Source organism: Manis javanica, chromosome 11 (genome assembly GCF_040802235.1).
Source record: "Manis javanica isolate MJ-LG chromosome 11, MJ_LKY, whole genome shotgun sequence".
Taxonomy (NCBI): Eukaryota; Metazoa; Chordata; class Mammalia; order Pholidota; family Manidae; genus Manis; species Manis javanica.
Genome location: NC_133166.1, coordinates 18861904 through 18964646, shown reverse-complemented (window position 1 = coordinate 18964646; position 102743 = coordinate 18861904). Strand labels below are relative to the sequence as shown.

At 36.9% G+C, this 102743-nt stretch overlaps 1 protein-coding gene and 1 long non-coding RNA gene across 11 annotated transcripts; one reads left to right on the top strand and one right to left on the bottom strand.

Annotated features, from left to right (window-relative positions):
* Nucleotides 1-2945: 2945 nt before the first annotated feature.
* Nucleotides 2946-7076, bottom strand: LOC108405777 (uncharacterized). Its single transcript, XR_012122549.1, has 2 exons — nt 6620-7076; nt 2946-3289 (listed from the first exon to the last, which is right to left on the bottom strand). It is a non-coding gene; the product is annotated as an uncharacterized lncRNA (long non-coding RNA).
* Nucleotides 7077-7298: 222 nt separating this feature from the next.
* Nucleotides 7299-99009, top strand: EMSY (EMSY transcriptional repressor, BRCA2 interacting). 10 transcript variants are annotated; one of them, XM_037010626.2, is made up of 22 exons: nt 7299-7434; nt 9098-9206; nt 19353-19452; nt 20912-20986; nt 22282-22323; nt 25743-25918; nt 27538-27687; nt 29615-29874; nt 37928-38198; nt 55533-55787; nt 61993-62142; nt 65092-65262; nt 69168-69304; nt 71812-71985; nt 73550-73748; nt 83799-83963; nt 85663-85818; nt 86842-86883; nt 89180-89331; nt 91235-91798; nt 92775-93275; nt 96993-99009. In XM_037010626.2, the coding sequence occupies exons 2-22, from the start codon at nt 9137-9139 to the stop codon at nt 97185-97187; spliced, it is 4005 nt and encodes a 1334-aa protein (XP_036866521.1). In that variant the 5' UTR covers nt 7299-7434; nt 9098-9136; the 3' UTR covers nt 97188-99009. The 10 variants fall into 10 exon arrangements, with proteins under 10 accessions (XP_036866521.1, XP_036866520.1, XP_036866524.1 ...); XM_037010625.2 differs by having other exon boundaries at nt 27535-27687; XM_037010629.2 differs by lacking the exon at nt 22282-22323.
* Nucleotides 99010-102743: the final 3734 nt, after the last annotated feature.

Genomic DNA, 102743 nt, shown 5'->3' with positions numbered 1-102743 from the left:
ACATCTGGAATTGGAGGCTCTGCTCACTTGGGCTGGATGGACAGCAATCAACTCTGAACCACTTAATGGCAGGGGAATTTCCTCCTTGCTACTTAGACCATTCAGCAGTTGTTGGGAGAAGACATGTTACATGCTCACTTTGCCTCCTGGAAAGTTGGGCTAAATCTTGTTTCAATTAGACAGTCATTTATGGAATGTCCTAAGCCAGTCCCTATGCTAGGTGCTGGAGATACGGCTCTTGAGGCATTTGCCACCAAAGAGGGAGGGAAGCACAATGAGTTATAGCACAGTCGGACTATAGGAAGTACCAGAAGAGAGGTGTAAACAAAGCACTATGGAACAGAGTGGGAGCAATTATTCCTGATAAGGGAGTAGTGGGGTGGGAGAAGTGTTAAGGAATGTCTAGGTAGAGGGAGCTGATGGTTTTAAGCCCTAGCTAGGTTTCATGGAGGAAGGTGACCCAGAGGAGAGAGCTAACAGTTACTCATTGGTCACTGAGCTAGGTGCTGTGCATTCATTATCACATTAAATCTCCCTCAAAACTCATTTTGAGGAAACTGAGGTACAAAGAAGTGACGTACTTGTTCAAGAACTTGAAAGAGGTAGAACTGGAATTCAAACCCACATCTGTTTGACTTTCAAGGACATGCCCTCCTTGCTTCCATCTGTGCTTGGAGAATTACTTTCAAAAGACATTTGAGATGGATTATAAACAATGAGGATTTTGACAGGCTTCAAAAGGCAAGGGGTGGAAGAAGGAATGGGGTTAAAGCATTCCAGACAGAAGAATGGCAGAATGCTAGGGCAGGATGTAAAGGTGCAAGGCCTGTCTAGGGAACCTTAGGCAGTCTGGGGTGACCCTAGGAAAACAAGGCCACATGCCCACACCACTGTCTTCTCGGGTTCAACAACATACCATTCAGTAACTCTCAACAGTGCTGGGGATTAAGAACTCAAAAACCTCACTCCTTGCTGTCCAGGAGTCTCCAATCTAATTAAGAGTCTGGTGAGATAACTGCCATCACCACTGATTGCCTTATACACTTCAGCTCAGGATGTCTGTGCACATGTGCAGGTGCACATGTGCATACTCACAGGCATTACTTGGACCATTTCCTTCCCACAGCCATTTCGCAACACACATATTCCCCAGACCCTCCATAAGCGTATATTCCTTTATTACCTCTGCCTTTAGCAAGGCTTGGATTTGAACTGCTAGCCTTGACATGGTTAAGTTTATACCGCATAGCATCTCAACAATTGCCCTTTCAACCCAAGAAAGAACTGGCCTGGTCTCCTACTAGCATACTTAGAAAATAATCCTAGGGTTGCAACAAAAAGATCTTCATTAGAACTGACAAGAAAGCAAACAGCTTTTACCATTTCTCTGCAGACTTCACAAGTGCTCAACACTTCTTGAAAGAGAATATGGTTCCAAGTCTTTCATTCAGCTGGTTGGAACAGTTTTAAAAAAATGCATTTCATCTCTGGCAAGTCACAGCAGAACGTCATAAACAGCTGGAAACTCTCTGAGGTGAAGACAAGTTGGATATTATGTTTGGATTTATAGTCCCCTCCTCCATGATAGCTGATTTCCATTTCCAACAGGATTATTATTTCCATCTTATGAAATATCTTGGATCTCACCTTGGATAATTACTGATTATCATCAGTCCCTCACCTGGGGCACCTGAGCACTTGGGTGAACCTAAGAAAATTTTTTCTCCTAAAAATGAATTAGGGGAAATTCAGTGTGTGAGATTATGTGTTTATTTCTATTTTGATTTTCAATTCTCTTTAGCTTTTTAATGATCAAGTCATTAATCAGTGTCAAATCATTGTCCAGAGAACGGATAGTATTTTTGCCACTTGAGTTCCCATGTGGATTAAATAGCAATAACTTGTGTCGTTAGATTTGGTGCTCTCTTGTGAGGTATTGTGGTAATTACAGATCTCAAAACTTTCAGGCTATAGACAAAATCTGAGTGAGTTTCTTTTTGTCTTTCCAGTCACTTGCCCTCAGAATCTTGCCACATTAGGAGAAAGCCAAGGCCACATGGGGTGCCACATACAGATGTTTCTGCTGATAATCCCACTCAAGATTCCAGGCAATAGCTAACATAGCTCGTCATATGAATACGTAAGCCCTCACATGTTTCCAGATCTTAGCCTTCAAGCTGCTTCAGCTGATACCCAAAGGAGTAGACATGAGCTGTCCCCACTAAGCCCTACCCAAATTGGAGATTCACGAGCAAAATAAATTGTTTAAAATGGTTTGTTATTCACCTATGTTAACCAGAACTTGGTAATATCTGTGTTCTTGAGTTTTCTAGTGATATTTGACTTTGGATTTTTTTTTTTTGATAATTATTTTTCTCCCCAGGCCTTGGTTTCCTCAGTTGTAAAATGGACAATGACTATGTCATAGGAATGTTGTGAAATTTAAATGATAATGCATATGAAGTATTCTTTTTATAATGGGACTTCCTTAAATGCTACCTAATATTATTTCAATGTACTTTCATCCAGTTGTCTGGATTTACTGCTATGCACAAACTCCCTTTCAGGGTTTTATATGTGTGTCATATACACTGACATATACAATCTGAATTTGTATATACACAGGCAGGTACACTGCAACATTTTAGCTTCCACATTGCTCTCTTGGACCACCTGCTCTGTGAGAAGCCAGCCACCATGCTGTGAGGATGGTCAAGCAGCCTTATAGGGAGTCCACATAGTGAGAAACAGACCGCTTGCCTCACTAACTTGCCAACCATGTGAATGAGCTACCTGGAGGATCAGCCCCAGGCAGCCTTGATCATTCAACTGTTGGGATGACTGCAGCCCCAGCTGATATTCATGACTGCAACTTCTTAGTGATCCCAAGCCAGAAGCACCCAGCTAAGCCACTCATGATTCCCACAGACACTGCGAAAACCATATGAAATGAAAAAAATATATATTATTTTAAGGAACTGAGGTTTGGGATAATTTATTATGCACTAATAGTTGACTAATAGGAATATCAACAGGGAAGGTGTGTAGGGGAGAAGCTGATCCGAGGTTGAGGGCTGTTTTAGAATCTACGTGGAAGGGCACCGGTGGCTGAATGGACTTGAAAGTGCTGGTAAGACCTGTGCCTGAAATAAATGATCACGGTTTCCAGGGTGGAAAGGGAAGAACGCCAAAGGAGGGAAGAAGTACTTGGAACTGGGACACTGTGAACTGCAGTTCACCGAAGCTGAAGTTGAAGAGCAGGTTTGGTGAAGGTAGAGGAGTAAGATATCTGTAATAAAAGAAAGTTTTGTTTAGAACGTGGAACACCTTGGTTACTGAGTCTAGAGGTGGAACAGTTCTGGGGAACAAAGTGCAGGACAGTCACAAAAGTGGGTGGTCAAATGGCAGTGCTTGGGAAAGGTTTTTATACCTTTCTGGTGAGTATAAGGGCAGAGTAGACAACAGAGCAATCTAAGCTGATGACAGCAGACCGCTGAACATCTGCAGAAGATCCCTTCATCTCTAGAAGGATGGCAGGAAGGTGGAATGGAGTTTGTATGGCTTGGTAAAAGCCTCAGTGCAGGGGTAGTTGGTCTGGAAGTTGCAGTGACAAGTTAGAATGCCAGTCTTACTTCTGGTTCAAGATATTGAAGATGGGGGTAAAAAGAAGAACTCTACTTGAAAGGGAAGCAGTAAACTTAAGCAAAACATCAGATTTCAGACAAGATAAAGTGACAGCAGTGCTCTAGAAAAAATTAGATGTGTAAGGGTTTCTTTGCATTTAGCATGGGTTTGCTTGGGAAAAAAAAAAAGCTGAACTTTATTCTGTTGGCAACCGGGAGCCACTGGAAAATGTTATGCAGGTAACTGACATGAGCTTTGAATTTTAGAAAGCTCACCCTGACAGCAGTGGCGACATGTGGATGTACTGGCAATGAATGCAGACAGGTTCCTTTGGAGCAAGAGGGTAGGTAAAAAGGTCCATTCCCCACAAGTGACAGGCCTTACCATCAGCCCACCAAAACAATGGGGTCAGCTATTTAGGAAGTAGACTACAGAATACAATAGACGGTGAGGGAGAAGAGTACAGGCCTCGGTCAGACCTTTCACCTTTTGGAGGCTGTTCTAGATTGTTCAAAGCATTCCTGAATCTCCAATGAGCCTGGATATGTAACTGCTAGCTATCCTGAGTTTACTTTCTTACTTTTCCCCGCAAACCCACTTATTTTCATCTACTATTTGATATTCTACTTATATTATTTTGGTCTTGCTATTTCCACTTTTACTGCTCACCTTGGCTATAACAGTGGTTATTAAAATTTTCCAGAAGTAAGAATCCAAGGGCAGTGTTGTACAGTGGAAAAAGCAGCAGCCTTTAAGTTAAAAGGGCTGTTTTCCAGTCCCAGTCCTGCCATGAAATTCCTATGACTTTGATTAACTCATTTGACTTCTTTGGATCTCAGTTTTTTTCATTTAGAAAATCAATCTCTTAAGGTCTTAATTAATTTCAATCTACCTACCTGTATAATACTACCAGGAGCTTAGCAGTTGGTTTCATGATAATGGTAAAATCCACCTTCTCCAATGTAACACCACAAAATTAGAATGAGGAATGGCAGGCATCCTGAAGAATTTTGTTTTTAGAAACTTGCTTACCATGCTTAATCAACAGAAGAATACTGTTTGGGACAGGTATTGTACTCCAATACATTTTCCCAGACTACAGGTAGTTATATCTGGTGGCATATTAAGTCTTAGTTTTTCTTCTTTGGAAGTTAAGAGGAGGGTGACTCTCACGTTATTTACCACACATTTCCTGGAGTTAAATTTCCTTCACTTGAAAATCGTGGCTCTACTACTTAGTAGCTTGCTTCTTTGGAAAAACTATTTAACCTCTCGGTGCCATACTTTCTTCATCCATAAAATGGGGAGAATAGTGTATCTCATAAGGCTCCTGTGGAGAGCAAACAAGTTAATGTATGTAACATCATCTGGAACAGAAAGCCTTGGGTAACTATGAGCTATTATTCTTATGTGTTAGGCACTAGAGTGCACATCCCTCTCCTTAGAAAGCTCATTGTCTGGTTGTGAAGATTTTCAAACAAATTATTGTAACTCGATGTTCTGAGTTATGTAACAAGATGTGTAGTAAGTGGTGTAGGAGCAGAGTCAGGAATGCCTGTCTCATCCTAGAGGGAGAAATAGTGGGCGAATTCTTGAGGGTGAAGTTTAAGTCTGACCTTAAGGAAGAGAATTTAACATAGGGGAACATTTGGGGATATGGAGCGGTTGGAGGAAGCATGGGGAAGGCAGTTGCTGGCTGCAGAAGACAAACATGGCTAGGAGGAGAGGGAGGATGTGTGGTAGATGACAGGTAGTTGATGCCAGAGCAACATCACTTAAGAGTTTGTTAGAAATTTAGATCTTAGGCTGTACCCAGAACTACTCAATCAGAATTTGCATTTTAACAAGACCTCAGGCAGTTCCTACTGAACATGGTTTGAGCAGACTCTGGAGCCAAGCTGCTCAGTTCTAAATCCTGGCTTTACCATTTACTTACAATGTGTTGACTTCAAGCAAGCTATTTAACCTCCAATGTCTCAGCTTCATTTGTAATTAGAGATAATAGTTTCTACCTCATAAAACTGTTAAAAGGACTAAATGAATTACTATACGACATGCTTAGAACAGTACTTGACACTTAGTGAGCATACAGATAAGCTATAATAATTGACTCATATATATTTATTAGGGTCAGGGTCAGTTTTCTACTCCAATACCTGTCACCTAAACATTTGTTGTGGAGAAAGACACTTGGAAATCAGAAGAACTGGGGTTATAAAGCCCAGCTTTCTTCAATTCTTAGTTTTGTGAAAGTAGGTGAGTTCTTGAATACCTGTGTTTTTCTTATTCGCAGTGTGTGTGTTCTTAATTAACCTGCTTCACTGAGACGCTGTGAGGCTCAAATCAAAGAATATATGTTGAAGCACAAAATCTTCCATCAAGGTTTCATTTACCATCATTCCAAAAGTTCTTACGTAATTAGCCTGAAAACAGGTGGTGCTGCAATTTACAGGAAACAGAAAAGAAAGCATTGGAAAGGAGAGCCTGGAGATTTGTCCCACTTCACGACTTTCTGAAGGAGCAGGCTTGGATTTCAACAATAGCAATTTCCCTGGACTTCAGAGAGTATTTTTAGCTAATGGGCAAGTAGTAGTAGGAAACTTAAATGCTGTTAATATTGTCTCTCAACCTACAACTTCATTCAATGACATGGCAGTCTCACTCTCATGTTTGTATAGTGGTCCACAATTTAGAGATTAACTTTCTTCCTACGCTGTGTATCACAACGACCCCATAGGGTAGTATTAACACCATTTTTGCAAGAAAACTTTAATATCAGAGAGCATATTAAACACTCCTCTTGATGTGAGCACTTTTACCAGATCCAAAGTTTCCGAAAGAACAAAATTTGATCTGAACCTTCAACAATATCAGGCACTAGTTTTGATTTAATGGCTGCGAGTAACTATATACCCTTTTTCTCAACCGTAAAAGAGGCAACAATACCTTTCATACAATTGTGTGATTAAGAACAAAGGTTCAAGGGTGAACCTACCACGTCCCTTTTCCTTCTTGCCTTTGACAGATAGAGCAGGAAAAATGACTATCCTTCCCACTTCACCGTGGAGAAACCCGAAGTCGAGAACGCTTGGGCTCGCGTCCTTGACATGCCACTCCGCAACCCCCAGATCGGGTACAGCTACTGCGACGTCCACTATGTCCGTTCTCGCAGCGTGGGTTATGAGTTCTCGAGTAGCGTCTGGAGAGACTGGAGCCGCTGATAATTGCTCCCATGAATCTGAGGAATCATCCTAATTCTCAACAGCACTCTCGGGAACGAAGCAGCTTTCCTACCGTCTCTAACCTCGCCTAGAGTAAAGGTCGCAGCAAATCCTCGGCTCCAGTTTACGACGACATTTTGACCGCTACGTGCATCACACGTAGCAGAACGCGCAGTCTTTTGGCTGGGAGACTGCACGGGAGAGGCGCACGAAGCCAGGAGGGTACGCGAGAGAAGCCAAGAAAACCACAATCCCAGCCTTCCTTGCGCGTACGACAGCATACGGAGAGTGAAAGAGGAGGGAGTGTGGGTTCGGACCACAGCTCCCAGCAACCCTCGCGGCGCGTCTCCTTTACTTTCAAAATGCGTTGGAAAAGAGGGACAGGGAGGATGAAGGACCTTCTGGCTTCTGTTCTCGGAAAGGCGGGAAAGGCGGACTACACCTCCCGACGGGCGGCGCGCGGCTGCGCCTGCGCCCTGATACCTGTCGCCATCTTGCCCCTTCTGAGGCACCGCAAACAAACCCAATTCCTGGTGTCCCCTAGTCTTGGCGGAGGAGCCTTTTAGATGAGCCCCGAAAGGCCGGGCAGGTGGGTGACTCGCAGACAGGGTGCTGGGAAAGGCTGGCAGGTTAGCCAGGCCGGAGAAGCGCGGGGCCAAGCATTCGGAGGCCAGCTTGGGGAGCCCAGCCCCATCCTCCGTTGTCTCCTAACGGGACCGTGGGGCTCCCTGAGGTGGGCTGGTGGAAGGCCTAGTCCTAGGATCCCGGGGGGTCCAGCTCTGGGAGCTTCCGGGTGAGTCTCGGTCGTCTGCCTGGCTGTCCGCACCCCTACCCTTTCTCCGTTGGCCCCTCTGCTGAGGAAGAGCGAGGCTTTGATGCCGCCGGAGCCCGTGACACCGGCTACTGGTTCCAAAGGGCTTGGGTCGTGGGCTTGACATTGGGGTCGGCGCTTAGCTGTACGCGTGAGGAGGGTGAGCGGGCAGCTCTTGTTATGGTGCTGCGAGGGAGTGCGTGTTTGAGGAGGGGGCGGGGCGGGCTTGCCTCGTTGACACTTGAGTAGGGGAAGGAGTATACGAGATCCCGGTTTCTGGACCTAGTTCCGGCAACTGTTGCCCAGGTTCCCAGTGCGTTGTAGCCCCACGGTGGGGTCCGCTGGTGGGGACGCGTCGGGATGCAGTGACGTGGTGCTTGATTCGGGCGGTCGCCGGCCGCCTCCGAGATCCTGTTGGAAGGCGGGGTCTGGCTTGCGGAGCGAGCGGATTCCTTTGGCTCGTCCCCTTCTTCCAACTCCCCACCCCTTTCTTTATGTCATCCTGCTGGCAGGGGCGCGCTGTCCAGTTTTTCTTGCTCTGGGTTGGTTCTTAGCTGAGAGGACTATGGGAAGTAGGGGGAGGGGGCTCACCTCCGGGCGTTGAGTTGTAGTTAGCAGCCCCAGAGCCTGGAACGGGATATAGCAACCACGTTTGGGTCCCAGACTCCTAGACTAGACAGTGAGTTCGCTCATTCATTCGTTCATTTGACTCACTCGTCTCAATCATTCATTATATAATTAACAAATATTTACAGCGGATCTACTGTGTCCTAAGCAGGTATTATCGAAGCGCCCAGCGCTGTTGCCTTTTTATCTTCTAGGCCAAGGAATAAATCCCAATACGAAATTAGTTCTTGACATCTTAACTTTTGGTAAATAGTTGTTTAAAGACTACAAGGTGTAAATTCATTGTGCATTGTTAAGCTTTGAGGAGAAAGCTCTTTATATGGTGCTACGAGCTTTACAAATTTTATCTAATGTAACTCATAAGTGATAAAGCCGACAGAAGTCAAGTAATTTGCCCAAGGTTACACAGGTAGTAGCGCCTACTTATTAAACAGAGTACCAGCTACTATGATAAGAATTTCACATGTACTGTTTTTTAACCCACGTAACAAACTGGTAATAATAACTCTTTTTCGGATGTGTAAAGCTTTTGCTCAGGCCAATTTACTCAGGATCATACAGCCAATAAGTTGAAGGTTGGAACTAGAACCTAGAGGTTTCTGACTCTAAAGCCTGTGCTTTTCTGCTGTCACAGGCTGGAACAGTAAGTGCCCAAATGGTGGTTTAGTTCTTCATATGCCAGAAGTTGGAAAGCATGTGGTGAAATAGGATTGTGAGATAAACTCTTACTGGTTTTACTTCTTAGCATGTGGGTCTCCCGTGGGCCTTTTGAATGTATTTTGGTAATTTGATTTTTTGTTTTTTGTTTTGTTAGGGAAGACAAGCTCTTTGGGGCTACCAGAAAGAAGCAGCAATGCCTGTTGTGTGGCCAACCCTTTTGGATCTCAGCAGGGATGAATGCAAAAGGATTCTTCGAAAATTGGGTATGATACTCATTTTTGATGTTTATGCCTTTTTAGACAATGTTTCCCTTTCTGTTTGGGTCATGGCTGTTTGCATAATATCATATTTCATGCTGCATTAGAAATTCTTTAGAGGTATAGTTCCCATCTTATTTATTGTTGTTTCCCCAGTGCCTAGCACAGTAGTTTGTACATAGTAGGTGCATGAATCATAATAATGATAGTAGTAGCCAAGAGTTCTTGAGGGGTACTGGGCTATTCTGAATCCTTTACATTCAACATCTCATTTAATTCTCACTCAAAATAAAAAGGTAAGTATTTCCCCCTTTTTGTCCCATTTTGCAGATGACAAAACTGAAGCTTAAAACCCAAGGTAATGCCTTGTAGTAAGAGAGTCAGTATTTCAACCCAGGGAATATGATTCCAGTCTCATTTTAGCACACTTTTAACCTTCATGAATGTATGTGTGATTTAAATGCTGTTTCTGAATTCTAAATTGATGTAAGCTGGCTGACTTTCCCAAATTGTGTTATCAGTAATAAAAAACCCTTTATGCTTGTGATGAATTGTTTAGTGTTACTTTTCCTTTAGAGAAGCCTTTTTCAACTAGCATTTAAGGAGAGAATTAAATCCTACTGCTAAGGCATCCCTTGCATGTAATGAACTAACTTCTCCTTGTGCATTTAGAATGGTATTAGTTATGTACTATCCTTGGGAAAATTGAGAAAAAGAATTGTTCAAATCATTTTCTGTATTCTCTAGTACAAATGAGGCTCCTTGGTTGAGAAATGCTACCTTAAACTGTAAGGTAGCATTTACCAGTTGTCTCATTTACCAGTCATAGTCTCAGGCTATCACATAGTAGGTGCTCAGTAACTGAAAAAATAATTTGAAAAAGAACATTAAATGTTTTGGCAATGGATATAAATTATTAAGTTGTCTATGATTTTGAAGGGGAAAGTGTGGGCCTTGAATTCAGACATACCTGGGATCTTGGTCCTGTTACTAGTGACCTGTGTGATTAAGGACAAAGTTATTAACTTAATGAGGATTAATAATGTCTGCCTCACAAGTTTGTTATGTGACTTAACTGTAAATAAAAAGGGTCTGTCACAGTGCCTGACAATCTGAGTGTATAGTGTTTTAAAGCAATTGCTTTCAGATATTTATTTGCATAAATTTGTGGGAAATTTCTGTATGTAAAATTGAATCATAGCTGCTCTTTGCCGTTTTTATTTCCCCTCAGGCCGTTATGAGAATATCTCTATTTTAAACTACTTAGCATTATATTTTAGCCTCTGGAGAGCTTTTTTTGGTCAATCATTTCTTTGCCTGCCCTTTTTTTTTTTTTTTTTACTTACACCAGCACTTTTAGTACTGATGTGAGGATGGTTTTCTGCACACGTGCATACAATTGGTATAACTTGGTAGTTACCATTTATAAAGTTAGATTTGTATTTATTTTATAGCTGAAATAATTGGAGGGGAACAGATCACAACTACAGTACCTTGGATTAGAGTTTCTGGGCTTTGGGGTCTTGAATCAAGAGATTATGTTAAATCTAAAATCATAACCTTTAAGTCTAAATTTATCCTTAATTTTAACCAGAGTTGTATGAGTATTGCTGCTGGAGAGCTGCTTCTATACAAAAGAAAACAGCCTTCCTACAGGGTAAGGTCATCTTCAGTGACCCTTCACTTTGGGAGGTGAGCCTTCATAGTGATTTGCAGGACGACTTCCTCCCCACCCATTGGCTCATTATCATAACAATGAAACCTTTGAATTGCCTTCAAACTCTTAGCTCAAGGTCCAAAGTTTAGAGAAAGCACTGTATTTAAGAATTAGCTGTGTTGTTTTAAAAATAGTTATGGATCACTTTAATGTAAGATGCTAAGATTTTACTTAAATATGAAAACAGGGGGATAGAGAATTTTGATATACTGAACATACCAGTAATAGATAAACACTTACTTTTTTTCCTGCCTCTCCCTGCCCCACCCCCCCTTTCTGATGACCATTCCTGAGCTGTAACTCTATAACACTGGGCTTTGTGGGCTACAGTATAATTGAATGGCTTATTTATTTAAATGGCATGGGTTGAGGGCTTTATAAAAATGGTTTAGCAGATCTTTTGTTTTCTGTGGTGTTTGCAATATGTTTATTATACCTATGTGTCACTACAGTTAACACTGTAGTAGAATGGCACCAAAAATAATACCAGAAATTCAATGAAGTTTGATATTTGTCAGGATCTGAGAATACACATCAAAATGGAAATAACAAATGTGAAGGAGGTTGGGAAGCTAAAGGTTCTTTACCGAGAGTGAATTTCTGGAGGAGAGGAAGTGCCTTGGACTGTATAGCTATGCTAACTGAGTCCCAGTTTGGTGTGACTGTTGCTACCCCTTACTTATGTGAATGACTTTTTAGTTAGACTTGGTGAAAGGGTATCTCGCCGCGATCCTCCTTACCCAGAATGACTCAGGAGACACGGGCCCACGCAAGAGATTTTATTATCTGAAGGAGAGTGGCTGCCCCAGAGGGGGTGGGGGGAGAGAGAGAGAGAGAGAGAGAGAGCGAGGGAGCAGCAGAGAGAGCAGCGGGACAGAGACAGAGACAAAGAGAGGGCAGCGAGAGAAAGAGCAGTGAGTGAGAGAGACAGAGAGAGAGAGAATAGCAAGTGAGAGAGGCAAAGAGACAGACTGAGAGAGAGGGCAGCAGCGTGGTGCCATTTATTGTGGCGGATCCGCTCGGCCTGTTGCTTTGGGGGAGGGTCAGGATGTTTGGAGATAAGGCGGGGTAAACCCAGTCAAGCCCCATGCATAATTCTCATCGGTTTATGTACTTGGGACCATGGGGCAAATGGAGGATAAATTACTATATTCTTACATTCCTCCCTTTTCTGTTTTATAAGTGGTAGAGGATTTGAGAAGGGGTGAAGGTTAGTCTTCAGTAACTGCTTCCTGCTGATTAGGGGCGATGAAGTTCATTTTTGTACTGATGGGGGGGGTGGTCCTCAGATGAGCCCTTGGTCTGCAGTGACGATGGCATTTTCCAGGTTCAATAAGGATCATCATCTTTGGAGATGGGTTGGCAATCCTGTAATATAAGCTGGTTAAAGGTTTGGTTAGAAATTTTTTGCATTTGGCCTGATTGCTGTTTACATAGGGTGGCTGAATTAATAGCATTTTTTGGGACATATGTGTAGGCAGCAAAGCGACCTGTAGGGGAAAGGGAGTCCTTGATGGTGCAATCTTTTGAACAGTCTGAAAGAGAAGAAAGGGCTGACATTGGGAAGATAGGTCTGGTGAGAGAGTAAGTGTTGAGACCAGGGTTAATAATCTTCAAGCATGACGCCTGGCGGTTGTAAGGGAAGTCTTAGGACTCTGTGCTGGCAGAAACTTCAGTGATGAGTGGAAGTGGAGATGAGCAGCGCGAAATGCGGAGAGTAAGAGGTCCCGTCAGGGTGGAGGAGTGGGAACCTGTGGGAGATATGGTGGGAGGGGAATAAGCTGAGACAAACAGCTTAAGGTGGGAGTTGTGTATCTAATGGGGAAGACCCTGGAGTTTAACTGCAGTTGGCTTTGAAAGGATTACTCTGTATGGTCTTTGCCATTTGGGAGCTAGGGATGGTGTGGCTTGTTTGGAATGGGCATGGTTTGGAGAAGTTTTTTCCTGTCTATGGTAATCGCCTTGTAGCGCGGGGAGAGCTGAACTCCCAGGTATGTGACCCAAGCGGCAGACAGCTGAACTTTGGAGGGTGAGACCCGATAGCTGTGTTCTGAGAGAAAGTTTAAAAGGAGAATAATATCCTGTTGAGAGATTTGTAGGGAGGGACTGCACGGGAGGAGATCATCTACATATTGCAGGAGGGTGGAGCTCGAGAGAGTAGGGGATTTGAGGTCTAGTGTTAGAGCCTGTCCAAAAAGGTGGGGACTATCTCTAAAGCCTTGGGGAAGGACTTGTTAAGTGTTCTCTGAATATTAAAAATTAACTTAAGGAATTTCCTGCCTTGGCTTTTCTCTGGGATACCGGTGTCTTGGTCTGGGAGCATATCAAAAGGCTGCCTGCTCAGCCCCCTAGGTGGGCTGAGGCATTGTCTATTTGCTAAGGAATCCTGCCTTTTACTAAGCCGTCTACAGCTGGGTTGGCATGCTAGGTTAGTTGCTCAGTTTGCAAAATTACCTCTTCAGATCTGAAGGAGAAAAGACAGCACATAGGCCTGGGCCTTTTAGTATGCTAAAGTTAATCTTATACACGATTACAAATGATTAGCATAATAAAACATGTGCTACTCTTCTTTATCTGGGGAACATTAACTGATCTCACTGAAAAATGATTCTAGAGCTTAATGTTCAACATAGTTTTAGTAGGTGGTGGTGGGGGTTTCCTAGCATGTAGTTTTACATTGCTCTGACTGCAAATATCCTGCCTTGCTTTCTCCAGAGGCTCTCACCTTATTCTAAGCCTATGGTCCCTGTCTCATTCTCCCCTCTACATAGAGACTATAGCTGCTGTTAGGGAAGGGGGGTGACGACCGCTCTGGCTGCTTCATGCTGAGAGGGGGCGCAGTAAAGGGTGCAGCTAGGTTTCCATTACTGGTCAGTTGAGAGGGCCTCGGAAGGTTGGCGCTTCTATTCTGGGTTTCATTTCTATTACTATTTGCAGTTTTGTGGCTTCTAGGCAAGATAGAACAAATTGTTATTAGGTTAAGTAGCAACATCTGGAGTTGGATTTTCCATTCTGGAAGGACAAACTTGATGAGATTCAGAATGCATGGCTGAATATGAGAACTAGAAATATTAAGTCTAATTGAGAATCATAGCCAGGTAACATGGGGAAACTAGAATTCTGGATCGAGTTTACATCTCAATGACTAGTATTAGGATTTGGTATAGGATAAGACAGCATTATCGAAACAATACTTTTCTCTAAAATCACCCTGATTTTTATTAGAAGTAGCCAGATTAATAAAATAATTAACAGTTGACTTGATTATTTGCCTAAGTGCGGCAAGAAGAGCAATTGATTACATAGACTCTTTTAAATATGCTTTGCTGGAACTTTTTGTAAGGAATTTCATACTGAACTTTTAAGGGCTTCTTGAGGCCAGAAAGCCAAGCCAGTCTTGCCATCAGCTTGTGCCTGCAGTACCTGTAGATTTGGGTGAATTCCTCTCTTCTTGAGGTTCCTGCACCTGCCAGGAAGTGACCTTCCTTACTCACCTGGTAAGGCTGCTGGAACTCTGTAAGCAAGGTACCAGGCCAGTTCTTCTAATGGGCTTTGTTGGCTTTATAAAGTCAATCTTAGTTCCTTAAAGGTGTCGGTTCATATCTGAGTTTACACACATGTCTCTCAGGTATGACGTTCCAGTCAAAGCCTTGGTAATAAAACCAGTGTTTATAATTGGTCCTCTTACAAGGAAAGCAGATTCTTATTGAATTTATGCAAATAAACATACTGCTATGAAATATAAAAATAGTCACTGAGAGTTTTTAAATTCTGGAGGGATCAGGTAGAGAGAAAGATAAAAGTTTCAATTCTGCTTATAAAGACAGTCATTTACTAAACTGTTGTCAGTTTAAGAGAAAAAGCTTAAAACACTTTATCAACATTTGAAACAAAAAGCCACAAAATCATCTTCCTTAGTTTACTTAATCCTATGTAACTAATACCTGTTTTGCTGAAATCTAGTTTTTTACTAGTTTAGGAGTAATAAAACAGTGACTATAGATGACAAAAGACTTACAAATGACTGGTTAAAGATATGATGAGAGCTTACTGTAAGACAGTTGTCATAGGGAAATTTGGATATTTTTGTAACACAAAACATTCAGTAACAAAGTTTAGCATCATTCTCTGTGATAGTGCTTTCCAGGTAATTAAGCAGGTAAATAAGTCAAATTAGGCAAATATTTTCTCTAATGAGAAAAAATTCCTCTGACATGTTCCAGGTCCCTCTGGAAAATATCAGGCACTTGCTTAAATAGTTCCTCGCATTAGACAAAGCTACACTTCACTTTAAGCATTTTTCTTTGAAAGATTTAACACATACCATCAACTTAAATGACTTTAGGTAAACTTAGGCAGCTGATAACCATAAGGACATGTCTATTCAGTTCAACTTATATTAGCATTAATGCTTAATATCTTCTATTAGAATTTTCTGGAAGTTTCAGAATGCCCAATTTTTACAAGCGCTTGTCTTTAAATCCATTTTTATTAATACCATCTGGAGGTAGAAAAATATTTTTCATTTACACACTTAGACACAAACATACAGATTGAGACGTAGATACAGTGAGAGGACAGACAGAGCTCCTGGCATGAGCCAGGAGGGGATGAGAGCCCATGGTGGTGCATTGTCTAGGAGTTTTATAGGCAGTTGAGGATATTTGGGAACGTGAAAAAAGCTTAGGGCTGTGGACTTTAAGGCAAGTAGTAGGTGTTTAGGATTGCAGGGGAGACAGAGAGCTTGGTTCAGAGGTAGGAGAAAGCCTGGATATATGGGATCTCTTTCCATTTGCCCGTACGCTCACAGAAGTTGTATAAGTCGCAGAGAATTTTAGGATCTAAAGAGCCATTTGGGGCCATTTAGACTGATTGTCCAAGGGATATTGTGGCCAGATCTCATTACAGTAGCGAACAAGCAGAAAAGGTTTGAGGTCTGGAGTGAGATGGAGGGGCTTTTAGATTATTGAGTAAGCACCCTAGCGGTGAATCTATGGGAACGGAGGGGCCAGATCCCATGGTGAGAATGAGACCGTTCAGAAGTCACTGAGGCATCCCTGAGCGATTGAGAAGGTCACGGAGAAGACCAGGCACAGTTAGGGGGTCGTCACCACCTCTAACTGTGGGGTCAAGGCAAAAACGCCGGGGAGGCTCGGTACCTGGTACCAGGAGTTTTTGAGTCGAGTAGAAACGTAGATAAAGGGAAACCGGGCCTCAGTGGATGAGGATTCTCACCATGGGGAGGCAGAGAAGGGTCGGCTATGGGGATCAACTGTGACTATGAAAGTCGTGGTTGGGGGTGCCCCTGTCCCAGAGGAGCCCTTGGGGGTGCCGGACACTCAACGGTCACTTCCCAGGCTCCAAAGGGACATTTAAGTCGACCATGAAGGGGAGACTCACCAAATCGAAGGCCGGTGTTGGGCGAGAAGACAAGTGACCAGGGAAGTGGACGGTGAGCCCGTGAAGGAGGATCGGGCAGTGAGGGTTCCCAAAGCAGCTCAGGTTCCCGGAGGAAGAGCAAAGTCAATGGGAGAACCGAAGTCACGGCACCAATGAAAGGGTATCTCGCTGCGACCCTCCTTACCCAGAATGACTCAGGAGACACGGGCCCACGCAAGAGATTTTATTATCTGAAGGAGAGAGTGGCTGCCCCAGAGAGGGGGTGCGGAGAGAGAGGGAGCAGCAGAGAGAGAGCGGGACAGAGAGACAGAGACAAAGAGAGGGCAGCGAGTGAGAGACAGAGAGAGCGAGCAGCAAGTGAAAGAGACAGAGAGAGGCAGCAGCGTGGTGCCTTTTATTGTGGCGGATCCGCTCGGCCTGCTGCTTTGGGGGAGGGTCGGGATGTTTAGAGATAAGGCGGGGTAAGCCCAGTCAAGCCCCAGGCAAGCCCAGGCATAATTCTCACCGGTTTATGTGCTTGAGACCATGGGGCAAATGGAGGATAAATTACTATATTCTTACACTTGGAATGTCAAAAATCTGTGTCATGTTTCGTTATTTAATTCGCTTTTTTGAAATAGCGTCTTGATCACCATAAAATTCTACAGGCCCAAAGTGGCATTTTCTCAAACCACTTCCTCTCTCTGTCCTTTCTATTTCTTTTCATGTAGTGCCATTCTAAGTATCTTGCAAACTGCAAAACCTTATTCCTTTCCTGCCGTTCCTTCCACATTCAATCAGTAACCGAGTTTTGTCAAATACAAACTTTTTAGACTGGAATTAGAGACTTTTCTTAGTCTGGCTCCAAACTGCTTTTCCATTTTTATCTTTCTCTGTTTTCTTACATGTGTTCCTTGTTGAATTTTAATCACCTTGACAGTAGGAATTTTGTTTTGTTCATATAAATATTCTTCATGGTACCTTGTAGTAGAAATGTTCAATAGTTCAGTTTGAATTAGTGACCAAATACAGACATATTTTTACTTCTCCTAGTGTAAAACTCAAAATGGTCACTGATTCTTCTAGAAGTTTGATGTCCTTATGAAGCATTATCTGCTCTTTTACACTGTCTATTTTGCATATTTGCATTCCACCCCCACCCCCCCACCCCGCCTGCCTGGAGTGCAGTTCTCTTTCTGATTATAAAGCTTATGCTTCTAAACTAGATGATGTGTTTTTCCACTGTACCTTTACTACTGTATTGTATCATAATTGATGGCATGTTTCACTATAGCTTTATTCTAGAGTTAAGTTCTTGAGGGTAGGATTTAGCACACTGTCTGGTATATATAATAGGACTCAATACTGATTTTTTGAATAAAATATTTCATAAATAGCACATAAACATTTAAAATACAGTATTTCTTAGTTGATTATTCCCAGTGCATTTTTGGACTCTATTTTGGGTCCTGATAAAACTGAAATACATGTTTCCTGGTACTAAGTATTTCCTTCACTATTTCAGACCAGCAGAGCTTAGTCCTTCCAGAGAGACCCCCATGAAATATCTACATATAGTATACAGCACAGATTGAACATATAGGAAGTTTACACAAGGGATTATTCAGTGGGATCAGACATTTCTACTTAATATGTTCAGCTTACTCTTCTACATAAAGCTTGTTTTGGATAGTCAGAACTGAATAATATGAACTGAGTGAGGCTAGTAGTTTATTATTGGTACAGTACCTGGGTTGCAGGTATTTATGCCTTCATTATTTGCTAAGAGTGCCTGTTGTGTGTCAGGCATTGGCAAATAAATACTAGCAGCAACTTAAATTGAGTGAGAAGATAGTTATTTCCCACCATTTTGTTTTGCCCAGATATGCCCCTCTCATAGTGTTACTGGTTTAAAACAACAACTGTTATATTCCTCATGATTCTGTGGGTTGCTTGACCTGCCTGAGCTCACTCACGTGGCTGTATTCAGCTTACTGGGCTTGGCTGAGATGGCTGGGTCCCTCTCTCCATGTAGCCTTTTATCCTGGGCTTCTTCACAGCTTGGTGACCTCAAGGTTCTAAGGAAGCAAGGCCCTATGTGTAGGTGCTTAGGGAGCTTCTGTTTGTTCAGGTATCTGATATTCCATTGGCCAAAGCAAGTCACATGCTTTGTCATTAGCCCAGAGGCAGTGTGGGAGTGGACTGTACAAAAGTGGTACACAAGGAGTACAGTAGTGGCCGTGGCTCATTGGAAGCTGAGGACATTTTCATTCGTATTTTAGCTAGTATGAGGGATTGACAATTTCATTTCATTATGGCCACTGCAGTGGATAGTAAAATGAAACTGTATGGCGTTAGGGTTAAGTTTGTTGTATCCTAGTTGCTGTAAGATCAATGCATGTTACCATTTTGGTGGTGGTTTTATAGATGCGGAGGATCTTAGATCTGGAAGGAACCTTTCAAGTCTCTTCCAAATAAACTGAGGCTCAGAGATGAGAAGGCACTTGCTTAAGGTCACACAACTAGTAAGTGGTAGTGGTAGAGTCAGAATCTGGTTCTTGACCCTTGTTTTAATAGTTTCTCAGTGCTCTCAACTATGCAGGAGGGAGGTGGAATATAGTTTGAGTTCTCAGGCAAGCCTAAGGAATTATTTCAAGGATTAGCCCATGATGATACTTATTAATAATACTGAAAACTTCTCTTATTGCCTTATTATATCACTTGGAGCCTGTTCCTAGTTGTTGGTAGCATCTGATTTAAATGTTCTTCAATGATAATATATGAGACAAAATATTTATAGTCAAATTTTTTACTACCTAAACGTGTTATATACATGACTTCTGTGAGACAATAAAAATGGAAATGGTATAAAATTATAAAAGCCTCATTTTAATCTATGTTATTAGATAAAATTTTGGGAGAGAATTTTTTAAAATTTGCATATTGATTTTTTTTTTTAGGTTTCTTGCCCTGAAGTTTCTCTATATGTAGCCATATCTTAAAATATTGAAGTGTTATAAAAAATTTTTCTTGATAAAATGATTTTCTTCTTCTAGAATTGGAGGCATATGCTGGAGTTATCAGTGCACTTCGGGCACAAGGGGATCTCACCAAGGAAAAGAAAGATCTTCTTGGAGAACTCTCAAAAGTTCTTAGGTAAATTATCATAAAGTTTGTGAGACGTCACTCTAGAAATTTCATTTTGAGGGGTTCCAATACTTTCCACTCTCAAATTGAGACAGAGGTGTTCAAGTTAGTGGTGCTTAGAGATCCCACCCCAGTTTTGTGCTTTGTTATAGAAAGTTAGTAATTTACCATTTATTCTGTAATCAGAAAGGGTGTAAATCAGGTTGTTTTAGGTTTGGGCCTGGGAAAGGGAGGTATTTTTGTCATGGGTAAAACAAAGATAAAGATGACAGCAACTAGGTATTATCTAGAGTGGCCCATTGGTGTGTTGGATGTAAGAAAGAGATACTGGGAAGTTGTCTTAATTTGTTGAAATGGGTGGTGATGTATATAGTTATAGCCTTAAGAATAATAGTTTATCCCTTTAGCTTCCCACTAGAGTGGCACCTGAATCTATTAAAAAATTCCAGTGAAAGGGCTTCTTTGATACTTTGCTTTGATACATTCTAACATCTTGAGCTTTTTCAGAAAATGTTGTTTTAACTGAAGTTTCCTTTCTGCACTTAAAACCATTTTGTCCTATTCTTCTTTAAGTGGAGATAGGGAACAGGCTTTTCCTATAGTTAACATTAATCTAGGGATGTTACTAAGCCAGATCCTTTAGTCTTACTGTCTTATATTTAACAATTTATATTTTTTGTTTGTTTGTTATTTATATTTCTGGCCCCATAAGTAAGTCCATGGTGTAGATTTACCTTACACAGTAAAGATTACAATTTTAAGAATGGTATTCATTTTGAGTATTTATGAATCGAAAGGGTGTGGCCTTTTTCAGTTATTTAGTATTGACTTTACACATATTTAATCAGGACCAATATAAGCACATTTTTGCTGTAGTGGTAATATGATATAACGTAAAAGACACAGCTGAAGAGTACTATCCTTGTGTTAAGTTTCATAGCATATAGCCACAGGAAACATTATTTTGCCACTTTTCATTTTTTTATTCACTGAATGTAAAAATGTAGACTCTTAAGCTTTAGAAAAGACTTAGAAGACTTTCTTCTAAGTGCCAAAATCATCATGTCAGTAACCATCATTAGGGGGTCATTCAGTGGCTGTTTGTATATTTAGGTAACAGAAATTTCTACTAATCTTGAACATGGTCTGTACCTCTGCTAATCCTGAACATGGTTTATCATTTCTGAGTTTTGGAAGTAATGACTTGATATCAAGCTGAATTTGTCTTTCTGCAATTTCTGATTTGCAGTGAATTCTCTGCAGTTACATAGAATCAGTATGAACCCTTTTCTATGACTTTAATGAAATCATTTGAAGATATGTTTATTAGGTACTTGTCTATAAATCCTTTTATAAATCAATCTTGCCCTCCCCTCCCCCAAGCAAAATGTTGACTTAAACATTAATGAAAGTATAGAAAAGAGCTGCCTGCTTGTCAGAGTTCTATAACGGCTATTTTTTTTCATAGCATCTCAACAGAACGCCACCGTGCTGAAGTTCGGAGAGCAGTAAACGATGAACGGTTAACAACAATTGCACATAAGTAAGCCATTAGTCATCCACCCCTGATTTTTTCATAACGTAGTTTTGAAATAGTCTTCCTATTGTATAGCAGATTCCTGAGTCTTTTATCTTAATAGTAGTATCTCTGTACTCAGGGGTCCTGACCGTAGTGTTACTGTTTATTGGATTGGTTATACTTTTGCATTTGGTTAGGCAGGCTTTTAAGTACTCAGGTCAAATCTCGTTACAGTGTATGTAATCTTGATATAACTAAAGGCCCCCACAGTTTAGCAGATGATTGGCTTACTTGAAGGAAAGTTCAGTAACAAGTTAGTGTGTGTCCCAAATTTGACATTCCCTAAGAGATTCTTTGTAATGGTATTTGCTATGTGGATTGCTTTATAAATAGGCATTATATGTATTTTGATAACTCATGTATTTTGAAACTCAGAAAAAAGATTCTAAAATATATGTCATGCTTTTAAAAAATATGATTATATCTTAATTTACTTTAAAGAGCCAACAAAATAAAATTACGAAGAATTCTTAACAAATTATTTTCAGATCATAATTATTTGACAGATTTGGTGGAGGACTGAGGGCAGGGATCGAGCATTATAGAGTATGTGTGAAGCCAGTGCCTAAGAAATAGAAAGGAACAGAAATCATCCTTTAAATGTTAATGCAAGATGATAGGAACATCTCTTAAAATATGTTATAATATAATTCATTTTAAAAAATGTTTTAATGTGAAATAAAACTAAAGGACAAAATTAAGTGTATTTCCATAATGTGATAAATAGTGCTTTTAAACCAATTGGCAGTGTTTGAATTGACCCTGAAGATCCATTAGCTTCATGTTGTACTTCACTGGTCCTCATTTTACTTTTACTTCATTCATAAAATATGGTGGTACCTTTTTAACTGCATAGTTTGAAAGTTTAGCTATCTGATTTTTGAGATTTTTCAGTGGTAGGTAGGTATGCACTATAGAAATTTGGAAATTTTCCATTAGAGACATTAAGTATTCAATTGTCAGGCCAACATTGTTGAAATATTCAAATATTAATATGTTCCTTCTTTAATTTACTTTAAGCTTTTGAATTGGGATGCTCTCAAAATAACTGTGTCTAGATTCTAATTTGAGAACTGGAAATATGCTAGAAAATAAGGTAGTAAACAATAGCTTGCATTCAGACACACTGAGAGACAAAATTAGTACCTTAAAAACATTGGAACAATATTGTGGGACATTTAATTGTAAGTTGATGCATCAGTTTCATACTTAAAGGATAACATTTATTTAGTTTCCTTTTCCTTTTTTCCCCTTTAAAGAATGAATTTATCCTTATATTTGGGTGAAAGACCAAGTTACAGGTATGAAAATAGGTTATTATTATTTTAGGCTTTTTCTTGTTTTATTTCAAAATTGAAGCTCTCAATTATTCAGGGGCACATACTCCATTTATGAATTAACCCTGCCCCTTGCTTTTCCTTCTCTTCCCCTCCTACCCCCTCTAATACTGCCCACCTTTTAGCCGTTTTGCTGCTTGGGAATACCTCTAGTCAGAGGGTGGGAAGGGAGAGGAGGTGAAAATTTTAATTAGTTGTTTTATTACTTGTTAGTTCTGGAAAAGGTTTGGTGGAAGAATTTAAAAGCATTTACCAAAGTATTTTTGGATAATGTATGAGTTTCTTTATCTGTTTGACCTCTCCCTTTCCCTCCTCTCCGTGTTAGCATGGATAATTGAGAGTTGGCTTTTATCTGCCTGTGTTTCCTCTTTTTTTTCCTCCTTTCTGATTTCTTTAATACATGAATTTAATTTTTGAAAAGAGTTTACTTCAGTATAATTTTAAGCTTCGTAGGCCTCTCCATACTCCTGTTTTAATATTTTATATTGTGATAATTTAGTTTGACCAGATGTCATATTTACTTGTTGAGCCTAAGGGTAAGAGTGGGGAATGTTGAGAAAGGCATAGATCCTTCATTCTCTCCACCTCCTTTGTCTTCATTCCCTCAGAAGTAGAAACAGAACCTAGTTCTAAAGATTATATATAGGAGGCCTTCATACTTGAGCCTGAACAAAGCAACTCAAACCAAGGAGGAATGCATTGGAACTGACTGGATTTCCTTTCTCCTCTCCCTTCCCTCCCCCACTCAAAACAGCAGCTTAAGCCAGAAGGAATGTGGTTGAAAGGTGAAGAGAAAGTCGAGAAGATTGAGTACAAAGGAAGTGGAAACAAAAGGAGTGGGGTGTCTGGGATAAAAAAAAGCCTTGCTTGTGGCTTGAAGCACAACACCTGTTTATTATTTGGCACTAGGTCATTTATTAAGTTTGATACTCTCAGTTTTGAAACATGTCAGAATATTACAGTATTAAAACCTGGAGTGGTAATGGGCTTCAGACTTTTTAAAATTTGGACACTTGCCAGCATTGTCTCTAGAGTTAGAAGAAAGTGGCTATCTGGAATTATTTTTCTCTTAACCCTTTCTACATCAGCCAAACATTAGTAGGGTACTGTGTGAGTTTCTGTGTGAGAATGAGGATTTCTTTGTGGTGCCCTGCACACCAAAGGATATGAGGACCAATGTAGTTTCATTAGTATGTTAGATGTCTCAGGAAAGGGGCTGGAGCAATGTTTCCACCCTCCCTTGCAGTAAGAGAGGTGTTCTTTCATTGAAACTTAAGATATCCCAGCAAAGCCCTGGAGTAAGATGCTTATAAAAATCTGTAAAATTCGATTTAGATGATTTGTTCAACTAATGCATATTTACGCCTTCATTACTAAGCAGATAGGAATTTTTGTTCTAATTCTAACATGATATCTAATTATTCACTCACTTAAAATGTTTGAGCATGTTTGCATGAGTAGAAATTTGGAAGATTTATAGATCTTTCTAAAAGCTGCAGTTGTGTCCTTACGCTGCAAATTCTGTCTTTTCGATAGCAAAAATTCATGTGTTTCAAACTGTTAATCTTCCATAATTTCTGCCACCACTTAAACAATGCATCAGGTAAGTATAGACACACTTTGTGTGGTACACTCTCACCAAGCAGATTTGTCAGTGATATTCTAATAAAATGGATAGCAAATAGGAGTAAGAGAAGAAAATGCTGAATAACTTTTAGAATTTTTTCCTTTGCAGTTAGCTACAGCCTTTTCCTGTCTTTCATGTTTGTGTCATTCTTTGAGAACTAGCATCAGTGTTTATGTAATAACACATTTGTAAGGATTACTGGGGTCTTAGGAATGCGTCTTTCCCTACTTATATGTAGCACTGTTAAAACCATGAGAGAATTTACAGGTTTAACACAGTAACCCAGTTGGATTCGTCAGCTCCTGGAACACTTTCTTTCAGAAATTCGTAGAAATTCCTTTCTAAACTGAATGTAGATCCCCAAATTGTAATTTTTTGTTCCATTCAAATTGTAATTTTTTGTTCCATTCAGTGCAAGTTAATAGTAATTAGACAGCACTGCTCAATTAATATAAATCAAAGGCAAAAGTTAGACGTAAAACACATGTAAAAAATTTTATACTTTCTACGTATGATGTGGCAAATAATTTCAATAGCATGATGTATGCCTGTTGCAGAAGACATTTAGTAGTTGTATGACCTCAGGCAAGTTTTTTAACCTCTCAATGACTCAGTTTCCCAATCTATAAAATGGAGATATAATATTAACAATTTCATAGGATTATTGAGAGAATTATATGCATTAATATACATAATAACAATGCCTGGCATATAGTAACTGCTTAATTGATGTTAACTACCATCATTACCATCATCATCATCATCATCATTATCATTATTTTGCTATTCACTAATGGCTTTTGTGTACTCTGTCTAAATCTGAAGAAATCAATGGACATTAAAATTTTAGGTTGATTTGTACAATCTTTGGTTTTGTAAAAGGTGCAGAATATTTCTGATTTACTGCAGAGATTGATTCTGGGTAAACTTTAAAAATTGGCACTAATCATTAGTCTGGAGGAATGACACGGCTGCCTTTTGTGGAGCCAAGTCAAGAGAAGTGACAAAAATGTCTTTTCATATTTAAACCCCTGATTCCTGGGATAAAATTTGCTTAAGAAGTTGAGTGCAGAGAAATTGAGAATAGTGTCTGCTTAGGGGTAGAGTAGTGGTATAAAGTAGTAGCACATTTCTTTCCATGTCCTCAGGCCTAGTCTTGTTTTTTAACAGGAAGGGTAAAAACTAATTGTCAGTGACACACACAGTGATATATATACAGCCTTCTTTTATCCCTCAGTACTTTGTCTCTCTCGTTTACTGCCTCAGTTTCCCTTGTTTGAAAGCCTTAGAACCTCTGGCCATGCAGACGGTTAGATAATTTTGCAGAAGTACAGTGAATTCCATCCTTAATTGTGAAGGATAATCTTACTTTAAAAATTACGATGACTTTTTACCTTTTTAGCCTAATTACAAAATTAAGTTGTAAAAGAAGAAATACTAGTTTTCATTAGTAAAACTGTATTTAAGCTAATGAAAATAATGTTGATATTTATTTAGAAGGCATAAGAAATTTTTCTTAGTTTCAGTTATGTTCATTATGAGACTCAGATTATAGACTAAGGTGTGTAAGAACTTAAGTGTGTGTGGAATTTCTTGAATTCTGATTATTATTTATAATTTTTATCTTAAAATAAAACCTCTCCTGTTTACTTAAGATAATTTTATAATTTAAAATGGTACATTTGTTTGAGAAAATATAGTTGATTCATTTTTAGTGATTGAGAACCCTTGTAGCAGCGTGTTCTTTTTTGTTTAGTATGTCTGGGCCTAATAGCTCCTCAGAATGGTCCATTGAAGGTCGTCGATTGGTACCACTGATGCCCCGGCTGGTTCCCCAAACTGCCTTCACTGTAACAGCTAATGCTGTTGCCAATGCCGCTATCCAGCACAATGCATCTCTTCCAGTGCCCGCAGAAACAGGAAGCAAGGAAGGTGAGTGGAAAAATATTTCTGTGTGTAGAGGTGACTTTTCTCAGGTTCTTCAAGAAAAGTTGTCTTTTTTTTCATCTGTTTTTATCCTTGTGTATAAAGGCTGCCAAATACAGTGAAGAGCCCTTATTCTGAAACTAGAAACTGCCAAGTTTTTAGTCTCAACCAAAATTATATCTCCCTTTTGTTCAAAGTGTGAATTATAGTAATCACAAAATTGCAAAAAGCCTTCTTGAAATGAATTTTTTATATCATTGTATATTACTAGAAGTGGATAAAAGGCCTTAATGGGTAACATGGAAAATAAGTAAGATGATAGAAGTCATTTAGCTACTGGAGAAAGATGCTGAACTTATAATTATAAAATAAAACTGTTTTGTCTTCTGAAATCAATGGTATATGCTGCCTCTCTGTTCAATGTGCTAAATCCATTAGGGATTACCTGACAGATGGGAGAAGGTTTTCTTAACTGTCATTTAGTCTAGTAATTGACACATGCCTTAAAAATTATTGAATTCTCCTGAGGTCACTGAGAGTAATATTAAATTGGTGAGGGCATATTTAGATTGCCTCTGGTAGCTTAGTTTGATGTTGACCCTGAAATGAAAATGACCCTGAAAATAATGCAGTTGTCAGATTACTTTGGGCAATTGTCTTTTCTTGGGCTTTGGAGCAGGAGACACTGTTTTCATGCATGCCAGGCTCTGTTATAGGCTGAAGGAAGCTGTATTTTAGAGAGAGACTTACCAGTGAGCAAACTTGGTCTCCACTGAGTTCTTGTTTTATTTGTGGTAGAGGAGGTATCTTTCTTCTCTTCCCACTTTTTTGCCTTTTCTATTCGCTGACTTTCTGGTAGAGTAGAAAGAATATAAGATTTCCACTAGTCAAACTTGTTTGAACCCTAATTTGCCATTTCCTGGCTATGTGGCCTCCAGCAAGTCTTTTATCTCCTGTGAGCCTCGGGTTCCTCATCTTTAAAATGAGGGTGTGGTGTTAGGAGAATTAGTGATAGTATGTGGAAAGGATTTATCTTAGTGCATGGTACTCAGTAAATAGTGCCTAGGAGCTATTCTTGCTTCCTCTTATTGTTACTTGAGAAATTGAAATATGTCATCATTAGTTAATTGTTGAACTGCTTGGATAGCAAGTGACTACCAAGTTGATTTTAATAAAGGAACCTTGTTTGGTTCCCCACTGGTACCCAAGGTGGACATTGCTGTGGTTAGGGAAAAATTACCCATTGCTCCATCATTAGTGTTACTATTATTAAAAGGGAATACAAGTACGTGTGTTTTGTCCAATTACTGTGAGTGGAAAATTATTTTCATTGTTCTCGGTATAGTTTTAAACTTGATTTTTCTGTAACTGCACTCTTCTCCATTGGCAGTGTCACCTGTAGGTAGCTGTTAAATACTTGGGAGAAAAACCAGTTAAGCAGTGATTTTTCAGGAAAAGTTATTAATACCTTTTAACCTGTGGACCTAATGCCTAGTACTGGCCTCTGACTTAAACTTCTGATACATGAAAATGTTAAAATTGGCCTGCAGTAAAAAAACTTTTCTGTATGCGTGGACAGTTTTGGTGAAAGTTAACAGCAAACTTTTTTATTGTTCCTTCAGTAGTGGTTTGCTATTCCTACACAAGTACCACGTCAACCCCAACCTCTACCCCTGTTCCAAGTGGCAGCATAGCAACGGTTAAGTCTCCAAGACCTGCCAGTCCTGCCTCCAATGTAGTTGTCTTGCCAAGTGGAAGTACTGTTTATGTCAAAAGTAAGTGATATTCTCAGTGTTTTAGGGCCATCTTGGCTAAATGCTGCAGCATTGGCTCTGATTAGATTTTCCTTCCTGAATTTAACCTTTGGTCCACTGGTTATTAGCAGTGGTTAGTTTTTGAATGTTCTGAAGAATTCCTTTCTTTACATGTGACTAGGTATATATTGCTTTTTAATCATTTTTGAGGACTGAGAGAAGTTACTTCTTTTTTTCTTCCTTGTGGGGAATCTGCCTTGAACAGTGCTCTCCTTTAAATATCTACTTGTTTTGATTGTCATGAAATCAAAATGTGAGGAGAATCTGAAAGAATGTGCTTATATGATTTATTCAGTGTTTACTGCTATAATTGTGATGTTTGTAGTGTTTTAAAAAATTATATAACATATCCAATTGTTAGATTCAGTGAAGCATTTTAGAGTCCATCTTTTACTTTTTTAATTATAGTTCTATAATTTTTTGAGGTTCATTTGCAATTTTTAACCCCTTGATTCTACCCCGTGAAGCAGTTTGATGTCCAGTTTATATTCTTTTTTTAATGTTTGTTAATGTCAGTACTGTTTTTCTTTTGATATCAACTGGAGATCATTAATAATTTTATTTTCATTTTTCTCAGTATAGTTATAAGCTTGATTTCTTTGTAACTTACAAACAGAATTGATTTTAAGTCATTGTCTTCCTTGTTTAAATTAGAATCTAAAAATTGAAGATGTAAGGAGTTATATTCTATTGCAAATTTCATGAATCATTCCATATACTTTTATGTCTGCTTTGTAGAAATGTTCTATGTATGTTGCAAGGTTTTATGTTTCTCCCTTAGCTTTTTAAAAAGTCTACAAAAACACTTAAGGTTTTAATGCATAAGGAAAAAACTAAGAATCTGGGACTTAATAAAGTTTATATCTGATTTTTGTGTATTTAGCCAACCAAGGCAGTCTTTTAAAATAACAGTAGAGTTCTATTTTTTGATCATTTTTTAAAACATTGAAAGTGAATTCCTAATATGAGGAAACCATTTTATCTAATATGTAGTTTGAAGTTACCAAGGAGTTTATTGTTTTATTCTCAGAAGTCACAGAGACAATATTAGTTTGGGATATAATCATTCACCTAGTAGCTCATATGTGCAAGGCACTATACAAGGGAAACAAACCAGTAAGACTTAGTCATTTCCCTTTGGGAGCCCCTTAATAACGGGAGATGTGCAGACTGACAGATACATTGCCATGGGGTAAGTGATAACAAGGAGAATGTACAAAGTGGTTTAGAAGCTTGAAGGAGACATGGATTATTAGCTTTGCTTAGAGGAGGAGTAAGGGAAAGCTTCTCTAAGGAGATGGCTTGCAGGATGATGAATGCAGGGATGATAAAGAGGTAATTGGTGGTAGGTGGTATTCCCTAAAGAACAGTAGCATATAGAGACTCCAGATGGCTAGAATGTGGTAACGTGGCTTTGAGCAGTTCAGTGGGCCAGGATTATAGGGGTGCACAAGGTTGGGTGGAACAGGCTGTTAATATTCTTGAAAATATATGGGATCTTGAATGATATAGTAATGATTTTGTGTCTCATGTTGTAGGAAGATACAACTACTAAATGATTTGAGGCAGGGAATTGGTATGATTATATGTGAGATTTATAACTGGTAGTGGGATGGAGGGTAGAATAGAAGTGGGGTGATTGGAAACATGAACACCTTTTAGGAGTTTATTGCTAAAATGCAGGGAGCAGATAGGTAGGCCTGATGTGACCATAAGGGTTAAAGGAAGGAGAGCATTCAGAGACAGCTTCCCTGAGGGAAGGTTGATGGGACTTACTAACTGACAGGAAATGAGGCAAGGATGACTGATGACACAAAGATCTTAAAATGAAATTTAAAATGCCTGGTTAGATAGTTGTAAATATAGCAGTATTGTCATCGCTTTTCAGGTGTTAGCTGTTCAGACGAAGATGAAAAGCCCCGAAAACGAAGGCGAACAAACTCTTCCAGCTCCTCCCCTGTTGTCCTAAAGGAAGTGCCAAAGGCTGTTGTTCCCGTCTCAAAGACGATCACTGTGCCTGTGAGTGGCAGTCCCAAGATGAGCAACATCATGCAGAGCATCGCCAACTCATTACCACCCCACATGTCTCCTGTGAAAATAACCTTCACCAAACCATCAACACAGACAACAAACACAACAACACAGAAGGTATGTTGTGGAGGGAATCTCTGTCTGCCAAATCACTGTTTCCATCTCTTTTAGTCAGTATAATTCAGATTTAACAAACGTGCACTGAGTGCTTACTATGTGCTTGGCATTATGCTGGGAATGTTCACATCTCTTACTTTGGTCCTGCACATAGAGCTTTGGGATAGGTATTACTATTTCACTTTTTGTAGGCTCAGAGATGCCAAATGACTTGCCTAATATGACACAGCTAGCAGCTCTCCCACTTGTAAGACTTTCATTCTATTTTATTATATGTGATGCCATTCAGAAAAAAATTTAAATATACAGTATTTTTTAAATCTATGCTTGGATAATTTTTTACTTTGCCAGAGTAATAAAGTTGTCAGAGTTAGGTGTTTTCATAGAAGAAAGGAAGGATATGATAGGTGAGTAACTGTTGTCTTTTTTTATTTTTTGTACGCTATCATTATTCATTCCTAACTCTTCTCTCAGTATGTTCAAATCATCAGTGTTCTGTCAATTTTAGTTTATTAGACCCCTCTAACTCCCTCACACTAATCTAAATGTTCATGACTCCCTAGGCTGTTGGACACTTGTGTTTCTGGGACCTCCCTTCACCATCATTCTGATCTTCCTCTTTCTTGGTTTATTCGTTTGCTGGAGCATAGCTTCTTGGAGTATGGGCGAATGGGAGGTACATTTTTTTGAGTCCTTACATGTTGGACTGAAAATTTCTTTATTCTATCCTCCTACTTTCTTAATGATTTAGCTAGGCATAATATTTTAGGTGGGGGTCATTTTCCCTGTGAATTTTGAAGATGTTGCTTCATTGGCTGTTAGCTTCAGTATTGCTTTTGAGAAGCCCAATGCCATTCTAATTTCAGATAATCTTTTTCTCTTTGAAAACTCTTAGAAACTTTCAGAGTTCTGAAATTTCAAGGTAATTTTCTTTGGTGTGGGTCTTTATTTTATCTATTGGGTTGTGAACTCACAACCCCTTTCGTTCTAGATACTTAATGTCCTTTAATTACGGGAAATTTCTTGAATTTTTTTTTGGTTTTTCTCTATGCTTTTTTGGATCACCTCTTTAAAATGTTGAACTTCCTGAATTGATCCCTTAATTGTATCTTTTCTTACTCCCATTTTCCTTTTGTTTGCTTTTTCTTTCTACTGTGGTATAGTGGTTAAAAGCTTGGGTTTTAGAACTAGACTTTCTGAATTTGAATTCCAATTTTTGCCACTTTCTAAGCTATGTGACTGTGAGAAAACTGAATTCTAGACATAAGTTTTCTCATTTGTAAAATAGGGAAAACTATATATAGAATTTTGGGGTTTAAGTAAATGAGGTGATAAATGTAAAACTTAGAATAGAGCCTAGCACATAGTAAATACTCTATAAATATTTTCTTTATCCTTTAACTTCATCTTTCATTACTTCTCTGGAATATTTCATTTTTCCTATCATACTTTAAATATCTAGTGTTTTCGTGTTCCCTAAAAGTTTCCCTTAAAAAAAAATAGAATCCTTTTCTTCCATAAGATCAAATCAAATATTCTCTTACCTGGTGTCATTCATGATAATTTTTTTGTTTTCTTCTTTCATGTTTTCTCGCTTCTTTGTATGTTCCTTTTGTCTGTTTGATTTGATCTCTGTCTCTTATTTCAGAGTTTCCTTAAATGCTGGCTGTTTGCTTATATATGAAAAGCAAAAGGAACTATATGTAGGGTAGAACATGTTGGTTGGTGACTTTTATTGCAGGTAGACTTAATAGGGCTGTTTCATTGAGAAACACCCATTGCTGCTTTACCTGCATGCACTTTTTCCTGCTTTTTCATGGACTGGTCACATTCCTCAGAGAAGGATCTTCCAGTCTTCTGCCTAGAGTAGTAGTAACCTGTCTGCCAGTATCTTGGATGTAAATTAAGGGAGAATGCTAGATAGTCTTAATTATCCCATATGTAGACTATACTTAACCCCTGTTTTCTGCATAGAACCCACATACCTTAGCTTGGTTCATCAGATTCCCTTGGATTCAATTTCACCCACAATAGAATAAATCCCTACTCTTCCTTTGGGATAGGGGAGGATAACTGGGGTTCTGAATGCTGTGTAAATAGATTTTCAACTAATTTTCCTCTCTTTAGTCCCAGTTTAACTAACCCCCAGTTCAGAAGTGTCTACTGCTCTCAATTCCCAAGTCTTTCTGGGGTTCTCTGATGCAAGTGGTCATTTTTTGTTCTTCTGTTTGCTGTCTTAGGTTTCCACTTTTGTGAGTATGCTTGATTGGTTACTTCTTGTCTGATTGTTTTCCCAGTTTCCAAAACTTTACAGCTGTTGTCTCCTTTACATTTAACCTTACAGGTTTATATGTCTCTTCTCCTTTAAAAAAAAGTCCCTTCATACTGTTGTAGAGGGATTTGGGGGAAGGAGTGGAAGTAAATTCTTGTGTCCAGTGTGCGGTCTTTTCCACCTTTGAATTTTCAGATCCATAATAACTTTCATTTAAAGAACCGCCTTGAGTTTCCTGGAAAGAGATCATTACATAATATATAAGAAACCATCATTTTCTCAATAAACTAGATGTGATAACGAGCTGATCTGTGGCATATGATTCTATTTTCAGTCTTAGAATAAGGCATTATGGTGTAGTGTTAAAATTAAGCAAGAATTTTTGTAGTCAAAGAGGCCTGAATTAGAACCCTGGTTTTTCCAGTATGATCTGAAATAAATTAGTCTATCTAAGTCTGTTTACCCAACTATGAGATGAGAGTAGCACCAATCTTCTAAGGTTATTGTGAGGATTAAATGATATTGGGTATTTTAAAATGCAGCTAGGGTATGTACTCAAAAAATGTTAGTTCCCTTCCCTTGCAGGTATTTTATGGAAAACAGTGTCTTATTTATTTGCACTGTTGAGAATGACTTGCTCCGAACAAGTGACTTCATCAGTTAACTGAAGCTTACACCTTAATGTATAGAAATTGAGTATTTTTGATGACCTGTTACATGTTACTCTGAACATAATTTCTGCATTTGTATTTGATGACTCTAAGGCAATCTTTCTGAATACCACTTTTCATTAATATTTAATATAGTTAATTGTTTTCTGAGCTAGCCTATATCAGGTGTCATCAGCCTGTCATACTCTGAGTTTTTAAGTCTACTTAATGTAATTCTTTTATTGTCATCTTTGCTAGATCTTATTTCATCATTAATTCTTATTTCTTCCCCACTTCTCATCTCTTGTTTTAATTTGGTATTTGAGAAATAGTGTAGCAGAGTTACAGGTAAAAGAGCAACTGCTTCCCATCCATGTCCCTTACTGTTTTGTTTTTATTCATTATATTTAAAACCAGTTTGACACTATATTGCATACTGTTTATTCCCTATTTCTCCCATAGAGCATAGTTACTGAGTGTGGAGACTTTGTCTTACTAATCACTGTATTTCCTAGTGTTTAGAACAGTGACTGGGATATAGTAGGTGTTAATTAATATTTGTTGAATGAATGAATGAATAAACAATTAATACATCTGTTTCCAATACTGGCTCTCTCACCTCTCTTGAGCCTTAGTTTCCTTATAAAACAGAGATAATTATCAAGATAATTAGGTCATTCATGGAAAGTGCTCAACAGTGCATTTGATGAATGCTCAGTAAATGTCACCTAACATTGTTAACTTTCCATTCTTCTTTGGTACAGCTATATAAAAATACTTATAATGGATGGGGGTTCACCCATAAGTGAAGTTGGTGAATTTGTTTTTTTGTTTCTCTGACTTTACTGTGTCTTTGTATTTGTTTTTTTCTTCTGAATTGTCAATTGAGAATGGATAGTTGAGGTTGTCAGACTTGTGATGCTTATGAGAAGGTATATTTCTCTTCAAAGTCATACATGAGCCATACCATGATATTTTATGTTCAGAACCTTATATATGTTCTATTGTATTTAAAAAACAAACATTTAGAACAAAGTACATTAAAATAAGACTCATTCATTCCACAAATAGGTATAGAGTACTATGTTCTAGATGCAAAACTACTACTTCATGTGTACTCAAAGCCATTAGTTTTGTTATTTCTTGGACAAGCTGTGTGTATGTAGGACTAATAGGTATTCTCTGGGATTTTTGTTGTTATTTTGTTTTCCTTTTGCTGGGTAATTAGATTTTCTGGAACTCTCTGTAGGGCTGTTGCCATTATTGCATTTACCTTGGATTTCTCACAAATCCTACTGTGTAAGTCGACCTAGGAATTATTTTAGGTAAAGTGACTTTTACATTAAGTGTAATTATTTATGAATTTGTGGATTTGATTCAAATTCAAATAGGTTATGTATTTTTCAGGGTAGACAAATTTCCACTTGTGTTAATGTGGTGCCTTCATTTCAAGTATAACATTGGTACAGCACTTAATATAAACAAAGCGACAGAATATAGCATTATGCTTTCATGTGCTTGATTGATATTTTTCATTTTATCCTTAGGGTGCAAGTCCCAGCACTCTTAAGGAGTTTTTGAGTGCTAGAGCTAGAAGGTCAGTAATTTGAATTATGGCCTGAATAAACACTGTTTGGTTCACTTGGTTTCAAAATCCCTTTATTTCCCTTATAATAAGTAACTTTAAAGTGCAAGTAAGTTTTCCTCATGGTGGATCTCTAATTTGGGATAACCCCTTTTTAGATCAGAAATCAACTGGCAGACTGAAATCTTAAAATATGTTTCATCATTTGTGTCTGTAACCTCAAATAATGCTCTTAAAGTCTCTATATTTATTTTGCCAAAATTTTGTTGTCTTAATGTTAGAAACCTACATGCATACTCCAGTTCTAAAGTTGCAAATATTTCACACAGGTGTGAATGCTTCCCCATCCCTTGCCCACCACAGACATTGCTAACTGATTGTGGCACACTCCGTGCCAAGCCTTGGCGAATTCTCATCTGTGCCGCTGAGTCTTCATAAATACTGTACTTCAGGAAGCTACACCTTTAGTTCAGAATTGGCAAATTGAAAACCTAATTGCCATGCTACTCTAATTGGTTTGGCTGTGGTAGTAGCTATGAGCTCTTTGGATTCTCAGGAATATCAGAATTTGGGGAAAATATACATAAAATTTTCTAATGAAATAAAAACAGAGTACATTAAAAATATTTCCAAATTGATTTGATCCATAGTGCCTTTATGGATGTCCTTTTACTATTTATTAAGTATAAATAATAAGCTAGTAATAAGTACCACTTGTTTACTGCCAAATATTGACCACCTGCTATGTGCCTAGCACCATGTTAGATGCTTCACATCATTATCTCATTTAATCCTTATAATGATCTGCAAGACAGGTATTATTATCCCTATTTTATAGATGAAAATTGGAGCCCAGAGATTTGAACATGTCCAGGGGCCTGCTATTTGCTAATGGCAGAGGCAGGTTTAAACTCAGGTTCATTTGACTCTTAAAGTGCTGGTCTTTTTACTGTATTAGTCTGCTTCTTTTCAGTTTATATGATGGCAGATGGTTGTTCTTATAATAATGCTATGTAGGTGTTTGCTGGTAAAGCTCTGTATATCTCTATTGATTCCTAAAATAATTAACTCCTTAAAGTAATGGCCATGTACTTATATTTAATAATTTTCTGTAACACTGAAAATATATAATAATAATGATACAGTCAGAGCTTCTTTGAGATGTAAGTACTAAGTACAGACATACTCAGTATATTTTGACTTAATGTCAAGCCTTCTTTAGGACTGATAGAAAAGATGAAAAAGAATTTCTCCCTAAATTCTTGGGAATTTTCAAAATAATTTTCTGTCCTAGGTAGGTAACAGGTAATTTTGGTCAAAGAAGAAAAAGACACTCTGCTCTGTTTTGTGTGTCACTATACCACTATTATACTCACCCAGAAAAAAACTGACACTATAGATTTGTAAATGATTTTTGTGTTTCAACAGTAAAATGGGGATAATAATAGTATGTGTGTCATAGGAATTGTTGGGATATTTATATTAGCCAATGCATATTAGCTGTAGGAACTAATCTTGATTCTGTTCTTTTCCTTAACCTTGTCATTTCTGTATGTCCTATTGGCTCTGCCTCTTAAAGTAATCTGAATCTAGTCACTTCTCTTCATTTCCATTGCTAACACCCAAGTCCAGCAGCCTCTATCATTTCTTGCCTGTTCTGCTGCAATAGCTGCTTTACTAGTCTTCTGCTTCTACTCTTGCCTCTTACCACATAGTAGTTAGAATGATCTTTTAAATGTAAATTAAATTTTGTTGTTTTCCTACTTAAAATCTTCCCATGGTTTCCCATTAACTTAGTATAAAATTTAAACTCTTATTCTGGTTTTTCAACTTGATCTGGCCTGTGGTTACTTTTCCAACCCTGCTTTGCCCCATATGGTTTTGCCACACTGACTTTTCCTTCTGTCTTTAAATACATCGGGCTAACTTCCACCTTAGGTCCTTTGCTCTATCCTGTTCACTGTCTTAAATGCTTTGTCCCTATATCATCTACAGTTTTGTAGCCATACTGGCTAACCTTGAAGTCTCTTTCCTGCCTCTTTTTTCTCTGCTCTCTGTATGAGGAAATCCTGTTTGTTTTACCTTTAAGTGTATTCAGAATCTGTTCATTTTTCACCACTTATAAACATTTTGGTCAACATCATCTCTGCTTAGTTTGTTGCAGGAGCTTCTTAATTTATCTCTTTGTTTCTGTCTCCCCTACTGTACTTTTTACCTAGCAGAGTAATGATTTTTTTAAAATACTTTATTTTTTAGAGCATTTTTAGATTTACAGAAACTGAGAAGATAGTATAGAAAGGTCTCATATACCCTGCACTCAACTTCCCCATTTGGTGACATTTTATATTAGTATGCTACATTTGTTGTAATTAATAGACCAGTATCGACACATTGATATAAACTCAAGTCCGTGGTTTACTCAGATTTCTTTAGATTTTCTCTGTTGTCTTTTTCTGTTCTAGGCTGTCACACTACATTTACTTGTCATGTCTGTCCCCTTAGGCTCCTCTTGACTATTAAAGTTGCTCAGACTTCCTTTGCATTTGATAACCTTGACAGTGTTGAGGAATACTGGTCAAGTACTTTGTCAAGGATGCCCCATTATTAGAATTTGTTACTTTTCTCATTATTAGAGTAAGGTAAGGGTTTTTGGAAGGAAGACTGAGAGATAAAATGCTATTTTCATCATCTCTGTCGAGAGTATATACTATCAATATGGTCTTATACCACCTAGTCCCTCCATTAACTCTCTCTCCTACTACTGTAGGAGATCTTCCTCCTTCTGCTCTCTGCCATATAAATTCCAATCCTGTTAATTAGGTCCTTGAAGTTTCTTGAACATACCTAGCTTGCTTCTGCCTCAGGGCCTTTGTATTTGCTGTTCCCCATGCCATTGGATGCTCTTCCTCTAGGCAGCAACATGGCTCACACTCCTACTTCTGGTTACTACCCAGTGTCACCCTTCAGAAAGATCTTTATTGAATACTTTTAAACAATAAAATCATATAGCACTTCCATTATCTTATTTCCTACCCTGCTTTATTGTCTTTTTCATATACCTCTACATGACATGTATTTACTTTTTTATTTTATTGTTTCTTTCCCACAACTAGAATGTAGCTTCATGAAAGTATGAACTTTGTTTTGTTCATTCCACTATCCCCAGCATCTAGAACCATGCCTGGCACATAGTAGATGCTCAACAAATATTAATAAATGAATGACTACTCAAATTACTTTCTAGTAAAATTGTGCCAATTTATATTCCCTAATCAGTATCTTGAAATGCTTATTTTGCTCTACCTTGTACAGCATTGAATGCTGTCTTTCAAAATACTTGGTTGGTAAAAATTGTTTCTTTTAAAAATATTTTAATATTAACCAGTAAAGGAAATCCTGCATATATTTTTAATTCTATTTCTCTTTGTTGAATTTTTTCTTCATGTTTCATAAGCTATTTTTGAATTGTATATAACTGACTGTGAGTCTAGATGCATTAGTAGTATATAGTAGGTACATGAGAGTAACTTATTTTTCCTTCCTTAGGTTATTATAGTGACCACATCACCGAGTTCAACCTTCGTGCCCAACATTCTCTCCAAATCCCATAACTATGCAGCAGTCACTAAGCTTGTACCAACATCAGTCATTGCTTCCACAACTCAGAAGCCACCAGTGGTTATAACTGCTTCGCAGTCTTCTCTGGTCAGCAGCAGTGGCAGTGGTTCTGCAGTGTCATCACCTGTTCCCAGTACAGTTGCTGTGACAGCCGTGGTCTCCTCCACACCATCTGTAGTCATGTCAACAGTAGCACAAGGTGAGTGGTGATTCACTGTGTGATTCTGGATTTGTGATGTGGAAATTTTATGAAAATACTGTGGGTGTGGTTTTTTGCTTTGGGTAAGTTATATCAGAGATATTACCACTCTCCTTCCCCTCCCTGTTGAGAATGTCAAGATAGTAAATTACTCAGTTTTCTTACATTAATATGCTTACTCCAAACAAGATTTTTTGTCATATGAATATTACCTACTCACCTAAGCAATTAACATTTGACAGTATGTAGGTTAAATCTGTCAAGAAAGATTTCAAAAGCATATACAAATATCTTTAATAGTATAAAGTATTTTAAAAGCGTATACAAATATCTTTAATAGTATATAGTATTTTTAAATGAGAGACTTGAAATTATACTACAGGTTCTTCAGAAGAAGTGTTAAGTATACAACCTCTTTAAAGTAAGTTACCTAATGATAAGTGGGGGAAGAGGAGAATTTCAAGGACAGGCCATTTGCTTTTTTTCAGTCTCCTAAATTTTTCATTATGGGTGGATGATGGGAAGTATTAAGAGAACTGAGGCTGAACTGATGGACAGTTGCTGCTTAATAGCAGAGGAAAGGAAACTTGGGAACTTCAGTTTCATTTTAGCTTAAGTTGGTTTAACCCTCTTCCATATCTTTGTGTTTCTCCTATATGAAAGGCAAATAGCACACTGTCAGAAATGTTCTTTTTACAGTGTTGGTAAGTTTTAAGGTGGGGATCAGAAGGAAGCATTTATTTTATGAAATTCTTAACATGGTTATAGTCTATCAGAGGGAGCATAGAAGCAGTATAGAACAGTAATTATTATTAGTTTTCATTGAATTTTACTTGAACAGTATATAACTTAAGATAGAACGGGATTTGGAAATACCTCATTTATGAACTAGTAGTGAAATCAAGCCCTCAAATAGGAAAACACAAGTGTTTTTCATAATTGCTTTAGTAATGTTTAGTATGGTCAGTATAACATCGATGCTCATACAGTCAGTATTCCTTTATTCTATAGTCCTAATGGTAGCATGTGAAAGTATCTGCCGTTATTTTCTGGCTCTAATACCCATTTAATGTCTCAGTCAGTGACAGAAAATAACAGGCTTGAAATTTTGTTACCTTAAGTGATTATTAAAAACTATTCCAATCTTTCTACTTGTGTAGCAGTAAGCTATAGTATTATTAAAAATAGAAAGGATTTTTATATATAAAGTTTGTTTAAAATGTTGATTACAAACATGATTCAGATTCACCATTTCAAGATTTGAAGATGAGAGAAGGAAAGGCTACCTGTCTCCTCACCTGACTGACCCTTAGAGCAAAACTATCATCCCCTGATAGTTGTTTTTCCCTTCCAGTACTCATCACACAGTTTGCTAAAGTTACCATATTAGAAAGATTACTGTTCTGCTAAAGAAGATGTAATTATTTGGGATACGAAGGGTATTTCTGTTTCTTTTGGTTACTAATAGTTTTATGAAAAATGAATATTCCATGCTCTTGTTTTTCATTCTTAATTTTCTTTTCTTTTAACTGAGGTATAGTTGACATAACATTGTAATAGTTTCAGGTGCACACCATAGTGATTTAACCCTTACATACATTGCAGAATTCACAACAGTAAGTGCAGTTACCATCTGTCACCATACAAAGTTATTACAGTATTATTGACTAAATTTTTTGTACCATAACATTCATCTCCATGACTTATTTCATAACTGGGAGTTTGTACCTCTTAATCCCATGTACCTATTTCTCCTATTTCCCCACCCTGTCATTCTTAATTATTATTATTATTTTTGGTATCATTATTCTACAATTACATGAAGAACATTATGTTTACTAGGCTCCCCACTTCACCAAGCCCTCCCCAACAAACCCCATTACAGTCACTGTCCATCAGTGTAGTAAGATGCTATAGAATCACTACTTGTCTTTTCTGTGTTGTACAGCCCTCCCCATGCACCCCTGCATATTATACATGCTAATCGTAATGCCCCCTTTCTTTTTCCCTACCCTTATCCCTCCCTTCTCACCCATCCTCCCCAGTTCCTTTCTCTTTGGTAACTGTTAGTCCACACTCTTGGGTTCTGTGATTCTGCTGCTGTTTTGTTCCTTCGGTTTTTCATTGTTCTTATACTCCACATATGAGTGAAATCATTTGGTACTTGTCTTTCTCCGCCTCGCTTATTTCACTGAGCATAATACCCTCTAGCTGCATCCATGTTGTTGCAAATGGTAGATTTGTTTTCTTCTTATGGCTGAATAATATTCCATTGTGTATATGTACCACATCTTCTTTATCCATTCATCTACTGATGGACATTTAGGTTGCTTCCATTTGTTGGCTATTGTAAATAGTGCTGCGATAAACATAGGGGTGCATCTGTCTTTTTCAAACTGGGCTGCTGTATACTTAGAATAAATTCCTAGAAGTGGAATTCCTGGGTCAAATGGTATTTCTATTTTGAGCATTTTGAGGAACCTCCATACTGCTTTCCACAGTGGTTGAACTAATTTACATTCCCACCAGCAGTGTAGGAGGGTTCCCCTTTCTCCACAACCTCGTCAACATTTGTTGTTGTTTGTCTTTTGGATGGCGGCGATCCTTACTGGTGTGAGGTGATATCTCATTGTGGTTTTAATTTGCATTTCTCTGATGACTAGTGATGTGGAGCATCTTTTCATGTGCCTGTTGGCCATCTGGATTTCTTCTTTAGAGAACTGTCTATTCAGCTCCTCTGCCCATTTTTTAATTGGCTTATTTGCTTTTTGTTTGTTGAGGTGCGTGAGCTCTTTATATATTTTGGATGTCAAACTTTCTGTCAGTTATGCATGTATTCTCCCATACTGTAGGATACCTTTTTGTTCTATTGATGGTGTCCTTTGCTGTACAGAAGCTTTTCAGCTTGATATAGGCCCACTTGTTCATTTTTGCTTTTGTTTCCCTTGCCCGGGTAGATGTGTTCATGAAGAAGTCACTCATGTTTATGTCTAAGAGATTTTTGCCTATGTGTTTTACTAAGAGTTTTATGGTTTCATGACTTACATTCAGGTCTTTGATCCATTTTGAATTTACTTTTGTGTATGGGGTTAGACAGTGATCCAGTATCATTCTCTTACATGTAGCTGTCCAGTTTTGCCAACACCAGCTGTTGAAGAGATTGTCATTTCCCCATTGTATGTCCATGGCTCCTTTATCATACATTAATTGACCATATATGTCTGGGTTAATGTCTGGAGTCTCTATTGTGTTTTCACTGGTCTGTAGCTCTGTTCTTGTGCCAGTACCAAATTGTCTTGAGTACTGTGGCTTTGTAGAAGAGCTTGAAGTTGGGGAGCGACTTTATTCTTCCTTTCCCCCACTTTATTCTTCCTTCTTAGGATTGCTTTGGCTATTTGGGGTCTTTGGTGGTTCCATATGAATTTTTGAACTATTAGTTCCAGTTCGTTGAAGAATGTTGTTGGTAATTTGATAGGGATTGCATCGAATCTATATATTGCTTTGGGCAGGATGGCCATTTTGACAATATTAATTCTTCCTAGTCAGGAGCATGGGAAGAGTTTCCATTTGTTAGTGTCCTCTTTAATTTCTCTTAAGAGTGTCTTATAGTTTTCAGGATATAGGTCTTTCACTTCCTTGGTTAGGTTTACTCCTAGGTATTTTATTCTCTTTGATGCTATTGTGAATGGAATTATTTTCCTGATTTCTCTTTCTATTGGTTCATTGTTAGTGTATAGGAAAGCCACAGATTTCTGTGTGTTAATTTTGTATCCTGCAACTTTGCTGTATTCCGATATCAGTTCTAGTAGTTTTGGAGTGGAGTCTTTAGGGTTTTTTATATACAATATCATGTCATCTGCAGATAGTAACAGTTTAACTTCTTCTTTACCAATCTGGATTCCTTGTATTTCTTTGTTTTGTCTAATTGCCATGTGGCTAGGACCTCCAGTACTATGTTGAATAACAGTGGGGAGAGTGGGCATCCCTGTCTTGTTCCTGATCTGAGAGGAAAAGCTTTCAGCTTCTCGCTGTTCAGTATGATGTTGGCTGTGGGTTTATCATATATGGCCTTTATTATGTTGAGGTACTTGCCCTGTATACCCATTTTGTTGAGAGATTTTATCATGAATGGATGTTGAATTTTGTCGAATGCTTTTTCAGCGTCTGTGGAGATGATCATGTGGTTTTTGTCTTTCTTTTTGTTTATGTGGTGGATGATGTTGATGGATTTTCGAATGTTGTACCGTCCTTGCATTCCTGGGATGAATCCCACTTGGTCATGGTGTATGATCCTTTTGATGTATTTTTGAATTTGGTTTCCTAATATTTTGTTGAGTATTTTTGCATCTACGTTCATCAGAGATATTGTTCTGTAGTTTTCTTTTTTGGTGGGGTCTTTGCCTGGTTTTGGTATTAGGGTGATGTTGGCTTCATAGAATGATTTTGGGAGTATTCCCTCCTCTTCTATTTTTTGGAAAACTTTAAGGGGAATGGGTATTATGTCTTCTCTGTATGTCTGATAAAATTCTGAGGTAAATCCATCTGGCCCGGGGCTTTTGTTCTTGGGTAGTTTTTTGATTACCGCTTCAATTTAGTTGCTGGTAATTGGTCTGTTTAGATTTTCTGTTTCTTTCTGGGTCAGTCTTGGAAGGTTGTATTTTTCTAGGAAGTTGTCCATTTCTCCTAGGTTTTCCAGCTTGTTAGCATATAGGTTTTCATTGTATTCTCTAATAATTCTTAGTATTTCTGTGGGGTCCGTCATGACTTTTCCTTTCTCGTTTCTGATTCTGTTGATGTGTGTTGATTCTCTTTTTCTCTTAGTAAGTCTGGCTAGAGGCTTATCTATTTTGTTTATTTTCTCAAAAAACCAGCTCTTGGTTTCATTAATTTTTTGTATTGTTTTATTCTTCTCAATTTTGTTTATTTCTTCTCTAATCTTTATTATGTCCCTCCTTCTGCTGACTTTAGGACTCATTTGTTCTTCTTTTTCCAATTTCGATAATTGTGTCTTTAGACTATTCATTTGGGATTGTTCTTCTTTCTTTAAAATGCCTGGATTGCTATATACTTTCCTCTTAAGACTGCTTTTGCTGTGTCCCACAGAAGTTGGGGCTTTGTGTTCTGGTCATTTGTTTCCATGTATTGCATGATCTCTATTTTAATTTGGTCATTGATCTATTGATTATTTAGGAGCATGTTGTTAAGCCTCCATGTGTTTGTGAGCCTTTTTGCTTTCTTTGTACAATTTATTTCTAGTTTTATAGATTTGTGGTCTGAAAAGTTGGTTGGTAGGATTTCAATCTTTTTGAATTTACTGAGGCTCTTTTTGTGGCCCAGTATGTGGTCTATTCTGGAGACTGTTCCATGTGCACTTGAGAAAAATGTGCATCCTGTTGCTTTTGGATGTAGAGTTCTGTAGATGTCTATTAGGTCCATCTGTTCTAGTGTGTTCTTTAGTGCCTCTGTGTCCTTACTTATTTTCTGTCTGGTGGATCTGTCCTTTGGAGTGAGTGGTGTGTTGAAGTCTCCCAAAATTAATGCATTGCATTGTATTTCCTCCTTTAATTCTGTTAGTATTTGTTTCACATATGTTGGTGCTCCTGTATTGGGTGCATATATGTTTATAATGGTTATATCCTCTTGCTGGACTGAGCCCCTTATCATTATGTAGTGCCCTTCTTTATCTCTTGTTACTTTCTTTGTTTTGAAGTCTATTTTGTCTGATACTAGTACTGATACTATATACATAACATACATGGTTATGACCTTTATTTTGAATTCTTTTTTGGGGAGATTGGTTAGGTCTGTCTGATACTTTTTTCTTCCCGTTGTTTGCATGAAATATCTTTTTCCATCCCTTGACTTTTAGTCTGTGCATGTCTTTGGCTTTGAGATGAGTCTCTTGTAAGCAGCATATAGGTGGGTCTTTGCTTTTTTATCCATTCTGTTGCTCTGTGTCTTTTGATTGGTGCATTCAGTCCATTTACATTTAGGATGATTATTGAAAGATATGTACTTATTGCCATTGCAGGCTTTAGGTTCATGGTTACCAAAGGTTCAAGGTTAGCTTCTTTACTATCTTACTGTCTAACTTAACCCACTTATTGAACTATTATAAATACTGTCTGATGATTCTTTATTTCTGTCCCTTCTTATTCCTCCTCCTCTGTTCTTCATATGTTGGGTGTTTTGTTCTTTGCTCTTTTGTGTTTCCTTTGACTGTTTTTGTAGGTAGTTGATTTTATTTTTTGCCTTTAGTTAGTATTTGGTTGTCTGCTTTCTTTGCTGTGATTTTATTTTCTCTGGTGACATCTATTTAGCCTTAGGAGTGCTCCCATCTAGAGCAGTCCCTCTAAAATACCCTGTAGAGGTGGTTTGTGGGAGGCAAATTCCCTCAACTTTTGCTTGTCTGGATTGTTTAATCTGTCCTTCATATTTAAATGATAATCGTGCTGGGTACAGTATCCTTGGTTCAAGGCCCTTCTCTTTCATTGCATTAAATATATCATGCCATTCTCTTCTGTCCTGTAAGGTTTCTGTTGAGAAGTCTGATGATAGCCTGATGGGTTTTCCTTTGTAGGTGACCTTTTTTCTCTCTCTGGCTGCCTTTAATACTCTGTCTTTGTCCTTGATCTTTGTCATTTTAATTATGTGTCTTGGTGTTGTCCTCTTTGGGTCCCTTCTGTTGGGAGTTCTGTGTGCTTCTGTGGTCTGAGCGACTATTTCCTACCCCAGTTTGGGGGTAGTTTTCAGCATATATCTTCAAAGGCACTTTCTATCCCTTTTTCTCTGTCTTCTTCTTCTGGTACCCCTATAAAGCGAATATTGTTCCATTTTGATTGGTCACACAGTTCTCTTAATATTCTTTCATTCCTGGAGATCCTTTTATCTCTCTCTGTGTCAGCTTCTCTGCATTCCTGTTCTCTGATTTCTGTTCCATTAATGGCTTCTTGCACCTCATCCAGTCTGCTCTTAAATCCTTCCAGAGATTGTTTTATTCATGTATTCTTCCTCTGTACTCGCTCCTTTAGCTCTTAAATATTTCTCTGCAGATCCATCAGCATGGTTATGACCTTTATTTTTAATTCTTTTTCAGGGAGATTGGTTAGGTCTATCTCCCCAGGCCCTCTCTCAGGGGTTGTCTGGACTATTTTGTACTGGACTAAATTCTTCTGCCTTTTCATGGTGATAGAGGTATCTGTAGGCAGGTAGCGCGTGTGTCATCTGGGAGAAGAAAGTCCTTTCCTGCTTGCTGGTCGCCTTGCCCTTCTCCGCTGCCTGTGTCGGTTACCCGCATTCCTGGAGCAGCCTCTGGGTTAATCCCCTTTGCTGCTGTGGGCGGGGTCTACTTCAGAGTAGTGCAGAGCCCTGAGGGTAGTCACAGGTGCACCGGCTGCACTCTCCTGTGAAAGCGGCGCCCCTGCCGGCCAGCTCTGTGCTGTCAGCGGCCTTTGGGTCTGGCCGGGCAGCTGTGCGCTAGGCTGAGATTCTGGGCGGCCGCTGGTGGCACGGCTCCTCCTGGGCTGCTCCTCTGCTGCAGCCGCCAGCTCCCGCATGCCTCCCAGGCCCCTTGGTGCTGCCGCCGCTGGTGTGCACAGGCCACACCCAGGCCCTCTGGCGCCGCCACTGGCGTGCACGGACTGCTTCCAGGCTCCTCGGTTGCCGCGGCTGCGGGTTCACGTGGGCCTCTCCTGGGCCCCTCTGGTGCCATCCCACCCTGTCATTCTTAATTGTCACTAGATATCCTCTGAATCTCTTGGGGACTTATGAATTCCCTATTTTCTTTGCTTTTCATCATCCTTTTGAACCTCAAGTAATTATAGGGGAGTTGGACATTTTAGAGGTTAATCATAAGTTCTCTGAAATTCATTAACACATGAGAGATGTAAAAGTAAACTATCTTAATGTATATACTCAAGGAAACTATGAGTGTTCTGAGGGTTTTCTGAGATAATTTAATTTAGGTATTATTAGTACTAAGAAATTAAGGTACTTTCTTTTCAAAAAGGTAAATGTTAGTGGAAGTAGTAATACGTAGATTGCAGTTGTGATTCTGACTGCAGGGTTTCTGTAGCAGCTCCTGTGTGTCACATGGGGGACAAGGGCATTCAGTGTCTGCTTCTGTTGGGAACTAGAGATAGGCTGTTTTAGAGTTGAACATATCTATCTCTGCTTATTCTTATAGGGGCAAATGGTTGTAGAAGAGGAAGAGTCTTAGTAGTAACTTGGTGGGTAACTCTGTTCATAAGTGTAGAGATGGTTCCAAAGCTAGGGAATAGGGAGTACTGTGTGTGGTTGGTTCATGCTGTGGAAAGGAAAAGGAGCTCCTTAATACTTGGTGTATGGGAATTCTTATATTTCTATCAGTTAGAATGGTTATTCTTTTGGTAGAAAAGAAGAAAAGATAATTACAAAATTTGTTTATTATGGAGATTTTCAAATATACATAAGTAAATAGAATAGTAAAATGAACCTCCATGTGCTCATTACCCAGCTTCTGGGATGGGCAATACATGGTCAGTGTTGTTTCATCTGTACTTGTTGTTACCTTCCACACACTCTTGACCTGGGATATTTTGAAGCAAATTCCAGATACGATAAAATTTCAGCTATAAGTAGTTCAGCAGGTATCCCCCCAAGAGAACCGTAACTCAAAATACCTCTATCACACCTATAATTTTTATTTCTTGATATAATAAAATACCCAGTTAATATCCAAATTTCCTTGATAATATCATACAAACATTTTTAAAAAATTATGATCCAGCCGATGTCCACACATGATTGATATGGGGTTTTGTCTTTTTTAACTTACTGGTTTCCTTTTTTTTCGCTATTTGTTGAAGAAATCAGTCATTTTTCCCAAGCGTCTCCCATATTCTGGATTTTGCTGATTTTTATCCACATGGTGTGGTTAAACAAGTTCTCCTGTTCCATTTATTTCTGTTAAAAATGTAATTAAGTCAAGATGTTTGATCAGATTCAAGTCTGATTGTTTTTGGAGATAGAGGAAATGAACATTTTATAAGGGATACTGTGTACTTCGATTGCATCACTTTAGGAAGCACATATCTAGTCTCTCTTTAATAATATTAACATTGGTCAGTAGATACAGGTATTGCCAAATGTTTTAAAGCTATTGATAGTCTTTGCCTAGATGATTATTTTCTTGGTAGTTACAAAATGAATTTTATTTCTGTTGTCTTTGTCTATTAGCTGCAGTTCTTTTTTTTTTATTAAGGTATCATTGATATGCAATCTTATTCTCAGGTTTCATATGAGCAATATTGTGGTTACTACATTCCCCCTATTATCAAGTCCCCACCACATACCCCATTACAGTCACTGTCCATCAGCATAGTAAGATGCTATAGAGTCACTACTTGTCTTCTCTGTGCTATACTTCCTTCCCTGTGTGCCCCTATATTATGTGTGCTAATTATAATGCCCCTTAATCCTCTTATCCCTGCTTTCCCACCCATCCTCCCCAGTCCCTCTCCCTTTGGTAACTGTTAGTCCATTCGTGGGTTCTGTGAGTCTGCTGTTGTTTTGTTCCTTCAGTTTTTTTCTTTGTTCTTATACTCCACAGATGAGTGAAATCATTTGGTACTTGTCTTTCTCCACTTGGAGAAACATTTATGTTCATAAATGACATATACAATAAGGGGTTTACATCCAAAATACATAAAGATTTTGTATTCTAGTATAATCTAGCTCCATCATGTTGTTGCAAATGGTAGGATTTGTTTTCTTCTTATGGCTGAATAATATTCCACTGTGTATATGTACCACATCTTCTTTATCCATTCATCTACTGATGGACATTTAGGTTGCTTCCATTTCTTGGCTGTTGTAAATAGTGCTGTGATAAACATAGAGGTGCGTATGTCTTTTTGAATCTGTGATCCTGTTTTCTTAGGGTAAATTGCTAGGAGTGGAATTCCCAGGTCAAATGGTATTTCTATTTTGAGGAACCTCCATACTGCTTTCCACAATGGTTGAACTAATTTACATTCCCACCAGCAGTGTAGGAGGGTTCCCCTTTCTCCACATCCTTGCCAGCATTTGTTGTTGTTTGTCTTTTGGATGTTGGCCATCCTAATTGGTGTGAGGTGATATCTCATTGTGGTTTTAATTTGCATTTCTATGATGATTAGTGATGTGGAGCATCTTTTCCTGTGCCTCTTGGCCATCTGAATTTCTTCTTTGGAGAAGTGTCTGTTCAGATTCTCTGTCCATTTTTTAATTGGGTTATTTGTTTTTTTTTTGGTTGTTGATGTGCGTGAGCTCTTTATGTATTTTGGATGTAAACCCCTTATTGGATATGTCATTTATGAATATATTCTCCCATACTGGAGGATGCCTTTTTGTTCTACTGATGGTGTCCTTTGCTGTACAGAAGCTTTTTAGTTTGATATAGTCCCACTTGTTCATTTTTGCTTTTGTTTCCCTTGCCCAAGGAGATATGTTCATGAAAAATTTGCTCATGTTTATATTCAAAAGATTTTTGCCTACATTTTCTTCTCAGAGTTTTATGGTTTCATGACTTAGATTCAGGTCTTTGAATTAGCTGCAATTCTTAAAATAGAACTTTCCCTTGTTACAGTTGGTCACTCTGAGGTACAATTCATAAAGGAAAAGCAAGATAAATTCCTGATGATTTCCCTTTATTTAGATGCTTTCAGATAATGAGTCGGTTTAGTAATGAGGTTTTATTCCCCATATCATTAAGATTTTTGATGTTTTCCAGTCAGTCTGTTGCAGATATTCATTGGTGCTCAGATTTTCCCATCCATTCCACTGGGAGCCTCTTCAAGTTGCCTCCTAAATTCTTTTGATACAACCACATCTTTAATAACTTCCTTGTATTATAGTATGGTGAGATGTTCCAGGTTCATCTTGTATATTTTCTGCCCCAGATTTGGAATAAGACATTGCTTCAAGGAGCCTTGTTTTCTTAGTGAGAAATGGTGTTTCAGTCACTGCAATCTGGGCATGGAAAGCAATTAAAATTTTTTTGACTTAATTTGATTTATAATTATGTAAAATATTTAATAGTTCCAAAGTCAAATCCACAAAACAAGGTGTGTTTGAGAGGTCTTTATTTCTTTTTCTTTTTTGATAGGTTTACCTTTGATCTACAATTCTTACACCCTGTTTTGTCCTCTGATAGGTATCCTTGTTTTTCTTTAATTCATTTTTTATTTATCCTTCCATTTTTTAACATACAGGCAATGTATATATTATATACTCTTCCTTTTTCTTGCATACACACTGTTGTGCACTTTAATGTTTGGAAGGGATAATTTTTAACTATGTGATTATAAATCTGGTGCTGGTAATACAGAAAAAAGTGATAGTTGAAATGTGCTTTGTGTGTATAGAGGAAATAATTTTAGATGACTGCTTCTTCAAATTTGATTCCTCCATTTTTTCCCTCTAGATTGCAGATTTATCAGACTATAAGCTGTGAATAGATTTTTTTATTATCTCTTAAATCCATGTGACTTTATATTTCTCATTAACCAAAGACTGAGCTCTTATTTATTACTTAGGTTGATTACTGTGATCTTCTTTTTATTCTGTTTCTCAGATAAATCCTGTTGCTGTTGTTTTTTTTCTTCCTTTGGTGGGAGAAATTTTCTTTTATATCATTCTTCTCATATTCTTTTATGGACTTCATGAATTATTTACCCAATACTGTGATAGTCTTCTGCTAACCTTTTATTGTCCCAACATGACCCACTTTAATGGAAGTAACATGTTGCTTCCAGTTAATACTCCTGTTTCTTTCACCATATGTGTTTACTTTAGGCTGGCCCTGAATGCAGTTCCTCACTTCCATTTCTGTTTGATCCTGTCCTTATGAATCCCTCAAACCTATCACTTCAAATGTGGTCCTCATTTAGCATCCAAGTTTTAAAAAATTTACAGGTATTAAAAAATAATACATAAATTATAATTATTAAATAGTTATAATATCCTGAAAGGATTAAATAACTTTAGAGAAAAATAGAGAACAAAGCTTATCAGTAATCCCACTTCTCTGTCACAGTAGCACTTTCCATTTTATATATTTTTTATTGCCTTTATAACCATGTAAATACTATTTTTTATTTGGAATAAAAGTCTGTATTCCATTTGGTATCATACTTTCTCATGGAACATTCTTCTATTTTTCTGTAATTATCTTAGCTATTTTCAGTACTATTTTCTATTACTATTGTATAATTTATTAAATTATCCCCTCAGTGTTGGATATTTGAAATATTTCCAGGTTTTGGTATTATAGATTTAACTACAGCAAACATCGTTGTGAATTTGAGCCCTCTCTTTCTCAGAACCAACTCTCAAGACACGGTCACCAAATCAAAAGGTTGGAATTTTTTTGAGAGTTTGTTAAATGCTAGTTTCAGCTCCCTAAACTGTATCATCTTTGAATATTTCACTGGAATGTGTCCACTATTATTTTCCTCCTATTTACAAAAAAAGGAGGGTGGGGACATAATTTCTAGGATTCAAAAATTTTTTGAATGGTGTATTATTTAACTAGTTGTTTAATACATAATTTTTTTCTTTAATCTCTGTGGGTATAAGACAAAATACAGGTAATAATCTTATAGTTATGTGTCTCCTTTCCCCTTCATTTACATGACTTTGCTTTTTGATGTCTTTGGGCTTCATTCTTTGTCTAAGGCTTATGATAAAACTCAAAACTATGTATTTCAGATTTGTTCAAAATTATCATTATATCCTCAACTGTATATAATTCTTCCAAATATGGACTGGTGGATGTGTTTCAGTGGTATTCACAGGGGCCTATATTCTGGGCATTCAAATGTTTAAAAATTTGTTACAGAACCCCTGGATTGTTAATATCTTAATTGAATTGCAAAATGCAATAAAAAGCTGAGTGACTTTACATAAATCTGCATTGACCAAGTGATTAGTTTTGAACAATAAACTTCAGTTATATAGTAGCTCACTGGAGACATCACGGAGTTTCTTTTCATTTTTCTTATGCTTCTCTTGGTTTATCAGTTTTTTTCTCAGGTAACTCCCATCATAGTTGCAAGATGAATGTAGCAGTTTCATGTTAACACATTCAGATATGACAATAGGTATAGGAAGAAGAGACAGTCTCTTTCTCTGGGTCTCTCTTAGAAAAAAGAATGCCTTTCCTAGAAGTCCCCAGGAGAAAATTCCCTTCATGTTTTGTTGGCCAAAACTGTGTCATATACTCTAGCCTAAACTTGTCCCTAGCAAAAGGAATGGGGTGACTATGACTGGCTTGGGTCAATCAGGAATTACCCTCAGGACTGGCTTGGGGACAGCCTCCCCTAAAGTACATGCCAGTGCCCTGGAAGGTAGATCCTTTGTAGGAAAAAATGGTGTTTCCTTAGAAAGAAGAAAGGGCAGAGAAGAAAGAAAATTGGGCAGGCAACCAAGAGTATATGCTGTATTAGATTATCTAATAAGTGGCTGTAGAACAGTTGACTTTTCATTTGGTTTTCTGCGTGTCAGTGAGATTAAATTGGCTCATAAAATTGTTCAAATTAACCTTCTTTTTTATCTTTGTCTTATATCAGTTACTGAGGGAGGAATATAAAGATTTCCATCTCTAATTGTGGCTTTATCCATTTCTCCCTTTAATTGTCAACTTCTGTCTCATGTATTTTGAGCTGTGTTATTAGGTACACACAAATTTAGGATTATTGTATCTTCTTTATGACTTGAGCTGCTTTTCATTATGAAACATTGCTCTTTTTCTCTGGTAATACTCCTTGTTTTGAAGTCTGCCTTTTCTGATATTAATGTAGCCACCCCAGCTTTCTTACAGATAATGTTTACATGCCATATCTTTTTTTATCCTTTTACTTTGAACCCCTTTGTTTTTAAAATGCACCTCTTATGAGCACTGTATAGTTAGGTCTTACTTTTTTATCCAATTTGACCATCTCTGCCTTTTAGTTGAAGTGTTTAGTCCATTTATATTAAACATAATAATCAATATGATTGAATTTAAGTCTGCTATCTTGATAATAGCTTTTTATTTGTTGTCTCTGTTCTTTGTTTCTTTATCCCTCTTTTCCCATCTTTTGGATTTATTGAGTTTCTTCTTTTCTTTAAGGATCCCATTTTATTTCTTCCGCTGGCTTTTATTAGCTTATACTTTTTTTTTTTTTTTTAATAGTTGCTCTAGAGTAGGGTTCTTATTCTCCACTTACAGACATTTTGGACTACATAATTATTTGTTTTGAGGGGCTTTGTGCATTATAGGATGTTCAGCCATTCCTGGCCTCTACTTACTGAATACTAATAGTGTACCCCTCTCATGATAATAAAAAATGTCTTCAGTGATTGCAAGGGCAGGCAAAATTGCCTTTGGTTAAGAACTCAGCTTTGGAGCTTACAGTATGTATTTGTGATTTATAACAGTCTGTCTTCAAGTAATATACCACTTTCCATATCATGTTAGAATCTTATAATAATATACTTTTATTTCTTTTCATCCTTATGTCATAGTTGTCATACATTTTAATTGTGTATATTATAACCCCCACATTACATTTTTATTATTTTTGCTTTAAACAGTCAGTTTTCTTTTAAATTATAAAAGAAGGGGGAAAATTATTTTATATTTACCGAGCTCTTCTTGTACTTTCCCTACTCCATCCCTGAAATCAGCCATTTCTCCAAGAAGCCCTGATTCCTTTTAGTGAGAGGGATAATTTGAAGCCAGAAGCTAGGAGCTAGATATGCTAATGCTAAGGGGTGTGTGTGTGTGTGTGTGTGTACCTGCGTATACCTGCATGTACATTTATACAGACTCTCATATATTTACATTTATATTTATTTCTATATGTTGAAAATTATCTGTTCATACTGATACATCCAATTTCAATCAAGCACTACTGAATTCTAGTTTTTTCCCTTCCCTTCTTTGATACTGAAAACACTAGCTTCTGTTACCTTTATACACATATTTACTTTATTAGTCCCCCAGATGTAGTCAGCCTGTCACTGTTGCTTCCATTGCCCCCACCTCTGTGTACATGCTTTCCTTACGCTACTGAGGCTCTGACATCTTACAGACTCCTACCTGCTGCAGAATTCTACCTGAGTTCTGACACCCTCCCTATGTCACCCTTTTGTGTGGATGCCCTGATGCCTGTGGCAGGCCGCCCTTCTACCCAGAAGTCCTTTTCACCTGGTTTGGACTCTGAGCCACTCTAGCCATCCCTTTCTGTGGCCATCCCTCTCAAGCTTTGAGACCCTGAGATAGATGGTTCACACTCATAGAAACCCTCTTTATCTTAATTGGGCTCTAATTTTACACACATTGCTGTCTCCTGAGCTATCCCAGTGTGGACATCTTCATCCTAGTTGGACTTTGACTCCCATGCGTGGCCACTCTTATGCTTAGCCTCTGGTTGTCCATATTGCTTTATGCTACTGATGGTTTTAGTACTGAATTATTTGGGAAGTGAAGGGCAGAAGGAAGAGGACCTTTTACTTGTGAAAACAAAAAGCAGTTATTACAGTTTAAAATGATAGGTTTGTGTGATCATTTGAATGTCTTCTCCTCTAACCTTTCTGAGGTAGGGACTGTTTCATGGATGCAAAATAGTTTCCCAAGAATCTAGCATGAAGTATGTGTTCAGCAAGTTTTTATTGAATGAACAAATTTTCAGAGAGATTAAGTACTTGAATCAGATCATCTAGCTGTTATGTGTATATGTGTTGAATGCCTGATTGGAATACAGTTCTCTGATTCTGAAGTTAGCCAGAGAGCTTTTATATCAGATACTTTTCCTATATAAAATATATGGAAAAAATAGTTTAATTAGAGAGTTACCCATGTGATAATTTACCTCAATTAATACGAGTTTGTAATGAATGTGATATAGAGCTTAAAGCTTTTAATAGTTTAAAAATAGCATCTTTCTTTTATGTAACACTGTATACTCATTGAATTATAAAATGTTGGTGTTGAAAGGGGCTCCAGAGATAATCTAGGTCAGCACAAATAAGCTAAGCACTATTGCACATACATGTCACCATAGTACTAGTTAGTGTTCAGGGATGGGGGAGGTGGGAGAATGTGTAAGTCATATGTGTAAGCTCTCCAGGTGATTCTGACTACCCCTTTTGTCTCCTCTCAAAGTATTCTTCAATCTGTGCTTTTACTGATTCACCCTTAGAGACTTGTAGGACATGGAAAATTTAACAAATGGGGAAGCAGAGGCCCAGAGAGTCAGAGTGACTTGTTAAGGTTTCTTCTCCATTTTTGTCATCCTCCAGAAACATTTTACATAAGAACATGATATTTAACAATTCTACGTAATGCAGTGTAATTGTCATATGGGAGTGTGGTCAAGAAAGGTATAAATAGTCTAAGAACTTGATAATTAGGCTATTAATTTATCAGTTTGTTTTCATTGTTTTAGCAGTACTCAGAAAGTTGATAATGGTGAGTTATGTTCCATGTTCCTTCTGTTAGGAATATTAATTCATTTACAGGAAATAGTCCTGTTGTGGTGTTGATGAATTAGAAGAAGAGTGCTGATGAAAAATCTGGAAGAGGGAAGAATTTCTCTCAGAGTCATAAATCTTTAGTGGAAGTTATTGTTACTCCTTAGATAAGTATGCTTGCTAATAGTGTTTCACTGAAAAGAAATGTCTTAAAGCCTTATATCATCAGAATTTTTTTGCTGTGGATATATTGAATATACTCACTTGTAACTTTTCACATGATTATTTAATGACCCAGTTAGAGTTCTCAAGGAATGAATTTAATTTATAGATTTTTGGAAATTAGATATAGAAAAGCTACTTTGCCATGCTTAATAGTCCAAAAGATGAATGTTTCAGTATGAATTATTTTATCTAATGGCTGCATTTAAATATGCTCATTAGAATGTGAAAAGTAATATTTGAAAAATTATATTGCAAATAAGATTCAGAACTTAGTTTGCTCTGTTTTTATATTACTCACATTGAGAATGTACATTTTCTAACAGAAAATCTATTGAGAGATGTGTGAAAACATCCTGCCTGGTGCTTTATTTCTTTCATTCTAATGCTTCACTAAGGGAAAATCAATTTTTTTGAGTGTGATAGCAGTGATACCTCCCTTGCAAAGTTTGAGGACTTAGATGATAAATTAAACTTGTAAAATACTACATGTTATATCCGACACTTAGTAGATGTTTAATAAGTCACTGGTTTTATTGACTTACCTAGTCTTTAAATCATCATTGACTACAGTAACTAGAAGTAACTTTTATTATGCTTTACTGTTAACTTCTCTTTTCCCTTACTGTTCTACAGGTGTATCTACTTCAGCAATCAAAGTGGCATCAACCAGACTTCCTTCTCCCAAAAGCTTAGTGGGTGCCCCAACTCAGATTCTCGCACAGTTCCCGAAACAGCATCAGCCATCTCCTAAGCAACAGTTACATCAAGTGCAGCAACAGACGCAGCAACAGGTGGCCCAGCCTTCTCCCATATCTCATCAGCAACAGCCTCAGCAGTCTACTTTGCCACCTGGTATCAAGCCTACCATTCAAATCAAACAGGAATCAGGTAACTGGAAAATGTTTACAAGGTATGGTGATTCTTCCCCCAATCACCAGTTCTCAGAAGATTGCTAATATATATAGATTACGTCCATTATCCTCAAGCACTAGAGTTTTAGTTCTAAAGTATATTTTGAGGCTCTCCTGTTGGAAATGCTTATATAAAGAGAACTGGAGCTTGGGAATAGAAAAGGGACAAAAAGCAGCCTGCACAGCAGGAAGAGTAATTTTCAGTGAACTCTAGGGAGAGGTAAAGGAAGTTGAAGAAGCAAAGCTGAGGAAGATTTTAGAACTATACTCTGGGGCCATCGGGATTGTGGTAAGTGGGCAATGGAAAAAGTAGTCTGGGGAGTCTTGTGTTAGACGGCTATGTAATAAATTTGGTATAAAGTTGTCATGGGCAGCGGTGGTCAGATTATAGGACATTGGGGGTAGTGAAGAAGTTTGTGGTTTGAACAGTTTGTTGAAAATATCTCCAGCACAGTGGGAATTCAGAGGCAGGAATCAGTTACTGTAAGTTATCAAATTATAAAAGTATTGAATTAAAAGGAAATTAAAAAGCATTTTAACATAATATCTTTAAGGAAAGAAAGTGGATTTTTTTTCTTCTAATGAACCTGGACTGTTTTTGGTGGTAGAACAGGAATTTGGGAGATGCTGGCATTTTCAGTTCTGTTTCATTTTTTGATAGGAACATTTTATTATTTTTTGATATAATTGACATACAACATTGTATTAGTTTTATGTGTACAGCATGTTTTGATATATGTATATACTGCAGAATGATTACTGTAATACATTCAGTTAACATCTATCACCACACAGTTACACAAATTGTTTTTTCTTGAGAATTTTTAAGATTCATTTTCAAAGCAACTTACAAATGTACAGTACAGTATTAACTGTAGTTAACAGGGTGTACATTATTTATCTCATTTATCTTATTTATAGCAAGAAAACTTTTGACCACCTTCACACATTTCAGCTAAAGCCTAGCCCCTGCCTCTGGCAACCACCGTTCTGGTCTCTGTATTACGAGTTTTTTTCTTTTTTTTCTTAAGATTCTATGTATGAGTGTTATCATATAGTATTTGTCTTTCTCTGTCTGACTTACTTCATTTAGCATAATGCCCTCAGGGTCTATCCATGTTGCTGCATATGGCAGGATTTCTTACCTTTTTATCCTGAATGACATTCCTGTGTACATGTGTGTGTGTATCACATTTTCTTTATCCATTCAACCATTGATGGATACTTAGGTTCCTTACATGTTTTGGCTGTTGTAAATGATGTTCAGTGAACATGGGGGTGGAAATATCTTTTTGAGATACAGTTTTCATTTCCATCAGATAAATACCCAGAGGTGGAATTGCTGAATCACATGACAGTTTCATTTTTAATTTTTTGAGAAACCTTTATACTTTTTTCCATAGTGGCTGTACCAATTTATATTCCCACTAACAGTGTATGAGGGTTCCCCTTTCTCCATACCCTCACCAACGTTTTTAGTCTTCTTGATATACCCATTCTCACAGGTAGGTGATATTTGATTGTGGTTTTGATTTGCATTTCCCTGATGGTAAGTGATACGGAGCATCTTTTCACATGCCTTTTGGACATTTGTATGTCTTCTTTGGAACATTGTCTATTCAGATCTTCTGCCCAGTTTTTAATCACATTTTTTTACTGTTGAATTGTATGACTTCTTTATGTATTTTGGATATTAACCCCTTATCAGGTTTATGATTTGCAAATATTTTCTCTCATTCCAAAGATTGCCTTTTCATTTTGTTGATGATTTCCTTTGCTGAGTAGAAGCTTTCTAATTTGATGTAGTTTCACTTGTTTATTATTGCTTTTGTTGCTTTTCTTTTGGTGTTAAATACAAAAAAACTGATGTCAAGGAGCTTACCCACAATGTTTTCTTCTAGGAGTTTATGTTTCAGGTTTATGTTTCAGGGTTTATGTTCAAGTCTTTTTCCATTTGAGTTGATTTTTGTGTATGGTGTAAGGTAGTGGTCTAGTTTCAGTCTTTTGCATATAGCTGTCCAGTTTTTCTAGCACCATTTTTTGAAGAGGCTCTCATTTCTCATTTTGCATTCCTGCTCCTTTGTCGTAAATGAGTTGACCATATATGTGGGGGTTTATTTCTGGGGTCTCTGTTCTGTTCCGTTGATCTAAGTATGTGTTTTTATGCCAATACCATACTATTTTGATTACTATAGCTTTGTAACGTAGTTTGAAATCAGGATGTGTGATGCCTCCAGCTTTGTTTTTTCTCAACATCACCTTGGCTGTTTGGGGTCTTTTGTGGTTCCAAGTTGTAGGATTGTTTGTTCTATTTCTGTGAAAAATGCCACTGAAATTTTGAAGGGATTGCATTGGATCTGTAGATTGCTTTGGTTAGTAGTATGGATATTTTAACAGTATTAATTCTTCTAATCCACGACATGTAATGTCTTTCCATTTATTTGTTTCTTTACTTTCTTTCATCAGTGTCATAGTTTTTAGTATACAGGTCTTTCATCTCCTTGGTTAAATTTATTATTATTTTTTTATGTAATTGTAAATGGGACTGTGTTCTTCATTTCTCTTTCTGATAGTTCATTATTAGTATATAGGGACACAACTGATCTTCATATTGATTTTGTATCTACAACTTTACTGAATTTGTTTATTCTGATAGTTTTTTGGTGGAGTCTTGGGGCTTTCTATATATAATATGTCACCTGCAAATAGAGACAGTTTTACTTCTTTTCTGATTTGGACACCTTTTATTTCTTTTTCTTGCATAATTGCTCTTGGCTAAGACGTCTAGTACTGTGTTGAATAAAAGTGGCAGGAGTGGGCATTCTTGTCTTATTCTGAAAATGGATTTTTCATCATCTCTTTGGAACAGCAGGGGTGAAAGATACACTAAAACATTAGTAAGCAGGGTGAGGTTAATTAATACAAAATCTGTTATGGCTAATAAAGGCTGTATGATATTATATACTCTGTTGCTTGGATTCTTTTTTATTTCGTGTAAAAATGCTTATGAAAGCTTTTCACGTTTACTCAAAATCTCAATCCTTTAACCCTGTTTCCCATAAGTCTTAAATTTCTCATTTGTAGTCTTATGCCATGACTGCTTTCAGAAATCTATCATAGTTAGGGGAGGAATATGTTATTAATAAAATCCCAGTAATAGAGCTGGGTTGTTCCCTAATACAGATTTTGATGAAGTTCAGTTTATCAGTTTTTCCTTTTATGGATCATGCTTTTGGTTTCAAGTCAAAGAAACCAGAAACTTGCTTAGCCCTAGGTCCTATAGTTTTTCTCCTTTTTTTCCTGAAAGTTTTATAGTTTTATTTTTTACATTTAAGTCTGTGGTCTATTTTGAGTTAATTTTTGTTTAAGGTTTAGGTTGAGGTTAATTTTTTTGCCTTTAGATATGTTGCTTTAACATCGTTTATGGAAAAGACTATCAAACTCCATTGAATTGCTTTGGTATCTTTGTTAAATTCAGGGTATATTTGTGTGGGTTTTATTTCTAGGTTCCATATATTCCAGTGATCTGTATGTCTCTCTATCAATACCAACTGTTTTGATTACTGTAGGTATGTAGTAAGCTCTAACATCAGATAGAGTGACTTCTTCCACTTTATTATTCTGTTTCATAATTATTTTAGCTATCCTACTTCTGTTGCCTTTCCATATAAACATAATATGAAGCCTGTCTGTGTGTACTAAAGTGTGTGTTGGGATTTTCCTAGGAGTTGCATTAAACCTATAGGATCAGTTAGGGAAGAATTGATGTCTTGTTGAGTCTTGCAGGCCATGAACACAGCATGTATCTGCATTTATTTAGGTCTTGACTTCTTTCATCAGTGTTTTACAGTTTTCAGCATACAAATTCTGTATGTGTTTTGTTAGATTTATTCCTAAGTATTTCACTTTCTTGAGGTGATTGTTAATGGACTTACGATTTTAATTTCAATTTCCACATGTTCATTGTTACATAGAAATGGTGTTGATGTTGTAGTCTCTGACATTAGTAAGATAACTTATCAGATCTGTGAGTATTTTCATGGATTCCTTGGGATTTTTCTATGTAGGCAATTGTGCCATCTGTAAATAAGGATGGTTTTATTTCTTCCTTTCCAATCTGTTACACCTTTTATTTCTTTTTCTTGTCTTTGATATGCTAGAACTTCCAGTGCTGTCTTGAGTAAGAGTAGAGTGAGCTGACATCCTTGTCTTATTCTCACTGTGAAGGAGAAAATATTCATACTTTCACCTTTAAGTTATGTCAGCGGTTGGTTTTTTGTAGATGCCTTCTATGAAGTTGAGGAAGTTTCCCTCCATTCTTAGTTTTCTGGGAGTTTTTTCCCAGAAAAATGAGTGTTAGATTTTGGCAAATTCTTCTTCTTAGTTTATCTGTATGGTTATGTTTTTCTTGTTTAGTCTATTGATATGTGGATTATATTGATTGATTTTCTTTGAGCTACTCTTGTTTATCTGAAATAAATCCACCTTGGACATGGTGGAGAATACTTTGTATACATTATTGGACATTTTGTTGAGAATTCTTGTGTCCTGTTTCTGGCAGATAATGGTCTATAGTGTATTTTTCTGTACTGTGTTTGGTTTTAGTATAAGGGTAATACTGACCTCATAAAATGAGTTTGGAAATACTTCTTCCTTTTCTGTCATTTGGAAGAGGTTGTATAAAATGGATTGGTGTTGATTCTTTAAATGTTTGGTAGAATTCTACAATGAAAACATCTGCACCTAGAGATTTTTTTGGGGGGAGCTTTTAAATTATGAATTTAGTTTCTGTAATGTGTGTAGGACTAGTCAGGTTATCTGTTTCATTTTGGTTGAGTTTTGGTAATTTATGGTTCTCAAGGAATTGAGAACAGTTCTAAATTGTTGAAAATGTATGAAAAGTTGTTAGGTATAATCTCTTATTACCTTTTAATGGCTGTAACATCCTCTGTTTCCTGATACTGGTGGTTTGTATCTTCTCTGTCTTGTGAGAGTAGCTAGAGGTGTATCAGTTTTATTGAATGTTTTTAAAAACTGGGTTTTTGTTTCATTGGTCTTTTTAATCATTATTTTTTTCAATTTCATTATCTTTATTATTTCCTTCCTTCAGTTTGCTTTGGGTTTACTTTGCTTTTCTAGTTTCTTGAGGTAGGAACGTAGATTACTGAGTTAAAGACATTTTCTTTTTTCTAAGCATTTAGCACTTGTATCTACATACACATAAATAAGTTGTTAATTTCTCACAGCACTGTGTTAAGTGCATACCGCTTAATTTGACATGTTATATTTTCATTTTCATTGAGTTTCCTGTGTTTTTAAATTTTGGCATCCAAAAAAGAAATAAAATTTTTAGTTGTTTGGCAATACATTTATCCAGTTAATTGTTTCAGAGAATTAGTGTTGTTAAAGTGTTAGCAGAAATTTCCAGTTAACAATTATTAGTACTTTAATTTCTAGTTAGCATGAGAGATTTCTCTTAAATGGACATTTTACATTCGGAAAGTCAGTGTTACAATTACAACATTTAAGTAAAAATTTTGAAAATGTAAAGAAAGTCACAACATCACATCTCCTAACATTTTTATTTTTGTGTTTACATACTGCCTTCAAATTTTTATCCACATGAATATTTTACATATATCCAATAATAGTGTATCCTTTATTTTGTATTTGACAGTATTAAAAATACTTTTAAAAGAAGTCAATTTAAAAATGAAAGTTAAAAAATAAAATATTCTTGGTCTTCATAGGTTTCAACAGCCTTTATAATTTAAGAGGTTAGGGAAATCATTGGTGTAGTTGGGAATATATTAAAAACTACATTAACATTTTATTTTTTATCCTAATCCTTTCATCCCAAGTATTTGCATGGAACAGGTTATTCGTCTTATAGAAATTCAGGTCAATGGCTAATTTGGTTTGAAATCTCTTACATGACATGATCATTGTTTAAAAAATTTTTCTTTGAGAACTTGTTAATAGCTTCTGTAATGTTTTAATTGTATTCCTGAAAGAGAGAAATTCAGAAAGATATTGAGGAATAGAAGTTTAAGGAGCTTCATCAGTATGAAAAGCTTCTCTAATTTAGGCAAGACTTGAGTACTGCTGCCCTCTTGGGTTGGTATAAGGCACATGTTTTTTAAAGTAATTTGTACTGAGATTTATCTTTTCTTCTTTCACAGGTGTTAAAATCATCACACAACAAGTTCAACCAAGTAAAATCTTACCCAAACCAGTGACAGCAACTCTGCCCACTAGTAGCAATTCCCCTATCATGGTGGTTAGCAGTAATGGTGCAATTATGACAACTAAGCTAGTAACCACTCCTACTGGTAAGTTTTCCTGAGCATCAGTCTGTTCATTCATTATATATTCATTGAGTAATATCTCTGTACCAGCAATGTACTTTACATTGGGGATATAGATTAATGAAACAATTCTTCAAGAGGCCATCTTCCTACCAACTGAAATTAGCTTTCGTTATTGTCAGTCTTCTGTTCTTTTCCTTCATAGCATATACTGCAGTTTCTAAGTACCTAGGAACTTGTTTATTGATTGTTTAATGTTGTTCACCTCTATTAGACCATAAATTCCATGATAAGGGACCATGCCTGTTTCATTCACCATTTGTTCAGTTACATTTGTTGAGTGAATGAAAACACAGTCGTACCAGTAAGGATCTCACTCTGATGAGGTTGAGAGTCTGTGTTACAGTACAGTATAGTAAGCATTATTCAGACAGAGGGAAGCCCAGGATGCCATTTTGCACAGATATGAGAAAACCAGACCATGCCCAAGAAATTGACAGTATAGAGCATTTTAAGTAGTATCACACTTGCAACCTTGAGTAGTTTACGTGTTATATGAAATCAGTATATAAAGTCCCTGGTATGTTCAATAGCTATTTCTATGAACTAATATTAGAAATAGCCATTACTATTACTTTAAATTTATATCTCTTAGCAAACTTTTCGAGGAGGGTCAGTGTTTAGATGATAGAATCTAAATAGTATAAAATGATACCTGTCTCAAGTATATAAGCTTTCATCTATGGGCCAGTATGTAAAAGTCTGTACAAACACTATACTTAATCTTTCTTAGCCTTTAATATATCCATTTTCAGCAACAAAATAGAGACTTATGTTAAGAAACTTCCCAAGGTCACACAGCCAGTAAAAGTCAGAACTGGGATTTGAACCCAAGTCTGTTTGACACAAAACTTGTACTTTTTAAAAAAAATGTTTGTGGTAAAATATAGATAACATGGAATTTACCATTTTTACCATTTTTATGTATACAGTTCATTGGTATTAAGTATATTCACATTATTTTGCAACCATCTCCACCATCCAGCTCTAGAATTTTTTCATTTTCCCACACTGAAACTCTGTACCCATTACACAGTAACTCTCTCCATTCCCACCCTTCCCCAGTCCCTGGAAACCACCATTCTACTTTCTGTCTCTATGCAAAGCCTATGCTTAAAAAACCCTGTTCCCCTTGTTTTAAATCTATCATACTTCCCCAGAATTTTTCTCCATTTGGTACTAAGTGTTACATATATATGATTCCTCATGTTAGGGAAAGGTAGTGAAAAATAATATGTCTGTAACTATGTATCTATATTAGAATAAGTGTCTATTTTTAAAACAAAAGCTTAAGTTGAAGTTTTTTTCACTTATAATTCAATTAATTCAAACTGTGTATCTTCACATTAGATTTTTTTTCTGATTCTGATGTATGTTTATAACCAGTTTAATTCTACTTAATGTTCTTCCCTTCCTCCCATTTTTTTGGGGCAGTAGTTATATTTTAAAACGGTGAATAACTTGCTAAAAGCATTTTGGAGGGAGTTGCTGAAAATAGCCTAGTGACCTCTGAATCTAATTATTATGAAAACATTTTTCCAGTTGAAGAAGGTGTCATCTTAGTCATCTTCATTTTCCCTAAGACTAATAGTTCTTAGTTTAGGAATAAAATTTCTGAATGCTGGATTTGTAAGAAACTACAATAGGCTCATCTGCTTAGTTTTTTTTTTTTTTTTTTTTTTTTTTTGAGAGGGCATCTCTCATATTTACTGATCAAATGATTGTTAACAACAATAAAATTCTGTATAGGGGAGTCAATGCTCAATGCACAATCGTTAATCCACCCCAAGCCTAATTCTCGTCAGTCTCCAATCTTCTGAAGCATAATGAACAAGTTCTTACATGGTGAAGAAATTCTTACATAGTGAATAAGTTCTTACATGGTGAACAGTACAAGGGCAGTCATCACAGAAACTTTCGGTTTTGATCACGCATTATGAACTATAAACAATCAGGTCAAATATGAATATTTGTTTGATTTTTATACTTGATTTATATGTGGATCCCACATTTCTCCATTTATTATTATTATTTTTTTTATTTTTAATAAAATGCTGAAGTGGTAGGTGGATGCAAGATAGAGGTAGAAAACATAGTTTAGTGTTGTAAGAGAGCAAATGTAGATGGTCAGGTGTGTGCCTGTAGACTATGTGTTAATCCAAGCTTCATCTGGTTAGTTTTAATTCCTGTTTGGGAAAAGAAAAAAGTCCTAGAAATAGTGGGGGAAGAATATAAAATCCTTTGAGAGACATGAAAAAGAATATTCTAAGAGGTCAGATACAGTTGAGGAAATATGAAAACAGTGAACTTCTTAGGCTAAAAAGAAATATTCCTGGCAACTTTTGGCAGCTTCAGCTTTAATCTCTAGTAAAATGATGGAGTAACTCATTAAATACAGAAATATTTTTAGAGGGTAACAGAATACAAAACAGTAAAAGTTTACAATTTCAGGCAAACAAATACTGCCTTAGTTGATGAGTGCTGATGTTGGGATTTGGCACTAGGACAGCATAAAAAAGATGCAGAAAACAAACAAACAAACAAACCCAGAATCAGGGACCTTAAAATCTGTAACAGAAATATCTAAAATGCTGTGGCAGGAAAGATGATTAAATATAAGTTTCTTTTGGCATAAAACTAGTGGAAGAAGGGAACCGAGTTGCACTTTTTCTTAGGGTTAGTAATTTGATATAATGCATCACAGAATTTTATGTGTAAATTTAAATTGATTTGGCTATAGTTCTTTCAATGTACATTGAAAACTGGTTGTAAATTGTTACTTACTGTCTTGACATCTTGAAATTCCATAAGTTAAAGTGATGCAGATTACACTGAATGATAGTTATACTGTATAAATTGTCATTCTTCTATAAGTAACAGCAAGTTTTTCTTTTGGCTTTTTCCTTTTTATAGGCACACAGGCCACCTATACCCGACCAACAGTGAGCCCATCCATAGGTCGGATGGCTGCAACCCCTGGAGCTGCAACCTATGTGAAAACTACCAGTGGTAGCATCATTACAGTAGTCCCCAAATCATTAGCTACCTTGGGGGGCAAGATAATTAGCAGTAATATAGTTTCTGGTAGGTATATCTAAAATGTTAAAGGTATAGGTGACGAGTAAGAGGAAAAAAAACATACTTCATTGTTGAAGGATTCTGTTTTATCTCAGTTTTCTGTTTGGAAAAGTAAAAGCTTTGTTTTTAGTCCTGATGTAGTGACCAAGTATAGTTTTTTAGTTCTAGTATTAAGTCCTCACATACTAAGCTTTTGGTTGTTTTAAAATGGAAAAAACATTTAATTGTTTCTAATTAGAATGGGAAGATTATGGCTTACATCTGCATACAGATTTGTCATTTATAAAATATTCTCCTATTTGTCAATCCATTCAGATCTCCTGAGTTAGTGTACAGATACAGATTTAAGTTTAGAGAGGTGAAATTCTCCTATCCAAGACTGTACAAGCTAGATAGTGAAACAACTACTATTTATTCATCTAAATGTGTTTGTATTATATTCATCTAAGTATAATATCTTATATTTCAGTTTACTAATGTCACTTTAGCTTATTAAAATTAAAAATACTTGAATATCTTTATTTGCTTTTCACCATTTATATTGACCGTTTACTTTTTAAAAAATATTTTATTCAGTTAATGAAGGCTAATGTTTACTGGTATTTTGGAACCTTACCTAGCTTTTATTGGCTCATTAATTCCTGTAGTATTTGTGTTGTGGGCCCTGAAATAGAATGTTAATATGGCATCCGATTTGATTGATTATTATTTTTTAAATAAATTTATATATATAAATAATCTCTGATCAAGCAAGCCTTGTAGACTTTAACTGTCTACCATTTTTGTAGACTACTCATTTTGTATGTCCCAGGTGAGTTGTTCTAACATTTTAAAGTGAAGGGATAGAAGTTCCTGGCAGAAATACAATGTTACTGATAACTCAGGAAGTGAAAAAAAGACAAGAAGAGCAGGGATGGTATTGGCATAAAGTGTAATATTTAAAGCTGCTAATTTTGGCTCTGCTTTTAAGTGTAAGCAAGGAAATCCAGTGTTTGCCAAACTGAAGGGGGTGAAATTAGAAGAGATAGAATCATTATAGTCAAGTTTTAAGAGGATATTTTAAATAACAGTTAAAACTCAATTAATTTCCTGACAATATCTTCAAATAGCATAGAGTTAACATACTCAAATATTTTCAAGAAGTGATCGTGTTTTTTTACTGGTAAGCTTTTTTTTTTCATAGCTTCTTATGATCATAAGAGTTTTTCTTATATATTATATATAAGAATAATCTGGGCCAATAAATTTGTGTTCTTTAATCCTACCTACTATAATGCTCAAAATTTTTTAAATCTTATTTTTAAATAGGAATCCCTGGAATGCATCAGTATCATAGCCCATGATCCAAATATGATTCCGTTACTTGCACCCATTATATCTTGACTCTTTGTAAGTAAGGACAATTGATACAGGTTCTCTGATGTGGTATGAACCAGATACTGGGCAGAGGGCTGTGATACATAGGGATGTATATGAGGTGCAGTCTCTGCCCTAGAGAATCCTAAACTAATGAGCCTGAGAGAACTAAGACCGAGTACTATGAAAGCATAGAAAGAGAAAAGTGAGAAATATTTTTTGCTTCAATATGACATGGGTAACCTGAAGTGCAGAAACATGCTCACCGTAATTTTAGTCTTTTATAATTTGATGATTCTAGTCATAATTTGTATTCTATTTAAATATAATGGTGTACTTGCATTTCCTTTTGCTATGCCTCTTCTATTTGCTAACATTTCCCCCTCCCATTTTGATAAACTAGTGAACTTGGTTTGCAACTGTCTCAAAAATTGACACATCTCTGTAACAGAGAGGATTAGATAATTTTGTAGATAAGAATATAATTCATGAGCAAGTTCTGTCAAAAAGTAGTGTTTATACTTTGGTGGGGAGTTTAAGCTTGATTTACATTTCCTTGAGGTAGATTTTAATGTTTACTTTCTAAAAACACTTTTTTATTAACTGAATATTTGGTGAGGTTGCATTGTCAGAGGCGGCATAACCAGTCACATATTAGGGATTAGAGTTAGTTCAGAGTTAAAAGTTGATATACATGAATCATGGACAGCTTGTTTTTCATGGCTCTTAACAGCTCACTATGCAGAGACTACAGATAAAGGGGAAAACATTTGTGAAGCTGGTCTGTGGGTCAAAGTGCTTTTATATGTAACCCGAGTGTGTTATCTTAGACTGATGAGACATAATTGTTATACAGATACTGTATCAGGATTGCCAAAAATTGCTGTGTAACTAGAGTATTCTTATTTTTAGTGCAGTCTTATTTCTAAAACTAGTAGGAATGCTAAGATGTTCCAGTAGAAAAGAATAAAATTTTGTTTAATTTTTCTTCTTGAGAATGTATTAGTCATGTTTTTAATGAGTTCCTGTTCTATGCTTAGTCATCTGATCATTTATATCCAAACCTATAGAAGAAAAATGTGACTCACCTGTTTTCATAGACAGAGGAAATAACAGGTGCAAAAGTAGCACTGGGACTAGTATACTCAAAGACCAATGTGGAAAGTAACCCACTGAAGGAGAGTTATATTTTGGATGATCCTGAAAATTAAATTCTGATGGAATTGGGAAAGCTAAGCAGAGAAGTTTGGGTTTTGTGTGCTAGGTAATAGGAAGCCTTAGTGAAGAAGTTACTTGTTACACTAGAGTTTATGTCTAGTAGGAACAAATAAGATCTTATTGGTAAATTGATGATCTAGAGGGTCAGATCATACAGGACTTTGAAACCCAAGAGGTGAAGCTGGTGTATGTACAGTAGGGATTAAGAAGGTTTTTGACTACACGTTTTGGGGTCTTGACATGATGAAATTAATTTGTTTAGGATGTTTGATAATGACAGCATCAGAGCTATCAGCATGAAAGAAAAACTTGAAATAGGGAGAGAATATGGGAAGCCAAAATATATGAGGGTATTGTCTGTTAAGCTGACACTGATAGCATTTTGAAAGAAGCCACATGTTGGTAACAAATTGAGTTTATTCACATACTCATTGAACAACTATTACTCAGTAATTGTCATACACTATGTGCTAAACACTGAGGAATTAGTGACCTGAAAAAGACACATTGTGGAGCTCAAGGGACTTTCATTTTGTTGGGGGATAAAGAGAAGAAGACAAGGTAAGATTCAAAGATTTGCACCAGGATTTCTAATTTGGATAATTAGAATAATACAGGATACAAATTTGATAGGCAGATAGATTTGATAGGTAGAAGAAAAGTAGATTTTGAAGAATGTGGGGGAGGGGGCAAGATAATATGTTTGGGTGAGTATATATAAATCTACTAAGTAAACTTTAAATTTATATTTGAAAATTTAAATTCATATATATTTAAAATAGAAATTGGAGTTCACATTCTTCAGAGTGCTGCAGATCACTTGATAACGTGGCTTGGTCTGCAAGTCAGTGTTTGTCTTTTTTGATCACATAAAAATATGTGGCTTGTTTTTATACACTTTAGAGGCTAATGTGAATTTTGATAAGTATTTGCCTCTTTTTTATGTTCTTTTTTTTGAAGAGCTTTCCCACCACACTAGTCACATAGATAGAATACTGTGTTTGGGGGAAATATTTGTCATGGAATAGAGATTCTGATTTGTTTCAGTTAACTAGTCAGGAATATTGATGGAGAAACTGATAGTGATATTTTTAAATCCTGAGTTTAGTGTATAGGTCCTCAGATTGCAAAAAGATGACTGCTGTGCATCAATTTTTAATATTCTCTTATTCTAGGACAACTTACTGTTCTAGGCCTTCATTTTCATCCTTATGACAACCTTCGCTTTGTCTAGGGATTTCATTGATTACATGTATTAACTGTATACAACATAAAACAAATAACCAAATTATCACTAGTCCTTAACTCAGGCCTCCTTTTCTCCCCCCTTCTCTAAGGAACGACTACCAAAATCACTACAATCCCAATGACTTCCAAGCCCAATGTGATTGTTGTACAAAAGACTACAGGAAAAGGAACGACCATTCAAGGCCTCCCGGGCAAAAACGTTGTCACAACTTTGCTAAATGCTGGAGTAAGTAAGACCTTGAACTGCAGACTCAGCAATCTGCTGAGGATTTTAAAGACCAGCTATACAAATATTTGCCTAAGGACTTCAGAACCCAACAATGGCCAGAATGGCTTTATTTACCACGATGTGATGTAATAACTGTTAAAATGCTACCTACTGTTGCCATTTTTTCACATTAATTTCTAAAACGTGTTGCTCATAGCTAGGTTGCTTATGATCATGATATAGATGCTTAGCTTGATCCAGATGGAGGATTCCATTGGCTTAACAACCAGGGGACCTCTGTGAAAGGACAGTTTTATTTCTGCTTGTGGCCAGTAGATACCAGCCTGGTATTTGGCCTATGCTGAGCAAAAAGAAATTATTTGGGATTAAGACTAAATTAATTGACAGGTATTTGTTATTTTGATTGTTTTCATTTTTACCTAAGCTAGTAAAAAAAAAAATCAAATAGCATTCATTTATAGTTCTGAAGGCAATTAAGAGGTTAAGGGGTTTAGAGTTAAGACAAATCTGAGCTTTGTTCCTCAGTATCATAGCTTTTTTTACCTTAGCTAATTCATCTTGTCTCATCCTTAATTTCCTCATTCATACATTGGGGCAGATGATCTCTACCAGTGGGTTTGTTCAGTAACTGCTAGCTGTTTTCAGAGTGCTTTAGAACAGTACCTGGAACATAGGAAGTCCTCAGTAAATGTTTTTGTCCTTATTGTTATTATGCTTGGTATGTCCCCACTTTGCCAGAAAAAAAGAAGGCTAAACTTCATTGAGCTAGATCTCTAGTAGCTTCTTACTCATTACAGTCTTTACAGTGTTGGTAGGGGTCCAGCATTAGATTTTTTTATCATGTGGGAAAACAGATTGTTCCTAGCCTGAGTTCACAGAGCCAAAGTAAAGCCAGGATTAGAATTTGGATTTTCGGTATCCTTCATAGTCTGGTTTGCAATTTCTTATAACTAGATATATAAGCAAGGGGTTGCCATGAACACTAGGTCCTTATGGTCACATAGATCTAAGAGTTGTGTGTGAATCCTAGCTGCTAGATATACCTAATGGCAACAGTTTGACGCAGGAAATGATAGTCAAACAAGCAGATAAGAGTAAAAGGACATCCTTTTCACCACATATGTACATGCACCTGTACTCAAAACTTGCTCACCTATGCAGGCCAGCACACGCACATCAGAAGAGCTTTTTCAAAAAAATAGACTTAGGTGTTTTTGATTGGCTTTGAATGGGCCATTATACATGGACAGGGCCCATCAAGTTTTTAATGGATAGGCATGCCTGCTTGCTCACTAGTGACATGTGGCAAATGAACTAGAACTCTTTCTGCAAGGGTGTGTGTGTGTGTGTGTGCATGCATGTGAAAATAAGTAATCCTGTGATTGGCAGGCACTTCATGTTTCCCTTAGATAATTACAGCAGATAGTTAAGCTTGCAATTTTTATAATCCTATGTAGCTTTAAATTCAGTTTTTACCATTTTGCCAGCTCACCTGGGTGCTTTTGTTTTTATTGGCTGCCAAGTTTAGATGGACACATATTTAGATGGTGATGACTAAAAATTAAGAAAAACTATTAAAATGAAATATTTAGATCTTTTCCTTTTTAATTTTATGGATTTTAATTTCTTAAATTTTAATAACAGTAAAATAACAGTATTACAATTGAATTTAGTTGAGCTCAAGTATTGATTCCATAAATGACCAGAAAGTGGTACTTAGGAATAAAGCAGATGAAAATGCAGAAAATGGTGAAAAGTTAATGGGGTTAAGCTATCTAGTTAATAGACTAAAGTGATATTAGTAACATACTAATAACAACTAGTGGGAAAATGCTATAAGTTTTCCCTTTGTGTTTTCCCATATAACCTCGGAAAGAATGTTAATATCTGCACTGGCTTCATCTCTTGCCCATACTTTTTCACATAGACTATATATAGTATTTTAGAATATTAAGAATAGTATATAGAATATTTCATATTCTGCTATATATCCTTATAATTTCATATTTGGGGAACTTAGGCAGTTTATTTTGTATGTGTACATTCAGCTATTGATATAATGCACAGTATTTTTTAAAATTACATAAATGTTCATATAAATTAGAAAATAAAGATGAAAGTTGGGGGGGCAAGACCTATAATCCCAACTCTTAGAGATAACCATTATTAACATTTTAGTATAAATTCTACAATTTTCTATTTTAATATATGTATTCTATGAGTGGGACAGTATAAATATTCTTAAAATGAAGTAATTTTTAAAAATTCACTCATCAGAAATAGTTAATACCTTCTTTGGACAAAAAATTGTTCAGATGACTTCTAAGACCACCTCAATAAAATCTTAAGGATTTTTAATTACCTGGAAACACTGTACTTTGTTGTACAATTTACAGTCCGTTTCCCATCATCCTGGTAAAACCTATCTGTGATTTTTCAGTACAAAGTTAGTTTTTATCACCTAAATGCATGTAAATCTCATATACTCACCGACTTCAATTTAGGGAGAAAAGACTATTCAGACGGTGCCAACAGGAGCAAAACCAGCTATAATCACAGCTACAAGACCCATCACCAAAATGATTGTAACTCAACCAAAAGGAATAGGTTCCACAGTTCAACCAGCAGCTAAAATCATCCCAACAAAAATCGTTTATGGGCAGCAAGGGAAAACACAGGTATGTTACAAGATGTGATTTTTCTTGGCTCTGGTTTATTCTGAATTCCTAAAATTTTAAGGTAGTAATTTGAATGGAAGGATCAGTAATCTTTAAAAAATCAAGTTGTTAGAAGTTATGACTGAATATGTTATCATTCTCTTTTCGAGAACTGTGTTTCTCTCTTTGGTAATTTTTTTTCTATGGAAATATTTGTGTCATGTCATGAGCAAAGATTGGATAAAAGAATCCCATTGGAATAAAATTTGCTGAAGGTATATATTGTTATTTGAGAAATAGATGGTTGACGGAGGATGGTAATTATTCAGAATCTCTCAAAGAAGAGCTTTTTTAAAACATAAGCTAATATGGCCTTTGAAAGCACTTTATTTGCTTATAAAATTTGCTTCTATTGAAACCGAAATAATGGAGAAGCTAGAGATAAGGGAACTTTTCTGGAAATTTGCCTGAGAAATTGTGGCTTGAGATTTACTTTTATGTTGCTAGGCTATTTATTTTGCAGAAATTTTAACTTTTCTGAGACTATCAAAAGAACCAATGTCAGCCTTGGTTGAGAAGTGCTGTCCTTGAATTTTTATAAAAGGTATAAATTTACCTATTAACTAGTAATTTGCATTTAGTAATTTTCCAGTCCCCTCAGAATTGTAGCCAAATAGTTTACATGTCTAAACAAATAAGTTTTCTGATTAGAAATAAGTCTAAATTGCCTTTAAGTTTCAACTGTAATTTCATCGTAGTACAGCCCATGTTTTCATTCTTGAATTCTAGGAAATAGATGGCTTAGTAGAGTGTGAAAATGCTTAGAATCTTACATGTGGGAGAAACAGAAAATAAGTCTTTTGACGTCAACTCCTGGAGTCCAAATTTGAAGTGGAATGGTTCAGTTTGAACATTTTTTCCCATTTCACTTACTTTAGTGTCTTTGGGTTGACCTTTGCCAAGAGTTGATCTGTCACATGTTCCATTTTGCTTCTAATGGTTGTCTAAATCAGTGTTTTTCTGGGGATTTTTCAAAAATAACTTAGGTCTCAAACAAGTTTACTTTGTGTATATAGGTCAGTTAAGAATTTCATTTGGTTGCTAATGAAAAGAAAACCAAAGAACAGTGGCTTATACAAATTAGGGTTATTATTATTATTTTTTTTATTGTGTTAACAAAGGTTCAGAGGGAGGCATTCCTAGACTAATAATGTGGCTCAAATATTCCAGTGGGAATCCAGGCTCCTTCTGTCTTTCTGTTCTGCCAACCTTAGTTTGTGGCCATCATTCCACTATATAGCCTACAGATTGTAAAATGACTCCTGGAATCATAGGCAAGAGAAAACAGTGGTAGAGGTTCTTGTTGGTTTCATGGCTGTTCTAGTCTGGCACGTACCACTTAAAACATTGCATATGGCTTGACTATAATTTATTCATGTTTGAATTAGTCTTTGGTGAACATTACTATGCCCAAACCATAATGCTGTTTTCCACTTCAGGAAAGTATTAGTTCAAGATCTAGAAGTTTAGCATTTCAAATAGTGCTCTTAAATTTAAACTGGGTATGTTTCTGCTTTTCTTCTAGGTTCTTATTAAACCCAAACCAGTGACATTTCAAGCTACTGTTGTTAGTGAGCAAACAAGGCAGCTGGTCACTGAAACATTACAGCAAGCATCCAGGGTGGCAGAGGCTGGTAATACATCTATTCAGGAGGGAAAAGAAGAGCCACAGAGTTATACAGATAGTAGTTCCTCTTCTACGGAGTCCTCCCAAAGTTCTCAAGGTAAGATCCATTTTACTTCTGATTATGTAATTGCTGTTGACATAGTGCCCTAATTCTAAAATAGTTGTATCTAGAGATTTCAGACAAATATTATGCTTTGATTTACCACTTCTTTTGATTTTGTTTTCCTTTGTTTGATATGTACTCCTTTGTTTTGTGTTTGGTGAGGCTTACCATTCTTTCCGCGTGGCATATATTCATCAAGTAGCTGGTACAGTTTAGATGATGATTTTAATGATAGTATTATCAAACTGGATAGAGCTGTGATTACTCCTGTTAGTTTTGGGTAAGTAGAAGTATGCAAGAAAGTGATACTCCATTTAAAACTGTTGTTGCTGAACCTTGTGAAAGAATAAAGGTGGCCAGAAATGAGCTTTAAGTGGACTCTCAGTAGGGTGACCATACATTGCAGTTTTCATGGGACAAGTCCTTGTTTTTGTCTGTTCTAGTATAGTTATTAATAGCATTCCCTGCCACTCTCAAAGGTATCCCAGTTTAGATGATAAGTGTATGGTTGTCCTAATTATAAGGAATGAGTTGTGAAGCCATAGTAGGGAAACTCTTTATTCTCAGTGCTGTTTTAATTATGTTCTTCTAAGAAGTCTCTTGAAATAAACTCATGATTATGAGTACAAATATTATACTCAAATCTATCAGGTACTTTAACCACCTGTTGTTAGGTAGTGTATTTATGCCTATGCTTACACACTCTGATGTAGCTACACAAAGCTGTTTATCTTCCCTTGATCATTCCTCACTCACTCTATTCCCTCTTCTTACCTCCACATTATCATCTCTGGAATGCTCTGTTAGCACCTTCACTTTTCTAATACAGATTCTTTATATTGTGCAAACACTTTTATTAACTCTTCAGCGTAGTCTGCTCAGTTTAGTCTTAAATGGTTAGAATTGCTGATTCCATTGATTCAATTTGATAATTATTTATTTATATGATGTACTAAGCATTGTGCTAGACCATACAAAGGTTGAGTAAAATACAGTTCTTGCCTTCTAGGAGCTTAAAGTCTAGAATAGGGGATTGAAAAAATATATATACAACAATTTGCTAAGATACCCTTTATCATTATGAACAAACAAAAAAATGCCAACAGCTGAAAGTTCACACTCCAGTGAGGAGAGGATGAGAAAAATTCATGAAGAAGGTAGCATTTGAAATGGTCTTTGAAAACGCATCAATTAAAAATAAATAAAAATGTTGATTTTAGCAAATAATATGGCACTCATTTAAGGAAGTAGATATTTTTGTTCAGCATATTGTCATTGATAGTAATATTTTCTGAATCAATTTGATAAGATACCCTTTATCATTCTATATTGATTATGAATCAGTTTCTGTGATAGTTACAGTAGAGTGATGTTTATTACCTAATTATTCCTTTTGGACTCATTAATTTAATATTTATAGATTACATTCCTAGTTCAACACATCAACTGCTTTTTCCTCTTTTATTTTTAACTCTGTACTTCCTGTGTAATACTAGCCTTTTTTTTCCTTGAGAAATATTTTCACAGAGAGCAGGTAAAATGTTTAGCTTCTGAGTTGGTGCTAAAAGGGGGACAAACAGTAGATGTCTATATATTCATAATCTCAGGTTATCTTTTGAAATTGTTAGTCTTTTCCTAAGGGAGCTGTAAGCCAGTCATTACTTCCCAAACATGCCATTTCATTGGTGAGTCTTCAGTTTTCATTCTGAGAATGGAACAGAAGATTGGCTATTTTTGGAAATGATTGAGTGCAGGTTTTCTGCTCTCTGGTCTGTTACTATATATGGCTTCATCTGTTTTTATTCTGTATCTTTCATTGCATATTACTTCTTGAAATATTCTATAATACAGAAAATTTCACAATTCAGAATAGACATACGTGATATATAGTCTACTATAAAACCAGTTTTTATAATCTGCATTTTTCCATCCCCCCATATTCTTGTATAGCTCCTTAGTACATTCTCACAAAGACAGGGCTGGGAATATATGTGCTTTAATTTAAAAAGAAAGAGATGAAGGTTTTGGTCAGTCTAAGATCATGCTGGTTTTCAAAGTTTATAAGGGTCATACCTACTGGGAATGTAAGCACTGCATGGCAGTCTACCTTTCCTTTATATTGCTCTTGCAGGCTTTTTTGTTGTTGTTGTTTCATAATTTTTTTTTTAGAATCATTTTTTTTTTGTTATCATTAATCTACAATTACATGAAGAACATGATGTTTACTAGGTTCTCCCCTACCCCAAGTACCCCCAACAAACCCCATTACAGTCACTGTCCAATCAGCATAGTAAGATGTTGTAGAATCACTACTTGTCTTCTCTGTGTTGCACAGCCCTCCCCTTTCCCCCACACCCCACATTATACATGCTAATCGTAATACCCCCTTCCCCACCCTTATCCCTCCCTACCCTCCCATTCTCCCCAGTCTCTTTCCCTTTGGTAACTGTTAGTCCATTCTTGGGTTCTGTGATTCTGCTGCTGTTTTGGTCCTTCAGTTTTTCTTTTGTTCTTATACTCCACAGATGAGTGAAATCATTTGGTATTTGTCTTTCTCCGCTTGGCTTATTTCACTGAGCATTATACCCTCTAGCTCCATCCATGTTGTTGCGAATGGTAGGATTTGTTTTTTTCTTATGGCTGAGTAATATTCCATTGTGTATATGTACCACCTCTTCTTTATCCATTCATCTACTGATGGACACTTAGGTTGCTTCCATTTCTTGGCTATTGTAAATAGTGCTGCGATAAACATAGGGGGGCATCTGTCTTTTTCAAACTGGAGTGCTGCATTCTTAGGGTAAATTCCTAGAAGTGGAATTCCTGGGTCAAATGGTATTTCTATTTTGAGCATTTTGAGGAACCTCCATACTGCTTTCCACAGTGGTTGAACTAATTTACATTCCCACCAGCAGTGTAGGAGGGTTCCCCTTTCTCCACAACCTCGTCAACATTTGTTGTTGTTTGTCTTTTGGATGGCGGCGATCCTTACTGGTGTGAGGTGATATCTCATTGTGGTTTTAATTTGCATTTCTCTGATGACTAGTGATGTGGAGCATCTTTTCATGTGCCTGTTGGCCATCTGGATTTCTTCTTTAGAGAACTGTCTATTCAGCTCCTCTGCCCATTTTTTAATTGGCTTATTTGCTTTTTGTTTGTTGAGGTGCGTGAGCTCTTTATATATTTTGGATGTCAAACTTTCTGTCAGTTATGTATGTATTCTCCCATGCTGTAGGATACCTTTTTGTTCTATTGCTGGTGTCCTTTGCTGTACAGAAGCTTTTCAGCTTGATATAGGCCCACTTGTTCATTTTTGCTTTTGTTTTCCTTGCCCGGGTAGATATATTCATGAAGAAGTCACTCATGTTTATGTCTAAGAGATTTTTGCCTATGTTTTTTGCTAAGAGTTTTATGGTTTCATGACTCAGGTCTTTGATCCATTTTGAATTTACTTTTGTGTATGGGGTTAGACAGTGGTCCAGTTTCATTCTCTTACATGTAGCTGTCCAGTTTTGCCAGCACCATCTGTTGAAGAGACTGTCATTTCCCCATGGCTCTTTTATTGAATATTAATTGACCATATATGTTTGGGTTAATGTCTGGAGTCTCTAATCTGTTCCACTGGTCTGTGGCTCTATTCTTGTGCCAGTACCAAATTGTCTTGATTACTATGGCTTTGTAGTAGAGCTTGAAGTTGGGGAGTGAGATCCCCCCCCACTTTATTCTTCTTTCTCAGGATTGCTTTGGCTATTCGGGGTCTTTGGTGTTTCCATATGAATTTTTGAACTATTAGTTCCAGTTCGTTGAAGAATGTTGTTGGTAATTTGATAGGGATTGCATCAAATCTATATATTGCTTTGGGCAGGATGGCCATTTTGACAATATTAATTCTTCCTAGTCAGGAGCATGGGAAGAGTTTCCATTTGTTAGTGTCCTCTTTAATTTCTCTTAAGAGTGTCTTATAGTTTTCAGGGTATAGGTCTTTCACTTCCTTGGTTAGGTTTACTCCTAGGTATTTTATTCTTTTTGATGCAATTGTGAATGGAATTGTTTTCCTGATTTCTCTTTCTATTAGTTCATTGTTAGTTTATAGGAAAGCCACAGATTTCTGTGTGTTAATTTTGTATCCTGCAACTTTGCTGTATTCCGATATCAGTTCTAGTAGTTTTGGAGTGGAGTCTTTAGGGTTTTTTATGTACAATATCATGTCATCTGCAAGTAGTGACAGTTTAACTTCTTCTTTACCAATCTGGATTCCTTGTATTTCTTTGATTTTTCTAATTGCCATGGCTAGGACCTCCAGGACTATGTTGAATAACAGTGGGGAGAGTGGGCATCCCTGTCTTGTTCCCAATCACTGAGGAAAAGCTTTCAGCTTCTCGCTGTTCAGTATGATGTTGGCTGTGGGTTTATCATATATGGCGTTTATTATGTTGAGGTACTTGCCCTCTATACCTATTTTGCTGAGAGTTTTTATCATGAATGGATGCTGAATTTTGTCAAATGCTTTTTCAGCATCTATGGAGATGATCGTGTGGTTTTTGTCTTTCTTTTCTTTATGTGGTGGATGATGTTGATGGATTTTTGAATGTTGTACCATCCTTGCATCCCTGGGATGAATCCCACTTGGTCATGGTGTATGATCCATATTTTTTAATTCGGTCTGCTAATATTTTATTGAGTATTATTTCATTTATGTTCATCAGGGATATTGTTCTGTAATTTTCTTTTTTGGTGGGGTCTTTGCCTGGCTTTGGTATTAGGGTGATGTTGGCTTCATAGAATGAGTTTGGGAGTGTTCCCTCCTCTTCTATGATCTTGTAGTTTTTTAAGCCCCCTCTCCCTTCCTTTAAGTAGCTTTTTCTTTTAAAGTACAGCTGACTCTTGAACAGTGTGGGTACTGGGGCACTGACCTCACACACAAGCAGTTCAAAATCCACAGATAACTTTTGACTTCCCCCAAAATTGACTACTAATAGCCTTTTGTTGACCAGAAGCCTTACTGATAACATGAAAGTCAATCAACACATATTGTATATGAAAGTCGATTAACACTTATTTTGTATAAAATATGTATATAACACATATTTTGTGTATTATATACTGTATAAAGTAAGATAGAATAAAGAAAATGTTTTTTAAATTGTTGCAAATCTTGAAAAAATGTTCTGATATATTTATTGAAAAAGTGCATTTAAGTAGATTTGTGCAGTTCAAATCTGTTGTTTAAGTTTCAGCTGTAATTTCAAAAAAGCTGCAAGAAGAGTACAAAGAACTTCTGTGTACGCTCTTTACCTAGATTCACCACTTGTTCACATTTACGTATTTGCTTTGTTGTTGATTCTCTTTCTGTACCTCCATCGTCTGTGTGTTTGTAGTTTTTAAATTTCTTAACCATTTGGGAACACTTGTAGATATCATGCCCTTTATCCCTAAATACCATATTGGTAGGTTTTCATTTCTTAAGGGTTAGTCTCTTCATAGCTAAAATACAGTTAACAAAATCAATAAATTTAACATTACATTTCTATAATCTACAATGCGTTCAAATGTCATCAACTGTCTGATAATGTTCTTTATAGTTTTTTTTCCCCAGTACAGAATCCAATTTGGATCATCCATTGTATTTAGTTGCGTTTAACTAAACCATCATGCTGTTTTCTTCTTTAACTTGGAGTAGTCTTTCAGCCTTTCTTTATGTTTCCTGAAGAGTATAGATCAGTTACTTTGTAGAATATTCTTGAATTTGATTTTGTTTAATGTTTCCTCATGATAAGATTCGGCAGGAATTTCACAGATGAGATGTTATGTCCTTAGTTTTGTCGTGAGACAAATAGTTTGTCCCAGCATTGATGATATCAGTGTTGATTAAGGTCATGTCTTCCCATTGTTTTGCATTACGGAGTTACCATATTTCCCTTTGGTATTAACTGTAATATGTTGGGAGATACTTTGAGGCGATATAAATATGTTCCTTATCAAACATTTAACTACTAGTTTTAGCATCCATTGATGATAAGCCCATTATTCTATGTATGTTTGATAGTTGGCAAGAAAGAATGAACCTTCTTTTGACTTCAGATCCTTTTTCTAGAGACTTCCTTTACTCAAGCCCTGTAACAAGGATGTCTTTTTTGTCAAGGTTATTTCTTGATTCTACTTGCGGTTTCCAAACTTCCCCCATCTCCCACCCCTAAGGAGGAGCAGTTTAGGCCTTACACTTTACTCCTAAACTGTCTCCTCACAGGCTAGAATAGAGGCCTTCATCTTCACTTGTTGGGATACTTTCTTTGATTACTCTGGGAGGGTTCATCACTCCTTCTATACTGTGCTTCCACAGTTGCTTTATACTACTAGCTATTTTATCATCCATCATTTTGTTTTGTACTCTTTGTTTAATTGTTTTCTTTTCCACTAGTCTATGAGCTGCTCAGTGGCAAGGATCATACTTATCTCTGTATACCCAGTATTCAGCGAAGAGTTTAACTAGTAGCACTAAGTAGGCACTCAGAAAATTTTGCTGAAAGAACCAACAGCAAAGCAGCAACCATCGTAACTGTGGTATAGGGTTAAACTTCAGCCTTATAAACTCATTTTTGTTGTCTAAGTCCAAAATGTTGTTTCCATTCTGAGGTTCCCTCTAACCTTGTGGGTGGACCTTTTAAGTGGTATATATGTGGAGTATTTTTGGTATTGATAGATAGCTAGGTGACCAAGCCTAATGGATACTGCCTTGGTCACTTAGTGAAGATTGGGCCATATGCCTTTCACAGCTCCTAAGCTTTCCTTCCTAATTGGATCTTCTTTTTTCTCCTTTTCACTGGGGAATGGGCTAGCCTTATTGTGTTCCAGATTTTTAAAAAAAGGAAGAAAAATACTAATGTTCCTTTATATTGTTTATCTCCAATGGGTTTAAGGTGGATTAGGTAGAATACAAGATTATGTGAAGTTAAAAATGGAAGAGGACACGAAGAAAAAAACCAAGGGTAGGGATTTAAGATAGAACAAATCATGAGACAAAAATGCATCCTGTAAAGATACCACTTTAAACAGGCCATAACTTTGTTTCTAGAATGACTTTTCTAGAAGATTTATGATCTTGGTAGGTCATGATATGAGTGGGGAATAAATACAGGTAAGCAAAACATACTTATTGCAGAACTTTTTAGAGCCTTTATATGCTAATATATACTGTGAATGATGAAGAGTGGAGCATATAGTATAAAATGCTTCCCAACTTTTTTGACCATGGAACCTTTCTTTTACAAAAACATCTTGAGGAACTGATGTTCTCTGGAGTGTTTTGGGTGATGCTGTCTAGACAATTAAATACTGTGAAGGCCTTGAACTTTATGACAACAATTCAGAGGGAAGATACCTATTATATCATAGAAGGATATAGATATCTTGGGTTTATTTTAGAAGAGATGGTTTAGATGCTTAAGGCATCTGGGAATCATTTTATATGAGGAATGGTGCTGGTGGAAACAACATTTATTATGGAGGAGAGAAGATGAGGATTGGGTTGGGTTGGTAGGGGGATATGGGAACTGTCTTCAGTTATCTTGAGGGCTGTGATGTGGAAGAGGGAAATACATGGACAGAAACTAGAATCATTGGGTAGAAGTTACAGGGAGACCTGTCTGCACCCTATACAAGGAAATTTTCATAACTGCAGAGATAGAAGGAAATTGTCTTGAAGTGTAGTGAGTTTTCTGGTTACTAGAGTTTCTGGACTCTGGAGGTGTTGTTATGAAGATTTTAGCATAGGTTTGGTGATAGCATTGAATGAACTTTTAGGTCCTTTGTAACTGAGAGGTCTTAGGTTCTATGAAAGTGTGATACAGGCTTTTTATAGTAAAAACATAGGAAACATTCTTCCATAGAGATGCCCGAGTCTGCCTTTGGATATAATAGTCCATTGTGGATCTCTAGTACTTAACATCTAGTAGATGTCCAATAAATATTTGTTAAGTAACTTGTGGGGAAAGATACCTGAGGGTCAGTAGGCCACCATCCTCAAGAGAGAGAGGGAATTCTAGATGGATGTACACTGCACTATGAAATGATGCTGGAAGATCAGGCACCTGATGGTCTCAGTCACTGCACTCTAACCCTAGCATCAGACTTGATAGGCGTAGATTTATCTAGTCGAAGCATAAGCCGAAAGTAGAGAGGAAAATCACTCAAGGAATGGTTTTTACATCTAGGTTCATACTCTCGTTCTGTGTCACAATTGTTCGGGTTGCTTCAGTGACACTTTGTGATGGTTAGCTACTCTTTTTTGAGTGGAAAGAGAGTAAGTAATCTCCCCCGTCTTTACAGGGTGATGTTATTTGGAGTGATGTTTCTAGTAGGTGCTCCCCTCTGGAAATTTGTTTCCCTTTTCCAATCTTTCTACTTTATCTCTGTACAAATATAATCCTTGTTTTTTTCAGGATATATAATGTCTTACAGAGTTTAGGTTGCAAAGTCATTCTTTGCTTAGTGGTCCTCTTACCTAACCAAGGGGTAGTTATATCATCATGAGATTTTCTTAAATTTGAGGACTGGTTTATATAAAAAACATAATTCCCTAATGTAATCAGTTCTATTGAATTTAAATTCTCTATGTCTACTTAGAATGAGTAAGGAAAAGCTATGCTTTATATGGCATTTGGTAGGATGGTGTCCTTCAATCTTTTAGATTTTTTTGGAAGTTAATGGAAATTATATACCCCTGGTGTGGCATACATTTTACCCAGTGTTTTTGGGGAGAAGAGGGAAATGCAGTTTATTAATGGTAATTAAAAATTCCAGATCTCATATATTGTTAAGTTTTTGTTTTTGAAGAGTTGTTCCCTCTGCTGCCCCAACCTTTTTGGACAACTCTGTGGTTTTCAAAAATATAAGGTTCATTATAGAAGAAGATTGAACTAAAGTTGTATTTATTCTTGTTTTGGGGCTATGTGAATTCTTTTAATTTCTTCTATGATGCTTTCAATGACCATTACAATTCAAAGCAGTCTTTTCTTTGTATATATTTTGCCATAATAATTTGCTTTTACACCAAAATACAAAGCTCAATCTTTATGTCTCCTTTGTAATCTAAATTTGGGATCCTGTCTTTATATCCTACATCATTTCCTGTGTGGTGTCTTGGACAAAGAAGTTTAGATACTTGACAACAGTCTAGTCCACCCTGCTTATTCTATAGATGGAAACCTCAGTGAATTGTTGCTTGATTTTATGAACAGTTAGTATTTACATACATACCTGTATAGCATGAGTATAACAAGCCTTGAATTAGGACTGTAATTTATTTTGAAGCTAACAGAAAGTTTTAGAATTGAGAACTTTCAGGCAACAACAACATTTCTGTTGTCCTTCATAGTTTATAAAGCTCTCTCTCTCTGTATATATATCATTTCATTATATCCTCAGAAATCCTGTGAGGTAAAGAGGTAAATTTATTGTTGCCATTTTAGATATAATGATAGTAGGACCCAAAGAGTCAACTTGCCAATAATTGTTAGAGTTGGGGCTATAACCTAAGACTTTGCACCTTTTATATCATGCTGCTTCTGCATCAGCTATCCATTCTTATTGTTGGTGTACAGGATTTTGTTTCAGTAATTCAGTCATCTAATAAGTGTCGACTGAATGTGTTTTTATCTTACTGTACACAAACATGCACCCATCTACACAAATGCACACTATTTATTTATTATAGTAATTCTCACATTGAATTGTAATTTGTCTTTTTACATGTCTGTCTCCCCAACCAGACTGTGTGCTTCTTATGCATCCTCTAATTATTCTGTGAGCTCATTTATGTCCTCAAAGTCAAATACAGACTCTGGCACATAAGTACCCAGTTTGTTGAATCAACAAATTAATGAATAAGTAAATGTAGACATGAAAGATATGCCCTCTGGGGGCTCACAGTCTTCTTGGGGAGATAAAGCATGAAGTTTATAGTAAATACAAAGATTTTAAAAAATTGTTTTTTTAAGAGAAACTTTGTTTATAGGGTTTGTTTTTTTTTTAACTAATATAAAACAGATTCCCAGCCTGTAGTTCATGTAATTGCTTCCCGGCGTCAGGATTGGTCAGAACATGAGATTGCAATGGAGACTAGCCCCACCATAATTTATCAGGATGTGTCCAGTGAATCACAATCAGCTACTTCAACAATCAAAGCTCTGTTAGAACTCCAACAGACAACAGGTATGAATTCACATGCTCAATTGAATGAAGCATGTTTTCTCTAGAGATGGGTTGTGCTAAAATACTACCACTGTTATATTTTCTTTGTTACTATTTGAGCACAGTTCCCCCCTCTGGACTTGTCTTTAATCATTGGTGCAGTCTGTTTACTTGTCAGTTCATTAAGATGTGCACAGGGATACTGAAGGGTAGATGTGATCAGTAAAAAGGAGAAAAAAATGGCAGAGCTCTTTTTTCTGTCTCCTTTTTAAAATGGACAATTCTGTTGCCTCTTGTCACCAGGAAAGGAGTTAAATCTGTCACTTCTAAGCATAGTGAAGATAGATGAAGTACAGTTACCAGTACTGTTTCAGTAGGAGGCAGGTAAAAGGCCCCTGCCCATCCTCCTTGATATTAGTGGGGGCAATTCTGTGGTCATAAAACACCATTAATGGCCCTTGCTAGCATTTTAATGTATTTCAATTATATCTTCATATTTCTTTGTGTAATTTAACCACTTGAGCTTCCATGCAAAGCTGTGATCATTTAATAAGATCCTATCAATATTTCTAGTTACTAAATATCTTTGATAAGCTCTAGGCAAAAACCTGCATTATTGTACTGACTTTTCTATTATAATAGATCAGAGATTGTTAGAGTATTTAAGGGACCTTAACAATGATCTCATCCAACCCTTTCATTTTATGGATAAGTAAACTCACATCCATAGAGGTCTCCCAGTTGGTTAGGGGCAGAGGGAGACTCCATGTCTTGATTTCTACTTAGATGACCTCCCCGCTTATGGGGTCACTTTCTGTATTTTCTGGGTTTTGTTTTTGTTTTCTTTGTTTAAATGATTGTCTTGATTTTGTCACATTATATGCTTGGGAATAATCTCATCATTGAGTGGACTTAATCGCTCATACTGATTGTTGTAACATCTACTCTACACTACCCAAAGAATACTAGCATTTAATTTTTCTATTGGTGCTATTTTTGGTCTTTGGCATTTCCTCAGCTCCTTATCTTTAACATATTCAGCTTTTTCCATTAATGCCTTTCAGAGGGTGGAAACCAAACGAGTAGATCTTGTGGAAAGAGTGATAAGATAGAAAGTAAATCTATCCATGCAGACCATTCTTGATTCCAGGCCATTCTATAAGGTATTTTTGCAGAAACAGAGAGGCCATTTTTTCCTAACACTGGCAATTTTTATTCTTTAAGAGTCATTGAAGACATTGTAACATTTCTTTGGAGATTATCGTGAATTTTTGATAGATTAAATTAAACTGGTCCCTGTGTTGTGCTGTGTTGGTAAGCCCTAGAGCACATCTTGCTGCGTATTGCTTATTCACCCTTTGCAGGTTGGTGAACTCAAGAATACCAGGGACTACTTTGAAAAAAAGTAGAGGAAGTGTTCTAAGGGGGCTGTGTACAAGGAAAACAGACCCTGCTCTTTGGCCTAGTGATCATCAGGATTGGGGAGGTGTGGATTTTAGTCTCATTGCATGTAAGTCCTTCTTGCTAAGACTGCTTTATATGGTTGCACAAGTTGTGTGCTCTACAGCCATGCATGGCAGTCTCTTTTTTTCAATTCACTGTCTCCTTAGTCACTGCCAGTGTCGCACCCCAGAGTTCTGGTTCATTATTCCCATGGACAACTCTGGTTTTGGCACTTGTTTGTAATAAAGTTAACTTTTCCCCTGACTTTTTTACGCAGTAAAGGAAAAATTGGAATCTAAACCAAGACAACCCACTATTGACTTGAGTCAAATGGCAGTGCCTATTCAGATGACACAGGAAAAGAGACATTCTCCTGAGAGTCCATCAATTGCTGTGGTAGAGTCAGAACTAGTTGCTGAATACATCACTACTGGTAGGTGTCCTCTTAAAAAGTAGCATTAAGGTAGGAGAGCTACCTTTCTGGATTTCATGGGATGGTTGTTTGGGGGAGAATTGATTTTTTATATTTGTAGATGTTTTCCAGTTTGCTCTGAGAGCAAATTCACAATGCTCTTGGAACCTACCTGTTTTAATGACTAGTGAAAAAAATCAGTAGGTTGTTAGAAAGTTTGCAAGTAGTATAAAGCTGCAAATTGAGCAGAAAGAACATCTGTGATATAGGGCAGCAGTTGTAGAGAAAGGATAAAATATCAGTTACATAAGAATATTTTTATGCATCTGCATTTTTAGTTTTGGGGGAGGAGGGTGAATCAAGGGAGAAAGAAAGTATAAAATTCAACCCTTTTTTTAATGTAAAGAAAAAAAATATGGAAAACTTTAAATCCCTGTAAATGCTTAGGAGTTCTGGTGGAAAGCAAATCAGGTATTTGTTTAAAATATGGTTTGACAGCAAAACACAAGATTTTTGGATGACATATATAGACAATTGGAGCAGGGAGGATAATAGATTCTTTCTTTTGTATTCTAGTAAAGACCACACTTGGAATACTGCTTTCTGTTTTGAACACTTCATTTCTTTGAGATTTGAAATAGTTCAGAGAGTAGTAATGTGAATAATTAGGGGTTAGGAGAGATGACTTATGAGGCAATATATAAAGAACACTTGTCTTAAGTTTTCTTAAGCAGTGATTAAAAGAGAACATAAAGTTACATATATTTGAAGGATGTAAATACCAAAGCAGAAAAGGAATTCTTTGGCCTTATTTTAGGAGGTATTATTAAGACTTAACGGGTTAAAATTGCCAAAAGGAAAAACCCAGTTAAAGATATGGAAAGGCATATAGAATGTTTCTTTAGAAGTATTTAGCAGAAAGCTAACTAAAGCAGAAGGCAGTATGTTGGGGAAACTAGTATTAACCTCTTGGGATAGACTAGATTATCAGCTGGTAAATAGATGAAAAGACCTGTGATTTCTTCCCTTACTTATCCTTTTCAGAGCGCACTGATGAGGGGACAGAGGTTGCTTTTCCCCTTCTAGGTAAGTGGTGTGCATCCATTTGTAGTATAACTGAAGGTAAAAGATTGTTTTGGGGGGAACACTTAAATGGATGCGCTCTACTCAGATCTGGTAGAGGAAAGGTAAGCTCCATTCAGTGAAAAGGAGAGAGATTTCCCTTTTGCAGAATAGTGGGATTCTGTGTCAGAAATGAACAGTTTGACATTGGAAAAAATAGAGTTGTTTAAAGAAATAAATGACTATTTCAAGTTGTTTCTATATCCCAGTTAAGGTCACTTCAGCTGTTTTCCAAATGTTTCTATGACCTCCTTCCATAATCTCTTTTCATCACATCCTCAGCCATATTGAGCATTTTCTTTGACTTCAAAGCGACCTTCCTAGCCCTGGTCTCTGTATTTCCTTCAGTGGGTGTTAGTTTTCTCTTCCTTACATTCTGGGGAATTGCTGTGAAGAGATGTATAGTATCTTGAGTGAGGATTATTTTTAAATGATTTTAGTTGATTGTCTATTAAATCCTTTTCTTAATAAAAAAATATAATTATGAAGATTAGAATGGGCAGTTAAAAATGTTCTATATAATCTAATAATTTCATCAGAAATTTTTATTTTCAAATGTCATTCATTTCTGATGTTGCTTCCATCAGTTAAAAACTTCATTAATTTGCTTAATTTTAAAATTAGTATCATTTTTCTCCTCAGTTGTACTGTAAATGATTTCCATAATTGTTTTAATATGCAACCTGACTCCCCCCTTTTTTCAGTTTGGTTGAGCACATTTGGGAGATTTTATCAACTCATATTATAATTTAATATGTGCCTGTAAAGTATGTGAGATGCTGTGAGATAGTGCAGTGCTTTTATAAAAGAATATTGGCGATGCTATCTATAATTTCTTATATGTATAGCAACATATGTATAGCAACAATGGAAAAACTGTGAATGTAGATAGAATATATTATAAAAAAAAATAGGCTTGTTTATGCTTCACTGGGTAGTTTCAAAGTTCTATATTTACACTACACAAATGGCACCTTTACATTTATTTCTATAGTGATCATCTTACCCTTGGGTAGCCGACTATAACTCTAAATATGGAAAGCACTACCACTTGAAATTGTAGATCAACATATATGAGTATTAGAACCATGGGTTATTGATACAGTTTTGATATTCTCAAAATCCTTAGCTAATTTTACAGATTTGTTTAGTCTGTTTCTGATTCAGAAAGGTGGTTTCCCAGTAACCATACGCATTTTTAAAGCCCTGCAGAATAAGAAGTGGTAAATGTTTATACTGTTTAAAAAGTTGAAATTGAGGCTGGTAAAAGATTATATAGATTGGCTTCAACATAAATGTATAGTTGTACATCTAAAATAAATGTAAATATAAATGTATAGTGTACTCCATGGGACCTTTGTAGCAAGAGAATAAGAAGTGGGACTGTTTCCTACACTATTATCTGACTTATTTGTTTCAGATGAGTTAAATTTGAGAATGTGTAAGAACACTGATTTTTCTATTCTTCTGTTAACTTTTTTTAGTACTTAACAATTTAAGGAATATTTTCAGTCTGTTATATCATTTGGTTCTATTCTAGGTAGAAACAGAAATTTTTATATCCCATTTTAAGAAAACAAAAATCAAGCAAACAAAACCTCTGAGTTTTAGATAGTAGAGTTTAAGTCACCTCTTCAGGTTTGCAGAGGTCATTCCTGGCTGAGTGGGACAAAATCCAGGTGTGACTCTTGGTTCAGTTCTTTTCCTGCAGTATTGTCTTGCCCTCTTACACCTTGAGGAACTATAAGGCTGTGAGACAGTGTCACTTCATTACAAAGGAATGTTTGTTTCTGGGTTTTGTGTTGCATTGGAACTAAGACCAAGAGATGAAAGAATTTGTGTTGTTTTACTGTGGTTAAAGATACTAGTCTGGGATTTGATTAAAGTAACTGATTATTATTTTGTTAACTGAATGAGGTAAAGGTCATTGGAGATAGTAAGTACAACTCACAGGAGGATTTATTCCTCCTTTGTGATAATAGTTTTCACAGTACTTCCAACATACATTTCTCATTTCATCCTTATAATAGCTCTGTTATTCCCATTTTACAGATGAGGACACAGAGTCTCAGAGAAGATAAGTGACTTTTTCAGAGTCACACAGCTTAGAGATGGGCAGACTCTGGTCTTCTGCCTCATAGTTCACAGTACCACACTCTCTCTCTGTGATGCAGTCTCACAGACGTTTGTTTAAAATGACTACTGGTTACAGATGCTGTGGTGATTTCTGGAGAAATATCATCACCTCCTCTATTTTCAGTCAGCCATCGCTCCCAGCCCCAACAGCCCTCCCAGCCCCAGCGGACCCTGCTCCAGCATGTGGCTCAGTCACAGACCGCAACACAGACTTCGGTGGTGGTGAAGTCTATCCCGGCATCTTCTCCAGGAGCAATCACCCACATTATGCAGCAGGTTGTATCTCTTTCTATTCTTCTGTTTTCTGCAACAGCCTCCTTCCTGAAATAAGGTTCAATTTCATCTGCTATTATAAGAGGGGAAGTAATTGAGGAGTCTTTGTGTAGTTCTTTCATCTGTGAAGAGTAGAGTAAATGAATTGAGAGTCCTAACACTGGAAAATAATTAAGAAATAGTATTCTGGAATCTTCTGTGAACTCTTAACATTTCAAAAGGATAGAGCTTTCTAGATGAATCTATGACATCAGAATCACTTGCTCTATTTTTATTAAAGAAGAATTTATCAGTGAGGTAAGATTTTCAAATGAAATAGAAGTCGGCTTGTTTAGATTTGTTTCTGGGTCTTTTATTTTTTGCTTTTATACTGAAATCTAATGAGAACATTGTGAATAAGTAGGTAAAGAAGTAATTGACTTCTTTAAAGTAGGTAAAGTATAGTCAACAGTTAAGATGGAAGAGGCTCAACAGGTAGGAGAATAAATTAATGTAAAACAATGTAGTACCAAGAGTAATGGGGAAAAGAAAGAAATATGGTGATACGTTGATTTTGTGTCAGATACTGTGCTTTGAGCTTTAAATACATTAACTTCTTTAATTCTCAGTATGATCCTACAGGGTGAGTGTATAATGCTTCTTACAAATGAGGAAACTCATGCTCACAAAAGTTACGTAACTTATCCTGGGTGGCAGAGCCAGGATTTAAACCTAAAGCATTCTGCCTTTACTGTAAAATGATATTGTAGATACTAGATTTAAGCATGGCTTACCATTAGTAGTCACGTAAATCACCATTACTTTACTGGTAGCAGTTGACCCTGACCGACCCTTTAGATGAAACCCAGTGAAGAAATTGTTGAATTAAAAACCTGTTTGTGTGAGGTCATTATGAGATAGGGGAAGATTTCAATTGAGTCTCATAGTGTTAAAGTTTAAAGTAGAGGTATAGCATATGACAAGACAACAGGAAGAAAAGGGTTGGGGTGGATCTTATGTCACAGAGAGAAGCCAGATGGCCAGAAGTTTTGCCAGGTGTCAGATCCCAGCCAGGAGTCTGGCCCTCATCTGCCTTTCCTGACATTGACCTTCCTCAAGACACCTGAGAGGTCAGACAAGCTGTCCCTGACCATGTCACTCAAGATGGATGCCTCCTCCCAACACTGTAGTGACGGACACCAGGCAGTCCCCCTTTCCACTGACACAGTGCTCTTGTCCCCTCCCCAGTCTTCTTCCCTCCTGGGAGCCAGCTCTCCGGGAGGCTGTTGCCTGGCGGGCTGGGAATCTGAGCAGAGGGGCCAAGAGGGCTACTGCAGAGGGCTGTTCACGCAGACCTCAGTGAAGCCTGAGGACTGTCTCCACTCCTAGCAGAGAGGCCCACTGTGGGGCCTGGGATGGGCCCGCCCCTCAGACAGCAACTCTTACCTTCCGGACAGCAGTGGACATGCACACAGCCAACGTGGGCTTGTCTGAACCTTGGCTTTTCTCTGGACGCCTCACTCCTAGTTGCTGCTTTCTTTCTTTGATGGTTAACACTGCTGATGATCAGGCTGGAGAGCTGTTCCTGAGCCACAGAGCCATTTGTTTCTCTTTGTTGGGCTGTACTTGCAGGGCACTTATTCCTCTTACCTATAAATTCTGGGCCCCCTAGGACTTTTCTTAGAGAAGGGAGTAGACCAGCTTTTGCAGTTCTTAAGGTCTGAGAGTTGAAATTACTAGAGTTGAAATTACTAGAATATCAATCTTAAGGCCCCTTTAAATTTAGAAACTTTGAGGTTTCTTGGTCTTTTTTAGGCTCTTCCTTCTGAAAATTTTCGAGTGAAACTGGTCTTTTCCAGTTTGAGGAAAATGCAGCAATGTAGGTGTTTTTCTTATTTCATTCTTACTTTGTGCCTTTTTTACTTAGGCATTAAGCAGTCATACTGCTTTTACCAAACACAGCGAGGAACTTGGAACTGAGGAGGGCGAGGTTGAAGAGATGGACACTTTAGACCCTCAGACAGGTCTGTTTTACCGATCTGCCCTGACTCAGTCACAGGCAGCTAAACAGCAGAAACTTAGCCAGCCCCAGCTGGAACAGACTCAACTGCAAGTGAAAACTCTGCAGTGCTTCCAGACTAAACAGAAGCAGACCATCCACCTGCAGGCAGACCAGCTCCAGCACAAACTCCCGCAAATGCCCCAGCTTTCCATCAGGCATCAAAAACTCACCCCTCTCCAGCAAGAACAAGCACAGCCCAAGCCAGACGTACAGCACACACAGCATCCCGTGGTGGCTAAAGACAGGCAGCTTCCTACATTAATGGCACAGCCCCCGCAAACCGTAGTACAGGTGCTTGCCGTAAAAACCACGCAGCAGCTCCCTAAACTGCAGCAGGCTCCGAACCAACCAAAAATCTACGTGCAACCCCAAACCCCTCACAGCCAAATGCCGCTCCCAGCCGCTTCAGAGAAACAGCCGGCAAGCCAGGTAACGGAATATTGATAGCATGCAAAGTTAAACTTCTCTGTTCATGGAAAAAATGAGAACAGCACGACCTTATGGTGATTAGCAATGCTTTCTCCTGGCAAGAGGAATCTCAAAAGCCTCATTATGCTGGTGTTGCTTTATCCCATCAGAATGCTGACATTAGGGAAGAAATGCACGCATTAATGTAGGAAGGAAAAAAAGCATAGCACTCAGAACTTGATTTTCCAGGCAGTTTTTAATGAAATCACTTTGGCATTAATCAGCAGTATATAGAAGCAATATTGCTAAATTATTTTTATTCTTTAGGTATAATATAAAATACTTATTTCTATGCCTGTAAACTTGTATTTCTGTGGCAATAATGCTAAGTAAACTACAGTCTTTTAAGGAGCTTCACCGAACTTCTTCCCTTGTAGTTTACACTATTACCATCTAGTTAATAAATTTATCTACTAGATTTTTTTTTTTGGATTGCAGGGGAATTATCTGGGGATATTTGAAAGAAAAATTATATTAGGGAAAATCAATGGCTTTGGAGTGATTTATGTGTATGTGTATATTATCAGTACATATACATATAGAATATGTATAAATGTATTTTGAAGCAAAATATTTTTTTAAAATCCTACTTTTTATTTTAAAAACCTGAAGATTACATGAAATAATTTGAGATGGGTTGAAAATGTACTGTGTGGGGATATAAATGTCAAAGGAAAACAAGGCTGCTGTGACTTTTTTTTCCTTTACTGCTATGAACCTTGGCTGGCTGAACAAAGGTTCTTTACACCCCTCCTCTTTCCCTAGGTTTCTTAAAAGTAACCAGATACTTTCCCATCCAGCCCTCTAATTAAAGCACCAAGCTTCAAAATGTCTTCCTCGTATACCGCACGAATGTTTCTGTTGCCATAATGTCTGGGGTGTTTGATAGGTTTTCTCAGATGTAGCTGTAACACACACAAACCCAATTTGTTTTCAGGTGGAGCAGCCAATTATAACCCAAGGATCCTCTGTTACAAAGATAACTTTTGAGGGGCGCCAGCCTCCCACAGTTACAAAGATAACTGGTGGCAGTTCTGTGCCTAAGCTGACATCACCAGTTACAAGCATATCTCCCATTCAGGCCTCTGAGAAGACAGCAGTGTCAGACATTTTGAAAATGTCTTTGATGGAAGCTCAGATTGATACAAATGTAGAGCATATAGTAGTGGATCCCCCAAAGAAGGCTCTTGCCACTAGTATGCTCACTGGTGAAGCAGGATCATTACCTTCCACCCATGTGGTGGTGGCAGGGATGGCGAATTCCACTCCCCAGCAACAGAAATGTAGAGAGTCCTGTTCAAGTCCATCTGCTGTTGGCACTTCCCTAACGACAAGGAAAATCGATGCACCAGGAGTGCCTACGACAGGCCAATTCATGCGTATTCAGAATGTAGGCCAAAAGAAAGCTGAAGAGAGCCCAGCAGAAATTATCATCCAGGTAAGAATCGAAGGAACGTGAGAAGTCTTGGGTATCTTGGGGTTGTGGGTTTTGTGTGTTTTGGGATGTCACAGAAGAGTCAAACCAAGAAGGTAGAAAGATGTAGAGATTATCTTTGAGATGGTTTTGACAAATTTGGTTTGACACCTATTACAAGTTTGTATTTATCTTGAAAGGAAGACAGTCCTAGAAAATTGATGAATATTGTCACATAGCACACCTTAGAGGCAATCAGGGCCACATCAGCTGGCTTTGCAGATGCAAGCCACATTTACCAGTCAACCCAGAAGAGCAGCAGCTTCCTGGGATCAAACTTTGGACTCCTTAATCTTTACTCAAAACTTCCTGGGATATAACTGGATTGCACTTCTACTTCAAGTTAATTTCAGGAACTCTTTTGTTTGAAGAACATAGTTCTTGGTCTTGGTCCAAATTTATGGTTCTCAGGACAATGAAACCTTAATTAACTGAAATGTCTGGAGAAACAGTTGTAGGAGAAGATTTCTTCATAATTTTATATCTAATTTGGGATTAATCATAGAGCTTTGATTTTTATTTCAATCATTGTTATTGAAAATCTTATAGTTACTGCCCTGTCTTGGTAAGTACAGGCTAGTGAATGTATAGATTATTCAATAACAATAGATCTTTCTGTGTTTCACATTCCCATTATTCTAAAACTCATCTGTCATCATGCCTAACAGATCAAGATTGAAGAATTACCAAGTCCAGATTAGCCTTTAGAAGTTGTGTTTTATTTCCTTCTGTCCTTGTAGGGTATCAGGTGGTTTTCTTGATGTTTGTTTGTTTGTTTGTTTTTGGTAAATTGGTATTTGGCTTGAAAGGAATTAGAGTAGCACATTTTAGTTAATCGAGAATGTGGATAGTCTAGAATTCATCATACATCCACTGTTGGGTGACTTGGAAGTTCTGGTGGTAAACTTTATCTTTTCTATGATGCCACACTATGAGAGATTGCAAATTTTTAATCCAAATACAGTGTAATTAAGTATGGGGGAAATGCTCAAAGGCAAATAAAACTGGGCATTAAATTGGTCAAATAATTTGTTCCTTCCTTTAAAAACTAATGTTAGTGAATGAAATAAACCTTGGCAAAGGGATTTGTTATGTTTTTTTTTTCTGCCCCTGAAGAGGTTACAGTATGGTAGAAAAGGAATGGTTTCCTGGCTTTGCTATTCACTGTGTTTCTTTGAGCAAGGCTACTTAACCTCACTGTGCCTCAGTTTCCTCATCAGTAAAATGAGAATAAGGTATGCCTATTTTACATGATTGTTGTAAGGATTACACAAAATTGACATGAAGCGCCTAGCACAGTACCTGGCTTATAGTTATTGCCCAGTAAATGGTAGCTCTAACTATTTTAACTAAAATTTAACTTTGGCTAGCTTATTTGGAAATTATTTTCTGCACTTCATGAACAGGAGTGAAGATATAATTTGTTTCATGTTTCAAGGATGATAGCTGATGTTGAGTAGGTTCTCTACAGAATAGTCAACTAATTCAGCATAAACCATATGCTAGGTTACTGTGTCAGAGGGAAGGCAGGGTAGTGATTAAGAACCCAAGCTTTTGGAGTCAGGAATACTTGTATTTGAATCTCACCTGAACTCCTTACCAGCATTGTGGCCTTGAGCCTCAGTGTACCTCTTGTAAAGGTAACCTCTGTACCTCTGTTTCACTACCTATGAAATGGAAACTGTAACACTTACTTCACAGGGGTGTTTTGAGGATTAAGTGAGAAAATGTATATAAAGCAGCTGGTTAAGTGCTGATAAAGAGTAATAATAAAGATAGTTCCTATTATTGTAATGATTATTAATATTGTTGTTAGAACATTCAGATCTTATTAGTTATGCTTAGCTTTGACCTGAAGTACTGATTCAGTAAAATGCCTATGGGAATGATTGAACAAAATCTGCAGAAATGCTTTGATTCCTTGAAAAATGTTCTATAAAAATTCAGCATGTTTGCTATTAAATGCTTTGAATGAAAAGCATTGTTCTTTGTATACAGAAGACCTGTATTTCATTTGTTCATTTGTTCGGTCATTCATTCATTCATTCATTCACATGTATTATTTAACCTTGGAGTTCCAGGCACTGTGCTAGGTACTGGGGATAAGGAAGTAAAAAGGTAAATGTATCTTCTATTCTGAAAGAGTCTATATATGTGGAATTCATAGAATTTTAGAACCACAAAGATCTTTAGAGCTTATTTTCTCTAGGTATCTTATTTTACACAAGATTAAACTAAAACTTGGGGAAGTGAAGTGACTTATTCAGAGCCCCGTGGCCTATCAGAGTCAGTGCTGATTTAATTCAGGTTTCTTTATCCCACCTGAGACTTTTTCATAGTGATCAGCTATGAACAGAGGTAGGGGAAACAAAAACTCTACCCTCAACTATTCTAGATTCAATGCCTAGGCACCTTGCACTATTTTCTTGATAGTGTTAAAATTAAATTTACATTTCCCTTTAGTGGAAGGTTGTAAATCTTTATATATTTGTAAAGTGCTGATACGCAGCTTTGCTCTGGGGCCTGGGGTTTAATGTTAAAGATAACATTACTCATTCAGCAAGGGTTTATTAAACATCCAATGTGTACCAGGCCTGTTCAAAGCTCTGGACATCCAGCAAGGAAGAGATAATCCAAATCTGTGCTGTGGTCCATACTGTCCTAGAGCTGACATTCTCAGGGTGAGACAAAAATTTAACAAACAGATGATAAATGCAGTTAAGAAAATACAACATAATAGAGGTAGTAGGTGGGACAAACTCAGTAGTCTGGTGTCATGGTCACAGAAGGAAGGCTTCTCAAAGCTATTTACTCAAAACATTTGTGCTAATATACAGATGACAGGATGAAACCAGCCTGCAAAGATTTGGAGAAGGTATTCTAGGAAGAGGGGAAAAACGAGTGCAAAGGCTCTAAGGTACAAGTGAGTTTGGCATAAGGCTGGAGCCATGTGAGGAGTTCGATTTTATAGCAAGTACAATAGGAAACAACTGTAGAGTTTTAAGCATGATATGAGCTGATGATACCTTTAAAAAAGGTGTCGAATAAGGATGAGAAAGAAGAATTTGACAAGGCAATGTGGCTATATAAAAAACAAAAAAATGTGTTTATCTACTGGTATTTTTATTATTTAAAAGATTGTTTTGTTGTCTTATTTTCAATAAAGATTGTTACTATGTGACCCAAACAACTTCACATTTGAAACACCAAAAGGTTACCAAAGGGCTTTAAATACATATTGTGGTATCAGCAAGTTAATCGTTCATCTTACAGATAATAATGAGCAAAATCTGACTATATTTACATTTAAAATTTGCTTAATGATCAAATGAAAATGTCCTCAAAATCTCTTTAAATCAGGCAGACTTCAGCCTCCTTTTTTAGAAGAGCCACCATCGAGACTTGGATTTGAATCCTGGCATTAACCCTGACCAGGTGTCCATGTGACCTTGATGAATTACTGACCATCTTAGTTTCCTTGTTTGTAAAATGATAATAGTATTTTCCATACAATGTAATGGGGATTGAGTAGAGTATCATATGCAAAAGCACCTAGCACAGTGCCTGGCGTAGTAGTTGTCCAATAAATACCAACTTCCATTTTTCCTTCCTTACTGTTGGGGAAATCCTTCTATTGCTTTTTCTTACCGTAAAGCTTCTCTCCTGTGTCTTCTCTTCCAGGCCATCCCCCAGTATGCCATTCCTTGTCACTCCAGCTCCAACGTGGTGGTAGAGCCCAGTGGGCTCCTTGAACTAAACAACTTCACCAGTCAGCAGTTGGATGACGATGATCCGGCTATGGAGCAGGACATAGACAGCAGCACAGAGGATGGAACCGAACCCAGCCCCTCCCAGAGTTCTGCTGAACGGTCCTAGTGTTTTGGACAAAGGAGTGCACTTTAAAAACCTGCTTGGTTACCAAATGTGCAGGGAAGCCCTTGTATTTTGAAGTATAAAGAGAGCACTTTGCCCATGCTTAGGCTGTGGACCCTGAAACAGCAGTGTTTCAACAAGAATTGCTGCAGAAGCAGCATTTTAACACAAGATAAAACTCACAGGGGAATGTACTTTTTACAAAAAAAATAAATAAAAGGAAAAAAGGAAAAAAAACATGCACATCTACAGTGACATAAGACCTGATATTCTTTCTCTGTTGGACCATGGTTGTTGGAAAAGTTTGTCATGTGGTGGAAAGAGACTTTTCCTGTGAATGTTCCTCAACTGGTTTCTACTGAGCAAAACACCATCAAATAAGGAGAATGCAAACAGTTTGTATTTTGAAGTGGTGTGTCAGAAATAGTTTTTAAAAAAATCTTGTAGGTTTTTGCAAATGTTGAATTGTTTGCATTTTACATTTGCTCAGTTGATAGTTTATAAAATAACTAGAAAAATACTGGCATTAAAGAATCCTTGTTAGATGGTGGAAGTCAGATCCCTAACCAGTGGGAAGTGCTTTTTGGGTGGCTTGTACATTCTCGCCATTTGTATGCTAATTTATTGCGTTGTTGTTCCTTTATGCTTGAGGCAGCACACTTGCCTTCTATTTATTTAAATGTAAACATTTCAAAGCAGGCCATATTCCTCCTGTCAGTTTCCTGTAAACCAGGATTGCTTACCCTTTCCACCTCTCACCCTCCACCCATCTAAGAGAACTATGAGAAAATGTTTCATTGTGAAGCAGAAGAAAAGAAACATTTTCTGGCCCAAAGGAAATGTCCAGTTATGTTCAGGAAAACAAGTTATTCTCATATGATGTTATCTTAACATTGAAATTGCACATTAATGGTGGACTGAGGCTTTGAAAAAGTTCTTACATATTTTGTTTAACCCCCTTTGAAATGTAAAAAGTTCATTTTACAGTTCCAAATGTAATGTCTTTAAGCAATCTACCTTTTTAAGATACCATTTGTTTAAGCAGTATGTTTGGGTCTTGTGATCACTGTCTGTCACAAGTAGAGTGAGGGGTAAAGGGTGGGTGGGTGAGTCAGTTTTGACAAGTTGTGGCAAAGGAAACTATACTTTTCATTTTTTTAAAAGTGTAAATAGAAAAATTTTTAACGGTTTTATATAGATTTCACTATAAATAAGCATTTTAAGACTGACAGATGTTGAACTGTACATACATATATCAGCATAACTGCCCAATTTTTTGGTGCTGAAGTACTGTAAGTAGAATTCATCAACAGTCTCCTAATTTTTGCATCTATATCTGGAAAAGAAATAACTGTGATACTGTAGTGAATGAATTCCCACTAGAGTGACACTGAAGATTTAAACACAAGCATTCATAAGATGCACTGATCTCTGGTAGTTATTATTTCTTATTAGGTGATTGTGACTTACCCATAGATGGAGCTGTTGGATATTATTTTATTGTACAAATTCATGTTTTAAAGATGTTGTGACTGTTTCAGTTAATTTTTTAACCTCTTGGGTCATAGCCTTCTTTGAAAATCTGATTACACTATGAATTCTCTCACCAAAAAGATATACATGCCAATAAACATGTTAGATTTTGTGTAAAATTTTAGGGGTTCATGAGCCTCTAAGCCTATCCATGTATTCCAGGTTAAGCCCTCTGTATGGTCAATCCATTACTTACAGATGTAAGTTTTTATAAAATAAAATATCTTTTAAATATTTGTGGATCAGGTAACAAGAGCAAACTTGAATAAAGTTATTATATTCTACTTCTGCATATTCTGGCAACATAGCATGTCCCTTTAAGGATTTAGCCTTACTATGTTTTCAGTGATTGGAATGGCAAATGACTTTTCCATAGTCTACATTTTTAAAATTAGTATGTAAATTAACACATTAAGTGAAAGATTTAAATTTTTTCCTTAAAAAGGTTAATTTCATGGAGAACACGAATTCTTTTATTCAACAGGTATTAAGCATCTGTGTGCCAGGTACTGTTCTGAGGACCAGAGATACCTTCGTGAATAAACCAAAACGTACTTAATGAAGTTTACAAACAGGGCTTCCTGCTGGCAGAATGGATGTGTGGGCTGAAGGAAGGAGGGCACGAGTGACTAAGTTTCAGGAGATTAAGTGGATGGATGGTGATGCCATCTGTGTATCTTCAGGCTTCCTTTTACTGAAAGTCTTAGTATTAGATCTATTAATATCTCATGTGTTTACGTCCATTAGTTAAATGCAACTTCAAATTATCCCTGTGAAAGATACTCAGAAATAATGATACAAATGCTATAATTCTCACAACTGTTACAGGCAGTGGTAAGGAAAGTCCATTGGGTTTAAAGTAAACTTTGATAAATGCTTCATATTGCAGATGCAGTTTGTAGTGAATTTAGGGAACTTAAATAAAACAACTTTGAGATTAATTCATATGCCATATAGTTCATCCATTTAAAGGGTACAGTTCAGTGGTTTTTAGTATATTCTTGGGTGGCCATCACTACATTCAATTTGAGAACATTTGCATAATCCCAAAAAGAAACCCTGTACTCCCTCAGCTGTCACCCCTAAAACCTCTACTCCCCCCACCCAGCCCTTGGTGACCACTGAACTACTTTCTGTCTCCATGGTTTTGCCTATTCTGGACATTTCATATAAATGGAATCATACAACATGTCTTTTGTGACTGGCTTCTGTGTGGCACAGTATTTTCAAGGTTCTTCCATGTTGTACTGTGTATTAGTGCTCCTTTCCTTTTTATGACTCATTAATATTCCATCGGTGTGGATATACCACATATTATTGATCCATTCATCAATTGATGGACGCTTGCATTGGTTTCACTTTGGGGCTATTACGAGTGATGCTGCTGTGAACATTCATGTACAAGTTTTGCATATGTTTCCAATTCTCGGGTATATATCTAGGAGTGCAGTTGCTGGGTCATATAGTAACTGTTTAACGATTTGAGGACCTGCCAGACTGTTTTCCACAGAGAGTGCATGTTTTCTGAACAGCAGTGTAGGAGACTTCCAGTTTCTCTGCATTCTCACCAACACTTGATGTTGTCTATCACAGCCATCCTCCTGTGTGAAGTTGTGCCTCATTGTGCTTCTGATTGACATTTCCCTGATTGCTGATGATAAGCATCTTTTGATGTGCTTATTGGCCATTCATTTATCTTTGGAGAAAAGACCTTTGCCCATTTTTCAGTTGAGTTATTTTCTATTTTATTACTTAAATAAGAACGTCTGAAGTACAGGAAATACTACTACTCTTAAGAGAAAAGCTGTTTTCTGGTAATTCATCATCCTTAAAATCTTAATCAGTTTCTACTTCTTCCTCTAACAAATTTTAACATTATAACTGTTTAGAGCTTTATAGTTGAAAACACTTCTAAATATAATTCTTTGTGAGGTTCTTTCAATAGCCTGCTGAAATAATAGCACAAAGGAAATAGTGGTCAGGTGATCTGGATTTGAGACCCAGGCTCATCTTTTGATCATATGAACTTGAGCAAGTAACATTCCCCATAATACAAAGTGAACATTTATGACTTCACAGGATTATTGTGAAGACTAGATGAAATACTGCGTGTAAGTGCCAAGGCACACAGTTAGGTACTCGATTTTTAAATTAGCATTCACACCTCTCCCACTTTATAAATAGAAAATTAAGGTCTGGAGATAGATGTATCAAAGCTCCCATATTAAATGCTAAGAGGCCTCATGCTGAGTCCTATGTTGTTACTTGCTATAGTGGAGAGTGTGTGCGCCATCAAACACAGGACTGGCCTTTGGAAAGACAGGGTAACTTGTTGGTCTATAACATGATCTCTTTGCCAGCCTAAGTGCCTTCACAGGTGCTCAATTCCAGTGTTTTTTGAGTTCAACTATGTGTCACAAATCCCAGAGAAGAGGAAGTAGAGTGAAAAAGCACCATATTAGCAAGGCCTTTCCAAGAAAGAACAGTGAGAAAACAATCTGCTGTCTCTTCTTGCAGGTTTATAAGCTTTTAAGTGAGGCTGATGACCTACATTTTGAAAAAATTGAAACAGAATAGAATCAGATTTATACTTGTTAGACGGCTGGCTCCATCTTCCCTCTTCCTTGCTTACACATACAGACTGTAACTGAAACACATGATTTAAATAGAAAAAGAAGAACTAGACAAGCCTGGGTTTGAATCCTGACAAGCCATGTGAGCTTGAACAGACTCTTAAGAGACTTAAAATAGAAAATGGAATGAATTATAATGCTACATTACCTAATTTCCACTTTTTGAAAAGACTGATAAACAGTCCTCTCCAAATGGTTCTTTCTGGCATCTTTCTCTTCCAACACATAATTTATTGGGTATTTTCTATGTGCAAACATTAGGGATACAGTTGTCAACGAGGAGGAGAAGCCCCTACCTACCCTCATGGAACTTCAGCCCAGTAAAGGAGATAGGTTAACTGAAGATTACAACTAAATATATTCAGTGCTAAGTGCTGTGATGGAGAAATTGCCATGATAACATGTAAACGGGGAGGTTGGAGTATTTCCTTCAGGAGGGAATGCTTGGGCTGTGAACTGACAGAAGAGGATTTAAGGCAAAGAGGAGGGAGTATAGCTGTCCAGGCTGATGGACAATAGGTACAAAAGCCCTGTAGGTGGGAGGGGCTCTTAGAGTAGGCCAGTGTGGGGTGGTGGAAGCTGAAAGTAGAGACTGAACCATATGGGGTCTTGTAGTTTGTGATAAAGGTTTGCATCTTCTAAGAACAGTAAGTTATTGAAAAGCTTAAGCCATTAGAGCTGGCAAAATGTATAAATTTATTTAGAAAATATTTGGAGTAATCTTGGTCCATTAGAACAGAAAAATGTATTTGACATTTCTTTTTGATGTCAGTCCTTTCTCTTTATGTCCTTTTCTCACACATCTTCAGTGGTTCCCTAATACTGTAGTATGAATCTGGACTTTGCCAATTTCCACCTGCATTTCTAGATTCATAACCCATTACCCAAACCTACTGCCTATCTCCTCCACCAATTGGTTTATACTCTGCATTTGAAAGTCTCACTAATTCCTCAAAGCTCAGCTTTCTTCTTCACCAGCTTACCTTCTTCACCAAGACTGCCCAATCTCTTCAATGAGGACTCATTCCATCCTACTACTGGGTTCCTCTAGCTTTTGGGGAGAAATGTGTATTTACTTATACTTAGCATTTACTTACCTACTGTGAGTTATTTATATTGCATAAGAATCCTCTGTATAGGCACGGATTCACTTTTTTTTTTTTGCAGTTACCAAATTTCTTATATAATACATGGTAGGAATTCCAGGTGTGCACAAACACACAATGTGAGAGTTCTTTGAAATTCCCCACAATGTGCCGCTCAGTCCTTGAAATGTGGTATTCTAAAGAGTCATTCTAAAAAATTCTCTCAGCCTAAAGTGAGAAGTGCTGAGCTTTCTTGTTTCTTTTTCTTTTATGCCCTTAATTGAATCTCAAGGGTTAATATTCAAGTT

What these genes read in the sequence shown, in the direction of transcription:
- EMSY (XM_037010625.2), top strand. Translation starts at nt 9,137, where the DNA reads ATGCCTGTTGTGTGGCCAACCCTTTTGGATCTCAGCAGGGATGAATGC. An exon ending in AGAAACAGGAAGCAAGGAAG is followed by an intron (nt 25,919 to 27,534) that starts GTGAGTGGAAAA and finishes TTGTTCCTTCAG; the next exon opens with TAGTGGTTTGCTATTCCTAC. An exon ending in TCAAATCAAACAGGAATCAG is followed by an intron (nt 55,788 to 61,992) that starts GTAACTGGAAAA and finishes CTTCTTTCACAG; the next exon opens with GTGTTAAAATCATCACACAA.